Source organism: Salvia splendens, chromosome 6 (genome assembly GCF_004379255.2).
Source record: "Salvia splendens isolate huo1 chromosome 6, SspV2, whole genome shotgun sequence".
Classification (NCBI taxonomy): Eukaryota; Viridiplantae; Streptophyta; class Magnoliopsida; order Lamiales; family Lamiaceae; genus Salvia; species Salvia splendens.
In genome coordinates this window covers 15,653,265-15,785,947 of record NC_056037.1, presented here as the reverse complement: position 1 = coordinate 15,785,947, position 132,683 = coordinate 15,653,265, and the positions used below count along the sequence as shown (strand labels likewise).

At 38.2% G+C, this 132,683-nt stretch overlaps 9 protein-coding genes, 1 long non-coding RNA gene and 2 pseudogenes across 15 annotated transcripts; 3 read left to right on the top strand and 9 right to left on the bottom strand.

Moving 5' to 3' along the window:
* Nucleotides 1-10,233: 10,233 nt before the first annotated feature.
* Nucleotides 10,234-14,904, bottom strand: LOC121808866 (annotated as a pseudogene).
* A 26,688-nt stretch (nucleotides 14,905-41,592) lies between these two features.
* Nucleotides 41,593-44,202, top strand: LOC121806975 (protein DETOXIFICATION 25-like). The gene is made up of 7 exons (XM_042207158.1): nucleotides 41,593-41,711; nucleotides 42,267-42,516; nucleotides 42,589-43,130; nucleotides 43,205-43,291; nucleotides 43,364-43,420; nucleotides 43,489-43,846; nucleotides 43,936-44,202. The coding sequence occupies exons 2-7, from the start codon at nucleotides 42,271-42,273 to the stop codon at nucleotides 44,089-44,091; spliced, it is 1,446 nt and encodes a 481-aa protein (XP_042063092.1). The 5' UTR covers nucleotides 41,593-41,711; nucleotides 42,267-42,270; the 3' UTR covers nucleotides 44,092-44,202.
* Nucleotides 44,203-64,144: 19,942 nt separating this feature from the next.
* On the top strand, nucleotides 64,145-71,566 carry LOC121808865 (annotated as a pseudogene).
* A 6,641-nt stretch (nucleotides 71,567-78,207) lies between these two features.
* On the bottom strand, nucleotides 78,208-81,201 carry LOC121808449 (ELMO domain-containing protein C-like). Of its 2 annotated transcripts, XM_042208950.1 has the most exons (9): nucleotides 80,913-81,201; nucleotides 80,725-80,827; nucleotides 80,473-80,585; nucleotides 79,797-79,865; nucleotides 79,476-79,591; nucleotides 79,333-79,387; nucleotides 78,866-78,986; nucleotides 78,534-78,676; nucleotides 78,208-78,456 (listed from the first exon to the last, which is right to left on the bottom strand). In XM_042208950.1, exons 1-9 carry the CDS (start codon nucleotides 81,054-81,056, stop codon nucleotides 78,355-78,357), a joined length of 966 nt encoding a protein of 321 aa, XP_042064884.1. In that variant the 5' UTR covers nucleotides 81,057-81,201; the 3' UTR covers nucleotides 78,208-78,354. The 2 variants fall into 2 exon arrangements, with proteins under 2 accessions (XP_042064884.1, XP_042064885.1); XM_042208951.1 differs by lacking the exon at nucleotides 79,797-79,865 and having other exon boundaries at nucleotides 80,913-81,199.
* A 6,706-nt stretch (nucleotides 81,202-87,907) lies between these two features.
* Nucleotides 87,908-89,774, bottom strand: LOC121807297. The gene is made up of 3 exons (XR_006051792.1): nucleotides 89,708-89,774; nucleotides 89,009-89,310; nucleotides 87,908-88,465 (listed from the first exon to the last, which is right to left on the bottom strand). It is a non-coding gene; the product is annotated as an uncharacterized LOC121807297 (long non-coding RNA).
* Nucleotides 89,775-90,535: 761 nt separating this feature from the next.
* Nucleotides 90,536-98,804, bottom strand: LOC121806990 (regulation of nuclear pre-mRNA domain-containing protein 1A-like). 5 transcript variants are annotated; one of them, XM_042207176.1, is made up of 10 exons: nucleotides 97,943-98,804; nucleotides 97,824-97,869; nucleotides 96,770-96,858; nucleotides 96,012-96,121; nucleotides 94,497-94,744; nucleotides 93,229-93,384; nucleotides 92,979-93,135; nucleotides 92,553-92,692; nucleotides 92,218-92,253; nucleotides 90,536-91,572 (listed from the first exon to the last, which is right to left on the bottom strand). In XM_042207176.1, exons 4-10 carry the CDS (start codon nucleotides 96,088-96,090, stop codon nucleotides 90,784-90,786), a joined length of 1,605 nt encoding a protein of 534 aa, XP_042063110.1. In that variant the 5' UTR covers nucleotides 96,091-96,121; nucleotides 96,770-96,858; nucleotides 97,824-97,869; nucleotides 97,943-98,804; the 3' UTR covers nucleotides 90,536-90,783. The 5 variants fall into 5 exon arrangements, with proteins under 5 accessions (XP_042063110.1, XP_042063112.1, XP_042063108.1 ...); XM_042207178.1 differs by lacking the exon at nucleotides 96,770-96,858 and having other exon boundaries at nucleotides 90,536-90,941; nucleotides 91,047-91,572; XM_042207174.1 differs by lacking the exon at nucleotides 96,770-96,858.
* A 2,416-nt stretch (nucleotides 98,805-101,220) lies between these two features.
* Nucleotides 101,221-106,408, top strand: LOC121806801 (protein ZINC INDUCED FACILITATOR-LIKE 1-like). The gene is made up of 17 exons (XM_042206955.1): nucleotides 101,221-101,549; nucleotides 102,698-102,738; nucleotides 102,868-102,928; nucleotides 103,012-103,114; nucleotides 103,237-103,339; nucleotides 103,473-103,526; nucleotides 103,627-103,689; nucleotides 104,002-104,051; nucleotides 104,140-104,215; nucleotides 104,314-104,520; nucleotides 104,891-104,978; nucleotides 105,092-105,177; nucleotides 105,258-105,365; nucleotides 105,445-105,489; nucleotides 105,578-105,666; nucleotides 105,863-105,906; nucleotides 106,086-106,408. Exons 1-17 carry the CDS (start codon nucleotides 101,396-101,398, stop codon nucleotides 106,220-106,222), a joined length of 1,509 nt encoding a protein of 502 aa, XP_042062889.1. The 5' UTR covers nucleotides 101,221-101,395; the 3' UTR covers nucleotides 106,223-106,408.
* A 693-nt stretch (nucleotides 106,409-107,101) lies between these two features.
* Nucleotides 107,102-108,505, bottom strand: LOC121808644 (metacaspase-9). The gene is made up of 2 exons (XM_042209230.1): nucleotides 107,895-108,505; nucleotides 107,102-107,818 (listed from the first exon to the last, which is right to left on the bottom strand). Exons 1-2 carry the CDS (start codon nucleotides 108,238-108,240, stop codon nucleotides 107,223-107,225), a joined length of 942 nt encoding a protein of 313 aa, XP_042065164.1. The 5' UTR covers nucleotides 108,241-108,505; the 3' UTR covers nucleotides 107,102-107,222.
* Nucleotides 108,506-108,622: 117 nt separating this feature from the next.
* Nucleotides 108,623-111,379, bottom strand: LOC121808643 (ABSCISIC ACID-INSENSITIVE 5-like protein 2). Its single transcript, XM_042209229.1, has 4 exons — nucleotides 111,173-111,379; nucleotides 110,073-111,018; nucleotides 109,916-109,987; nucleotides 108,623-108,912 (listed from the first exon to the last, which is right to left on the bottom strand). Exons 2-4 carry the CDS (start codon nucleotides 110,859-110,861, stop codon nucleotides 108,832-108,834), a joined length of 942 nt encoding a protein of 313 aa, XP_042065163.1. The 5' UTR covers nucleotides 110,862-111,018; nucleotides 111,173-111,379; the 3' UTR covers nucleotides 108,623-108,831.
* Nucleotides 111,380-116,714: 5,335 nt separating this feature from the next.
* On the bottom strand, nucleotides 116,715-119,577 carry LOC121806958 (40S ribosomal protein S2-4-like). The gene is made up of 3 exons (XM_042207135.1): nucleotides 118,807-119,577; nucleotides 118,230-118,380; nucleotides 116,715-117,026 (listed from the first exon to the last, which is right to left on the bottom strand). The coding sequence occupies exons 1-3, from the start codon at nucleotides 119,316-119,318 to the stop codon at nucleotides 116,871-116,873; spliced, it is 819 nt and encodes a 272-aa protein (XP_042063069.1). The 5' UTR covers nucleotides 119,319-119,577; the 3' UTR covers nucleotides 116,715-116,870.
* Nucleotides 119,578-124,535: 4,958 nt separating this feature from the next.
* LOC121806957 (WUSCHEL-related homeobox 11-like) lies at nucleotides 124,536-125,348 on the bottom strand. The gene is made up of 2 exons (XM_042207134.1): nucleotides 124,809-125,348; nucleotides 124,536-124,744 (listed from the first exon to the last, which is right to left on the bottom strand). Exons 1-2 carry the CDS (start codon nucleotides 125,305-125,307, stop codon nucleotides 124,536-124,538), a joined length of 708 nt encoding a protein of 235 aa, XP_042063068.1. The 5' UTR covers nucleotides 125,308-125,348.
* A 4,103-nt stretch (nucleotides 125,349-129,451) lies between these two features.
* LOC121808864 lies at nucleotides 129,452-129,862 on the bottom strand. The gene has a single exon (XM_042209435.1). It carries the CDS (start codon nucleotides 129,860-129,862, stop codon nucleotides 129,452-129,454), a length of 411 nt encoding a protein of 136 aa, XP_042065369.1.
* Between the last annotated feature and the right edge of the window lie 2,821 nt (nucleotides 129,863-132,683).

Here is a 132,683-nt window from a genome sequence, read left to right as displayed (position 1 = left end):
TAAGCATGACATAAAATAATCTAAAAATAACATCTTAATTTTTCAAAAGATTATCCACATAAAATTGCAATCACCTAACTTATAGCATATTCATCAGTTGTTGTCAATTCTCGAACCGAATAATATAATTCAAGACTATATTAGTATGATCACATTAGCTCGCACGATAAATATCGTTTTCATTTTTCCACCAAGATCATATAACCAATACTTTATCACATATGACATATATTCATATAGCATTGAGTCGCATAAATAGCCCAATTAATATGCTCGATAAACACATACACAAACACTATGTAAAACGCCCCCGCGTGGGGCCCGTTCGCAATCATATAATATTTCCACCGTACGTGGACAGATTGAATATCACATTATTTCCACTGCGGGCGGACCAATCGATATACTATTTTGGTACACCAATATATATTACATTGTCATCTCGTGTGGCCAGCTCGAGTATATCATATAATAGTTCCCCACGTGGGACCGACCGGACCTAAATATAATCTTGGGTATGTACCATGGTACACGAATATTTCCAACGCGGGTGGACCAATCGGACTCAAGTATCAAACTCGAGCCTGAGTATATCATATAATAGTTCCCCCACGTGGGACCGACCGGACCTAAATATAATCTTGGGTATGTACCATGGTACACGAATATTTCCAACGCGGGTGGACCAATCGGACTCAAGTATCAAACTCGAGCCTACATCATAATGCACTACAAATATCTCCCGCGTGGAGACTGATTGGACTCGAGTTATAAACTTGAGCCTACACCATGGTGTACAATTACCAAGAACATAGAACATTAAATTACTCTAGACAAGGTGTCCCAAAACTAAAATGATATTATACTAGTAATGTACATAATATAAACGTTCACATCAAACTCACTTTGGTACTTGACGAAATTCGTATTTATGCTTTTGTTTTACTTTCGATTAACACAAATATAGCATAGATTTGATTTTCTAAAATAAATACGTGTAGCATGTAATCCAATGAACCAATTAATCTCCTCTTATTTTCAAAATTAAATGGATACATGTGGCATACAACTACACTGTTGAATAAATTACTAGATTCAAGACTATAACATACTAATAAATTTAAGTCAACGGTTCAAGAATTACCTCTATTCACCGACGGATCCACCGACAGCTATGTAATCGGATATTGAATTCGCCGAACAAAAACATTCTTCAAAATTGAAGGAAAATACTATCAAACCAAAATATAGTTCATTATTAGGTATGACATACTTCATGACCTAAAATAGAAAGATTATAAAGTTTATATTCTTAAGGAAAGGTCCAAAATGGAAATAGTTGTTATTTTTAAAAAATAGAGGATTAGTTTTTTATTTGTATTTTATTATTAATATTTATATTTTATTAGTATTAATTGTTTTTAACAATTTTTGTCGGGGAATTCTGTTAAGCTAGGAGAACTGTCAAATGAAGCGTGAAAAGAAGTTGCTCAAATGGAGTAGCTAGGAGATAAGAGCATCCACAACCGTGCTCTTGCCAGCGGCACGGTTGTGGGCCCGGGCGGTACTATTCATGCCTGCTCTCTGGCAAGAGCACAACACCCACAACTGTGCTCTTCCGCAAGGACGAGCACAATTAATATAAAATTCAATTACACAAAAACATTTTCATAATACTAAAATTCATTAAAAAAACCACAATAAAAATAACAAATTACGAATAAAATAAAAAGACATAATTACAATCCTAAAAATTAAAAATTACATAATTAAAATACTAAAAATTAAAAATTACATAATTAAACTCCTAAAAATTAAAAATTACATAATTATTGGCTAATATAACCCGAGGAAGACAACGCATCCGGCGGCACCAACCCCAATTGTTTTTGGAGACCCAATATCATGGACTCGTGCGTTTGAAGTTGCGTGGGGGTCATAGTTGACCTATCGGCCATATTGAGTTGGGCCAAAAGGGCCCACAACGAGTTGTTCGGGGGTGGAGGTGGAACATAGGGTGCGGGTTCGGGAGCAGGGGCAGATGGAGTCGCGGCGCGACGTCGTTCGGCCGCCGCCTTCTTCCTACCTTGCGGTCGGCGTCGGGAACCGCTTGGTTGGGCATCGGGGCTACCCAAGTTAGCTTCGGCGAGATGGAGGATTCGGCATTTGGGAAGGGGCGCGAGGCCTAGGCTCCGGTGTCCACCCGTAGCGCCCATCGGAGGCACCTTGATCGTCGATTGGGTATGGCCGGTAGCCACTCGGAACGCCCGAATCTTGGGTGAGAGGAGGGGCCGAATATTCCGTTTCCGGACTATGAAACGGTTGCGAACCGAACCATTCGGGGTTCCAACCATGAGAGCCGCTTGGGTTGTCGTCGTTACCGGACATAGTGGTGTTGTAGGGTGTGAGAGGAAGATGAAAATGGATATGAGAGATTGATGATGAGAATTGTGTAGTGAAAGTGTGAATTTTTTGGAGTGAAATTGGGGGTATTTATAGATGAAAGTGTGTATTTTTGGGGTAAAACAAAATAAAAAAAAATTAAAAAGTGGGGAAAAACGGTTATAAACGGATATAATTTTTTGGGGAAGTGAAAATTTTTTTTTTTATTTTTATCGATTTTTTTAATAAAAATCCGATTTTTTAAAAAAAAAATAAAAAAATGTTTGAAACCAACGGCTATGCCGTTGGCGAATGGGAGACCGCCACGTGTGCGTCCGCTGGCACGGACGTGCTCGATACATCGAGCAGCGCCGTGCCAGCGGCGCGGTTGCAGCGGTGGCGGTCCTTCGCCTTGCCGCTGGCACGGACGACGGTGGCGCCAACCGCCACCGCTGCGGATGCTCTAAAGCATAAATGACCTACTTGGGAAAAACAAAAGATTCACTGAAACAAACACAAATGAAGAGGATTCGGTAATTGTACCAACATATGTACATGTATTATGTGCCTAGTTTTTTTAATATAATTCAATTCATGTTTATGTTCACTATTGTAGGAGTGTGTTTTTTTATTAGACTAAAGTCTCAAAATATCCTTAATATATTGCTTTTTTTTTTTTGGTCAAAAACATTATCTTTTGAATTATTCGGTCCCTCACATTTGAAATCGGATCACATTTGGTCCATTTTGGACGGTTCCGTCAAATTTTTGACGATTTTAATTACCGGGTCACAAATCCGTCACAAATCCGTCACTAATTGGGAGAAACTAATCCGTCACAAATATGTTAAGGACCATTTTGAGACTTTAGTCTTATTTTATTAATAAAAATGGGTACATTTTAGAAGAGGGTGGCCGTGGGTTTTTGGTGAATGGGACACTTGAGAGGATGTTGGTCCTTTAAGATTTTGTTGGAAAGTGTATTAGTGGGAGTGGGATCCCCTAATACGCACGCATTTCTTCCTCAAACGACATAGAATTAGTTAAAGTACAATTTCCTTTAATTCATTTACTACACTCTTCTTATAATATTAATAATATTATAACATTCAATTATTAAATGACTAAAGATGATTAACAAAACAAATACTGAAAATAAAATACATTGTACTTAATATTAATAATGATAGAATAAATCAATAGAAATGTTAAATAATAATGTAAAATTAGTGACGGATTTGTGACCCGGTAATTAAAATCGTCAAAAATTTGACGGAACCGTCCAAAATGGACCAAATGTGATCCGATTTCAAATGTGAGGGACCGAATAATCCAAAATATAATGTTTTGGACCAAAATAAAAAAACGCAATATGTTAAGAATCATTTTGGGACTTTAGTCTTTTTATTATAGATGGAGGACGTGCTTAAGACAAAAGGCTATGGCTATACCTTTTGAATGTCAAGAGAATGACTGGCCCTTCGCATTCAGGACATTGGACGCGCGGAGTCGAGGAACTGGAGATCGGCAGAGTCGGCTTCAGATAGCTCTCCTTTTTCTGATTCGGCAGAATGTAGGCATTGTCGAGGCTTTCCAAGCTCCGGTACAAATTGGGCAGAGACACCGACATTCCTTGGACCTTGGTCAAAACGATAATAGACGCCATCGGCAGTGACAACAGCTGGAAGAGGAAGTCGGTGCTCTCCTTTCCCACCGAGCTTGTTGCAGAACCACATCCAGAGGTCACTATTAGTCGGTTTTTAGGTCATGATAATAAGCATGACCTAAAATGATATGAAAATGATATCCGCATTTTTCAAATCCAAAATTTTCAATTGAATATCCACATAAATCCGCAATCACCTAACTTATAGCATATTCATCACTTCTTGTCAATTCTCGAACCGAATAATATAATTCAAGACTATATTAGAATGATCGCATTAGCTCAACAACATATATCATTTTCATTTTTCCACCGAGATCATATAATCAATATTTTATCACATTTGACATATATTCATATAACATTGAGTCGCATAAATAGCCCAATTAATATGCTCGATAAACAAATACACAAACACTATGTAAAACGCCCCGGCGTGAGGCCTGTTCGCAATCATATAATATTTCCACCGCGCGTGGACCGATCAAATATCACATTATTTCCGCCATGTGCGGACCTATCGAGATATTTTGATGCACCAATATATATCACATTGCCACCACGTGTGGCCCGCTCAAGTATATTTCCTCCGTCCCACAAGAATATGCACTCTTTCCTTTTTAGTCCGTCCCACAAGAATATGCACTTTCCAATTTTGAAAACTCTTTTCTCTATAATGAGGTGAGACATATTCCCCACTAACAATACTTTAATTATTTTTTCTCTCAACTCTCTCTTACTTTACCAATTTTTGCATTATAACCCGTGCCGAACCCAAAGTGCATATTTTTTGTGGACGGAGGGAGTATCATATAATGGTTCCGCCGCATGGGGACCAATCAAACCCAAATATAATCTTAGGTTTGTACCATGGTACACAAATATTTTCAACGGTAGCCCTACCAATTTTAAACGTTCAACCTATTTTTTATTATATCCGACCCCATGAATTTCATTTTTTAGATTCACCATTGCTTCTAATCAGACTGTTTTATTCGAATATTTGACTTAGGCAATTGCGGTCGTTCAACACTAGTAAAATGAATCTGCAACAACAATGGGTGCGTGGTGTGATGATTGAATCCCTCCAATGTTAGTTGGGCCTAGCGATCATGTCGCTGCCGCCGCATGAGTAATTTTATTTTTTTAGAATTAAATATGTTATTTTTAATATTTATGATTTAATTTATGTCATTTTTAATTTTCAGGATTTACGTTATGTCATTTTTAATTTTTAGGATTTTAATTATGTAATTTTAATTTTTAGGACTTTGTAATATAGTTTTCGTGTTTTTTAATGAATTTTTATTAATGAAATATTTTTTTGTTAATTGTATTTTTCTAAATTAGATGAAATGAAATTGTGGGATCATGAACAATAAAGGAATGAGATAGATTGTTGCAGGCATTGGCTCTTAATTAAGTGACAGAACAACATATCACTTCTAGCATTATGGAATTTACATATGTATTGTCTTCATTTATTAGTGTTGCAAGTGGTGGTCTTAAAAAATAATCCATGTATATCTTCCTTCAAAATGGATTGTCTTCATTTATTAGTGTTGTAAGTGGTTAGACGTCACCACGGTTCCGGAACCGGCGGTTCACGGTTCGGAACCGCCGGTTCCGGTTCAATAAATTGATGAACCTGAACCGGCCCGGCCAAGGTGTGGCGGTTCCGGTTCGTGAACCGTGGAACCGCCGGTTCAAGTGAACCGTGGAACCGCCGGTGATTGGCCGGTTCCGGGCCGGTTCCGGGCCGGTTCGGCGGTTCGTTTTGATTTTTTTTTTTTTTTTTTTGCATTTTGTAAATTGTAATTCAAGTTTAAAATGTAAAAAAACTTGCGTAAATAACATTAGAATGAAGCGATGTACAAATGTAATTTTATTGATACAAATTACAACTTCAAAATTACAAATTACAACTTTAAAATTACAAATTACAAGTTAAAATTTACAAATTACAACATAAAAATTAGAAATTACAACTTCAAAATTATAAATTACAAAAGACTTAAAGTCTTCATTACAATTTACAAAATTACATATTCGAAATAAAGGGGAGAAAAAAGAAATAAAGGAAAAGGACTTGAGCTCAACTTAAATTTAAACTTAAATTTAAAATTTAAGTTGAAATATAAGTTGAGATGCCTACGTATCCTCAATGCTCAATTGCATTTTGGAATCAAAGTCCACGTAGTTCTCTTACCTTGCTTACCTATTTGGCTTGATCGGAAGTATTGGCGCCTACTCTTCTTCGTCGGGGAAGTAGTCTTGGTCGGGTTGTACTACTAGTTTGTCCCAATCCGGTTCTTGGTCTCTAATTTCGGCGGAGCACCAATCATCAAGTAACATGATGGCTTCCATGTTTTGTCCGGTGAGCCTACTTCTTCGGTCGTCCAAGACGTTGCCTCCAACACTAAAGGCGGACTCGACGGCGACAGTGGAAGCCGGAACCGAAAAGATCTCCTTGGCCATTGATGCAAGGATGGGAAAATCTTTCTCGTGTGAAGACCACCAATCTAGGACGTCGATTTGTTGGGGAACGGGACCTCCTTCTTCCTCATTGAATGAAAAGTGTGAGTCTAAATATAAATCTAACTCACTTACCGAATGTGCAGTCCTTCCTCCGCTGCTGAAGGCGTATAGGTCCGCCAATTGGGATTGGGTGTCGGGGTCATCAACTTGGAAGAAGCCAAAGTTCTGTGTTTGACGGGGGGGTCTAGGTCGAACTTGGTGGGTAGTGTTGTACTTGACTTCGTAATCGTGAAAGAGAGACCGCAAGTCGAACTCAAAATTTCTTTGGAGGCTTGGGAGGTGGGGGAGGTTTATTTGGAATGTTTGGGCAAGGTTTATGTAGTTGTCGTCGTCGTCAGTTTGCAAAGCTCGGAGTGGTTCAAGATCAATAGAAGCTAAACTGTTGTAATAAAATTCTAAAATTTTGAAAGTACCAACTAGTTTCCACTTTGGATCCAAAACTTTGGCAAGCAAAAAAACTGTTGGGATCTCATTGAAATACTTGAGTCATTTTTCAACCATGTAATATAAAACACACATAAGCTCAAGATTGTTTGCGGAATTTTTCATTGCAGTTTTAAAACCAAGTGATATGATCATGCAATGTTCTAAAACACGAACGGATGTGCAATAATACACACCCGATAACTCCATAGTTGCACTTCGAAAATTTTTGAATAATTTAAATAAACTCAGGCTTTGTTCCCAACAAAAAGATGTTAGATATAAATCATCAACAGGGTAAGTTCTATAAAAATCAACTAAATAGTCTATATGCTCCATTGTAGATTGCAACATGTCATATGTAGAGTTCCATCTAGTAGAAACGTCTAAAGTAAACTTTGTGTACCTTATTTTCTTCGAGTGGCAATACTTCTTCCACGCCTTGCCAATTTGAGGCTTCCAGTGGATCAAGGATACAGCTGTAGTAATAGGTTGAATATGTCTTTGCCATAAAGACAAAGTATCTTGTACACATAAGTTTAAAATATGACAAATACATCGTTGATGAAAATACTTACCACTTATCACCGGGGAGCAAGCCGCAATTAAATCGGATATACTTGCGGTGTTGGCGGTTGCGTTATCAAAACCAACCGAAAATATCTTGTTGCATAACTCATACTCATTCAAAACTTGAATAATTAAAGAAGCAATTGCTTGTGTGGTGTGTGGGGAAGGAAATTGTCTAAAGCCAATCAAACGTTTATTTAAAGACCAACTATTGTCTATAAAATGACAAGAAATACCCATGTAAGAATTTCGTTGGAAAGAATCCGTCCACACATCGGAGCAAATATTAATTTTGTGCCCCAAGGTGGATAGACTCTTTGCAATTTCCATTTTTTTTTCAAAATACTGCCGGTTGTTAGATCTTTGAGCAGTAGAGGGGGGAATTCTTTTTGCAGCAACATTAAAAGCTTGTTGCATAGTCATTTCATATTTTCTGTCATTAAAAAAATTGAACGGCAAATGTTTCATTGCCGCCCATCTTACCATGGTATCGGTAGTATTTTTGGGATCGTATTTAAATAGTGGCGTACCTGTTTGAGACGATGAGCCGGCGGGGAAGTTGATTTGGGTTTGGGATCTAGAATGCCCAAATTCCACGGGGTGTTTTGTCTTCAAATGGCGTGTGAGAGTACCATATCCCCCACCGATTACAAATGGATAGACTTTATCGCAATAGTTGCAATAAGCTTTGAACTCGCCTGTCTCCACGGTAGTGGTCGAATCATCAGGATTAGAAATTACCACCGGGACCTTCTTGTAATGTTTGGTGAAGATGTCGGATTTCAACTTTGGAGGCATCTTCTTCTTTTGTCTCCCGGAAGGAGGAGGAGCTTCGGCCTCCTCGTCATTTTCGCCAACTTGGCCGGCGCTAGAAGGTGGAAATTGATGCGATCCATCGTCGCCTTCGTCCGATGATAGATTCACATCGTATTCGAAACGCGAATCCGAATGTGGCTCTTCGTCGCCGAGGGTGGCAAGTAACAAGGCCGCATTTCGATCTTCTTCCTCCTACGAGAATTATACACATTAAAACATATCATATAACATATTAAAACATATTAAAACTTACTAAAACATATTAAAACATATAAAACTTACTAAAACATATTAAAACTTACTAAAACATATTAAAACATATTAAAACATATTAACATATTAAAACTTACTAAAACATATTAAAACTTATAACATATAAATCAAAGGAAGGACCACGCTGAGGCATTCCACAATAGGTCATCTTGCACAAGGATATAAGAAAAGGCGGTAGTCCGCACATAATCTTTTTCCGAGCAAGTATACCAAATGGTGCTCTCAAATTAAAGACTTATCATATAACATATTAAAACATATTAAAACTTACTAAAACATATTAAAACATATAAAACTTACTAAAACATATTAAAACATATTAAAACATATTAACATATTAAAACTTACTAAAACATATTAAAACTTATAACATATAAATCAAAGGAAGGACCACGCTGAGGCATTCCACAATAGGCCATCTTGCACAAGGATATAAGAAAAGGCGGTAGTCCGCACATAATCTTTTTCCGAGCAAGTATACCAAATGGTGCTCTCAAATTAAAGACTTATCATATAACATATTAAAACATATTAAAACTTACTAACATATTAAAATTTATATCATATAACATAATAAAACATATTAAAAAACTACTAACATATTAAAACTTATTATAACATATTAACATAGTAAAACATTTAATTTAGAAGTTTAGAACTTACTTGTAATCGAAGAGCGGCTCGCCTTCCCACCTCCTCCGCAACTTGTGCTCTAGAAGGGGCACGACGACGACGAGAGTCACTTTGATCTTGGGCAATTCCCTTGCCCCGATCACCACCACGACGAGATGAAGACATGATATTATGGAAATTGGAAGTAGAGAATAGAGAGTAGTGTTTATGTTATATTAACGTAAACAAGAACAACGTGAGTAAATTATGAGCGCAAATAACGTAAACAACTTGAGAGAAAGAGGATGGAGAATAGAGAAATTGAGATTGAGAGAGAAATTCTTATCAACACAAGAATGGGGTAAGTAGAAAATGAAGATGAGGGGGTATTTATAGGGGGAAAATGTGATTAAAAAAAGAAAAAAAAAAAGAAAAAATTTCAAATTTTTGAAATCCGGCGGAACCGCCGGAACCGCCGGTTTACTCGTTGAACCGCCGGTTTTTGGTCAGAAACCGCCGGTTTCGTCAACGGTTTTCTGACAAAAACCGGCGGTTTCTGACCCGGTTTCTGAAAAGGCTACGTCTAGGCCGGTGGTAGCCTGAAAAGGTGTCGGAACCGGCGAACCGCCGGTTCGGAACCGCCGGTTCCGGTGAAAACCGGCGGTTCGGAACCGCCGGTTACGGTTCGCAAATTTCATGAACCTGAACCGGCCCGTCGGAACCGCCGGTTCCGGTCACGGTTCGGAACCGCCGCCGACGGTTCCGGGCCGGTTCAGCCGGGCCGGTTCGGTTTGGTGATGTCTATAAGTGGTGGTCTTAAAAAATAATCAACGTATATCTTCCTTCACAATGCTTTTAAACTTTTTGTTGTTCGTTTATAAACACATATTGAGCTTATGAAACAAAACATTTCACATAAAACTCTGTTGGGAAACAGAAATATGCACACTGGGTAATTGTAAGCGTGTACCTAATGAAATGAAGCCAAAAGAGTAACATATACACATAGTAAAATTGTTATAAAATAGCATAATTATGCCACATAGAGCTCGAAGAAACCAAATAAGTGGATGATTGCCTGCCGCCCGCAACATGGCGACCTCCACACTCCGCCAAAATCCCGTTACAAAACTCCAGGTCTCATCATCAACTTAACCTCACTATAAATATATTATCTATTTTCCCAGATAAATGCAAAAATGATTCTCTAAAAAAACTACACCGAACCTCTGCTGCTGCAAAAAGTCTCCCTTTCCTCTTAAAGGATTGAAGGATCAAAACTGTTGTCTCATTGAGCTTTGAATTTTTTCAAAAAACCCTTGTATTCTTGTATTTGCTGCACCCAAAAACAAATATGCGACCATGAGGCAAGATAAACATCACAAGCGAGAATTTGGGAGAAATGCAGTACTAGTTAATGAGAAGAAGCACCTCGTCCGACACTGACGCCGAGATTTTCTCCAACACGCTCATGAAATGTGCGTCTTTGATCGTCCATGGTATGCTACTACTTGTATTCATTGATGATAGTTTATCTTCTAGTGCAGTCATAGCAGCTTCGTCCATCTAATGTTGGGTTAAAGCAAAAAACACTCGGTCAAAATTATCTCTCATCAAACTATTACACTCCTTGTGTTTAGGATGAATAGGGATCATTTTCAGCAACACAAGTATTAATTTTGTGGGGCAGAATAAGTAGAAGAAAAGGAAAAAGGGGCTAACCAGAGCGGAGAGATCAGCGCCACTAAATTTGTCACACCCATTGTCCTTGGCTAGAGCCATGAGGTCCAAATTGGCATCAATTGGCTTATTCCGAGCAAGGGCTTTTAAGATCATTCCTCGTTCGTCTGGACTAGGGAGGGGAACATACATAAGCTTTCCGAACCTTCCTGGTCGGAGCATTGCATCATCTATCACTTCGGGCCTGCCAATAACTCAGCAATATTAGAATACTCAAATAAGGGCAGAAGGGTTCAATTCTATAGAATGAACGAAATTTGATAATCCATATAGTACCTATTTGTAGCACCAATTACATAAACACCCCTTCTCTGATCTGAGCCATCCAGTTCTATCAGCAGCTGCAACGGAAGACGCACATTATCTGTTTTAGATGAATATTTGGAATGAACAAAATATGCACTAAGCACTACTATTAGCTAACCTGGTTCAGGGGTCGCTCAACGACCCATCCCCCTTGCTCACCACGCTTGGTTGTCAGTGCATCCACCTGATGGAAAAAAGTATGTAGAGAGTCAGCGATTAGAAATTACCAAAGCATACCGAGCCAAAGCCAATAAGCAGAAAGGTGAGACAAAGTGTAGTTATATATTGATATCTCTAGCAAAGGAACAAAACAATGAAAAAAAGGCTTCATGTACAAGAGAGGTCATTCTGGCTTATGCAGTACGACACCATATGGGGGTCTCCGGTTTGCAAGATTGTATCACGGGATTAAATATGTAGTGTGTTTGGTTCATGAGATTCAATCCCACAACTTAATCCTAGATGGATAATCATGGGATAATTAGTCGTAGCCAACCCCCTCCAACTAAAATAATCTCACAACTCAATCCTAGATTATAGTATCTTGGTACTAATTTTATCTAGGAAACCGAACACCACCTATCCATATTATTATACACGGAGTAGTAAATTACACCATGTTTCAGATTCAAAATTTAGTAACTTTGACAAAATTACCAATGTTAACATTTTGTTTTTCATTAGAGACAAAAATTATAGAAATGATGTAGTTGAAAAATTATACTATCAAACATGTTGGGACTAATATGTCTACTAGTAAAAACTATAATAAAGAGAAAGGGAGTACCTCATCGAAGAAAATTATGCATGGAGAACATGTCCTTGCTCGGCTGAATAATGTGCGGACTGCCAACTCGGTTTCACCCACATATTTACTCAAGAGTTTAGGACCCTTGACAAAAACTAAATTTTAGTAAAACAGTATTTTTCTCCCATTTATATTTATGTACATACAACTTAAAAGAACCTTAATGTGTATAAAATTGGATCCCGCTTCATTAGCCACAGCCTTGGCGATCAACGTCTTTCCGCAGCCAGGAGGGCCGTAAAGCAAAAAGCCAGTTGCTAAGTTCACCCCAAAATACTACAAGTAGGAAAAGTTTTACAAAACACATACTAGTATGATTTACTAAAATAAAAGATACTTAGGAAACAAATAAAGTAATCAGATTTCACTCGCATAACTCAATTTACGCAGCTGAATAAAGAATGACTACGAAACAAAACAAATTTACCGCATAAGCTTCAGGAAACTTTATACGTCTAATTATATGACGGTCAAACTCCTTTCTGATAAAATGCAGGCCGCCAACATCATCCCACTTCACATTCGGTATGTCAGAAAATCCTTCTCTTCTCGAAGAAGGTTGGATCATTTTAGCCGCTTCCTGCCATCAGTGAGAACTTGAAGAAATGATCAAGTACATCAAAATAATATTAGTATAAATTATGACAAGGAGAGAGGAGACTAGACTCAAAATCAGGATTTACACATGGAAAATGGTTACGCAAAAACCAATGCTTCAAAGCATTCGTTGTTTCATCAATGTGTGATTTAAATGAGAACAGTTACCTCAAAATCAGCCATGGTTATATAGAGATTCTCCATTTCTTCATCTGACCACGGCCGCTTCAACCAATCTTTGCTATGATCCTCGTCCTTTTCTTCTTTGGACAGCTCATCCTTTCTCGTGTCTATAATTCTCTTCATTGCAAGGTTACCAGCCTTGTGAGCTAGTGCTGTCAAATCTGCTCCAGCAAAACCTGGAGTCAATCTAGCTATTTTCTGAAGATCTATAGCACCTTCAACTCTAAGATTCTTTGTAAGCATGGAGAGTATCTCAATCCGGGAAGCTTCATTAGGAACACCTAACGCAATTTCACGATCAAATCGCTCAGGCCTCCTCAATGCAGGGTCCACAGCATCCGGTCTATTCGTTGCTCCAATCACAAGTACATAGCCCGGTCTACTATTAGAGCTTGTAGAACTCGCATCATTGCCAGCAGGTTCTACAGGCACGTGTGACTCATCCATGCTAGTCAACAACTGTGTCACGATGCGTTTCTCCATTTCCCTCTGTGAGTTATCCCTTTTTGAAGCAATTGCATCAATTTCATCAATGAAGACTATAGATGGTGCTGTCCTGTATGCTTTCTGGAACAACTCTCTTATGTTCCTTTCCGATTCACCTAGAAAGATTCACAATTAAAAACAATTAGTTCCTGCACAACAGAAACTTAACAAAAGTGAATTACTTCCTTTGATGCATTGAAATTCTGTCATTGAATGATATTCTCTAGATTCTAAACTACAAACAAGTAAGAAAAAACAAAGTGAAAACGATATGAATCCTCACATTACATCCATGGAACTCTATAATCAAACAATACACACTAAATTCTACACTATAGAGAAGTACGACACTACAAAAACAGTAGAGGATATGAATCCCCAAGACAACGGAACTGTCACAATGGAATGTAAAATTCTAACCATAAGTAAATTAGTGCAAAAATCCATACAAATACAATAACCTAAATATAGCAACATAGCAACAATGCATCACTATAACAAACAAAATTGAAAGTTTAACATATGTAAACTCATTCCATACCAGAAACTCCAGACACCAGTTCAGTGGCACCGGTTTTGTAAAATGGCACTCCTGTCTCATTGGCAATGGCATGAGCCAACTTAGTCTTCCCACACCCCGGTGGCCCGTGCAACAAAATCCCCCCCATGGGCTCACCCCGAGGTGGTGAGCTAGCTGTGGATGATACAACGGCACGATGACCTCCATCTTCAATTCCTCAATTACTTCACTAATCCCGCCTAAATCCTTAAACATTGGCCCAATAATCACATTCTCATTGCTCTGATTTTTATTCACATTTATGCTATCATTCCTATTGACATCATGACCTAATTTAGATTCCTCATTCATCAAATTCACCTCCTTCACACCCTTGTTATCCACCACTTCCAGCTCAACAGACTCCTTATTAACAGCTCTTCCCACCCCAAGTTTCTCCGATTTCCGACGCAAACCCTCCCTCAACATCGACTTCATCAAATCAAACTCCGGCTCGACCTTCTCCCCATACACCACGTCCTCGGACGACGTCGACGCCTCTTCATCAGAAGAACCGCCGCCTCCGGAAGAGTCAGACGACGCCAACGAGGACGACGAGCAGCCGTCGATCGTGTCGCCGCTCCGACGCCTCAAGTGCTCCGCTTCAATTTGCTGCAGCTTCTCCTCTTTATCGTCAATCTTCCTTCGTTTGATCACGATTGGAGTATCGCCGTCGTCGTTGGAGCGGTCCACGTCGTCGTTGCTTTTGGCGTGAACCGCAATTACTCTTTCCACCTGCTTCGTGAACGGCCGGAGCTTGTGGCGGGAGTAGTGCGGGTAGGAGGAGCGGAGGTGGTCCACCAGCTCGTCGACGGTCGAGTAGCTTTTCCCGGCGGATTCAATGTGGCGGCGGAGGATTCGGTGGCGGCCGGAAGAAACAGGGGGTTTCGGATTGTTAGATAATTTAGAATTAGGGTTTCGGATGATTTTATTATATTGCCCAAAGTTTTATTAAAATATTAGGCCAAAGTATATGGCAAAATTACCAATTAAAGAGAAGCGAAAAAGAATGTATATATATGCATCTCCAGTTTAATTAAATTTTTTAATAAAAATAGAAAACAATTGGGAACGGCTTTTGGCGGTGTTTTGAGAAAATTATAATAAATAGTTAAAGTGGAAAGAAAGTAAAGTAAGAGGGAGAATAATATAGAAGAGGGTCGTATCTACATTATTCTCTTACTTACTTTACTTTCTCTCCACTTTAACTATTCATTATTATTTTCCTCAAACACGTGCCGAAAAACAGTTAATCACTTGAGATATGACTTAGGGAGTACCGTATTTATCGTACCAAAATATTACGAAAATGTTTAAACTATTTGGTTATAGAGAATCAAACTTTAATTTTGGTCTTTTTTATTAATGACTAATGTCTAATATTAGTCTCGTATATTTGCCTAAAAACTACTCCCTCCGGAAAGAATATGCTTTCTTAGTTGAGAATTGTAATTGGTAAAGTAAGAGAAATAGAAAAAAATAGTAATTAAATATTATTAATGGAGAATGTGTCTCACCTTAATAAAAAAATATTTCCAAAAATTGGAAAGTATATACTCTTATAAGATAGACTAAAAAGAAAAGAGTACATGCTTAGATGAAATATTTGTTAAGTGAACCAACCTTTACCCAATTGACCTAGAACCAACCTTTACCCAATTGACCTAGATAGTGCTTGAGATTCAAATTAAATTAGTCTCTCTAACTATAATATATCTACATACATTTAGCCTATTGAATGAAATATTTTTTTAGTGATAGATAAAAAAAAGTGTGGTAATTGACCTCTACAAATACAAGGCTTTCTACTTGTAGTGCACTCATTAGGGGACGGATGGTAGTACTGAATAGGCTTAAAACACCACTGTGCACACCCTATTTACAGCGTTTGGTAGCTCCTACACAAATCCAGCGACCTGGTAAACATGCTTCAGGTTTCCAGCATACACATACTGCACGGATTGGCAGCGGAAGCGTGCATCAAATCGATCACATAATTTCTTGATCTATTTAGCAGATTATTTAGACAAAATCTATTCGTGTAATTCTCATATGTATCATGCTCATAACTTGAATTTAATCATATTGTAGCGTAATTGAAACCTAAAACATGCTTACTACGGAATTAGCCAATTTACCTCGTTGATTCTCCATAGAATCGAAGTTGGCTAGCACCTTCTCCACGTGAAGATCTTGAGTATTAAACCACAGATCTTCTGACTGGTTCCCGGACTGTAATTGATATCAGTGTGGGCTGATCTCACCAGAATACTAGGACTTAAATAAAGAAGACGGAAACTGCTCACGGAGGGAGCTAAAAATAGTCCCTCTTCCAGAAAGAGAGGGGGACGAAAATTATGATAATAATTAAGTCTATTTTCTATCTCATTTATTCTCCTATTTATATTAAGTCGCATATTGGGCCCAGTCAGGGATCTATGGAAGAATTTGGATATGGCCTCCCCCAATTAGCTTCTTACTAATTAAATTGAATCCACAATTTAATAAAAGCTTATATTGGAATATTACGAGCAGCCACTACAGAAGTAATATTGCACTGCCCATCCAAATCTGAAATTACAAGTATTCCAGGTTTCCATTTGTTTGTCGTTCATTTCTCGTGCTTAAGATAGAAACGTCCATTAATTAATTAAAATTTGCTATTAACTTAATTAATTAACATATTATTAACTCCAAGAGTGGACTTAGCAAGAAACGCATATTTATTATTCATAGAGTAATCAAACTCCAACTAGCTAGATTCCGAATAATAAAACCTTGTTTTGAGCTCCTCTTGTAGACGTTATCACACGAGACTCACCTCGCATGATTCAATATAATAGCAATCCTAGCACCGCTATATATTAATCACCACTGCCCAATATACCAGGATTCTTGGCTTGCGAAAAACCCGCACCATTTGGTAAGTGAAAGTAGTGCATAATCAATACCGTATGCTCAATGCTAATGTACATTGATTAAGAAATTAATTATCAAGACCCGTCTTTCAGTAGATGGCATAAAGACTCGTCTTGCTGTTAGATCCAATTCAGTGTTATACCACACCAATGTCATCTTATTTCAGTAAGACTTAGAAATATGCGGACTGACATTGCAACCTTTCACGATGGGTAGCCTAGGCCTATCTAGGTTGTGAAATTCTTATTTTTCTTTGTTCAGATCTGACCGTGTTATCTTAAAGAGGACGACGCCCACAACCAGTCTACTAAAACAAAGACTTAGACTTTGTTACGTTGCTTATACATTTAAATATGCAATAAACATTCATTAAATGTAAAACATAACAACATTATGACAAAAATAATCTGTTGCATCCATAGGAAAATAAAATATAGAGTTTTACAGTATTCAATCACTCGAAGGGTGATTTCTAGTATACAAACTCTAACAATCTCCCACTTATACTCAAAACAGCTTTTGAGTATACAAAATAAATGTGCACTACGTCTAATTCTTCCACTTATACTAAAAGCGAGTTGAGGTCTTGAATGAGTCGAACTCTCATCCCTTCAACATGGCGTTCGAACAGTTTCACCGCCAATGCCTTTGTAAAAAGATCTGCCAGGTTGTTCTCTGACACAATCTTGGCCACTTGTATGTCTCCTCTCTGTACTATATCTCTAATGATATGATACTTCCTCTCTACGTGTTTGCTCGCTTTGTGAGCCCGTGGCTCTTTCGAGTTTGCCACAGCACCAGAATTGTCACAATAAATGGTGATACTCTTGGGCATATTCGTAACCACGCCTAAGTCCATAAGGAAGTTCTTGAACCATACAGCCTCTTTTGCAGCCTCCGAAGCGGCCACGTATTCGGCTTCCATGGTAGAGTCTGCGATGCATTTCTGCTTCACACTCTTCCAAATTACGGCTCCACCTCCTAAGGTGAACACATATCCAGAAGTAGATTTTCTCGAGTCCTGATCAGCTTGAAAATCTGAGTCAGTATATCCCAAAGGACATAGCTCAGTTGCATTGTAAACTAGAGCATAGTCCTTAGTCCGTTTAAGGTACTTGAGTATGTTCTTTACGGCAATCCAATGTCCTTGGCCCGGATTCGACTGATATATTGTCATCATGCCAACAGCAAAGCAAATATCATGCCTTATACAAAGCATAGCATACATGAGACTTCCAACTGCCGAAGCATATGATATCATTCTCATCTCTTCTATCTCAGATGGCATTTTGGGGCACATCTCTTGAGATAGATGGATGTCATGTCTAAAAGGTAAGAAACCTTTCTTGTCATCTTGCATGCTAAAGCGACTAAGTACAGTGTCGATGTAAGGTTCTTGAGATAAGCACAACGTCCTCTTCTCACGATTCCGAAGAACCTTGATTCCGAAGATGTGTCACGCGTCTCCCATATCCTTCATCTCGAACTGGTTCGACAACCAAGTTCGTACAGATGAAAACATCTTCTTATTGTTTTCAATTAGAAGAAAGTCATCTACATATAAAACTAAGAGCATAACATTATCCTTTTCAACCTTCTTGTAAACGCAGCTTTCATTTGGGCACTTTTCGAATCCAAACTTATAAACAGTCTGATCGAGACACTGGTTCCATGATCTAGATGCTTGCTTGTGGACATAAATGGCCTTCTTAAGCTTTCAAACCATGTGTTCATTTCCCTTTACGGCATATCCTTCGGGTTGTTCCATGTAGATGGTCTCCACAAGACTCTCATTCAAGAACGCAGTCTTAACGTCCATCTGCCACGCATCCCAATCCATGTAAGTTGCTATAGACAAAATTATCTGGATCGATTTGAGCATGGCCACCGAGGAGAAGGTCTTGTCGTAATCGACTCCTTCCCTTTGGGTATACCCCTTGGCCACTAGTCTTGCTTTAAAGACTTTAACTCGTCCATCGGGTCCACGTTTACGCTTTTATATCCACTTGCTCTCAATGACAGTACAACCTTCGGGTAGGACGGACAAATCGTAGACGTCTTTGTCTATCATAGATTGTAGTTTCGAATCCATTGCTTTCACCCATTCGTAATGATCGACATCCGCCTGCGCCTCTGCAAAGTTCCAGGGATCTAATACATTGCTGTCCGAGGAGTGATCCATAGATTCCCCCAAACCAATGTATCTATCGGGCTCATGAGAGACCTTCCCACTGCGGCGCGGCACTACAATACTTGGAGTAGAAGTTGAAATTTCAGGAAGTGTTTGTACACTAGGTACGGGTTCTTGGTTAATGGAACTTGTGACAGAAGTTAGCTCGTCAAGAGCCACTTCACTGCTGGGTTTATGATTCATTACAAAGTCTTCCTCTAAGAATGTCGCGTGAGTACTCACAATGACTTTTTTGTCCTTGAGACTATAGAATTCATAAGTTTTCGATCCTCTAGGTTACCCTATAAACACACATACCTCCATCGTTGATCCCAGCTTAGTTGGATCCTTTTCCAATACATGAGCCGAGCAACCCCAAATCTTGAGATGTACTAGATTGGGCTTGCGCCCAGTCCACAACTCATAAGGAGTGGTAGGCACGGATTTTGATAGTAAGTTGTCTAAAATATGACTCGCAGAAAGCAAGGCATGTCCCCAAAACGAAATAGGTAGCTGTGCATAACTCATCATCGACCGGACCATGTTCAACAAGGTCCTATTCCTTCTTTCAGCAACGCCGTTCTGCTAGGGCATGCCCGGCGTGGTCAGTTGGGATTCAATTCCCGCCATCGATAAGTAGTCCAAAAACTCGGCACTGAGGTACTTTCCTCCGCGATCAGATCGCAGGCTTTTGATACTCTTTCCATGATGCGTCTCCACATATGCCTTAAACTCTTTGAACTTGTCAAAAGAATCAGACCTGTGGTGCATCAAATAGACATATCCAATTTTCGAGAAGTCATCAATAAAGGTGATAAAGTATCGAAAACCGCCTCTTGCCTCGGTTGACATTGGTCCACACACATCGGTATGAACGAGTTCAAGTACTTCCTAGACCCTATTGCCCTTATCCTTAAAAGGCATCTTGGTCATCTTGCCTTCCAAGCAGGATTCGCACGTATGAAACGGCTCCTTCTCTAGACCTTTGATAAGGTCTTGGTCCACAAGAGAATGAATCCTTCTTTCATTGGCATGACCAAGTCTAAGGTGCCATAAGTACGTTTCGTTCATTGAACTTGAAGGTTCTTTTCTTTTCCTTGAAATTTTCGATGTTGTATTGAGTTCTGATTTGCGATTATTAAACTGTGTAGATGTGATTGTGTACAGATTGTTTTCCATGATACCACGACAGATATAAGAACCATCTTTCTTAACAACGAAATTGTCATTAAAAGAAATCGAATATCCATCAAAAACCAATTTAGAAACAGAAATTAAATTTCTTCTAAAAGAAGGTATCAACAAAACATTCTTCAAAATAAAAACACTATCACTACTAAAACGCAAATAAACGTCTCCCACTGCAACGGCCGCCAATTTAGTAGCGTAGCCCAGCTGGACCTTGATCTCACCATCATATAGCCGTCTTGTCACCTGCATTAAGTCAGGATCAAAACAAATATGATCAGTAGCTCCAGTGTCAATAACCCAAGTATGAGTAGATGTCGAAGCCAAACATGACTCGACCACTAGAGCATGGTGCATACCGGTAGCCTTGCCCTTTTTAGGACAGTCTGGCTTCCAATGCCCCTTCTCTCCACACTTGAAACACTTCCCCAAAGGCTTCTTATTAGCCTTCTTCTTCTTTCCCTTAGCATTCTTAGTCGTAACCGGGTTCGGTGCCCTCTTCTTTCCTACGCCAGGCTTAGAGCCAGAGGAATGATGCGCCAAACTCAGCATAGCTACCTTAGCTTCAACCATAAGGTCCTCCGCCGACTGAAGTACAGTCAATAACTCTGCCAAGGTATAATTCCTTTTGTTCATCTCGAAGTTGAGCTTGAACTGCTAGAAGCTAGGGGGAAGACTCTGAAGGATAATAGCACTTGGGACTCGGGATCGATTGTCCCTCCCAAAACCTCAATTTGGTTGAGGTGCCTCATCATCTCGAGGACATGGTCCCTCACAGACGTGCCTTCCTTCATTGTCTTCGTCATGATACTCCGAAAGGCTTGAGACTTAGCCGCTCCATTCTGAGTACCAAAGAGATTTGTGAGATTTTGCATAATCTCGACGGTAGTCGCCATGACAGAATGCTGATGCTTGAGCACTAAAGACAAATAAGCCAACATATAGCACGTAGCCATCTCATTCGCCTTATGCCACCGTTTATGCGCATCTCTAACTCCTACCGCGGCATTTTCCTCCGGCGCTGGAGGTTGTGGAGTAGTGTGCACAAACTTGTACTCTTCAGCTGTGAGAACGATGTCCAAATTTTGTTTCCATTCTATGTAATTTTGGCCCTCGAGTTTGTTTTCTTTAAGAATTGCAGAAAGAGGATTGAATGACATTTTGACGATTTAGTTTGCACTGCAAAACAGAAGATTTACTATTTGTCATAAACTTATGTAAGAAATTTGAGTAGATTAACCATAAAACTTTTCAAAATCTTACAACTGTAAAATTAAAATTTTGTACCTTCCATAAGAGGTCCATACGCATTAAAATTTTAGCATTTTATTGGTCACAACACCGACGAATAGTCCAGAGACCACATAATGCATTGCCGCCTAATGTTGCCTAAGCAAGACCACCAGATTTAGCATTACAAAATCTCATTTCTACAACATACTCACATAACAATGTTCTTGTGATGCTAATAAAATCAAGCTATATCATAAATTCTATGTGAACTCCTGAATCTCGCAGTTTCTTGAGATTATTGTCCCCACATAATGGGTGAAGATAATATTAGAAACCACATTCTTATTCATACTATTTATGTTTGAGAAGTCCGCCCTCATGAACTTACTATTTCTTAGGATTATTGTCCCCACATAATGGGTGGCGATACTATTGGAAATTAGCTTCACAAATTGCAGATCAATCGATGGAGACCATATACAAACATTAAGTTCGTAATTAAAGCTTAGATATTTTGGTTATGGTTTTTCTTTATTTATCCTTATCCTTAAAGCAGAAAAGGCTTAATTAAATTCTGTTAACATTTAATTGACTAGATAATTAAATCTTTTATTATCTTTTAGTATCTTACTTTAGGAAATTAATTATTCTAGAATTTAGTTCTTATTCACGTCTACTATAAGATATTTCTAAAATAAACAAATTATTTAAATCTTAATTAGACATGAAAAATTAAATTCAAATTATTTCCATGTTCAAGATTAGGAAGAGAAATTATATTATTTAATGTATTCCTACATATCTATCCTTATTAGAATTCTAGATATATAATAATTAGGAAACTATTAAATTATTCTTGTCCATATCATCTATGAATCAAAATAATATTATTTATTTCCATAAATATAGTCAATAATTTAAATATTTCTAAATTCTAGGGAAATCTTCCCAAAATATTTTATTTTCATTAAATAATAATACTTTAATGATATCTTTTAATTAATGAATTAAATAATCATTAAAATAATCCATCATCGATATCTCATCGTACGAGGTTTGCACGAACGATGATCGACGAAAATCCGGTGAACTCGTCGCCGGAACACGACGCGCACGACGTCTCGGCCAGCAACGCACAGGAGGTGCACTAGCTCTCGGCTAGCGGCTCGTCGGGTGGCACCTGTGTCTCGGCCAACAGCGTGCTCGATGGAAGAGCTGCTCTCAACCAGCATAGCATTGGGTGTCTCGGTGCATCTTGGCCTGCGGCACCACTCGTGGTGCTGCTGGTCTCGGCCAGACGCCTTCCACCGCTCCCACTACTTCAGCCAACGTCGCGCTAATGGCGCGTCGCTCTCGGCCATCGCCGGGTGCAGTGACCGGGACTCCTTCCGTATGGGTTCGGGACACGCTGGTTCAGCTTCTCGGCGGCTCTCGGTCGAGCCACCACGTCGAGCCTGCTCTCTCCGTCGATCTTGTTCGCGGGTTCAATCTAGGGTGTGCGGTCTCTGCCGGCGGCGCGCACAAGCCCACGCTCGCCAGCGCGTCACCCCGTGATCGCGAGCCCTCGGCTCCCACTCAATTTGAAAACCCTTCCTTGATCTCGCGTGGTGCGATCTGACTCGGCGCGAGTGGCGACGGATCGCACGTCTCGTACGATCAAAAAATTCTAGTTATTTGATTAGATAGTTCTTGAGTTCATCATGCATAAAATATAAACAAAAACACCAAGAACATGCTACGAAATCAAATAACACATACATACATGAATTTTGCGAAATTTAAATCTAAATAATTATAGCCAGAGACTGACTCTGATACCAATTGCAGGGGTTGGCAGCGGAAGCGTGCATCAAATCGATCACATAACATCTTGATCTATTTAGCAGATTATTTAGACAAAATCTATTCGCATAATTCTCACATGTATCATGCTCATAACTTGAATTTAATCATGCTTTAGCGTAATTGAAACCTAAAACATGCTTACTACGGAATTAGCCAATTTACCTCGTTGATTCTCCATAGAATCGAAGTTGGCTAGCGCCTTCTCCACGTGAAGATCTTGAGTACTAAACTACGGATCTTCTGACTGGTTCCCGGACTGTAAACTGATATCAGTGTGGGCTGATCTCACCAGAATACTAGGACTTAAAAATCGTCCCTCTTCCAGAAAGAGAGGGGGACGAAAATTATGATAATAATTAAGTCTATTTTCTGTCTCCTTTATTCTCCTATTTATATTAAGTCACATATTGGGCCCAGTCAGAGATCTATGGAAGAATTTGGATATGGTCTCCCCCAATTAGCTTCTTACTAATTAAGTTGAATCCACAATTTAATAAAAGCTTATATTGGAATATTACGAGCAGCCACTACAGAAGTAATATTGCACTGCCCATCCAAATCCGAAATTACAAGTATTTCAGGTTTCCATTTGTTTGTCATTCATTTCCCGTGCTTAAGATAGAAACGTACATTAATTAATTAATGTTTGCTATGAACTTAATTAATTAACATATTATTAACTCCAAGAGTGGACTTAGCAAGAAACGCTTATTTATTATTCATAGAGTAATCAAACTCCAACTAGCTAGGTTCCGAATAATAAAACCTTGTTTTGAGCTCCTCTTGTAGACGTTATCACACAAGACTCACCTCGCATGATTCAATATAATAGCAATCCTAGCACCGCTAGATATTAATCACCACTGCCCAATATACCAGGATTCTTGGCTTGCGAAAAACCCACACCATTTGGTAAGTGAAAGTAGTGCATAATGAATACCGTATGCTCAATGCTAATGTACATTGATTAAGAAATTAATTATCAAGACCTCGTCTTTCAGTAGATAGCATAAAGACTCGTATTGCTGTTAGATCCAATTCAGTGCTATACCACACCAATGTCATCTTATTTCAGTAAGGCTTAGAAATATGCGGACTGACATTGCAACCTTTCACGATGGGTAGTCTAGGCTTATCTAGGTTGTGAAATTCTTATTTTTCTTTATTCAGAACTGACCGTGTTACCTTAAAGTGGACGACGCCCACAACCAGTCTACTAAAACAAAGACTTAGACTTTGTTACGTTGCTTATACATTTAAATATGCAATAAACATTCATTAAATGTAAAACATAACAACATTATGACAAAAATAATCTGTTACATCCATTGGAAAATAAAATATATAGTTTTACAGTATTCAATCACTCGAAATGTGATTTCTAGTATACAAATTATAACACATATTATTATCGGCGAGTTCATGTCAACCCAATCAGTGTCTTGACCAGGTATTAGGAGCGGGGTTTTAGCGGTTTTGCTGCTAAGGTTGTATTTGTCCATTTTTATCCTCGGAATTCTCCAATCGACGGTCGGTTCTCTCCTGTTCGACCCTAAATTCAAAGCGACGATGGTTGTGGAATCGAAATCCGACTCAGGTTTGTTTTGAATGTTCGATTCATGAGTGTTGTTTAGATCTGTTGAGTTTTAGAGTTCGATCTGCTGGGTTTGCTTAATTTTTTTCACCTCGGTTTGATTAATTGATTTCGTTTAGTCAAACTGACTAATGTGTATGTGCATCAGGAAGCAGCCGATTTTACCACAAATTCAATCCGCCGTCGTTCCGTCACATTGATTATTTGATTTTCTTCTCAACCCATATGATTGTTGTGCATCGGGCGGCAACCCATTTTACCACAAATTCAATCCGCCACCAATTTGATTCATCTTCTTCTTGACTAGGTAGTGTTCGACTTGTTGATGTAGAGTGCTTTGACTAATGTGTATGCTCTGCTCCTCTCAAATTATTTTTTACTCCAACGATGTTCAATTGTCTTATGTTAGCGTTGTTTCCGAATACGACGTTGTTGTTGTTTATAATTCCTGATTTGCTAGGCATTGGTAGTGAACTCATCTCCATATTGCATAATGTGGTCCCTGGCAATGCTTCGTTTTGTGCACAACCACTCCCTACGCTTGTGACTATGTAATCCCTTTGTGTTCGATCTCTCCATTTTGCAGTATGGAAGACAGAAGGCAAAAAAACGTAAGGAGGTCGAAGCTGCAGTAGTGATGATCGAGGACATACACAATAATAGAGAGTAGAGCAAGTGCTGACCTTGTCACAGTTGTTACCGTTGTGCGGCAGACCTTTGATCGACGGTGTTGAATGTTTGTTACAAGCGCCGATTCTTCAATAAGGGCGCTAATCGACCCACTATGCATTGGGCGGAAAGTTAAGCTCTGTTTAGCGCCTTATTTTTTGGCGATTTGGGAGTGAGAAGCGATTTGTTCATTATAAGCCAAAGGAGGGTTAGTTTAGCCATGCTAAATTTGTTTTTGAGGCTTCTTCTATTGAACCAAACTGCATAAATTGGGCTTTAATATTTTGTTGGGCTTAACCAAACAACTTACAACTCTGTCCATCAACTCAGGAAAAGCCCGTTATCAACAAATCTTTGATAATTATTGTGGGAGCTACCATCCGCCCACTTAGTACGTTGTGATGTCGTTTCAAGATTGTTGTTTATCTATTTAAGACCTTGATACCATGAGGTTTTTGCACTATAAGGCCTTTATTTAATCAATTTTAAGTGGCAATACATGCCATTATTTATACATTTTGTTTGTTTTGGTGTTTTTACGTATTTTGTGAAAAATGTGCAAAATAAAGCCTACAAAAATAGCAAAACGTCAAAATCTGAAATATGGAGCATTCGAGTCAACCAGCAAACTGCTGGCCCTTAGTGATTTTAAGTTTTAGATAATTCCATATCAACTTGATACTTAACTTGAGGGCAGTGTTGAAAAGAAGATCATTTAGCAAATATCTTTGAATTTTGGTAATCGCACCACTCAACTTGGGGAGGGTTAGAAAAGAAAAATATGTTAACTTCGAATGTAAGAAAAGATATTATCTTGGAGTTTATTCCCAGAAGAGAAACTAAAACGTGCAAAAACGATCTGATAAATTAGAATTAGGATTTCAGAGTAACTTTGAGAATTATTTAATATATCACTTCTTTATCATTACTTGAATTTGAAAACTAAAAAACTAAACTTGCAAAACTTAACATATACACAAAATATTTACAATAGGCGTATATATAGACTACATATGTATTTGTTCTATAGTTTTCATCCTAGTTTTTCCTCTTCTAGAATTCTCTACTATTTTCTTATATATTCTATTTATGCTTAAATATTTCTATTATAAAGTATGTTCAATTTTTAATTACAAAAATCAGGCTTATTGATTATTTGAACACATTCCGTACAATGAAAAAAATAAGAAGACGAAAATACTCTGATGTTCTCTTGCTAATAATACTATCTACACCAAGTATACCAGCCTTTTTGGTTAGAGCAACCAAATATCCCGCTACATAACCCATATTGGACCTAGCTAATTTTCCGGGATCAAAACCAACTTCAACCTTAAGATTACGCGTTAGATCTGTCAGAATGTCACACCGTTCACATTCGTTTGTCAGAATGGCACACCGTTCTTTGGAAATGAATTGGAATTAGAATTCCACAGAATTGAATTATAATTCAATTTCAAAATTATAATTCAATTTCAAATCCTTTGTTCGGCAAAATGATAAATGATAAGAATTTGAATTCAAAAAAATTATGTAGTGTGTTTTTGTGCGTGTGTGTGACGGTATGTGTTATGTGTGGGCAGGTGTATGTATGTATGAGTGTGGGCTGGTGCGTGTGTGTGTGGGCTGCTGTGTGTATGTGCAGGTGTGTGTGATTGTGTACAGGGGTGTGTGTGCGTGCGCGCTCAGAGGTGTGTGTGAAAATCAAATTCCTCTTCTAGAATTCTCTACTATTTTCTTATATATTCTATTTATGCTTAAATATTTCTATTATAAACTATGTTCAATTTTTAATTACAAAAATCAGGCTTATTGATTATTTGAACACATTCCATACAATTGATTATTTGAACACATTTCGTACAATGAAAAAAATAAGAAGACGAAAATACTCTGATGTTCTCTTGCTAATAATACTATCTACACCAAGTATACCAGCCTTTTTGGTTAGAGCAACCAAATATCCCGCTACATAACCCATATTGGACCTAGCTAATTTCCCGGGATCAAAACCAACTTCAACCTTAAGATTACGCGTTAGATCTGTCAGAATGTCACACCGTTCACATTCGTTTGTCAGAATGTCACACCGTTTGATACACGGAATTGGAAATGAATTGGAATTAGAATTCCACGGAATTGAATTATAATCCAATTTCAAAATTATAATTCAATTTCAAATCCTTTGTTCGGCAAAATGATAAATGATAAGAATTTGAATTCAAAAAAATTATGTAGTGTGTTTATGTGCGTGTGTGTGACGGTATGTGTTATGTGTGTGGCAGGTGTATGTATGTGTGAGTGTGGGCTGGTGCTTGTGTGTGTGTGGGCTGCTGTGTGTGACTGCGTACAGGGGTGTGTGTGCGCGCGCGCGCGCAGAGGTGTGTGTGAAAATCAAATTCCTCTTCTAGAATTCTCTATTATTTTCTTATATATTCTATTTATGCTTAAATATTTCTAATATAAACTGTGTTCAATTTTTAATTACAAAAATCAGGCTTATTGATTATTTGAACACATTTCGTACAATGAAAAAAATAAGAAGACGAAAATACTCTGATGTTCTCTTGCTAATAATACTATCTACACCAAGTATACCAGCCTTTTTGGTTAGAGCAACCAAATATCCCGCTACATAACCCATATTGGACCTAGCTAATTTCTCGGGATCAAAACCAACTTCAACCTTAAGATTACGCGTTAGATCTATCAGAATGTCACACCGTTCACATTCGTTTGTCAGAATGTCACACCGTTCGATACACGGAATTAGAAATGAATTGGAATTAGAATTCCACGAAATTGAATTATAATTCAATTTCAAAATTATAATTCAATTTCAAATCCTTTGTTCGGCAAAATGATAAATGATAAGAATTTGAATTCAAAAAAATTATGTAGTGTGTTTATGTGCGTGTGTGTGACGGTATGTGTTATGTGTGTAGGCAGGTGTATGTATGTGTGAGTGTGGGCTGGTGCGGGTGTGTGTGGGCTGCTGTGTGTATGTGCAGGTGTGTGTGACTGTGTACAAGGGGGTGCGTGTGCGCGCGCAGGCGTGCGTGTGCGCGCGCAGGCGTGCGTGTGCGTGTGAAAGTGCAATTTTATTATTACTTGAAATTTCAATTATCTACTTTTCATATGTAATTCAAATTTTGGAATTAGGAGGAATTAGAATTGTAATTCAATTCCAAATTCAAATATTTTGTGGAATCGGACATTTGGATTTAGAATTGGAGCTTTCAATTCCAATTCTGCAAGCCCAATTCCATGATACGGAACAAAGCCTAAAGCAAATTCGCAATGAAACAGACGCCTTGAGGCAGTGTGAAGAGCACCAGGCTTATTGGTTGCTCCAATCACCAGCACATAGCCAAGTGTACTATTAGAACTAACATCATGAAAGCCATCAACTGATCCACTATGCGATACTCTAGTCTACTTCCCCCACTGAACTTATCTTTGCTGAACTCATCAATGAACACAACAGATGGTGCTCTTGTGTATGTTGCGAAGACCAATCTTCCGATCTTTTCTTCTCTACTGCACCTCAACACGATTCAGAAAAGTCAGGGAACAAAATGTTCATTCTTGAGGATTAGTTCTATATGAAACACAACCCTTGCACACACACCTTCACATACCTGCACACACACAAAACACACCCTTGCACACACACACCTGCCCACACACGCACATGCACACATTGCATAATTTCTTTGAATTCAACTTTATATCAATTATATGAATTTACGGAACTAAGGATTTAGAGTTAAATTATACGTAATTATTTTTTAAATTTTCGAGGGGGAGGGTTGTAACTTGACACTTGTAAGCCAAAGTGACAAGTAATTACCATGATTGAAACATTACTTAAACCTTAATATTTTAGTGAATCACATTCGCAATTATTATAAGAAAATAAAAATAGTAACACCTCGGAGATGGCATTGAATAATCTTAGAAAAGATAGTAACACCTACATCATCCGAAGTTATTTGGGTAATACTATATTTTATTTTGGATTATCTCAACTTAGTTGAGTAATTTCCATTTATAGTTAAAAACAAATTATTTAATCAAATTTATTTTATTCTCTCTTCTATTTAATCTCTTTAATCTCTCATATTCTCTTATTTTCTCTTCCTTTAATCCACTAAACACAACTTTCTTGAATCACGTGCCAAAAAGAAATACACAAAGTAATAAGTGATGCAGGGTATTTGAATGAGTGATGATAAACAACAAATTTTGTACAACCAAATAAAGTTATATTAGTAATTTAATGTATTAATTATATATTATTAAAATAATAAATGTAAGTTACTGGACAAGTTAAAAAGACTTGATTAGCCTTCAGCCTCATTTTCATTTTTTGTATATTTGAATTGACTCTCTAGTTTCAATTTTCAATTTTCAATTAAAGGTATGCATTAATTACATTTTATGGTTTCAAAAAAGAAAAAAGTTATACACAAATCATTAACATATGACCATTATGCACGTTCCATGTATTGTATATACGCTCATATGTTCTAATTAAACGCATAAAATTAGTTATTTAGTTGTAAATCAGTTTTTGGTTGTATTTATTGTATTTGAATTTTTCTTCTAGCCTCTAGGTGATATGCATGACTGTTTCCTTTGGGAGTTGTAAATCAAAAATTGTTATAGCAGTCAGCAAACAAATGGGCCAAGTCACAAGTGAGATACACGTTCAAGTTTAAAAAATAGAACACCCATTGCAGGTGGGATTTTAAAAAATATCACAAAATCCTACTCCTATCTTTTACCAATTCATATATAAGTTTATATATACTCCTATACAGTTTGCGTTCAATAGCAAAAGAATACATTGATAAAAGAAGAAGTAGAAAACATTAGAGGTGGATTGAAAAGACGAAGTAGTAGAAGAAAATAGAGGTGAATCCATTTCAATCTTCATTGAAACATGAGGTCTTCTGTTCAATTTTTAATGCAGTCTATGTAAACTTTTGCACTACATTTGTTCTGTTTCTTTTGTACTATTAGATTTATGTATTTTAGTCTTTAATTGTTATTTGTGTTGATTCATAATACTACATCTTATTTTTCAGTCCTAAAACTGAATCTTGAAAATATTTTATTAGAATTAAATTTTGACTACATCACTTCCATTGCTTTTGTAATATGGAGTATTTATGTATTTTAATGATATTTTAATAATTACATCGTTATTGAATTAATTTTACTAGACATTTGAATTAATTTTGCGTGTATGTTCCTGAGTAACAAATTATTTGGAATTGAATTTTAATCTTCAAATTCAATTCCGTGGAATTTTAATTCCAAACGGACCCTTAGTGGTTTGTGACGTCCCCTTTGCTTGCACTTCATTATACTATTGGAATGAGTTAACTTTTGAAGCCTATTTAGGAGTGGATTTTCAGTATGGATATCAAAAAAATTGAAGCAACTTAATCTATATGTTGATTTTTAATTAAAAAATGAGATCCTTGTTGATTGTTTGATTTGCTCTGACTTGCAAAAGAGGCTTAAACTCTAATCTAACTCGAGCTCTACTTCCGATTTCTTCTCTTTGACAAGTGAAATAACGCCTTAATATTGGAGAAGATCTAGTCCGAGAATTTGGCCAGCATCAAATGGAAGGTCACATGTATGAAAATCTGTTAGAAGTCGACGAAGGCAAGACAGAGCCTTCGTCGTATGTGACAAATAAGAGCATCCACAGTGGGACGGATGTCCCGGCGGACATCCCGACAGACTTCCTAAAAACACCTTTGGTCACGTCATAAGGACGTCCCGGCGGACATCCACAATAAGAATAATTCACAAATTCACCAAATTAAACAATTTACGGAATTAAAATTTCGACACGAATACGGAGAAAATGTAACCACTTTATTTAAAACAAAAAACATACATAATTATTAAAAAAATACATAGTTAAAAAAACAACCTCAAGCTTCGACAAATGCGGCCTCCGTCTCACTCCTCGTCGTCCCCGCCGCCAGTCCCGTCGTGCCCGTGGCCAGTCCCGGCGTCACTCACGGGCAGGGATGGCATCCCCAAATTGTACCGCATACTGCCGATGACATCCTTCAGCATCAACTTGTATAAGGGGTCAGTCGCTGCATACCACTTCTCCATGGTGTGTATCAGGGTCTCATGCTGCTGTATGCGGGCGAGTGAGGGGAGCTCGGGATCGATCTGGGAAGGAGCTGCCGATTGAACCTCGGGGGACCAGTTGGCGCTTCCCCTAGCCATCCACATCGCGGTCTTTTGCCCAACCGGGCGACAGCGGCAGGAAGACGATTGAGGGGTAGAGAACTTTGTCTCGCCGTCAGGGAGTTCGTGGGAACCGGCACTGGTGTTGTACTCCCCGGAGGCGTTGATCTTCGTCCGCTTCGGCCAGCCAGCTTCAACAACCGAACTAGACTTGGCGGAAGTCTGCACCACAAGATAGATCTCCCAATATTTGAATTCTCCGAAACTCAATTCACTGTCAGGGAACTGCTGGTGAGACAGAAGCTTCACATCATCGGCGGACATGCCTCTGGTTGACGTGCGAAGGTTGTTTTGGTAGATGCCGGCAAATCGGCTGAGCTGCCTCCTCAGCCGCTCCCACTGTTTCCGGCATTGCTCTCCATCGTGAGGCTTCTCACCTGGCGGTTTGAATTGGAGGTAGCTTTGGCTAATGCGCCACCACATTCTGTCGATATGCTGGTTAGCCCCGACGTAGGGATCCTCAACTACACTGATTCAGGCCTTCGTCAGCGCGACGCACTCCCCTATGCTCCAGATGGTCCTCTTTCTCTCGCCGGCTTCCTCCCCCTTCTCCTCGGCCCCCGCCCCACCCTCGTTCCCCTAACGCGAGGACGAGGTAGTGCCATTGCCCTTACCCTTCCCTCTCCCTTGCTTCCGCATCCTCCCTGCCGCCGATGGCATCTCAGTCTAACAGGAGATAGCCCCAACTCCTCAAAAGAGAAAGTCTCAATGCCGGTGAACTGAGTCTCCAGAGGAGTACTCTGGGGGGAATAATTAGACAATAAATCCATGTAGGGGCGATAGACATTGTCCCCAGGTGATTGGGGGACCCCCTGTCTGCTCCCCCGGCAGCAATAGGCATGCCCTGCATCATTCCGGGCATTGGAGCATCATCCCCGTCATCGCGGCACTCATCCCGGGCATTTTGGCATCATCCCACCCATCCCTGCACAACAAGGAAGTACATATTGTAGTACCCGGGCATCATCCCCGCCATTTGGGGTTGGGGCATTATCGGCGCCATTCTGGGCATCATCCCAGACATCGGTGCACTTCCGTCGGCATTTCCCCCAACTCTAACGGGAATAGTCGGCGTTTGTGACTCGCTCGTGGCGGGGGAATCACTATCGTGGTGCTCCATTTATCTTCGAAAGAAATGAAAGTAGAGAGAGATAAACTCGTTAAAACAAGTGGTGCGAATGAAACGAAGTTCAACGAGCCGTATATTATAGAGTTTTTTTTTTCTTTTTTAAAAAATATTAAAAATCGGGACGTCTGCCGGATCGTCCGTCGTGGCACCGCAATGGCGGACGTCGTCGGAAAGCCGCGGAACTCCGGTGTCCGCTCGCGTCCGTCGGGTTTACGTCTAATGGCGCGCGGACGTCCAGCACACCGGGACGCCCGCCGCTGCGGATGCTCTAAGATATGGAGTGAGACCAAGAAAATGTGGATTGTTGCTGGTCCAGCAATCTTAGTACCCTTTTCAACATTTGGAATAATTGTAATCAGCCAAGCTTTTATTGGCCAAATAGATTCCACAGAGCTCGCTGCGTATGCCCTCGTATACACCGTCATCTTCAGATTAGTCCTTGGCCTACAGGCAGGCACACACCCTTTAGTCATATCCAAATTTTGCAAACAATGTGTGGAGAAATCATCTGATTTTGCTTATAATTAACATGGATTATGCAGTTTGGCAGCGTTTGGCGTATATCTCCAGCAGTCGTGCATTATATCGCTCGTTGTCACAGCCCTGATGACACCGCTGTTCGTATTTGCTGCTCCAATTCTGAAGGCATTAGGCCAGGATCACAGCATTGCGGATATGGCAGGAAAGTATGCTCCTTGGTTTGTGGCTGTTGCGTTTCTGTACACTGTGATGTACAGCTGCAACGCGTTTCTGCAGTCGCAGAGCAAGAACTTTGTTGTCTCATTCTATGCAGTGCTCTAGCTGGTAGTGCACGTCTTCCTCTCGTGGCTTCTGTGTGTGAAGTTGAGGTACGGTGTTATTGGTGTCATGGTATCTACTGTTATGGCCTTTATTATTCCGAATGTAGGCCAGATCGTTTACATCATGCGCGGGGGTTGCCAAGAAACGTGGAGAGGCTTCACAGCCTCAGCGTTCAAGGATCTTGGACAGACAACCAGGCTTGTTATTTCATCTGGTGTGATGATCTGGTTAGATCGCTTCGCTATATATCCTAACATATTTGGATGAATACTAATTTGTTGCTTCGTTTTTGTATCGGTAGCCTTGAATTCTGTTACAGCACGATACTAACTCCTCTGGCCGGAAACATGGGAAATGCAGAGGTCACGATTGATGCTCTTTCTATCTGGTATGGTTTCTGTTAGCCTCTCGTGTTTGTTAGTTCCATCTTTGCGCTTTCTATTGACATGTTCGTGCAGCCTTAACATCAGCGGATGGGCTATGATGGTATCGGTCGGTTTTATGGCATCAACAAGGTAGTACTATTTCTAGCCCTGGACAAGAGTAATTGTTTCTTTTTATTTTCCAAACTTACCATGTATGTCATGCTTTTCAAGCGTGCGTGTCTCGAACGAGCTGGGAAGGAGGGATGCTAAGGCGGAAAAGTTGTCGATTATGGTGGCAGTTGGGACATCATTCTCAATTGGATTGGTGTTGTGTGTGTTTTTCGTGGTGTTTAGGGAGAATGCAGCTTACTTGTTCACCAACGATGAGGAAGTGGCCAAGGCCGTTGCTCGTCTGTCTCCACTTCTTGTGCTTTTACTGCTCTTGAACAGCGTTCAGCCCGTTCTATCAGGCGAGCCATCTCTGCTAAGCAAGCAAATACAGATGATAAAACCAGTGGCTTTATATAACAGAAGAGAAGATAATTTGTTGTGTAGGTTTTGCCAATGGAACAGGGCAGCAAGGCATAGTGGCGTATGTGAATCTAGCTTCATATTACTTGATTGGGTTACCTTTAGGAATCCTTCTAGGCTATGTCTTCAACCTAGAAGCTGAGGTGAGTTTCTTGGAATTGAAAAATGAATATGTGAAGAGTATTTGGAGTCATTTAGTTCAAGGATAGGTTTGTACAGTACACCGTACCGAAAATACAGAATGAGTAAAAAATCATACTTTTATCTTGCCGAATCTTTGGTATACCGAAATTTTGGTGATAGCCAATTTCAATACCGTTACCGTATCATCTTTTCAGTATTTTGTACAGAAATTCGGTATATCAGACTTTTACGGCATGTTGGATTTCAGTACGCCATACTAAAATACTGTTATACCAAAAGTATACTCTTGAATATTTAAGTGATGGAATCTTTAATACTATATATGTGTATTTTATTTATATATATCCGTATTTGTTACATATTGTACATGCAAAATATATTATATATTCAACATATATTTTCTAATATATACCAAAATTTTCGTGCATAAAATTGATTCTGTTATCGCATAGAATCTTATGGTATGGTACGGTACCATTCCAAAAATTTACTCCCTCCCTTCTGTTATCACAATAATTATCACTCTTTTCAATTTTGGTCCGTCCCACAATAGTTGTCACACTTCATTTTTACCATAAATGGTAAGTAAGTCTCACATTCCACTAACTCACTTCACTCACATTTTATTCTAAAATCAATATAAAAAAGTGGGTCTCACATTCCACTAACTTTTCCAACCAACTTTTCTGTACATTTCTTAAAACTCATGTTCACAATAAGAGTGACAATTATTGTGGAACGGAGGGAATAGTTTTTTTTGGTAAGTATATATTTTTGATATAATAATGTGTGATATTTCAGTATTTTTGGTAGCTTAGATGTTACGCAAAATGATGTGATTATATCAGATAAATCATCTCAGCAAAATGATGTGATAACTTAGACCATCCACAATAGGCGCCCAGCGACCGCCCAGCCGAGCGCCGGCGCTGGGCGGTCTATTGCAGCCGCCCAGCGGCTGAGTGGAGAGAGAAACCGCGCAGCGCTGGGCGGTCCGTTCGGCGCTATTGCAGCGCCCGGATCGCCCAGCGCACCGCCTAGCGCGAAAATTAATTTTTTTTTTTCCGAAACACTATATATACGCGCTTTGCTCGTCATTTTCATTCGCACCACTTGTTTTAACGACGACGGAGACGAGGAGTGAATTGTCACTCTTTTTTATTAATGTATTTTTTTTTTAAATTAATGTACTTTTTTTAAATTATTGTACTTTTTTAAATTTTAATAGTATTATTAAACTTTTCCCGTATATGTCTCGTAAATTAAATTCCGTATATTGTGTGATTGTTAATTATGTCATTTTATATAATTGTTATTAGTAATGTGGCTATTGATGTGGCTGGGCTATTTATGATGTGGCTAGGCTATGGCTGGGCTATTTATGATGTGGCAGGAGGATTTTTAGTGCTGATGATGCGGCAGTGGCTAGGCTATGGCTGGGCTATTGCTGGGCTATTGCTGGGCTATTCCTATTATGGATGGCCTTATAGATCCGACTAGATAGTGAGCAATTGACTATTATACCCACTCCTCTCTCCCTCACTCCCACTCCCACTCCCACTCGTCAGCTTCCTCCTCAATTTGGCTTTACTACTTTTGCCTCTCTCTAGTCTCTCCCTCCCTCTTCACCTCCCCCAATTCTCTCTCTCTCCTTCACCACTTCACCCTTCTCAAGATATTTACCGGACGAAAACGAAAAGTACAGTGATTGTGGTGTAAGTTCCATGGCCGCCGTCTCTGCACTGCAATTTTTTGACCTTTTAGGCCAATTTTGGTTGCTGGGTAGTGGGGATTGGGCGATGAAGATGATAATCCGAGCCTCGTCTTGGTTATGGTTTTGATTTTGATTTTGATTTATGAGCTAGGGTTTTGATTTGGGGATTTTGTAGCCGGGAAGTTTCTCTTCGTGTGTGAGTTAATTAGGATTTCAATTTTGGCCGTTGGTGGTTGTGGGCAGACGGTAGTGGTGCTTTTCCATGGTCGTCACCACCCCATGGCCGCCATCGCTACCGTTTCCGGCGAAACATTGTGTCAATTATTGTTAATAAATTTTTTAGATTTAATTTAGTGATTAAAGTTTACTTAGTAATTAATGAATTAAATATTTGAAACATGTAGTAATATAAATTCACGAAGAGTAAATTGGGTCTAATTTACTGTATAAAATATTAAATTAATTAATATATGTATAATATCTTAATTATGCTTATAAGGGTAAAATTGTAATTACAGATCTAATCTATAAATTTATCTTATTTTTATCTAATCAGCCAAACAACAAAATTAAAATTTTATTAAAAAATTATTCTGATTCTTATCATAAAGCTCGTCTACTTTAATTATCTTGTGTTATCTTAACCTACCTACCAAACAAGCACTTATGTGTTTGTAGGGCGTGTGGATAGGGATCATAAGTGGAACTGCTGTCCAAACTGCGATACTTGTTTTGATGACTTGCATGGCCGACTTGAATAAACAGATACTCATCAATTTCATTTTCCCTATATTATTTTCATGTAACATATCTTCGTTGCAGATTTTCCTAGCTCAGAAACGGATCTGCCCTCCTGCGGAAGACGAGACTACACACTATTCCACCAATAACGGAAAACGATGACTTCATGACTATACAAAATTAAATTTATAATAACAGCATTTATTCGGATCAAGTTAAATTGAATGTTTGGATGGAATAAAATTAATTTTACTTTTTTATTGAATAATATTCTTCGAGTGCTCACTTCATTTCAAATACCAGCATCAGGAAAATTATATTAAGAGCATTTATTTTGTGCCTAATATCGCACTTTTCTTTCTATTATTTATTAAATATTAAAAAATAAAAGTTAAATACAAACACATTTTCTTTCTATTCTTTATTATATTAATATCGCATAATAGTTTTATTAGTATGAGATATTGGTGGTGCCTAACGATTTTTTTAAAAATATTTATCTTTTTTCATGAACTTTGAATCATTTTTCCAATAGTAACCTCATGTTATGTGAAGTAATAATATTTATTTATTATTAACATTCAATCAGAATTAAGCATCACAATGAGCCGTTAAGTTGTGTATTTAATAGCCGTTACACCAATATTTTTCCACTTCTTCACTCTCTCGGCCGCTCCTCCACCAGTCAGCGGCACCGCCCAATCATCACCCATTTCTTACAAAATATGGCAGATTCTATTCATTACTTAACTAAGTTTGGTAAGATTCACGATCTCCCGAATTTACCGGATCTTGCCCAAACTATGTACATATCCATTTAAATTATTAATATACTACTACTATATTAATTCGAGTAGATACAAATAGATATAGGTTTTATGTTTATTTTTTGTTCTAATATAATACTACTATACGTTATGGTAATGTTACATGTATCACTATGAAATCATAATAATCATTACTTTTATTTGTAGTTGTTGTAAAATAAAACTATTATGCTTTGAAGTTGGAGAAAATTATTATTCATAATAATGAATTATATAATCATAATAACTAATTATTAATTTAAACAAAAATTAAGAGTTAGAAATAGTTGTAACTCATAATTTACTACTACTACAATTTACCCTAATTAACAAAATTCCAAAATAATTTACACGTGAATAGATAATTCACAAATACTCATAGTGAGAATCGATCCTTATTCATTCTTGCAAGGCCTCACACTTGTGCATGAGAGATGTTGCAACTACACGGTAGTAGTGAGAATCGATCCTTATCCATTCTTTCAACTGTGCCCCTCCACCAACTGCGCTGCATATTTTTTAATTGGATTAAGAGGCATTTTTCTGCTGCATTGTGTTGTAATTTTCCAAAATATCTAGACTATAATATTAAACCCTAAGTCAGAGATTCTATTCTTTAATATAAAAGGATACATAAAAACAAACATTTACTTTTCTCTAAAAATCATCTCTCACCTACCTCATGCACGTGATATTGTTGTAATTGAACTTATAAATTCAACAATAATCAACTAAATATAACAAGGGGCTTTTTTTATATATATTAAAGACTAAATAAGAACTCCATAAACGTTACAGAGGCAGAAAAAATTTATACTCCTAGCATTACTCCTTAAATGCAACGACTTTTTAGGTGAAAAAGTTGAACTAGTACAACCCCTTATAGTGTCCACAATGGTGGCCCTTGAAGGCCATCAATGGCCCGGCCACCATTCGTGGCTCTCTTATGGCCTTCACAATGGTAAAGGCTACGAAATGTATAAAAATAATAGGGCCACGAAATGTGGCTCTCTTCAAAAAATAAAATTAATTTGTTTGCTTTTGTAATAATATTTTTTAATTTATGTCTAATAAATTTTATTAGTCTTTAAATTTATGATATTTATAAATTTAATTAAAATAAAATAATTTGGATTGTAAACAAAAAAAATTCACAACCTAAAAAAAATGTAACAATAATTTCGTTGTATTATATTAAAATAAGAAAATTATACAGCGAAAGTGATCTAGTTTAAAAACACTGGAGGAAACTCAAATCACTCTACAACGCTACTTCTACGGTTCCAGACCTCTTCAATCATATCAGCCTGCAGTGATGAATGCGATATTTGGCTCCGCATGTCGGTGTACCGCTGGATCAAGTATTCATTACTACGTTGTACACCCATCTGCAGGGGCTCCATGGCAGTACCCGAGCTCGAACTAGCACCATCTTCCGGTGTCCACCGCTCTGGGAGTGTATATTTATAAAGTAATGGAGTTGGAAAAATGGAAATGGGAGTGTATATTTATAAAGTAATTTTCGAAACTGTAAAAAAAAAAAATTCCCGCGGCCCGCTGCAGTGGAGGGCCGCGGCTCCCACAGCTCAGCCGCGTGAAGGCCGCTGCCGCGGCTCACCCTCGGCTCCCGGCCCTGCGCCCCGGCTCTCGGCTCTGTGCAATGGGGGCCGCGCACCGAGCCGCGGGCCACGGCTCCCCCATTGTGGACACTCTTAACATAATGTATGGAATTAGGCATGCACAAGGGTCGGAACCCGCCGGTTCCGGGCCCGAACCGGCGGGTCAAGGGTCGGAAAATTCGCGAACCTGAACCGGCCCGCCTAGCTCCCGGCGGTTCCGGTTCAGGTTCAAAAAAACCGGCGGGTTACGCGCCGGTTCAAAACCGGCGGTTTTCGGCTCGAACCGCCGGTTCCGGGCCGGTTCGGCGGTTCGACGATTTTTGTTTTTTTTTTTTTTTTTTTTCATTTTTTAACTTTTCAATTTTAATCAAATTACATTACACTTTTCAAGTTTGCTTTTGTATGCAATGTGAGAAAATAAAATTGAAAAAAAATACGGCTAAAGTTGCAATTTTATTGAAATTGCATGTTTACAAATTACACGTTACAAGTTACAACAATTACAAATTGAAAACATATGGCGGTCTTGAAGTCTTAAACAAAATTTAAATACAAATGAGACTACTAGTGAAGAACTAATTACAAATGACAAGAAACGACGTTGAAGTTCTTAAACGTATAAGTGTATTATATTTATACTCTTAACCGGCGAAGAAGATCTTTCTACATAACTAAATTAAGGACACCTTTAGCAATTCAACTTTAAATGTTGAGTTTCGTCTAACAATCAACAATTATAGTAGAATTGTCAAAAGTTTCCCTCATTTAGCCGTATAGAGAAATATACTTCATCGACTAGAGTATATACAAATACAATTATGTAATTGTATTTGCATATTTTTAAAGTAGGAATTAATGGGAAAAAAAGAAATAAAAGAAAAAGGACTTGAGCTCAACGTAAATTAAAAATTTAAGTTGAGGTGCCTACGTATCCCAATTGCTCATTTGCATTAGGGAATCAAAGTCCACGTAGTTCTCTTACCTTACTTACCTATTTGGCTTGGCCGGCGGCGGTTGACGGTTGGCCTAATCTTCATCCCCGGTGAATTCATCTTGTGATCCCTCTTGACGATCATTCCAATCATTTTCTTGTTCTCGGACGTCAGCTTTGGCCCAATCATCAAGTAACATCACGGCTTCCATATTTTTCGCCGAGAGCTTACTTCTTGATTCATCCAAAACGCGCGAGCCAACACTAAAAGCGGACTCGACGGCGACGGTGGAAGCCGGAACAGAAAAAATCTCCTTGGCCATTGAAGCAAGGATGGGAAAATCTTTCTCGTGGGTTCCCCACCAATCGAGGACGTCGATTTGGGCGGGAGGAGTAGGATGGGAAAATTTACCGCCTGAACCGGCGGTTCAACCTCAAAACCGGCGGTTTTTCCACAAAACCGGCGGGTTGGTCCACGGTTTTCCGACACAAACCGCCGGTTTCTGACCTCACCTAGCACCCTACGCCTGAAAAGCTTCCGGAACCGGCGGAAACCGGTCGGAACCGCCGGTTCAAACCGGCGGTTTTCGTCCAAAACCGGCGGTTTTCGCCTAAAACCGGCGAACCGCCGGTTCATACCAATCCCTACTTTGAACCCCTACGAACCCCTACGAACCCTAGCCGGTCGACCCTTTGAACCGGCGGTTCGAACCGCCGAACCGCCGGTTTTGAACCGCCGGTTCAGGTTCAATATATTGCCGAACCTGAACCGGCCCTTCCGACCCTTCGACCCTTCTGCCGGTTCAACCCGCCGGTTCCGGGCCCGGTTCCGGTTCATGAACCGGCGGGCCCGAACCGGCGGTTAACCGGCGGGCCGGGCCGGATTGTGCATGCCTATATGGAATTGATATGCACGTTGCCGCCATGATGCCACCCAAGAATTCGTGCTTCCTTGTATTTTATTTATCAATCAGTGGTCTCTCTCTCTGTCTCTGTTCGTGTGTGGGAGAGACATAGTTTAAGCTTGTTTGGGAGCTCAAGAAGCAATTCGTCGCATTATCCTCTTGCGTAAGCCTTCACATTCCCCATGGCTATAATTGCGTGTGTCGGTGTGTGTAGTGTGTTTATTTTTTTCATGTGTCATCGCCTCCAGATCTGCTTCAAGCTCTCCTTTGTGTTTTCTGCTTACCGATTGTTCTCCTTTTGCAATAATTTTTCGAATTTCTGTACTAAACCTCAACCAAGTAATGAAGTTAGCAACTTCCGTTTGATTTCTGCATTTTCATACCTTAATCTATCTGGGTTTCTTGTAAATTTATATTTAGAACAGAAGAAATTAGAGACTGGCCTAGACATTCAGAAAGTTGAGATCTTGGAAATAAATTTACCAGATTTGGTATATTATTGTGTTTCCCCCAAAAAGTTGTTACAATTTCTGCTGAATCTCTAGGTCAGTGTTTAATCATGTTTCAGCTGAACTCATAAATTTATCAGATTTGTAGTATCTTTTGTTGGAATATTGTTTATATAAGGAATCCACGAAGTGCAGTAACTGTATTTCCATATACTCATGTTAGAATACTAAGAGGATTTGGCTGCTTGTTGGTGGTGGAAAATGTGCAGAGGCATGGATAATGGCATTCATGATAAGCTGCTGAGGTCAGAAGGGAAGGAGGTTGGTGATTTGAAAGAAAGAGTCTACGACGAGTCGAAGAAGATATGGAGGATAGCTCTTCCTGGCATAGTTGCCAGAGTTGCAGCATTTGGTGCCTTGATTGTCACTCAATCCTTCATCGGCCACATTAGCTCTGTTGATCTTGCTGCTTACGCGCTTGTTCAGACGCTCACAGTTCGTTTCGCCAATGGAATTCTGGTAATTTTTCTCATCATAGTCTCAGATATTATGGAAATGTGAAGTAAATGCATCATCATCCTCTGTATCCAGATTGGAATGTCGAGTGCAACCGAGACTCTCTGTGGACAAGCATACGGGGCGAAACAGTACCACATGATGGGGATTTACCTGCAAAGATCATGGATTGTGAACTTGATAATCTGCACCCTCTTGATGCCTCTGTTCATCTTCGGAGGGGCCATATTCCATCTGCTAGGCGAAGAATCTGACATTGCATCTGCAGCGGGGTACATCTCGTGGTGGTTCATCCCCATGGTGTACAACTTCGTCTTCACTCTGACGATCCAGATGTATCTGCAAGCGCAGCAGAAGAACATCGTGGTTGCTTGGATATCCATTGTGCAGTTCATCGTGCATGTGCTGCTCTCATGGCTATTCGTGTACCATCTCAACTTGGGGATTCCTGGCGCCATGACCGCCCTCAACATATCGTCATTGTTGGTGAGCTTTGTTGAGCTCGCGTATATCCTAGGAGGCTGGTGCCCTGAGACGTGGACGGGGTTCAGCAGCGCTGCTTTCAAGGATTTGTTGCCCGTGATCAAGCTCTCGATCTCCTCTGGTGTCATGGTTTGGTATATCTCTCGTTACTCATTAACATGGCTTCTGCATCTTCAAGTAATTCTCCAAATCTGAATGTCTTATGCAGCTTGGAATTGTGGTACAATTCGATACTGGTGTTGTTGGCCGGGTACATGCACAATGCTGAGGTTGCCATATCCGCATTTTCCATTTGGTAAGCATTGCGTTGTGTTGTTCATTTTCATCTCGTCCTGATAAAGATGATGACAAATTGAGTCATTTGCAGCCTCAATATCAACGGATGGGAGTTCATGCTTTGCCTCGGATTTCTTGGCGCTGCATGGTATGTCGAATTTTCTTGATCTTGAGCTCTGTGTTTTTAGTTTTTCTTGACTCGTGGAAACTATGTAGTGTGCGGATCGCAAATGAACTGGGACGAGGAGATGTTAACGCAACTAAGTTCTCTATCAAAGTCCTTCTATCCACTTCCGTGTTGATTGGGGTGGTCTGCACCATCCCCTGCTTGGCCTTCGGGCACAACCTGGGATACTTGTTCACCAACGACGAGGCAGTCGTGAAGGCTGTTGCAAATCTGTCTCATCTTCTCGCCATCTCGGTGCTGCTCAACAGTATCTATCCGGTGCTCTCAGGTGTGTCTGTTGGGGCAGGGCTGCAAGGAACGGTTGCGATTATCAACCTGTGCTGCTATTATATAGTTGGAATTCCGATTGGGGCTCTACTGGGATACATTGCAGGTCTACAAGTTGAGGTAAAAACCGGAATGCGTTACCAGCATCTTCCATTGGTTTCGGGTACGTTGTACTGTGTGACTGACATTGTGATTGTTGACATGTGCAGGGAATATGGATCGGAATGATCATTGGAATTCTAGTACAGACGCTGGCGCTGAGCTACATGGCTTTTAAAACCGACTGGGACCTTCAGGTGAAGCTAGCCGCTGAACGGCTGCAGCGTTGGGCCCTCAAGTCACCGGATAAAAACGACAGCGCTTGAAGAGATGTTTGTATCTACAGATTTTTTAGGCTGCTATAGAATTTTGTTGTGTTACCTGACTACATCAAATCAAATGCAATGCAATGCAATTTCATGCCACCTTTTTGCTCATCTATATATGCTTAGGGCGTGTTCGATGTCTGCTAATTGGGCATATTTGAGGTGAAAACATGGCATTAATGTCGTTTCGGTGTTCCCCATTCAATACTGCATGGCCCTCAATAAACATGGCATTATTGTTTGCCCTACATTTAACAAAACGCATGCCAAAATGGCCATGTCAAATAGACTAACTAGTGTCTAGTAGTACTCCCTCCGTCCCATGTGAATAACGAAAAAAAGTAAAATGAAGTTGCTCGTTATTAAAATGTTTGATTGCGTTATACTCGCAAAATGAAAAGGTAAGTTTGACACATATTCTATGCAGAGATGCTCTGTTTTTGATATATATTATATGGTTCAACCTTCAAGAAGAATCATGGCTTTTGAATCGATGTATTTTTATTGCATTTACGATATCAAATAACGTGCATGACAAATATGTAAATCTAATTAGTCAAACAAAGATTTGAAGTTGCAATAGGCATGTGATGATGTGCATACTCTCGGTTTCGGTTTGAAGGTGACGTGCTAAGATCGTGATTGCCTCTCTTTGTGCAGGTGATAACAACTCCTCAAGTTCATGTATTTAATTTGATATGTAAGTATCTGATATTTCTTAATTCGTAATTTTTTTAAATGAATTTCGAAAATAGACTTTATGATAATGTATATGGTTCCACCCCGCGATTGTTTTAGGGAATTTATTATATACTACCTCCGTCCCTAAAATTTGTCCCAGTTTACATTTCGATCCGTCCCTAAAAATTTGTCCCACTTCAAACTTACTAAATATGGACATTAAAAATGCCCCTCCATATTCAAGGTATTTACACCTAAATGTCATTTCTCCTCCCATTCGGTCACATTGATTTCTACCCCAACTTCTCGCCTCCCTCAACCTTCCACTGCCTCCCTCCATTAATCCCACCAACCCATTCGCCTCCTTCAATTCAATTCACCCACCCACCCACCACAGCCTCCCTCCATTAAACTCTCCCACCCACCACCTTCCTCCACTTGGCTGATATAAGCGGTGTAAATCCATTCACTCACCAACCCACCGACTCCTTCATTCCACTGAAACCCTAGTTCGATGAAATCGTCTCCCTCCATGAATTGATTTCAGCCACCATCCACCTCCTTTCTCCATGTAGTACTACCGAAACCCTAATTTTGTCATCCCATCGCCTCCCTCCATTAATCTCACTGAAACCCTAACTTTGTGGGTTTGCGATGCCTGGAGATCCCGACTCATGTCCTTGTTTTTCATCTGACGATCTGGACGACATCGTCATCCCAGAAACGCCAGAGCATCTATGGCCCTCATACCCCCCCCCCCGGTCGCCCTATATCATGTCGGAACCTTTACCGACACCGTTGTCCCTGAAACAGAACCTGAATTCCTCACCCCATCTGAGATGTTTGAGTACTTTGGCTCTGAAAGCCCATACTATGGTCCACCACCACCAGCCACCTCCGTCGACATACCTCAAGCCCCCCCATCGTATATTCGGCTGTTGAGTTGGAAATGTTTACGATCTTGCTGCCTCGGTTTTTGGATCTAATCTAAGTATGTTGTCCCTCAAATTCCTATCATTCGGGTTTAGCTGAAGTGGGTTTGGGGGCTGTGGTTGTTCGATGGATTGGAGGCTGTGGTTGTTTGAAGGGCTTGGAAGTTGTGGTTGTTTGAAGGGTTTGGATGCTATGGGTGTGGATGGGTTTCGAGGCTGGGGGTTTGGATTGATTTAGGGTTTCTAGTTGTTGTTTAATCTAGAGGCTGTGGGTTTGGAGGATGTAGGTTTGGATGCTCTGGTTGTTGTTTGAACTGGAGGCTGTAGGTGTGGATGGGTTTGGCTAATGTGGGTTTGGAGGCTTTGGTTGTTGTTTTATCTGGATGTTGTGGTTGTGATAATTGATGATGTTGAGTTGTTCCTTATGATGATTGTGTTGTTCATATTGATCTGTTCCATGTGATGATTTTGTATGGTTTGCTGATACTGATGTGTTCCCTGTGATGATTTTGTATGGTTTGCTGATACTACTGTGTTCCTGTGATGATTTTGTTTGTGTTTCTTGTTGCTGAGTTGTTCTGATTAATAAGCTACCCCTGTTCTTAGGTTAGGAGGCTTATTTGTGAATGATTTAACCATGCTATTTGAGGGATTAGGCTTCAAAAACCATACAAATTCATCATAGAAATAGTTTCACATTACAAGTCACCCCTGTACATGGTTAGGAGGTTGTTATGTGATATAGGCACCCTTAGAAGTCACCCCTTACACAGGTTTGGAGGTTGCCCTATGATGAAATCTTTCTGGGGGATTAGGATTTTATAAGCCACCCCTATACAGGTTTGAAGGCTTTACAAAATGGCAAAACACAGTTGAATACCATAAGCCACGCTAATTCTGAGGCTTACACACCCAACTGACAAAAAGTATAATTCCTACAAGCTGAACTAGAAGCCTACAGCTTCAGTGACACCTGAGATGTCATAATTTGTACTCACATCATTTTCTGGCAGATGGAGGTATGCCACAACAGCCTTCACAATTCCTTCTTCAACCTCTAATGCATCTGGCAGTGTCCTCATCCTTGTTAACAACCTCTCTTTATTCATGTGTGGAGTTTTGTAGTCATTTTCCCCTTGCACCTTAAGTATCTCACTTAGACAACCTTGAAGAGTAAGGAAAACATTGTTGAGTGTGTATGGACTAAGTTCATCAAAAGAGCTATGCACATTCCTCAACAAGTCATCCACTCCCTTAGCCACTTTATCATCCTGTAGAGATTGGATTGCTCTGAAATATCCCAAATCTAACACATTACAATCTGGGGATTGTGGTGGTTGGCACCTGATATGGAACTTGAACACATCTGTGGAAGCAACTGACAGAAAATATGCATCATTGTGGTTTATATGAGGTTTGACATTGTCTTTTTGAATGAATATCTCCTTGCTTATATTCTCTGGCCATTTTGCCTTGATTGCTGGTATGATCTACACATATATGATCTGTTACTGTGTGATTGAATAAATGAGGGGGAAAAACAGTGTACCTTTTGAATTAGGCATTCTCTCATCGCTTGTTTGTTCACTAATTGAATGGGCTTGGCCTCCATAGTCGCTCTTGGTCTATTCTTGGATTTTCTCTTTGCTGGCTCCACAGTTGTGAATGGAAAAATGCCTATTTTTCCATCAAAAATAACTTGTCCATCTTCTGCAAAATATGGTCTACACACAGCACACATAAACATCACCTTTGTGATGAACCGCTTTGACTTACATGATCTATATGGCTCAATCTCATCTGACAGAAGGTAGTATTGATAAGGCTTGTTTCATGCATCGGTTTAGAGGGTAAAATGTAGGCTACTTGATCAGTTTTATGCGGAAATCGAGTGTTAATTGTGCAGGAATGCCGCTTGACCAAAGACAGCAAGGCCAAACTGATCATGTTGGCGCAGAAGGCGAAAAATGCCCAAAACAGTGTGAGTTGATCAAGGTGATGTGTAAGCAGTTATCCGGGGACCACTACATTGCAGAAAAGGACACGTATAGCCGATGCACTGGAAAGCGATCATCAATCGGTTATCAAGGACCACTGCGAAACCGAAAGGGGACACGTATAAGCTGACTCGACGGATAAGACACGCAATTCCAGCAAGGACTAAGATTCTCTGCCAAAGTTGTTATCACAGCTGGAAGTTGTTATGAAGAGTCTATAAATAGAGGACGCATCGCCATAGAGGAGGATCTTCGTTCCTTTTATCTTCTTTTTAGTCCCGCTTTTTTTAGTTTTCTTTCCTTTAGATTTTAGGAGTTACGTTCTAGTTTCGTTTAGAGAGTTAGCAATGGTTAGCTAGAGAGTAAGAAGGAGTGCGACAGAAGGGAGCGCGATAGAGAAACTCAGATCTGTTCGGCGCAGTTTCAGTTTCCGACCGATGACCTTTTGGATTTATCACTTTCTTACATTTCAGATCTAGTCACTTAGTTAAATTCCGTGTTTGTTACGTAGTTGAAAAATCGTTCTTGTTTTGTATTCTGCACTTTCCAAGTTCTATTCTTAATACTGTTTAGAATCAAAGTTATTTATTTTTAGAAATCTCGTCGACTGTCTAGCTCAGTTTCAGTTTTAAATTCCCAGATCCAATGTTTGAACTTGCATAATGTTGAATGGCAAAGTAATTCGTAGATTCGTAGCATGCTTAAGTAGTTAAGTCATTTATTTCAGTTTGTCGCTTACCTGATCAGTTCACTGTTTCCAGCATGATATGTCACTTGATCAAGTAGATAGTTTACATTCTGCCTAGCTTAATCCAGTGGTTTAAAAATAAAATAAAAACTCACAACTTAAAGCGTGGCCGCAGCCAAAACCCTGTTCACTAAACACACACTCAACGCACCAGCATCTCTGTGGGATCGACCCCGTACTTGCCGCTTACTGTTTAAAGTAGGTTGCATGTTAGGGAGTTATAAATAACTTAGAAAGAGAGAGGGGCGCCTTGATCAAGTCGCAACGTCAATTGCAAACTAATCCACTGTTAGGTTTGTATACTAGAAATCACCTTTCGAGTAATTGGATACTGTAAAATTCTACTTGTTATTTCCCAATGAATAAAACAGATTATTTTTGTCATAATGTTGTTATGTTTTACATTTAATGGATGTTTATTGCATATTTAAATGTATAAGAACGTAACAAAGTCTAAGTCTTTGTTCTAGTAGACCGGTTGTGGGCGTCGTCCACTTTAAGGTAACATGGTCAGTTCTGAACAAAGAAAAAGAAGAATTCACAACCCAGATAGGCCTAGACTACCTATCGTGAAAGGTGCAATGTCAGTCCGATTATTTCTAAGCCTTATTGAAATAAGATGACGTTGGTGTGGTATAACACTGAATGGATCTAACAGCAAGACGAGTTTTTATGCTATCTACTGAAAGACGAGGTCTTGATAATAATTTCTTAATCAATGTACGTTAGCATTGAGCATACGATATTGAGTATCTACTACTTTGACTTACCAAAGGTGCGGGTTTTTCGTAACCCAACGATCCAGGTATATTGGGTAGTGGTGATCATTATCTAGCGGTGCTAGGATTGCTATTACGTTGAATCGTGCGCAAGGAGAGTCTCGTTTGATAACATCCACAAGAGGAGCTCAAAACAAGGTTTTATTGTTCGGAACCTAGCTAGTTGGAGTTTGATTACTCTATGAATAATAAATAAGAGTTTCTTGCTAAGTCCACTCTTGGAGATTAAATATGTTGATTAATTAAGTCCATATCAGACATTAATTAATTAATGGATGTTTCTATCTTAAGCACAGGAAACGAATTGAACGCAAATAAAGGAAACCTGGAATACTTGTAATTTCGGATTTGGAAAGGCAGTGCAATATTACTTCTGTAGTGGCTGCTTGTAATATTCCAATATAAGGTTATATTAAATTGTGGGTTCAATTTAATTAGTATAAAGCTAATTGGGTGAGGCCGGATCCAATTCTTCCTTAGATCCCTGACTGTGCCCAATTTGTGACTTAATATAAATAGGAGAATAAAGGAGACAGAAAGAACTGACTTTTATTTTTTTACATAAAAAAATTTTGTCCCCCTCTAGAGAGAGAGAGTTCGAAATTTGTGCCTCCTCCGTGAGCAGTTTCTGTCTTCCATTATTCGAGTCCTAGTACGTTGGTGAGATTTGCCCACACAAATATCAGCGTATAGTCTGGGACACCAGTCAGAAGATCCGAGGTCTTGTATTGAAGATCTTCACGTGGAGACGGAGCAAGCCATCATCGATTCTTGATTGAATCAACGAGGTAAATTGGCTAATTCCGTAGTAAGCATGTTTTAGGGATTTTATATGCTATAGCATGTTTTAATTCAAGTTATGAGCATGATACATGTGATAATTGCGCGAATAGAATTTGTCTGAATAATCTGCTAAATAGATCAAATTCATGTGATCGGATAATGCTGCACGCTTCAGCTGCCAACCCCTACAATTGGTATCAGAGCCAGTCTTTGGATTAAATTTCACAAAATTCGTGTATGCATGTCCAATTTGATTGCGAAGCATGTTCTTAGTGTTTTGTTTAATTTATTATGCATGATGAACTCAAGAACTCTCAAATCAAAGAACTTGAATTGCTCGATCGTACGAGAGGTGCATCCGTCGGCGCTCGCACCGAGACGGATCACACCACGTGCGATCGAGGTAGGGATGTCGAGACAGTGGGAGCCGGGGACTCGCGATCACGGGGCGACGCGCGGACGAGCGAGGGCTCGTGCGCGTCGCAGGCCGAGATCGCACGCCTCAGACGCACCCGCGTCAAGACCGACATGGATGCTGGCATGGTGCGGCGGTTCGACCGAGAACCGGCCGAGACACCGAGACGCTAGGGAACTCCATCCCTAGGCGGAAGGTCCGAGACGGAGTCCTGAGCCACTGACCGAGACGGACGCGCCGAGTCGCGCACCGTGTGCCGCTGGGATGGGAGCATCGTCGCTCGGATATACAGAGACGGGCGACAGCAACTGGCTGAGAACAGCACCACCGTCGTGCGCGCTGCTAGCCGAGGACCGCATCACCCGACGTGCCGAGACGGCCGAGGAGCGTCGGCACCCGATGGTCGACACGACCGAGACGGGCGCTCGCAGCTGGCCGAGATGCGTTGGCACCCGACGGTCGACAAGACCGAGACGGGCGCTCGCCGCTGGCTGAGACGTGGCGACACCCGATGGCTCGACGGGCCGAGACGCAGGGACGCCACCTGCGCGCCGGTGGCCGAGACGCTGCGTGCGTCGTGTTTCGATGACGAATTCGTCGGATCTTCATCGTTCATCGTTCATGCGAACCTCGTACGATGAGATAACGATGAAGGATTATTATAATGATTATTTTATTATTTTATTAAAAGTTATCATTAAAATATTACTATTTAATGGAAATAAAATCTTTTTGGAAGATTTGCCTGGATTTTAGGAATATTTTTATTATTTTCTATATCTATGGAAATAAATAATATTATTTTAATTCCTAGATGATATGCATGAGAATAATTTAATAGTTTCCTAATATTTATCTAGATTTAAGGAATATTTTTATTATTTTCTATATCTATGGAAATAAATAATATTATTTTTATTCCTAGATGATATGGATAAGAATAATTTAATAGTTTACTAATATTTATATATCTAAGATCCTAAAAAGGATAGATATGTATGAATACATTAAATAATGAAATATCTCTTCCTAATCTTGAACAATGGAATTAATTTGAATTTAATTTTTCATGTCTTATTAAGAATTAAATAATTTATTTTAGACATATCTTATAGTAGACATGAATAAGAATTATATTCTAGAACAATAATTTCCTAAAGGAAGATACCAATTAATAAAAGATTTAATTATCCAGCAAATTAAATACCAACAGAATTTAATCAAGTCTTTCTCTGCCCTAAGGCTAAGGATAATTAAAGAAAAACCACAACCCAAATATCTAAGCTATAATTACGAACTCAACGTTTGTATATGGTCTCCACCAATTGGTCTGCAATTTATGAAGCCTTTTTCTAATATTATCGCCACCTGCACTGTGGGGACAATAATCCTAAGAAATAGCAAGTTCATATGGCGGACTTCTCAAATATAAATGGTATGAACTAGAATGTGGTTTCCAATATTATCGCCACATGCTCTGTGGGGACAATAATCCTAAGAAACTACGAGATTCAGAAGTTCACACAGGATTTATGAGATAGCTTGATCTTGCTAGCAGCACATAAGCATTGTTATGGGAGTGTGCTGTAGAAATGAGATTCTGTAATGCTAAATTCGGTGGTCTTGCTTAGGCAACATTAGGCGGCCATGCCACTCTGTGGTCTCTGGACTATTCGTCGGTGTTGTGACCAGTAATATTGTAAGATTTTAATGCGTATTGACTTCCTCTGGAGGGTACAAAATTTTAATTTTACAGTTGTAAGATTTTGAAAAGTTTTATGGTTAATCTAATCAAATCTCTTACATAAGTTTATGACAAATAGTAAAATACTCCGTTTTGCAGTGCAATTCAAATCGTCACAATGTCGTTCAATTCTCTTTCTGCTATACTCAAAGAAAACAAACTCGAGGGCCAAAATTACATAGAATGGAAACAAAATTTGGACATCGTTCTTACGGCTGAAGAGTACAACTTTGTACTCACAACCCCGCGACCTCCAGTGCCAGCGGCTACCACTGCGGCAGGAGTCAGAGATGCACACAGACGGTGGCATAAGGCGAATGAGATGGCTAAGTGCTACATGTTGGCATCTATGTCATCAGTACTCAAGCATCAGCATTCTGCCATGGAAACTGCCACTGAAATTATGCAGAATCTCAAGAATCTTTTTGGTACTCAGAATCGAACGGCTAAGTCTCAAGCCTTTCGGAGTATCATGTCGAAGACAATGAAGGAAGGCTCGTCTGTGAGGGACCATGTCCTCGAGATGATGGGCTACCTCAACCAGATTGAGGTGTTGGGAGGGACGATCGATCCCGAGTCCCAGGTAACAATCATCCTTCAAAATCTTCCCTCTAGCTTCCAGCAGTTCAAGCTCAACTTCGAGATGAACAAAAGAAATTACACCTTGGCAGAACTGTTGACTGAACTTCAGTCAGCAGAGGACCTTATGGTTCAGGCTAAGGCTGCCATGATAACTTCGGCACCTCGTTCCTCTGGCTTCAAGCCTAGCAAAGGAAAAAGGAAGGCACCGAACTCAGAATCGGGCAAAGTGGCTAAGGGAAAGAAGAAGAAAATGGCAAATAAGAAGCCCTCGGGGAAGTGTTTCAAGTGCGGAGAAAAGGGGCATTGGAAGCCAGACTGTCCTAAAAGGGGCAAGGCTACAGGTATGCACCAAGCTTTAGTAGTTGAGTCATGATTGACTTTGACATCTACTTGCACTTGGGTTATTGACACAGGAGCCACTGATCATATTTGTTTTGATCCTGACTTAATGCAGGTGACAAGACGGCTACATGATCGTGAGATCGAAGTCCAGCTGGGCGACGCTACCAAAGTGGCGGCCGTTGCAGTGGGAGACATTTATTTGCTTTTTAGTAGTGATAGATTTTTTATTTTGAAGAATGTTTTGTTGATACCTTCTTTTAGAAGAAATTTAATTTCATTTTCTAAATTGGTTTTTGATGGATATTCGATTTCTTTTAATGACAACTGCGTTATTAAGAAAGATGGTTCTTATATCTGTCATGGTATCATGGAAAACAATCTGTACACAATCACTTCTACACAATTTAATAATCGCAAATCAGAACTCAATACAACATCGAAAATTTCAAAGAAACGAAAGGAACCTTCAAGTTCAATGAACGAAACGTACTTATGACACCTTAGACTTGGTCATGCAAATGAAAGGAGGATCCATTCTCTTGTTCAATAAGATCTTATTAAAGGTCTAGAGGAGGAACCTTTTCATAAGTGTGAGTCATGCGTACAAGGCAAGATGACCAAGAGGCCTTTTAAGGCTAAGGGCAATAGGGCCAAGGAAGTACTTGAGCTCGTTCATTCCGATGTATGTGGACCAATGTCTACGGAGGAAAGAGGTGGTTTTCGATACTTCATCACATTTATTGATGACTTCTCGAAAATTGGATATGTCTATTTGATGCGTCACAAGTCAGAGTCTTTTGACAAGTTTAAAGACTTTAAGACTCTCGTGGAGAATTATCATGGAAAGAATATCAAAAGCCTACGATCTGATCGTGGAGGCGAATACCTCAGTGCCGAATTTTTGGACTACTTATCGGAGTCGGGTATTGAATCCCAACTGACTGCGCCGGGCACGCCCCAGCAGAACGGCGTGGCTGAAAGAATGAACAGGACCTTGTTAAATATGGTTAGATCGACGATGAGTTATGCACGTCTGCCTATTTCATTTTGGGAACATGCCTTGCTTTCTGCAAGCCATATTTTAGACACCATCAAAATCCGTACCTACTACTCCTTATGAGTTGTGGACTGGGCGCAAGCCCAATCTAGCACATCTCAAGATTTGGGGTTGCCCGACTCATGTATTGGAAAATGATCCAACTAAGCTAGGATCAAGGACGGAGGTATGTTTGTTTATAGGATACCCCAAAGGGACGAAATGTTATGAATTCTTTAGTCTCTGAGACAAGAAAGTCATTGTGAGTACTCACGCGACATTCTTAGAGGAAGACTATGTAATGAATCATAAACCCAGCAGTGAAGTGACTCTTGATGAGCTAACTTCTGTCACAAGTTCCATTAACCAAGAACAAGTACCAAGTGTACAAACAATTCCCGAAACTTCAAATATTGTAGTGCCGCGCCGCAGTGGGAGGGTCTCGCATGAGCCCAACAGATACATTGGTTTGGGAGAATCTATGGATCACTCCTCGGACAGCAATGTATTAGATCCCTGGAACTTTGCGGAGGCACAGGCAGATGTCGATCATTGCGAATGGGTGAAAGCAATGGATTCGGAACTACAATCTATGATAGACAAAGACGTCTACGATTTGTCCGTCCTACCCGAAGGTTATACTGCCATTGGGAGCAAGTGGATATATAAGCGTAAACGTGGACCAGATGGACGAGTTAAAGTCTTTAAGGCAAGACTAGTGGCCAAGGGGTATACCCAAAAGGAAGGCGTCGATTATGACGAGACCTTCTCCCCAGTGGCCATGCTCAAATCGATCCGGATACTATTGTCTATTGCAGCTTATATGGATTGGGATGTATGGCAGATGGACGTTAAGACTGCGTTTCTAAATGGCGGTCTTGAGGAGACCATCTACATGGAACAACCAGAAGGATATGCCATAAAGGGCAAAGAACACATGGTTTAGAAGCTTAAGAAGGCCATTTATGGCCTCAAGCAAGCATCTAGATCGTGGAACCAATGTTTCGATCAAACTGTTCGCAAGTTTGGATTCGAAAAGTGCCCAAGTGAAAGCTGCGTGTATAAGAAGTTGATAAGGGGAATGTGGTGTTCTTAGTTTTATATGTAGATGACATTCTTCTAATTGGAAACAATAAAAAGATGTTGTCATCAGTACGAACATGGTTGTCGAACCAGTTCGAGATGAAGGATATGGGAGACGCGGGACACATCCTTGGGATCAAGGTTCTTCGGAATCGAGAAAAGAAGATGTTGTGCTTATCTCAAGAACCTTACATCAACACGGTACTTAGTCGTTTTAGCATGCAGGACGCCAAGAAAGGTTTCTTACCTTTTAGACACGGCATCCATTTATCTCAAGAGATGTGCCCTAAAATGCCGTCTGAGATACAAACAATGAGAAGGATTCCATACGCTTCGGCAGTTGGAAGTCTCATGTATGCTATGCTTTGTACTAGACCTGATATTTGCTTTGCTGTAGGCATGGTGGCAAGATATCGGTCGAATCCGGGCCAAGGAGATTGGACTGTCGTAAAGAACATACTCAAGTACCTTAAACGGACTAAGGACTATGCTCTAGTTTACAATGCAGTCGAGCTCTGTCCTTTGGGATATACTGACTCAGACTTTCAAGCTGATCAGGACTCGAGAAAATCTACTTCAGGATATGTGTTCACCTTAGGAGGTGGAGCCGTAATTTGGAAGAGTGTGAAGCAGAAATGCATCGCGGACTCGACCATGGAAGCTGAGTATGTGGCCGCTTCGGAGGCACAAAAGAGGTTGTATGGTTCAAGAACTTCCTTATGGATTTAGGTGTGGTTTCGAATCTGCCAAAGAGCATCACCATTTATTGTGACAATTCTGGTGCTGTGGCAAACTCGAAAGAACCAAGAGCTCACAAAGCGAGCAAACACATAGAGCGTAAGTATCATATCATCAGGGATATAGTGCAGTGAGGAGACATACAAGTGGTCAAGATTGCGTCAGAGAACAACCTGGCAGATCCTTTTACAAAGGCTTTGGCGGTGAAACCGTTCGAATGCCACGTTGAAGGGATGGGAGTTCGACTCATTCAAGACCTCAACTCGCTTTCAGTATAAGTGGGAGAAATTTAGACGTGTGCACTATTTTTTTGTATACTCGAAAGCTGTTTTGAGTATAAGTGGGAGATTGTTAGGGTTTTGTATACTAGAAATCACCTTTCGAGTGATTGGATACTGTAAAACTCTACTTGTTATTTCCCAATGAATAAAACAGATTATTTTTGTCATAATGTTGTTATGTTTTACATTTAATGGTTGTTTGTTGCATATTTAAATGTATAAGAACGTAACAAACTCTAAGTCTTTGTTCTAGTGGACCGGTTGTGGGCGTCGTCCACTTTAAGGTAACACGGTCAGTTCTGAACAAAGAAAAAGAAGAATTTCACAACCCAGATAGGCCTAGACTACCTATCGTGAAAGGTTGCAATGTCAGCCCGATTATTTCTAAGCCTTATTGAAATAAGATAATGTTGGTGTGGTATAGCACTGAATGGATCTAACAGCAAGACGAGTCTTTATGCTATCTACTGAAAGACGAGGTCTTGATAATAATTTCTTAATCAATGTACGTTAGCATTGAGCATACGATATTGAGTATCTACTACTTTGACTTACCAAAGGTGCGGGGGTTTTTCGTAACCCAACGATCCAGGTATATTGGGTAGTGGTGATCATTATCTAGCGGTGCTAGGATTGCTATTACGTTGAATCGTGCGCAAGGAGAGTCTCGTTTGATAACATCCACAAGAGGAGCTCGAAACAAGGTTTTATTGTTCGGAACCTAGCTAGTTGGAGTTTGATTACTCTATGAATAATAAATAAGAGTTTCTTGCTAAGTCCACTCTTGGAGATTAAATATGTTGATTAATTAAGTCCATAGCAGACATTAATTAATTAATGGATGTTTCTATCTTAAGCACGGGAAATGAATTGAACGCAAATAAAGGAAACCCGGAATACTTGTAATTTCGGATTTGGAAAGGCAGTGCAATATTACTTCTGTAGTGGCTGCTTGTAATATTTCAATATAAGATTATATTAAATTGTGGGTTCAATTTAATTAGTAAAAAGCTAATTGGGTGAGGCCTGATCCAATTCTTCCTTAGATCCTTGACTGGGCCCAATTTGTGACTTAATATAAATAGGAGAATAAAGGAGACAGAAAGAACTGACTTTTATTTTTTTACACAAAAAAATTTCGCCCCTCTCTAGAGAGAGAGAGTTCGAAATTTGTGCCTCCTCTGTGAGCAGTTTCTGTCTTCCATTATTCGAGTCCTAGTACATTGGTGAGATTCGCCCACACAAATATCAGCGTATAGTTCGGGACACCAGTCAGAAGATCCGAGGTCTTGTATTGAAGATCTTCACGTGGAGACGGAGCAAGCCATCATCGATTCTTGATTGAATCAACGAGGTAAATTGGCTAATTCCGTAGTAAGCATGTTTTAGGGATTTTATATGCTAAAGTATGTTTTAATTCAAGTTATGAGCATGATACATGTGTTAATTGCGCGAATAGAATTTGTCTGAATAATCTGCTAAATAGATCAAATTCATGTGATCGGATAATGTTGCACGCATCCGCTGCCAACCCCTACATCCACCCGATCGGTTATATTTTTATACTACTTGATCGACTACACGCAATAAAAAAAATCTCTGCTCCTTTCCAAGTATCTATCCGAAGTCTTAGTCATGTAAAACAATTTTTCATCTATGTGCACTACATTGTGCATTGTGTGATATTTTAGCATACCCACTGACTATGAGTGGTTGAATATGGCTGAGACCCCATCTCATTCTTGATAATTTGTTTGAGGCAGTAAGTAATGACTTTATAGCATTTGTGTGTGGCCTGAGATGCTGTTGTTTCACAAACCTACCAACTGTGCTCTTGCTTACATCAAGTTTTGAAGCAAGCTTACGGATATTAGATCTCTCAAGGACTGGAAGATCTCTTACCTTGGCCCTATCAAGCTGGAATTTGTCTTTGTGCTCGTAGCCTTTAACCCTGTCTCTTATGTTGACATGTACTTCACTCTGAATCTGAAGTTTTGCTTCTGCCCATATTCTCTGGACTGTCTTCCGGCATACTCCAAACTCTTTTGCTGCCTTTTCAATATATCCATATTGTACTTCTCCTGCTTGGCTCGATTGTAGCAGACTTTGAGCTATCAGATTTTTGGTGATGCTTGCTTTTATGCATGAGTCTCTTCCAATAGGCTCCTCCATAGCCCAGTGATGAAATTTTTCTGAGGGCACTAGTTCTAAAAATCTCATTTTGTAGTTGTAGCTATTCCTTTTATAGATAGGTGTAGCTTGAATTTCCCTCCATTGTTGTGTGTATGAAATGGTGTTCCCTCCATTAGTTTGAATTAATTTCCCTCCTAAGTGTAGTAGGTTGGTGGGGAATTCCCTCTCAAAATGTATGGATTAGGGTGGCAGCACCTATATTTGGAAATGCAGAGGCCGATTTTTATCTATGTACTCATACATTGAGCCATTTTTTTTTCAGAATTGTGAGCAAATGTATTTAATCAATTTTCAGTCATTTTTTTCAACTACAGAAAAATGGTTAAGTTAAGATGTTAATCACACAAATAAAATGGATGTAAAAACTTTAAGCATACCCTTTACACCTCATTTAATAGACATGAATAAAAGAATAAAATCAATTTGGGATCCAAACTCCACTACAAACCTTCATTTAATATAAAAGTCAAACCACTTCTTAAAACCCGTGCCCGGTCAAACCGGGACAAATTTTGGGGGACGGAGGTAGTAATACGAACAAAATAAACACACGTTGAATGGGGGAAGCTTAGAATGCCTCAGAACTGGAGAAAATTTGTAAGTAGGCGGCGAGGAGGAACTCATCAATAGTACTGTTACTACCTGACAAATGACATCTATCGAAAAATGGCCGGTGTTCGTGAATCGGATCTATATGCACCATAGGAGGGGTCATTTGCACCTCATATTTTCCAACCTATATACATACTCCTTCCGTTTCTCAATATGTGTCTCATTTTAATATGACACGAATTTTAAGAAATGTAAAGGAAAGTGAATGAAAAATTAGTGGTAAGTGGGTTATACATTTATATACTCCTCTGATACTTGTAATACTATATCACCTAATTTTTGAGAACCAGTTTTTAGTGGGATACAACTCCAGCTACGGATGCAACAATAATGCAATTTTTTTATAATTTAGTTTGCTCTGCATGTATATATGTTACTGAAAAAACCTCACATGTTTCCTACCAATAACTAAATGTAGATTAAATAATTCCACGAGTTAGTATAAAAATAGTCTAGTCTTCGATAACTAAACAAACTTGGAAAGGGAAGTTTCAATAAAGTAGTATTAGAAAATAATCTCTTAAAACAACTCATTAAATTTAAACTAAAATAGAAAGCAGGTTTGGATTTATATTGAAAAAATAGGTGAATCCGTAATAAAGATAACTTAAACCGAAATAAAACTTATGTAGATGGGGATGTATTCAAGTTCAACATGTAAATATTGTCCAAACATTTAACCGAATCTCAGTCCCACAATTTTATCATCTAACGTTTAGATTAGTGTTACGTGTAATTTAATAATGTACACCGACTAATAATGTAGCATTATAGCCTAATAATGTAGATTTTTCGTCAATTAATGTAGCTCGGCTATTTTGATCACAACCATCCAATTCAAGGATCCAAGGGTTGTGATCTGTTTGAAGCTTAACACTAAAGAGTTGTAAGGACCCTAGATGTCCGTTAGTAATTTTATTTTGTTAAGTACTTAATACAAATTGATCAATGTAATTAAAATAGAGATTCATGTATCAGTTCCTATTTATCGAAGTGGAGTTTGGAATTGTTAGGATTCGCACACACAAGGCTTTCACACACTCAATAAGATCACACACACACTCACTGTTGTATGAGATCACACAACGCAGAAAACACACACACTCACACTTTGAGTATTGAAGATGATAATCTTGGAGAGAAAACTGGAAAACTCTTTATTGATTAAACTCTACTCTAAACTACATACACGGTGAGCTATTTAAAGCTCTATAATCAAGTAGCAACTGCTACTAACTAACTACAAGAAGAATCAAGAAAGCAAGAAGAATAACCGCTACATCTCAGCTAACTAACTGCTGCTCCAACGGCTAGTTCGGCTAGGTTGCTTCTTCCTTCTCGGTTTAAGACCGAACTCCTTCCTCGGCTCAAGACCGAACTCCTTCTCGGCTTACAACCGAACTCTTCCTTCTCGGCTCATTCCAGCTCAACGCCGAGCTTCCTTACCGAGCTTCCTTACCGCTGAGCTTACCGACTTCTGCCTTCTTCTTCTTCTCGGCTAGTTCCAGGCTAGTTCCAGCTCGGTAAGCCGAGCTTACCGAACTCCTTTCTAGCCGAGCTTCTTCCAACTGAAATGAGCACTCCATTATTACAATTCTCCACCTGAGGGCTCATCTCAGTTCTTGCACAAACATTGATCAATTTCTTGCAATGATCAAACTTGTCTCTACCTTGAGACTTTGTTAGCATGTCAGCCGGATTGTGCAAGGTGTTAATCTTAATCACCTTCACTCTCCCCTTTTCAATCGCATTCAGCTTGGATTTGTCCACCAAAATCCATGTTTTGTTCTTGAGTAAAGACTCTATTTCCTCATTCATGGCTTCAATCCATCTTTCTCTATCTTTACTCTGCATAGCTTCTTTATATGTGAGTGGATCTGCACCATCAATACCTTCAGCTGCACACAGAGCATAATACACAACATCAGAGAACTTTGTTGGTGGCCTTGTTTCTCTTCTAACTCTGTCCCTTGCAAGCTGATAGTCTCTGATAGAGTCTGATATAGACTCACCAGCCTGGTTGCCCTGAGTTGGAGCCTCTTCTTTATCTGAATCAGACTCACTCCCTGAGTCAATAACTCCACCTGCTCCTAGGCCAACCCCCACAGGCTCCACCTTGAAGAAATCACCCTCATCTTCACTGGAGTCCAGCTTATCTTTCAGGTATGGCATCTGATCCTCCAAGAACACCACATCCCTACTCACCAAGACCTTCTGCTTACCGGGCTCAATACACCAGAGCCTATACCCCTTAACACCCCTCTGATACCCCAGCAAGATACATTTCAGAGCCCTAGCTTCAAGCTTACTTTGCCTAGCATGAGCATAGGCCACACACCCAAACACCTTGTATTTTGAGTAGTCACTATGAGCTCCATACCACATGTAATCAGGAGTTTCAGATTTCAGGGCAGTAGATGGGCATTTATTGATGAGATAGGCTGCTGTATACACAGCCTCACCCCAGAATCTGCTGCTCAAACCAGACCCAAGAAGTAGGCACCTCACCCTCTCTAGGATTGTCCTATTCATCCTCTCCACAACACCATTTTGCTGAGGATTACCAGGAACAGTCCGGTGCCTCTTCATACCCTTCTCTTTACAAAACAGATCAAACTCAGCAGACAAGAACTCTAGGCCATTGTCTGTCCTTAAGCATTTAACACTTCTACCCTTATCTAGCTCAACCTCCTTACACCATATCTTGAACTTTGTGAGTGTTTCAGATTTTTCTTTAAGAATATATACCCACAACTTTCTTGTATAGTCATCAATGATAGCTAGATAATACTTTCCTCCACCAATTGAACACACCGGTGAAGGCCCCCAAAGATCACTATGTATGTAGTCTAAAGGGGCTGTAGAAGAGTGAATACCTGTAGGATAGGGTGCCTTCTTAGCCTTTCCAAGTATACATTGCTCACAGGGGTCCATTTTGTTGAAATCTCCAGAGATCATACCCTTCTTGATGAGTTCTTTCAAGCTTCCTTCGGCTGGGTGGCCCAATCTCTTGTGCCATAGCATTATGGAATCATCTGACACTGCATTGCTTTCTCCATCAACAGCCTTAGCCTTCAGATAATAGAGAATATGCTCTCTGTCAGCCTCCATCATCACTGCATCTCCAGATTTCACAAACAATTTTCCTTGACTCATCAATATGGTGAACCCTTTCTGCTCCAGCATTCCCAATGAAATGAGGTTCCTCTTTACTTCTGGAATATACCTCACCCCAGTTAGGATCTTTATAGAGCCATCTTGTAGGCTTAGCTTTACCTTCCCTATTCCTTTGATCTGACAAATGTGGTTATTACCAAGAACAACCGTACCCGATGCTTCTTGAAGATCATGAAACCAGCTTCTATTGGGGCACATATGGAAGCTGCACCCCGAGTCCATTATCCACCTATGACTGACCCCACTATCACTGATATTCATGAGTTGAGCCGGGGGATCAGCACTCTCCACACAATCAGATTGATTGTGTCCCTCAGAGGCCATCTTTCTCTTCCATGCATGACAATCTTTCTTCAAATGTCCAGGTTTCTTGCACCAATAGCAAGCTCTGGTTTCCTTCTGAGCATCAGAACTTGAGGGTTTAGGGCCCTCAAACTTCTTCTTGAAGTTCTGCTTCTTGAACTTCTTCACGTTCAAGGCCTCTGCAGCTTGAACATTGGAGCTTGCAGAGCCTCTGTTGGCTGTCTTCTGGAGTTCTTTGGCCATCAAGGCTGAATAGACTTCTGCATAGGTGATAGGTTTATCTCTTCCATAGATAATTGCATCACTTAGCTGGTCATACGAGCTAGGCAAGGCATTCAATGTGAGAATGGCCTTATCCTCATCTGAGATCTTGACATCAACAGATCCCAGGTCATCAATGATCTTGTTGAACTCCTCTAGCTGCTCAATGATGGACCTATCTCCAGAAAAACTATAGGCATACAGCCTCTTCTTGAGATACAGCCGGTTAGCCAAGGATTTGGCCAAGTAAACTTCATCTAACTTGTCCAAGATCTCCACCGCAGTCTTGGCTTCTTGAACTTCCCTCAAGACCTTATCTCCAAGGCACAGAATCACTGCAGAATGTGCCTTGAGCTGCATTTCCTCCATCTTTGCCTGAGCTTTTTCATCAAGCACTGGAGCCTTTCCTTTCTCCTCTGGTTTTGCAAGAACTGCCGCCAAGCCTTGTTGAATTAAAACCGCCTTCATCTTCATCTTCCACAGGCCATAATCATTCTTGCCTGTGAACTTTTCTGCATCAAGCCTTGCTGCCATCTCTGAAACCGTTTGATCCTCTGCAAATCAGTTTCAATATCCCTTTCCCACAGACGGCGCCACTTGTTAGGATTCGCACACACAAGGCTTTCACACACTCAATAAGATCACACACACACTCACTGTTGTATGAGATCACACAACGCAGAAAACACACACACTCACACTTTGAGTATTGAAGATGATAATCTTGGAGAGAAAACTGGAAAACTCTTTATTGATTAAACTCTACTCTAAACTACATACACGGTGAGCTATTTAAAGCTCTATAATCAAGTAGCAACTGCTACTAACTAACTACAAGAAGAATCAAGAAAGCAAGAAGAATAACTGCTACATCTCAGCTAACTAACTGCTGCTCCAACGGCTAGTTCGGCTAGGTTGCTTCTTCCTTCTCGGTTTAAGACCGAACTCCTTCCTCGGCTCAAGACCGAACTCCTTCTCGGCTTACAACCGAACTCTTCCTTCTCGGCTCATTCCAGCTCAACGCCGAGCTTCCTTACCGAGCTTCCTTACCGAGCTTCCTTACCGCTGAGCTTACCGACTTCTGCCTTCTTCTTCTTCTCGGCTAGTTCCAGGCTAGTTCCAGCTCGGTAAGCCGAGCTTACCGAACTCCTTTCTAGCCGAGCTTCTTCCAACTGAAATGAGCACTCCATTATTACAGGAATAAATTAGCGAAGTCCACCATGTCCATCCACTTTTGGCTCAGTGGCGTTTAAAGTTATCGGTGCTTTCTTATCTTTTATTCTTAATTTGCATCTAAGTTATTCTTGTAGTGATCTTATACCAAAAAAACGCTTTCAATCACCATAACTAGTCTCTATCCTCCCCCATGGATGAATGCATGCAAGAAAATCTGCTCAATCCAACGCCACAATCAGTTCACGTTGAGTTGAAGGAAAAACTCTATCAAGAATCAAAGAAAATATGGCGAGTGGCATTGCCTAGCATCATCTCAAGAGTTACTTCATTTGGCACCATTGTTGTCACTCAATCTTTCATCGGAGACATCAACTCTACCCATCTTGCCGCTTATGCTCTTTTCCAAACCCTCATTGTCCGATTCGTCAACGGAATAGTGGTAATCAAAATTCTAATCAATACTGTTCGGTTTGTTAGATAAAATAATCATGAGATGTAATATAGGATTGAGTTGTGAGATTCAATCTCATGAACCAAACACAATATATATTTTAATCTTGTAAACCAAACAGTCCATTAGTATATAGGTTTTGATTGATAGTACAAGTTTTTTCATACTAAGACATTGTGTCGAATTTGATTGCACTATGTTTCTGCACCTTTTGGACTAATTGGGGTTGGACAACACTTATATACTTCTGGTTTGATTGAAGATCTAATTAATACAATAGTGGAGTTTATAGGTTTTGATCGATAGTAGTACAAGTTTTTTCATACTAGACATTGTGTTGAATTTGATCTATGCACTTTTTTGGACTAATTGGAGTTGGTCAACACTTATATATATTTCTGTCTGATCAAAGATTGAGATGTCGAGCGCAACTGAAACCCTGTGCGGGCAAGCCTATGGCGCGAAGCAGCATCACATGATGGGGATCTTCCTGCAACGTTCGTGGCTGGTGGATTTGGTCAGCCTAACCCTGCTCTGTTGAAAAAGTAATTTGCAGTTATGAATCTTGATGAAGAGTCATATACCTTCATGAAGAGTCATATACATTCATGAAGAGTCATATATGTATCTATAAATATCATTATTATCTCTACCATTTTAAATAAATTAATAAAAGATCATATTCACTATTTAGTGAAATATATCCATATCATATTTACTCTCCAAATATAAAAGTGCCGTAGCACTATTATTGATTCCCATATCCAACAAAGTAGTATCAAGAGCCTTATTATTAAACATGGCATCAAGCAATTCCATGTTTTCTTATACCCCAAATCAAGTTCCGATATTCGAAGGAGAGCACTTCAACTACTGGAGTAATCAAATGGAGACTATATTTTTATCTCAAGATCTATGGGATGTTGTGGAAGATGGATTTTCAGAACCACCACAACAACAAACTGATACAGAAGCATGGAGTCAAAATCAACAAAATGACTTTAAGAAAAATGTGAAGAAAGATGCAAGTGCATTGAGATTCATTCAACAAGGGCTAAGCAAATCTATATATCCAAGAATCCATGGTGTCAAACGATCCAAAGAGGCCTGGTATATATTGAAGGAAGGATTTCACGGCAATGACAAAGTAACTTCTATCAAACTACAATCTCTTTGGAGAGAGTTTGATAATTTATCAAAAAAAGATGGCGAAACCATGCAAATCTATCTTAATCGAGTTGCAGAGATCGTGAATCAAATTAAAAGTCTTGGAGAAATAATTGAAGGAAAGAAAATTGTTCAGAAAGTCCTTCGAAGTCTTCCACCAAAATATGATTACATTGTTGCCGCTATCAAAGAGTCTAAGGATTTATCAACATATACTCTACATGATCTCACATGCTCTCTTCAAGTGCATGAAGAAAGAATTGGAAGGTTTTCAAATCATCCTCTAGAGCAAGCATTTGGGTCGATGAATTTCTCGAACCAAAAACAACGACAAAGCAGAGGAAATTCTTTCAAAGGACACATATCAAAGCATATATCTCAAAATAAGGGTGGATCATTCCAAGGAAGAGGAGGAGATCAATCTAGGTATTCTAGTCTTTATTGCAAAATTTGCAAAAAGACTAATCATAACACAAATGAGTGTTATTTTAAGTGCAAAAAATGCAGAAATCCAAATCATTCTAACAGAGATTGCTACCATCAAAAGAAAGAAGGGAAGACAAATGAAGTACATTTTTCAAAAGATGAAGGTGAACAACTCTTCTCTTGTATGATTTCCCAACATCAATCACAAGAGAAATGGTACATGGACCGCGGATGTAGCAGTCACATGACAGGGAATAGAAAAATCTTTGTCGAACTCGATCAAGATTTCACCTCGGAAGTAAGGCTTGGTGATGGGAAAATCCATCGTTGCGAAGGAAAGGGAACCATTATTGTTCACACCAAAGGAGGTAACAAAAAATTTATAAGCAATGTGCTTTATGTTCCAAATTTAACAAGCAACCTTCTAAGTGTCGGACAACTTACACAAAGAGGTTATTCCGTCGTGTTTGAAGATGGAGAATGCAACATATTTGATAATAAAACCAGTTCCTCTATTATTACCGTGCCAATGAGTTCAAACAGGGTGTTTCCCTTAATCATGCCATTAGAAGAAAAGGTGGCTCTTGCTGGAGAAAGCGTTGATCAATCTCAAATATGGCATTTGAGATATGGACATCTCAATTGGAACGGATTGCAACTTCTAAAGAAAAATAATATGGTGATTGGCCTTCCCGAGATTGAATCAAAAACTCAAGTATGTGAAGGATGTATCTATGGGAAAATGCATCGATTCCCATTCCCGAAAACTTCATGGAGAGCTAAGCAACCCTTGGAACTCATTCATGCAGACATTTGGGGTCCTTCAAGAACACTTTCTCTCGGAGGAAAAAGGTACTTTATTTTATTTGTTGATGATTTCACAAGGATGATGTGGATCCATTTTCTAAATGAAAAATCCGAGGCATTCTCTGCATTCCTCAAGTTCAAAATCCTTGTAGAAAAGCAAGTCAATCATCAAATAAAGACACTCCTAACTGATCGTGGAGGTGAGTTTATATTCACACCATTCATGGATTATTGCAAGAATAATGGTATTCACAGGCAGCTCACTATTCGGAGGAGTCCCCAACAAAATGGAGTGGTCGAGCGAAAGAATCGCACAATCGTCGAAATGGCCAGAAGCATGATGATTGAAAAAAACTACCAAAGATTTTTTGGGCTGAAGCTATTCATACAGCTATCTACATTCTGAACTTATGTCCTACAAAAGCTGTTTTGAACCAAACACCATTTGAAGCTTGGCACAAGAAAAAGCCTGTTGTCGATCACTTGAAGATTTTTGGGAGCATTGCATACTCCCATATCTCTACTCCAAATAGAGATAAATTTGATGAGAAAAGTGAGAAACTGATTTTTGTCGGTTACAGTGAAGAGTCAAAAGGCTATCGTCTCTACCATCCAATCATTCAAAAGCTCGTGGTTGCAAGAGATGTTATCTTTGATGAAACAACATTATGGAACTGGGAAGGGAAATCAGCCGAGCATCTATCTCAAAATGATTTTTATGAATCATCAAATGTAGAAGATGAAACAGAGCATGGCGTTCCTCCACCTCAAAGTCCAAATCCTACTCTACAAATTCCTCCTGATCATATTGCAGATTCAAGTTCAGAATCTCTAATAAGAAAGACTCGTTCATTACGAGAAATATATGAGGTATCGGAATTTGCTCTTTATACTAGTGAGCCTGAAAATTTGAAGTTGCTAATTGCGAAGATATTTGGAGAAAAGCTATGGAGGAAGAAATTGCCATGATAGAAAAGAACAACACTTGGGAGCTGGTCGATAGACCAAGGCATAAAGATGTCATTGGATTGAAATGGATCTATAAAACAAAATATCAAGAAAATGGAGCATTCAAAAGCATAAAGCTAGACTAGTTGCGAAGGGGTACTCGCAACAACCGGGAATTGACTTCACAGAAACTTTTGCACCAGTTGTGAGAATGGAAACTATTCGTGTTGTACTTGCACTTGCAGCACAACTCAAGCTTCATGTATTTCAACTCGATGTTAAGTCGGCTTTTCTAAATGGAGAACTAGAGGAAGAGGTGTTTGTTGAACAACCTCAAGGTTTTTGTGTTGAAGGAGAAGAAACAAAGGTGTACAGGTTGAAGAAAGCTCTATATGGGCTTAAACAAGCCCCAAGAGCTTGGAATAGCAAAATTGATGGATACTTTCTCAAAGAACATTTTCATCAAAGTCCCAATGAGCCTTCTTTATATGTGAAGAAAGAAAATCATGATATCATGATTGTTTGCATCTATGTAGATGATCTTATCTATATGGGTACTAACATGCAGATGATAGCAGATTTCAAGAAAAGAATGATGAAGGAATTTGAAATGACGGATTTGGGAATCATGAAGTATTTTCTTGGAATCCAAGTGAAGCAATCTGGAGGAGAAATAGTCATATCACAAGAAAAGTACATTGAAGATCTCTTGAAGAAATTTCATATGGAGAACTGTAATCCAGTTTTCTCACCGATGGCAACGAATGATAAATTGAAGAAAGATGATGTGTCTGAAAAAGTTGATGCACAACTCTTCAGAAGTCTTGTTGGTTCGCTTATCTACCTCACCAACACGAGGCAGGATATTGTCCAAGTTGTGGGTATGCTCTCAAGATTTTTAAATGAACCAACTAAACTTCATTTTGCAGCAGCCAAAAGGATAATAAGATATTTGCAAGGAACAAAGAGGATGGGCATCATATATGTGAAAGAAATTGATTTGAAACTGATTGGCTATACAGACAATGACTGGGGAGGTTCTTTGGATGACCGAAAGAGCACTTCGGGCTACTTATTTTCTCTTGGAACTAATATAGTTTCATGGAGCTCAAAGAAGCAAAAGACAGTGGCATTATCATCTGCCGAAGCCGAGTACATAGCCGCTTCAGATGCTACTTGTGAAGGTATTTGGTTGAGACGGTTACTAGAAGATTTGCAGCAAGGTCAGAAAGAAGCTACAACAATCTACTGTGACAATATGTCAGCAATAGCAATGACGAAAAATCCTGTGTTCCATTCAAGATCAAAGCATATTGAGTTGCGTCATCATTTCATCCGAGATATGGTGAATAAAGAAGAAATCAGTTTGGAATTTGTTGGAACAAAAGAGCAGCTTGCAGATTTCCTCACTAAAGCAGTTCCAGTGGAGAAATTTGAGAAGTCTCGTGATATGCTCAAGATGGCAAATTAAGAGGAGGTGTTGAAAAAGTAATTTGCAGTTATGAATCTTGATGAAGAGTCATATACCTTCATGAAGAGTCATATACATTCATAAAGAGTCATATATGTATCTATAAATATCATTGTAATCTCTACCATTTTAAATAAATTAATAAAAGATCATATTCACTATTTAGTGAAATATATCCATATCATATTTACTCTCCAAATATAAAAGTGCCGTAGCACTATTATTGATTCCCATATCCAACATGCTCCTCCCCCTCTTCGTCTTCGCGACGCCTATATTCCTGGCATTGGGGGAGGACGAGGCCATTGCTGCTTCAGCGGGGTACATCTCCATGTGGTTCATCCCCTTCGTGTACAGCACCGTCTTCGCCCTCACCATGCAGATGTACCTGCAGGCGCAGCAGAAGAACACGGTGGTGGCGTGGCTCTCCGCGGCCCAGCTGGCCGTCCACGTCCCCTTGTCTTGGCTCTTGGTCACCGTCATGGACTTGGGGGTGGCCGGGGCAATGTGCGCGCTCTGTGTGTCGTCGTGGCTGGTCATTGTGGGGGAGTTCGTTTACATATTTGGAGGGTGGTGTCACCATCCTTGGACAGGATTCACCATGGTTGCTTTTCATGACATTATTCCTGCCGTCAAGCTCTCTGTTTCCTCTAGTGTAATGCTTTGGTATGCGAAACATGCTCTGTTCGGTTCGTTACACAAGATAATAGCAAGATATAATATGGAATTTACCAAGGATTAAATTAGTCATATGGATGAAAATGAAATGATTAATAATGAGATACTACAAGTCTAATTTTGGTATTATAGAGGCGGACCAAGATATATTGTCACGGGCCGAGCTTTTGAAAACAAACCAACCGAACAAGAGATAAATCAATCAACTACATTTTAACAATTTCTCAACTAGGGGTGTGATCAATTGCTAACTTTGCTAACTCATCAATGCAGTATATTAAAAATATCAACACGATGACAGTAATATGTCAACACATAATTTTGTTGACATCTCAATATATTGTGCTGACATTATGTGTTGATATTTTAATATTTTCATGTTGACATTTTTAATACACTGTGTTGATGAGTTAACAAAGTTAGCAATATGACGCACCCCTTCTCAACTATGTATTTTTTTATAAACTAAAAAAATTGGCATTGGCGTTATGATTTTGCACAGTTTGGAGTTATGGTACTATGCCATTCTGGTGTTGCTAGCAGGCTACATGAAAAACGCACAAGTTTCAATCTCTGCATTCTCTATATGGTAATAACTATGATAAAATCTCTCTTTTTCAATCATCACAAATTATAACTATAGTAACAAATTACAGCCTGAATGTGAGCGGGTTGGAGTTCATGATCAGCATGGGCATGATGGGTGCTGCTATGTAAGTATGCATATTCATGTTGGTCTTGCAAATAAATATTCCGTCTGATTATCGGTTGCTGGGAAGTGTGAGGGTGGCGAACGAGCTGGCGATGCAGCGGCCACGAGGCTCTCGATCAAGGTGGTGATGGCCACATCAGCGGTGATAGGGGCGGTTTTCTGGATCCTCTGTTTGATTTGTGGCAGCAAACTGGGCTACTTGTTTACCGGGGACGAGGATGTTGTCGTGGCGGTCGCCGACCTATCTCTTTTGCTTTCCTTCTCCCTCTTGCTCAATGCCATATATCCCGTCCTCTCAGGTTTCCGTTCCTCATTTTTCCAGTCTGTTGACGGATTTTTGTTTGTTAGGCCGATGCACACCCGAACTCCACAGTATTATTTTTGGGACACTTTCAAAATGGCCTCATTTTAATGGACTAGAGGTTGCACTTATATAGTATTGCTTGCACATTTTCTAATTTCCCGATGTGGGATGGTTTGAACCCCAGGAGTTGCGGTCCCAGGAGTTGCGGTTGGAGCAGGGCTGCAGAGCAAAGTCGCGATTATTAGCTCGTTTGTTTTTATGCCATTGGATTCCTGTTGGAGCTGTGCTTGGATATGTGGTTCAACTCCAAGCAAAGGTACATCCCAAAAATGATCAACTTAAAAATGTCACATTTGATAAACAAATTTCACTTTTCAACTTAAAAATATATGAGAATGGCACTTGCAGGGGATATGGATTGGGATGATGGAGTTGTGACTCAAACTCTTGCACTAAGTTACATGACTTGGAAAACAGAATGGGATGAACAGGTAAATTCAATAAATAATTACAAAATTATTCTCAATTTCATTATATCTCAATATTATTGTTGTGCAGGTTTTGATAGCTTCAGATGGCACCTCAAATCTGGAGAAGGAAATCAACACCTCAATGCTTGTATTTGATTTTCTCTTTCAAAACTACTAATATATCACATCTATTTAAGAGCATCCACTAGAAAGACGGCGTCCGTCCGTCCGTACCAGCGGTGCGGTGGAACGCTGCTCGCCACTAGCGCGGCGCTGCTCTTAGCTAAGAGCACGTCCGTGCCAGCGAGCAGCTGACGTGGCGGCTCCTGTTTGGCCAACGGCAAATCCGTTGGAATTTAATTTTTTGTTTTTAAAAAAAAATCAGATTTTAATTAAAAAAATCCGATTAAAAATAAAAATATATATTTTCCCACTTCCCAAAAAATTATATCCGTTTTCTCCACACTTTTAATTTATTTTTCAATTTTTTCCCCAAAAATACACATTTTCATCTATAAATACACCCACTTCCACACAAAAAATTTCACACCACACTACAATTTTCATCTAAATTCTCTCATTTCCATTCTTACAATTCTCAATCTTTCTTTCACTCTTAACAAAAAAATGTCCGGCTCCCACGGTTGGAATCACAAATGGTTCGGTTCACAACCATTTCCTAGTCCGGAAACGGAATTTTTGGCCCCTCCTCAAACCCAAAGTTCGCAAGCTCCGGGTGGCTACCGACCTTACCCGGTCGACGACCAAGATGCCCCCGATGGGCAATACGGGTGGGCACCCGAACCACCCGTACCTAGAGCGGGAAGGAGCGGCGGCACTCAAACTCCTACTCTTCCTACTCGTGGTGTCCGCACCCCGTACACTATGGGGAGGTGGAGCAATTATTCAAAGTTTTTTTGTCTATCTCCGAAGATTCGGAGATTGGCACGAACCAATCCGAGGACCATTTTTGGTGGCGCATCTGTCGTTGGTACAATGAAAATCGGCCAGCTAGAACAATCGAGCGCAACGAGAGTAGGGTGCACGCAATGCCATATACAGAGCAAACGAAGAAATCCAAAAGTTCCAGGGGTATTACCTCCAGGAAGAGCGGTCGGCGGGGAGCGGCCGAAGCGAGGTCGACATCATCAGTGCCGCGTTGGCGACCTACCAATCCCAATACTACAAACCGTTCAAGTACCTCAATGTTTGGCAGGAGGTGCATGGGCATCCGAAGTATAGGGGAGGCGTAGCATCCTCCTCTAGCTCCTCCGGCAAACGGTCGAGGTCGGTATCCCTATCCGACGCCGGCTCCGATGAGGTGTCCACCCAGTTCGCCGGAGCTAACTTGGGTAGCCCCGATGCCGGCCCGAGTAGTTCCCAACGCCGGCCGCAAGAAAGGAAGAAGTCGACGGACAACCGCCGTCGCACCGCGACTCCATCCGCCCCCGCTCCCGCTCCCTTTGTGCCACCTCAACCCCCCACCAACTAGACATGCCCACCGGTTCCGGTTCCGGCGGTTAACCGCCGAACCGGAACCGGCGGTTTCGAACCGGAACCGTGGCCTTTTTCCCGAACCGGAACCGTCGGAATTCGGGTCGCGGTCCGGTTCCGGTTCAAGATATTTCGAACCGGAACCGTCACCGAACCGGCGGTTCCGGACGGTTCGGAACCGGCGGTTAACCGGCTGAACCGCCGGTTCAAGGCGCGTTTAGCTGAAAAACCGGCCGGTTCCGGCGGTTTTTCGGTCGTGAAACGCCGGTTAACCAGCGGTTAACCGTGAAAACCGGTGGTTAACCGCCGGTTCAGGGGGTTCCGGTTGCGGCGCGAGAAACGAGGCGACATGACGCAGCTTTTGCAGACGGTTTCGTTGACCGAACCGGCGGTTTTGCCCGGAAACCGGCGGTTCCGGCGGTTTTCCGCCAAAAACCGCCGGTTTTGCCGATTTTTCAAATTTTTTTTTTTCAAATTTCAAATTCGAATTCTTCCATTTCCCCCCCCCCCCATTTTTATCTATAAATACCCCCCTCTATCTTCATTTACATTCACCCCACTCTTGTGTTAATAAGAGTTTCTCTCTTCAATCTCCCAATTCTCTCTCTTTGTCTCCAATTTCTCATTTGTGCTATTGTGCTTCCATTTAATTACGCAAGTGCTACTCTTATTACGCATTGTTATACACTTATACTTGTTCCCGTAGTTCTATAAGTTGTCTTCCTTTCTCAATTGCTAAAACAAAAAAAAATATTATTCCATATTTCTACATTTCTACATAGCAATATGTCTTCATCCCGAGAAGGTCGTGTTGATAAGGGAAAGGGAAAGGCCAAGAGGCCATCTCGGAGATCCGTTATTGATGAAATTTCTCAAATGAACATGGATGAGTGGCAGGTTAATATTTATTATCTACTAATTTAATTAATTTTGAATTACATTACATTATTGTTCATAATTTTATTTTGTATTTACAATACAAATATTATTTTGTAGGCTCGAGAAGAGCAAGATGTGGCACATGCTATTGCTCTTTCTCGCTCTCAATACCAAGGCGATGCTTATGTTGGTACCGGTAGTGGTGCTCCCGGTCGCGGTGCCTATTCCCAACAAAGTCCAACCCCTGTGAATGTTGATGAAGATGATGATGATGATGACGAGGAGGAGGAGGGGGAGGAGGTAGAAGAGGTTCAAGAAATGCCACCCCCACCACCACCAAGGAGTCGGCGTGGTCGTGGACAACCTCCTCAACCTCCTAGACCAGCTGAAAGGTCTTTAACCTCCAACATCATGGTGAAACATTTCAAGAAGGTACAAGATAGTAACGATCCTAACACTTATAATGTGTATTGCAACTATTGCGAAAACGTATACACATTCCGAAGGGGTGGAGGATACGGTACATTTACCCGTCACATGGAGAAAGCGCATCCGGTCGAGTTTGGTATCGCTCCAACCCAAACTCAACTCAACTTTCAACCTGGAGTCGGGACCGGGAGTGGGACGGGTTCATCCCAAACATCAGGTACGTGTAGCAATACTCTTTTGAAATATGATCACAAAAATGCTCTTAATGTGATGTCTAGATTTGCCGTTATGAAACATTTTCCATTCAATGCTTTTGATAACGATGATTTTGAGTCGAGTATGTGGCAAGTTTATAATGCCGCTGCAAGAAAATTGAGTCGAACTTCAATGACTCGGGCCGTTGTTCGACAATGCATGGAAAAGAAGGCGCAATTAGGTACATTTATTATTAACTTAGGGCATAAAGTTTCTATTTGTTCTGATGTGTGGACTGATTGTTTTTGTAAAAATTTGTATATGGGCATCACTGTGCATTTCGTTGATCACAGTTGGACTTTAAACAAACGTTTGATTGCATTTCGGGAATTTCCCGCACCACACACTGCACAAGCAATTGCTCAATTGATCATTCAAGTTTTGAATGAATTTCAATTGATCAATAAAATTTTTTCAATTGGTTTTGACAATGCTAGCGCTAACACTGCTAGCATAGATGAACTAATCAGTGCATGTTCTCCTGTTATTGATGGTAAATATTTTCATGTGCGATGTATTGCCCATATTTTGAATTTGTGTGTTCAAGATGCGATCGATTTGTGGCAAAAGTATGTTGATCCTATTAGAACTGCTGTGAAGTTGATTCATAACAAAGCTCCTATTGGTAGAGCTTGGAAGAGATATTGTCATGGTAAGCAATACAGGTACACCAACTTTCGTTTGGATGTTTCAACTCGTTGGAACTCGACATATGATATGTTGGAGTCGACTCTGAACCACATTGAGTATTTATGTGATTTTTTTAGAAGTTGTCCTCATGTTCCTTCTGATTTGATTTTGATACCCGCTTGTTGGGACCACAGCATGGATTTATTTCGATTATTCCGCGCTTTCAAAAATGCCACTGTTGAGTTATCCGGTGTTTATTATCCTACTTCTGTGCGCGTTTTGGAGCATTGCATGTATGTGGCAATTGGTTTTAAAACTTGTGTGAAAAATACTCAATTCATTGAGTTGAAGGCTATTTTGTTTTACATGGTTGAAAAATGGTTAAAATATTTTTCACGTATTCCAAATGTGTTTTTGATTGCAAAATGCTTGGATCCAAAGTGGAAGTTGCATGGTGTTTATAAAATTTTAGACATGTACTATGGTTGTTTGCACGCTTTGGATTTTTCTCAACTCCGCGAAATGGGCTTGACAAGAGGAGAATGCTTCGAACTAAGTATTCCGGATGTTGATGAAATCAAACTAAGGTTAGATAGTGCACTTCGTTCTCTCTACGCGGAATATGAAATGCGGTATAACACCGCTCACCAGGTACGTGCTCCTCCTAGTCCGTCTACATTTGATTTTGGTGGAGGGGATTTTACCAATATCATGATTGATCCCGACGTAGTATCACAATTGCAAGATCTATACGGTACTACAACCAATAGGACTAGAACGACTAGTGAATTAGATATATATTTGGAATCGCGCTCTATTTTTCAAGATGCAGGTCCTCCTACTCAACAAATTGACGTCCTAAATTGGTGGGGAACACATGACAAAGAGTTTCCGATACTCTCCATCATGGCTAAGGAGATATTCGCCGTTCCCGCTTCCACCGTCGCCGTTGAACAAGCTTTTAGTGTCGGCAGTTGTGTCCTAGACGACAAAAGGAGCAATCTCTCCGCCAAGAACATGGAAGCCACTATGTTACTTGATGATTGGGCAAAGGCGGACATGAGAGCACAAGAGCCAGATTTCGACTTCCGTGTAGAGAGTGATGGTGAAGAATTTTCTTCCGATGGCGATGACGAGGTCAGAAGCGAGGGCACTCAACATTAGCAATGAGTCGACGGGGGGCGGTGAACGGCGAGCACAGCCGACCAAAAAGGTAAGCAAGGTAAGAGAACTACGTGGGCTTTGATTCCTCAATAAAATTGTGGATACGTAGGCACCTCAACTTAAATTTGAAAAGTTTAACTTCGAAAGTTTAAGTTGAGCTCAAGCCCTTTTCAATTATTTTTTTTCCCCCCATTTCATGTTTTTTTATTTGTAATTGTAATGTATCGTTGTTGCGGCTAAGTTGTACTTGAAGATCATTAAAATATATTCCTCATTTGATAAGTATCTTATTGGTGAAAAAGTGGATATCTTTGGGGCAAATGGTACTGGAACACAAATTTATATATGATCTTGAAGTATCATCCAGATTCCATATATAAATTTGTGTTCCAGTACCATCTGCCTCAAAGATACCCATTTTTTTACCAATAAGATATTTATCAAATGAGGAATATATTTTAATGATCTTCAAGTACAATTCTTCTCGGAATCAACCATTTTTTCATGCAAAATGTTGCCCATTTTCTAAGCAAACACATATCAGCACGCCATATACACATTGCTGCATTTCTAATAGGGGCAATTTGATCTTCCAAAGCAATCAATGCATCTCGAACACACATAGTCAGAACATTATTCAAGCATCTATCATGGAAAAAATCAGAACAAACTATCTATTAGTGCTAATTTTTTCCATGCTTGAATAATATTCTGACTATGTGTGTTCGAGATGCATTGATTGCTTTGGAAGATCAAATTGCCCCTATTAGAAATGCAGCAATGTGTATATGGCGTGCTGATATGTGTTTGCTTAGAAAATGGGCAACATTTTGCAAGAAAAAATGGTTGATCCTAAGATAAGAGAACTACGTGGGCTTTGATTCCTCAATAAAATTGTGGATACGTAGGCAACTCAACTTAAATTTGAAAAGTTTAACTTTGAAAGTTTAAGTTGATCCCAAGCCCTTTTCAATTTTTCCTTTTTCCCCCCCATTTCATGTTTTTTTTTTATTTACCTTCCGAGTCCCACGAGGCGACGACACTTGTAAATTATATTATATTGTTGTATGTTGTTGTATTGTATACTTATGTATTGTAAATTGTAATGTATCGTTGTCCGTTACAACTCAAAATCAATAAAATTTATTTCATTTTCTCCTTATTCGTCTTATTTGTGCTTGAATTATGCATTGTCTTGTTCCGATTTATTGTATAAAGCCAAATTTCAAATTTAAAAAAATAATAATAATAATTGAACCGGCGAAACCGCCGGTTCAAAAACCGGAACCGCCAAAACCGCCGGAAAACCGGCGGTTCCGAACCGGAACCGGAACCGTGAAATAGCCTCACGGTTCGGTTCCGGTTCCGCCATCGACCGAACCGGAACCGCCGGTTCGTGAACCGTGGGCATGTTTACCACCAACTCGTTGTGGGGGGTTTTGGCCCAACTCAATTTGGCCGATAGGTCAAATATGACCCCCGAGCAACTTCGATCACATGTGGCAATGATACGGGGTCTACAAAGAACATTGGGGGTAGAGCTGGATGAATAGTCTTCCACAGGGGTATTTTAGCATTTAATTATGTAATTTTTATTTTTTAGGAGTTTAATTATGTAATTTTTAATTTTTAGGATTTTAATTATGTAATTTTTCATTTTTAGAATTTTAGTTATGTAATTTTTCATTTTTTTGTAATTTATAATATTATTCCAGATATTTTTAATCCATTTTAATTTTGTGGAAATGTTTTTATTTAAATTGAATAATAGAATGGTGGGACCCTTGAGTTTGTCCTTGCGGAAGAGCACGGATGTGGGTGTTGTGCTCTTGCCTAAGAGCGAGTAAAAAAGTAATAAAAGTGGGTCCGGACCCACATCCGTGCTCGTTGGTAAGAGCACGAATAGGGATGCTCTAAGATGGCCTTTTAATGATTCACACAATGAATGTTGACTGAGATAGTAGAAGATTTGTTTGCTACTCTCTTTGTGGTAGTTATAAAATGAAATTATACAAATGAAATATACAACATTTCTGCATAGAAAGACTAGTATCTTGCGATTCAGTTGATGACATATTTGTAAACACAAGTCAAAAGAAAATGATGTGCATGCGATTATATTCTCAGTAGATTATATGCTGGCAAATCCTTCACGCTCGATACATCTTCCAGCGCCATCTCCCGCTCTAGTTGTGATCTCATAGATTTTAGAACTTCCTGCGTACAAAAATATGTAGGATCAACAACTGATGAAGGCTGTGAGAAATAGTCGAGCTGGATAGATTTGTTATTACGTTGAATTCCATATATGAGGCTCGCTTCGCAACCCACTGCACGTCCAGCATCTTGAAAGCGACACAAAAGAGGTCGTCGAAGGCCATATCATCGTAGCTGAGCATTTGCAGAAAGCGCTTCCCAGCCAACTTGCTAGGATTGCCTGTAGAAATATTCCGTGCTTGGTTAAATTGCAACTCCAAACAATTATTAATGCTCATTTGCAGATGATGAAGGCTTGCTGTAAAATCTAGTTGAATAGATATTAGATACATCTAACAAACCAGTCAAGATTGATGGAGATTGTAGATAGATAGATAGTAGTAATAAACATTACAGAATCCATAAGCACCTGATTGTAGATCTAACATTTGAACAAGCATAAATGAAATATTGATGCCAGCCACAGCGAACGGATACTCCCACTCTGACCTGTCTCCATCTCTCTTGTACAACAGGTTTTGAAACGCTTCCTGTTATGAGCAGTGACACATAAGGACTCTTACAGACTACATTTACTATGCATGAACACCAAGGGAAATAGCTTTCTGGAGAGTATAAAACTGACTTCATCATAACTTTTGTAGCATGAAGCATAAACATACACTAAACATATAGAAAGATTAATACCCTTCAATTTTTTCCTGAAGAGAGCAGAGATGGAAATATAAAGCAAGTTTCCACCATAATTCCACCTATTGCATATCTAATCTTTAAACTAGAACATGTTCTTTTAAGATCTAGTGATAATAACAAGTATAAAAAAAATTAAACAAAAGGAATAGCCTATTAAAATTCGTGTCAAAGGAAAATACGAACCGGATATGTCTTGGCAAAGAAGATCAAATTCTCCAATGATATAAAGCCTCCGCCCCTAAATATACATTGTTCATGAGCTTCCATCAAAATAGGAATTCACACAATTGTATGTCATTGAACCATTCACTTATCACCACACACACCTGAAATCTGTTGAAGGGTCTGACCCCTGCCATCCCATATCTTTCCAGGCCTCTGATTTAAGAGCTGGGACCTGTCTATCAGGATAAGCGAGCCTCCAAAGTTGTCTAAGTGCGTCCTGCAAACAGAATATCAAGCCATTGATCCATGATCGCAGACTGGATCATGTATTACTAATGTCCTAAATACACTGCCATAAATCATAACGGCAAACCACTCGTGTTCTATTTACTGACGGGAATCAAATAGCACCACAATCACATTGAATAGTACAGGTAGAAATAACTTATGGGGTGAAAATATATAAAGAGGCAAACACTTACTTGATGATCTGAACAAGTGCCATCAAAAGGAGCTGAAAGCCTTTGCTTTAGATATTTTAGCCTTGCTTCCTAGTATGAACCAAATCAAGAACGAGATACTAATCTTTGTTTATATGCCCAACAATATGGATGGACATGGAGTAAAAAGTAAACACACAAAAAAGATAAAACCAACATTCCTCCCAACAGAAAAAGTAGTTCGTATGTAACTTAATAGATATACAAAATTAAGAACATTCCTCACCCCAGACCAGTTGCCTATTTCAATCCACTGCATAAGAGTACTCTACTAGGTTTAGAAATTAAACCTCACTATCGACCATACCCAGAAATGGGTTAAAACAATAACAAGATCGTCTATATAAAGACAAGAAAAATCATTATATGGCTAAGAATTACTCCAGCAGTGCAAATCATATTCAGATTGCACAAGCATGGATTTAACTAATGTCAACATGCCTCCCGAATATAGGGCAATTGGTATAAACTTTGAGCAGCAGCAGCAATCATTTGACAAAGTAAAGAAAACTGCAGCCTAACCAGTTACTTCTACCTAGCAAATACTATAATTTATGCCTACGGCCTACCCAAATAACAATCTCGATAAAAATAAAAAAATGAAAGGATAAGACAGCAACTTGTCTACTAAAAGACGGTCGATAAAGTTGTTTTATACCTGCAAGGGACTAAGTATAACCGGCGGAAGCAAGTTGTTGGCTCCATTCTGAGTGCCCGACATAAATGGTACGATCCGAGCTAGTAGAGACCCAGAACTAAGAACAATATTTGCTGATGGACAAAGAATTACTAATCAAGACATAATTTTGTAAAAAACACCATCACGAATCAAACCATAGCTAAAACCACACTAGCACAAACACACTCAAAATCACAAAATCAAGCAACGAAATTTGAAGTGAATGCCGACCTAACCATTGAGCCCACTGAGCAATCACGTTGGAGAATACTAGCGTCCAATGCAGATACTCTTTACGCCGCTGTTCATCCAGACTATCCACAAGCGATGTCCCCTTCAATTAATTCAAAAAACAGCATCAGCACTAACGCAATTGAAAAACTCGATTTTGATCGAGAAAACCAAATAGCAAGTAATACCTCATTGTGTTTACTATAATCGTAATGTCCATCTGCCAGCAACGGCTCGCTCAATGCATCGAAATCCGAAGTCTCACAACGATCGTGTCTTCCGCCATCAATATCGCCATGGTACAGCCGCCTTCTCAGCGTACGGGAAGTCATTTAAACGGCGTCGTTTGCCCCTGTTCAAGCTCGAGAAACTGCGATCAATTGAAGGGTTTTTGAAGATGTCTTCCGAATTCGACTCTGCTTACTACCTTTGGAATTAAGGAAGAATCAAATTAAGGATGGATATTTTATTACAATACCGTTGACTAAATTCATATTTTTCTCTCTAATTTTGCCAAACTTCCAACATTAGTATGTTATATTTTCTTTTTAATTAATGGATTTTATAATTTTATTAATTTATATGGCTCATATTTTTATATTAGTAATATATAAAAGTCAGATTAAGATTTTACTACTTTTTATTCTATTGACTATAAAAGGGAATATAATTTTGTTGACTAAATATAAAACTATAATAACTACTATGATAATTGATAAAGGGACGAAAGAGTTATACTATAAAATTAACTGTTTTCAGATTTTTTCGTCCAAGTATCTGCAAAACTATATGTATACATCAGAGCTAAGAATATATATTTCTTATTCTTATTCATTTTTGAAAAAAGGTATATATACTTTCTTAGAGAATAGTGAATTTCAAAACAAGCAAATAATTCAAAAAGGTACAAAATTAACTACTACTCCCCATATTTATGTTTAGTGTGAAGCAGATGTAAGTTTACCTCTTCAAAATAACAGAAGGTATGGTATCTTCACCAATCTTAAATACCATTCTTATTGGAGAAGAAGTTTTATTAAGAAGAGATAAATATAGTATTTAAAAAAATTTCAAATTTCTTTACCTTCTTCCTTAAAGTTGCTATTAAATAATACTTCTAGTACTCTCTTATTCTACGAAAAATAGTCTCATTTTTTTTTATTTTAGGGTGCCAACGAAAAATAGTCCCTTATTCCAAAATGAAAAGTTTTGCATCTCATACTCCTATTTTACCTATTTTTCCTCTCTCTCTCTCTCATACTTTGCCCATTTTCCCGTTTTCTTTTTTACTTCATTAATTTTTCATTAAAAACACGTCCATACATGAACCTATATTTTGTGGATAGATGGAGTATTGCGAAAAAAAGATAAACAAAGATGTTTTCCCAACTTCAATTAATACGAATTCAAGATTGCGTTGACCTCACTTTAAAAATAGGGTTAGTTAGATACAAAGTAGTATATGAAATTAAATTTCCATTATACAATTAAAAGTGTCAACGATCGGATGGTTCCTTTGAGAACTATTGATTGGCTCGATGACACATCGATTCGCATGAAAACAATTTAAGTACTCCATGTTGTATTTACTAAATAATGACCAGATCAAAATGTTTATGAAAAAAGGTAATCTATGAAAAATCTTAGTCTATCGCTCCTTTTTTTTTAATTTGGCTAAAAGTATGTTTGAGTAGTCTTGATTTATAGAGTTTATAAGCTTTTAGAATTCATAAAGTGTCATGTCTTAAAAATTTATAGGTTGTGAAAATGTTTGGATAATCGAACTTATAAGGTAGAGATAGAATTGTCAGTTAGAGAGAAAGAGATGGACTTATTTTTGAAAAAAGAATATTGCGTATAAGATTATGAAAAAATAAGTTGTGTTGATAAAACTCACTTTTTAGGGAGTTTATAAACTAAGTTGTTTAAGAGGTTCTAAACAATTTGTAAGTTGTTTTAATGAGTTTATAACTTGTAAGAGTAGCCAAAAATGTAATGACTAATGACATGTTATTCGGCTTCTTGCTTCATAATCTGGACTTATGAACAGTCTTCTGAGTTTATTTTGTTTATGTTCTTGATGATTTAACTCAATGCATCCTTCGACCATTGCCAAAACTCTTAGGTTGTGAATGCCACAAGTTTATTGCAAATTGATATGATAAGAAATGTGAGAGAGGTAGAGAGAAAAAATAGTGAAATATTGTTAGTAGAAAATGTGATCCACCATATAGAGATAAAAAATTGCCATGAATAGAATAAAACTAATTGTTATGGATGTACCAAAATGGGGACATGAAGGAAGTAATACTGTAGGAGTATGCCACAAGAGAAACATTATTGATTGTATCCTCAAATCATATTACTACAAGAGGTAGAATAAGATGATTAAAAAGTTACAACTCTTAAACAACAATCATGCGATTAATTTTAAGGCACTCGTGTATTGGAGGTTTGTGTGTGTATATAAGATGATTGAAAAGTTTGAAGTCTGGGCTTGTTGATCAAAAGAAATTTCTAGTAAGAATATTTGTGTAGCAATATATAATTGATTTCAACTTTCCTCAGTTTTCCTCTCTTTTAGGGTTAATCCATAACCATTCTACCTAAAATAAATTAGGTAAACCCAATTTTCTTCCCTTTTCCTATGGATAACTATCTAAAAAGATTATTCCATAAAAATTCTAACATAAATAAATTATGTGAACCTAATTTTCTTCCTTTTTTACGGATAAATATACAAAAGGATAAACATACAAAAAGAAATTAAAGGACATGTCACAGTTAAATTGAACTGTAGACATTGGATATCATGCATTAACCGCCTATACCATTAGACTAACACATGAAACAATTCTATTTTTATTCTAGCCCCCCAATGGAATTCCATTTTAATGAAAAAGATTAGATTTATTCTAAATGGGGGAGTGACGCACAAGGGTTATTCGTCGTTATTAATGAAACGCACAACTCTTATGCGTCTTTGGTTAATGACGTACAAGGGTTATGCGTCGTTTAAAGACGCATAAGCATTATGCGTCTTACCCTAATGACGCATAACCCTTATGCGTCACGCTGGTAAGCATTCCCGCCTGTCATGCGGGAGACCCGGGTTTGATCCCTGGCAACGGCGCATTTTTTAAGTGATTAGTATTTGATAAAAATGAGTTATTCTAAACATTTGTTTTTGGCAAATAGATATTACTCTTATAAAAGAATTAATTAAAGAAGTTAATTAATGCTTACCCGGGGATCGAACCCGGGTCACCCGCGCGACAGGCGGGAATGCTTACCAGCGTGACGCATAAGGGTTATGCGTCATTAGGGTAAGAGCATCCGCAACGGTGGTGGGGAAGAAGGCCGCCGTCCGTGCCAGCGAGCAGTCGACGTGGCGGCACACGATTAGGCAACGACATATCCGTTGCCTTTGAATAATTTTTGTTTTTTTGTAAAAATTCGTTAATTAATTTTAAATAATGATAAAAAATAAAAAAAAATATTTTCCAAATCCCAAAAATATGGCCGTTTTTTGCCCATTTTTCTGAATTTTTTTTATTTTTTTAAATTTTTTTCCCCAAAATCATCTATAAATACACACATTCATCATTCATTTATCACATCAAATCATCTCTCATTCATCTCTCATTCATAATTCTCATACAAACTATCAATACATTCATCCCTCACTCAAAACCTCAAATGGATTTCACCCATATTATGGCGGAAGCGGAGCGCGAAGAACAAGAATACTACGAACAACATCGTGCCGCTTACGAAGCATATGTCGCGGCGAATACCCTCGCTCCTCCTTCTCAACGAACTAGATCAAATCGCCGCTACATCCATCGTGACCGGGAGGGAGCCCACGAAAGGCTCGTTGCCGACTACTTTGCCGACCAGCCGCGGTTTCCGGCAGATTACTTCAGGCGCCGTTTTTGCATGTCAAAGCGCTTGTTCATGCGAATTGTCAACACATTGTCCGCACGTGTTGAATTCTTCCAAACAGGTCCAGATGCAGCCGGCCGGCAAAGTATCACGCCGTTGCAGAAGTGTACGTGTGCCATCCGACAACTCACTACTGGGCAAACGGCCGACATCTTCGACGAGTATTTGTATATCGGTGAGTCCACTGGAATCCTTTGTCTAAAGAATTTTTGCGAGGGCGTTCGTTCAGCTTTCGGGGATAAATTCCTTCAGGCACCCAGCACCGATGATTGCCAACGGCTGCTTCGTCTTCACGAATCAGTCCATGGCTTTCCCGGAATGCTTGGCAGCATTGACTGCATGCATTGGAGGTGGAAGAATTGCCCGAATGCTTGGAGGGGGCAACACTTAAGCGGTCACAAAGGCGGCGGCCCAACACTTATCCTTGAGGCGGTCACCGACTACCGCCTATGGATTTGGCATGCATATTTCGGCGTTGCCGGAGCCAACAACGACTTGAACGTGCTCTATTCTTCACCACTCTTCAATGATGTGATGAATGGTGTAGCACCGGCGATTGACTTCACCATCAACGGAAATACATACCACATGGGTTACTATCTCGTCGATGGTATCTACCCAAGGTGGTCGACGTTCGTGAAGACGCTCCACAACCCGCACGACCCGAGACGGGTTCTTTTTGCGCAGCGTCAAGAGTCCGCGCGGAAAGATGTCGAAAGAGCCTTCGGGGTCCTTCAAGCCCGATTCAACATTGTGAAGGCCTTGGCTCGGCTGTGGTACGTGAATAATATCGCCGACATCATGTTCACGTGTATTATCTTACACAACATGATCATAGCCGACGAAGGGCCGAGGGCGGCTAGCTTCTACGACGAGGATGAAGCCGGAAGCTCAACAGCGAGGTCTCCCCCACGCCGAGGTGAGCATACGACGGTTGGCCAGAGGATCGAGACAAGGCACATAATGCGCGATACCCGAACTCACATTCAGTTACAAGAAGTCCTAATCAACCACATGTGGATGAAATTCGGCAACGAGTAGTGGTTTTTTTAATTTTTAGTATTTTAATTAAGTAATTTTTAATTTTTAGGCTTTTAATTATGTCGTTTTTATTTTATTTATCATTTGTAATTTTATTTAGGTTTTTTTAATGAATTTTATTATTATGGAAATGTTATTGTTTAATTGAATTTTAAATTAATTGTGCTCGTCCTTGCGGAAGAGCACAGCTGTGAGTGTTGTGCTCTTGCCAGAGAGCAGGCAGAAAAAGTGGGGTCGGGCCCACAACCGTGCCGCTAGCAAGAGCACGGTTGTGGATGCTCTAAGACGCATAATGCTTATGCGTCTTTGAACGACGCATAATCCTTGTGCGTCATTAACCAATGACGCATAAGGGTTGTGCGTTTCATTAATAACGACGCATAACCCTTGTGCGTCACTCCCCCATTCGAAATAAATCTAATTTCTTTCATTAAAATGGAACTCCATTAGTGGGCTAGAACAAAAATAGAAAAACTCCTAACACATACACACATTTATGAGTTAAATGGAGTAAAAATAAAATAGAAAAAAGAATAAAGTAGAAGAGAATATAAAGAAGTAGAAAATAAATAAATAAGAGATTAAATATGTTATTTTACAATAAAGGGAAATTACTCATGTAACGTTCTACTACCCGAATAGAATATGATTCAAGAAACTTGACACAGGAGTTAATACTATAGTCCAGCCATAAAAAATCATTTCACTTGTAAATGATAGGACTTTAGGCTCCGTTCGGTACCACGGAATTGGGGCTATGAAATTGGAATTGGAGCTTTCAATTCCAAATCCGATGTTCGGTACTGCAAAATATCCGAATTTAAAATTGAATTTCAATTCCAATTCCAATTCCAATTCCAATTCCTTTCAATTCCACAATTTGAATTTCATATAAAAAGTAGAAAATTAGAATTCTAAATAGTTAAAAAAAATTACACTTTCACACACAACACACACAGTCACAGTTACACACTCTGTCACACACACAAAAAACAGTTACACACTATCACGAGAAAAACGCGTTTGTAGGCGACTTTGCCTTTAAAATAACGCAAATGTACCCATTTTGTTATCAATTCCATTTATGGGAAAAACGCCGATGAAGTTGGCGTGTTTATAAGTAAAAACGTCAGTGATATTGGCGTGTCTATACGCAAACACGCCAACATAGTTGGCGTTTTACAATGGCACCGTATCTTGCTCGTATTTTTAACCAAAATACTTAAATTTGAACACGCCAATCTTGATGGCGTCTTTACGATATAAAACGCCAAGGTCATTGGCGTGTTTAACGTAAAAAACGCCAACCTGATCGGCGTTTTTTGGTTGAACCATATTTCTCAGATCTCCCCCAAAATTGCAGACCCTAATCACATTTCCTCCCTCCCCAAAACGCGAAAAACCTTCCCAAAGCTGAAAAACGCAAAAACGCTTGCCTTGGTCGGGTCAACCCGGTGGTGGATTGAAGCGTGTAGATTTCTATTTTGGCTCATTTCTTCCAAATATTAGTACTCGCAATCGGTTAGTATAACTAATTTTTAACTCATTCTTCCAAACATTAGTCTACCAATATCAATATTTGATGGATTGTTATAGTATATATTGTAGTGTAATTTATATAATTATTTGATGGATTGTTATAGTATTATAAATTGTATTGTAATTAATAGAAATATTTTGACCAATTGTTATGGTATTATATGTTGTAGTATATCTAATTTTTTACCCATATTTGATAGGTTGTTATGATAGTATATATTGTAGTGTACTGTAAAGAAATATTTTTGACCAATATTTGTATTTGACATTAATGCAGATAGTATGACGTGGTGTGTCCATTTATATTGGGGTGGAAATATAATTCCCGGAACAGTTATTTCATATGATCCTCCTTTTGCAAAAGGATTGATTATGTTGGATGAAAGTATTTCCTACGATAAGCTTGTGGAAACAATTTGTGAAAAAATGGGGATAAACAGATTTGAAAACAAACTTCAAATAGTATGGAAACGTCATATATTCTATGGATCTTCAATCACGTATATAGGTATTTTACTAGAAGAAGTATACATGCCACTAATGTTTAGTGAGAGTATGACTACAGGAGGTCAAATTGAATTGTATGTTGAGTATTCGTCAATTACTCAACAACATAGTCATCATCTCATGAGTAATGATGTTGGTACGTCTACGAGAGGCCGAGAACCATATTTCGCTGCAACACAAGATTTTGATGTTGGTACGTCTACGAGAGGCCAAGAACCATGCTTCGATACAACACAAGATTTTGATATTGGAGGCGTGCATTTAGGGGACAGTGACAACCCAGCTGTGGTTGAGGCTCACCGTCAGTTTTGAGGCCCCATAAGACCCCATAAGACTTCCACGTCAGAGGCCCCATAAGACCTCCACGTCTTCTAAGCTCACAGTCGCTTCACCGACTGGAAAGTGAAACGTGTGAGTCTCTGGCCTCCAACGTTCAATCAAAGCGGTGATAAGATGGTGGTCAATGTCTTTCGGTTGACCACACCTCAACATCCCGCCGAACCCCATCTCATCTATAACCGCCAAAACACGAGGATTTATGGGAACATCCCATATGATTCCTTCGTATCTTCTACACCGTACGTCTTCCGATGGCACTCCTGCCCATATGTTATTAGAGACGTGTTGTCTCTGCAGATATAATACGGAGGGGTCCTCAGGACCACATAAGAGCCGACGACGAGAAGTTGAAGAAGATGCCATAAATTACCTACACAACATTCATATTCCAAATTAAACAACAAACAAACCTAAACAAATTCAATAATTACAAACAATTTAATACAATATCACAAAATGGAACACCTATATCAAATAATTCACAATACACAACTTCAACATCATAACACAATTCACCTACACAAAAGTTACAGTTCAAATAAACAATATACATCAATTTTCCACCAATTCAACTTACCCAATTTTAGTTTAACCAACCTAACAATTTCAATTTCAATTTCAACCTAACAATGTACACAAAATTAACATTTCAAACTAAAAAAAGACATTAACCAAAACCCACATAAACTAAATCAATTTGCCCAATTTTTAAGCTATAAAACCCTACGATTTTGGTTTATAATCAAATTTATACACAAATTCACTTAACCCAAACAATCCAACATAATAATCAACACTAACGTCATACAAATAATCCATATGCACAATATTTCAACTCAAATCGCAACACATTACAAACCCTAGCTAAGTATCCAACAATTACTCTAATAATGTAAAAGATAAGCATACTAACCGAATAAATTGGACGAATTTGGGGAAAACTAGCACCGATTGATGAATGGAGGGCGAAATCACAAAGACACGGACGAATTTGCGAAGGATTTGGCCGCTGCTAGAGAAAATCGCGAAGTGGGTCTGTGGTGTTAATTTTTCGCGACTGGCTGCTAGTATATGCTTCTGAACAAAGACGCCAATGGTGTTGGCGTCTTTTAGTTAAAGACGCAAATGAGGTTGGCGTCTTTTAGCACAGACACGCCACACGGATTGACGTCTTTTATTATATACACGCCATCTTGATTGGCGTGTTTAAATGTACTGTAATCGGAGTAAATACGAGTAAAATACTTGAACATTGTAACACGCCATTCTAGTTGGCGTTTTTACTTAATAAAAACGCCTTTCCCATTGGCGTTTTTCCTATATATGGAATAGATAACAAAATGGGTACATTTACGTGATTTTAAAGGCAAACTGCCCTATAAACCCGATTTCCTCCACTATCACACACATACAAAACACAGTTACACACACTGTCACACACAAACTCTCCGTCACACAGCACACTAACGCACACTCATATATACACACTCACACACGCGCATAAAAGTGATTTATTAACAAGCACACACGTAAACACATAATACACACACAAACACACACCTGCACACCTAAACACCCACACGTAAACTCATATACACACAAAAACACACACCTGCACACCTGCACCTGCACCTGCACCTGCACCTGCACACCTGCGCCTGCACAAACACACACCTGAACACATATACACACACCTGCTGACCTGCACCTGCACATACACATACACATACACATACACATACACATCTGCAAAAACACACACATACACATACACATACACATCTGCAAAAACACACACATACACATACACATCTGCAAAAACACACACATATACACATACACATACACATACACATACACATACACATACACATACACATACACATACCTGCACACACGCCTCCACACACACTGCATAATTTCTTTGAATTCAACTTCGTATCAATTATATCAATTTACCGAACAAAGGATTTGGATTGAATTATAATTCAATTCTTTAAAATTCAATTCCGTAGATTTCTAATTCCAATTCCGTGTACCGAGCGGACCCTTAATGCGTAATTTGTAAAGTGAGTTATAAGAAAAGAGAACGTGGATAAAATATTAGAGGGACAAAAACAAATGATAGAAACAAATTTACATAAGTATAAATGGAACTAATTTTGAATGGTTAAATAATGGAGTAATACTATTTTTTTAGGGATGAAGGGAAGGGAAGGGAAGGGAAGGGACAGGGGGCTAATAATGCTTACAATATATTGGTAAAGGGTAAGAAATAGAATTCAGACCAGATATAGCAGGTGCAAATTTCCCCGTAATTTAAAAATTAAATTAAATGCAAGACTTGATTCATAGATACACCATCCCCTGTGCATGCACAGATAGTAAGTACTATGAGCCAAGGGGTGCAGAAAACTTAACCTAGGCCAACAAAAGAGGGTGAAGACTGAAGTGTCTTGTACTTTAGTTCATCTGTGATTAAATTACTACTAATAAATTCTACATTTAGTTTTACATGAGCTACAAGTGACATGCCACATGCCGCCCGCATAGAGAACTCAATAATACGGTAGGGCACAGACCGAAGGATAGTACACTAATATAGCTATTAATCTTGTCCTTAACCATGCTTTACTGTCCTATTAATGTACAAAAATAACACATGGTCTTCCGTTTACCAATAAAATCTCACTGTCGATGTATGGGAGGCATTGGCGGCTGGTGGCTTTGCCCATAAAATCCGATACCAACGGGCCTGTAGTATCCACCACTAGCTGGCTGCTGCAGCTGCTGTGATTGTGGCTGTTGTTGTGTTTGCTGAGGTGGAGGGTTCGGCCTAGCAAACCCTGTTGGTGCATTTGAGAGAGGTGGAGGGAGTAGGTTGTTTGCACCATAACCATAGGTCAGCCCCATCATATTAGACTGGACCATTTGATTTGAAGGGGAATTACCTGGAGGTGCAAGTGGTGGCAGCGGTGGCAGAGGAGGCGGATGAAACTGCTGGGCCTGCAGTTGGTTCACCTGAGAAACAGTCTGCACAGTGCTGGACTGAACGGGTGGCATACTGGTCATTGCCTGCTGCGAAGTCATAAAACAAGTTGAATTCGTTCCTTCAGGGTTCTTCCCATCAGAAAATGACATTGGTGGCTCAAGCTTCTGCCGTTTCAAACCACTGCTCATCGATGCAGCCTCTTCTGCTACGAGAGATGAAAGAATAGATGTGAACATCTGGGCAGAAGACGTTGAGGCGGTGAGTTTTGCAGCAACTGCGGCAGCTGCAGCCTTCTTGCTCTCTTCCGTGGTAGGGTTTGCAAATGAAGTCAATGGATTGGTAGGAGGAACAGTAATGTTGGTTGCTGGAATTGCACTAGGAAAAGGGGGTTCGATCACTACTTGGTTTACCGGCAGTGGCACAGAGGAGTTTGATGTTAGCTGGAATCTGATATTAGCTGCTTGCTCAATCTGGCTACGAGCAGCCTGCATGCAAAATACAAGTGTAATGAGGATAACAAAAAAAATGGGGGAGATCCTGTATTTCAACTTGAGAATAGCATTGAAACGGCAAATAAAGATTAAGGCCTGAGGCCAAATGGAACTTTTAAGGCAATAGAGTATGGAAGGTTTTTGCAAAGAGTAAAACTTTTTATAGTTATTCTGTTTTAGTTAAGGAATTGAAATGAATGTATCAATCCGCCTGGATCATTCAGTGACTAGTCCAAAATGACTGAGGGCTTTCGAATCCATATTTTAACATTAACAATCACCCACAGGTTTCAAATCTAACCCTCAGATATAAGAATATACAGAGGGAGTACAATTTATTAACTTAATTTGGAACTATTTCGCCCAAGTTTTAGCTGAATGTTGAAGATTGAACTCTTTAAAAACAAGTAAATAACAAGCAAGAAAACAAAAGTGACACTCTAGGCACCATGTCGAGAGCTTGTGTCTAACCAAATATGGTCCGTGAACATGATTTATTTTACTTTTTCTAGAGGCATGTGAGCGACAACAGCCATATAAAAGCAGATGCATCCATAGACACACACACACACACAAATATGTATATATATGTGTGGAGCGAGCGAGCGAGCGAGCGCGAGAGAGAGAGAGAGAGCCTACAGATATCTCACTTCGAACCTGCTCCAGCTTTGTTTCCTGAAAAACTTTGAACTGTCAGAATTTGTAAATATATAACCATGTATGCAGGCTGTCACTTTAAAACTTCTATAGTACTTTCACTAGCTACAAACTTAGTATATCTAATAATATTACTTCATCTGGCCATGAAATTATCTCAAAATAAATTCAGTTGTCGAATCAAACTTTATGATAGCATGTCAATTAAAATCACCCTGAACTATATATTGAGTTAAACCAATTGCCATGAGTTACGCACTACCTAGAGGTGGCTTATAAATTATAGAGGAACAGACTTGCACAAAATGAAATCATACTTGATCCTGAAGTGCTTCTCTAAGCTGAGAAACAAGGTCGACTCTAACCGCTTCGGACTTTTCAAGTTCGTTAATGCATTGTTTAATAGCATTCTCCTGTGTCTCTATATTATCAACAACATCAGAACCATAGAGATTTCCTGAAGGCAAAATCAAGGATGAAAATCAGAGGACATCAGATACTCGAAGTAAAACCAAAAGTGGGTGAACTTTTCATTGTTTATTAGATTTCTGAAAACAGAATAGGCAATCGGGTCTTGCAAAGCACAAGTAATTCCACGAAGATTTTCTTCTGAAGCTCACAAAATTCTCATTGTGTGCTTGTCTGCTCATGTTGAATTACTATATCTATATGTAAAACTCTAACCAAGAAATGGTCATTCACACAAGGAAGTAAAATGGCGAGGAAAACATCTTGTGTCAAACCTTGAGAAGAAGCATATTGAACATCTTTCTCGATTTCTTGAACAGAAGAAATCGCTTTTTGAAATTTGCCTAAGGCTTCTTCTTCATTGACAGCTTCATCATGTACCAACTGCAAAGCAGTCAAAATCTTTTCTGGCAAACTTCCAACAGCTAATTTCTAGATTTCAAAACAATGAAAGATAAGTATAGTTCTACCAATAAATGACAAACATTATTCCAAAAGATCTGGCATACATGGATTTGCACTTACGATTCTGAGAGATGTAGCATCTCTCTTCACCACCTTAATAGGATTAGGAACTACGATCTTCCCATTGCTGACTGGAGAAGGATTCTTCCCCAGCAATTCATTTTTCAGATTTTGTCCCCTAGATCCAAAAACCTTTCTTTCTTCCCAGATGTCAACCTGATATAAAGAATCAACCCAAACCCCAACCCCCACCACAAAATCAAAAAAAGAAGTTAGTATCATGTGAGAAGTAGAAGTTAATAATCAAAACTGTATGATACTCCCTCCGTTTCTTGCTAATAGAGGCATTTCTTTTGGCACGGATACCAATAAATGATGTTTAATAGGTTAAGTGGAGATATTAAAGTAAGACAGATGGAGAGATAATAAAATAAGAGAGAAAATGTACTACTTCTTGTCAAAAATAAAAATGATTATATTATGTTGGAACGTACCAAAAAGGAATACAACTCTATTAAGGCGGAACGGAGGGAGTAGTATTTTTGTACAGCATAACAATTATTTTTAGTATGATCGTATAATAAGAACGGCTGCAATTATTAAGGAGGGGGGAACAAAAAAAAAGTAAGACAACTTGTTTGAACATATTTCAGTTAATGTAAGCAGTGCTCTCATGCTCTGCTAGTAACATATTGCTGAACAGAAGACGTCCAACTGGATCAGATGTTCGAAAGAAGAGCCAACACAGATTTATAGTTAATAAATGCTACAGGAAATACCTATCCTATGGGGTCAACACTGGGGAACTAGTGCTATAATAGAAGCTGAAGCTAAGTTAAGTGCTCAAGGAATGAAACCAACCTTAAGCATATTTACTACTAATATGTTTACTTTGCCTAAACCATAACCCTTATTTTCTTTTTTTTCACCTCAAATATTAAGTTCTGGTGAAAAAAACTTAGCAAAATTAAACGAGTTCTCAATGAGGCTCTTCATCTGGCTGCACAAAGGCACCATTATAATCATTAGAACACTAGTTATCAGAATGGTGTTAGAAATGACTCATCAAGGATATAAACCCAGAACCAACAAGAATCATGCAACACAAGAGTTCTTGTGATTAAAAGTAACCTTTCAAGATCAAGCTTGTATGCAAGTAAAACTTATATATTGTGATTAATGCTGGGCAGAGCAAATTGCAAATTTCATGCCAATGCAAACCACATATACAGTTACTATAAATATATTGAAGTAGATGGAGTGCAGAGAGCCTACTAGCCACTTTTAATGATTTAATAGGAAGAAAATGGGCAAGAATGGAGAATCACCAGTCTGAAGGCAACTTTTCTGCAATTCTCATTACTACTTTCATACACTATCTTTAGAGCTCTTGGAAGAACCTTCCAGAATTCATTGACAAATTCACTGCCCTTGCGCCTGCTATTTTGCAGGATGTCATTGGACAAGTATAAAAAGGAAACGCGTTGTTCGTTTGGCGCTGCTTTGAACAATTTCTCCCATGTTTCAACAACTTGCTTAGCCTTTTTACGATGAGAAATGCACCACCGGGACAAAGCTGATCAAATGTTAAAAGAGAACCTCTTGATAGTACAAATCTGAACAATCAAATAGGATCACCAAAGCTCCACAAAGACCCCATTCAACAATACAAAGACTAAATTTTATTGTCTTAAATAAATCATCAAAATCAGTTATTGTCCTTACAAATCTTATTATAACATCCATCTTGGACAATCAGCCAATGCAACGAGAAAGGTATTCTAACATGATAAGGTAAGGAATAAAAAATAATAATTCAGCCAGCCAGACAAGTTCTACAATACCTTCAATGAAAAAAAATATATATCCAAAAGCTTAACCATGCATCTAAGTCTTGCATAGATTGCTGAAAGCCCAACAAATCAAACCCTCTGTTAGTATCAACTAACAAACAGAAAGGAAACAGGCAAAGCCCCAGCCCTCTCTTCCCAAACAAAAAATTAAATAAAAAAAGGCAAAAAGAAACAGAAACAGCAACAAATAAATTGACATTGTCTTTTAAGGGAAAACAAGGAATTATTGAAGCAAGTTTTCCTTTATATTTTATGTTTTTGAGTTCATCAACTGTACAGGTGCCTGTATCGAGTATCCGATGCTTCATATCTTTGAGTTCCTTCAGAAAAAAGTAGAAATTTTATTCAACTTCAAGTTAACAAAGTATGCATATTCATCATTTATCTTACAAGGTTTTAATCACAATTCACGCTCAATGAATGGATAGATTCTTGAAGTGGATTGTGGTTCTTCAAAGGCAGGTGCCCTCCAAGGGAACTCATCAGACAAATACTACACGTTAAGAGTAAAAAAGATATGCACATTGAAACTCCACAAAATAAATAAGAAAAAATGCTTCACTCTATATGAAGGTCTCTGGTAAGTGAAATGAAATGAGCATACATGGAGATATTATCAAACAGTAACAAATATTGCATTATCGCAAATAAGTTGATAACACTAGTTCGCATTTATGTTACAAGTGTAAAGAATGAACCACACCAAGTTTGCATACATACAGATCACGTGAACCAGTAATTAAATCTCAAGTAAGGCAATAAATTGATAACATCGAATAGCTTCCATGTTACGTTAACAAGTAAAAGAAAATGAAACATATGAGGCTACGTGTGCTACTGCTACATGCTGACAAACAGAAATTCATTCCATCACATATGATTGTCACGTCTAAAACCAAAGACAGAAGGAAATTTACAATCCAAAAATCATCCATTCACTGCATATCATAACTAGAAAACTAACTTATGAATTTCGGTAAGAAAGGATACACTCGATGCTTTGCTGAGAACTATTGAGTTTAGACAATTTCTCAGTCAGGATTGTCTCATTAAAATTTTCATCACCCATTTTTTGCAAAACTGTTTATGCTCTGAAGTGCCTGCAACAATACTTAAACAGATTCAAACTACAGAAATGTTAAGAAAACAAACAGCAAGTCTTGGGGCAGTAATGAATCTGGGGAGGGGGGTCATCGATTTTTTATGGAATCCATCTTAACTGCAAAAATAAGGGCAATCGAATACATGTGAACAAATAAGGCTTCCAAACTTACCCTGGATTATTCTCATAAAATTACAGTTCAAGTTGCATGGTAAATCCAAGAGAACCCCAGGGAAGATGAAGAAGAACAAGATCACCAATAATAAACTAGTAAAAAAGCAATTTAGATACAAAGTATGCCAGTTTGGAGTAATTCCAGGGCCTACTGAGAAAAATCATGCTCATGGAAAAAGTACACAAGTTGCAATTTTCATATGCTTATTGCAAAGACCTAATAGTTAGGAATTTGAATGCCATACATGTTAAAGGTACTATAATAATATGACTAATATAGATGTTCGTAAACCTCAAGTCTTTTGCTTATGGTGGTAGATGGCTAATACGAAATGTAGGTCCCTCGGCATACTTGACTATTTATGGTACTAAAGTACGAAAATAAGATAATACTAGGTTCTAAGACAGAAAAACTGTATTTTATAGTGAACTGTCATATAATTTCAATGGTTAGGCACAGGATAATGCAAACCAAAATATACTGAAGTCTGAGGTCTAGCGGGTAAGAAAGACATCATCCGGACATCCCCCTGTTGTGACAATTACTGCTCCTGTTGCCAACTAATACATAAATGCAAAAATTTAATTCAACTAAAAGAAAAGGTAAAGCATCTGAAACTTTAAGAAACATAGTTCAACTAGTACATAGAAGTAAAAACTTAGTTAACTTAAGAAAAATGACAAAGCTGAAATGTGAGATTGAGGGTTAGTGTCTATTTGTTGTGATTGAGGATCTCGACGGGGGAAACCAAGCTTTTTCTTCAAAATGCTGTAAGGAAAAAGCCGCAAACGGGAAGTGCCGAAGATCCACATGCCGGAAAAGTGGACCTCATATTTGACGGATTACTTTCGAAATGAGAAGGGATTATTTTCAGTTCGTCCACAATAAGAGTCACATTGCCATTTCAGTTCGTCCACAATAAGAGTCACATTTCACTTTTACCATAAATGGTAAGTAGGGACCACATTCCACTAACTCACTTCACTCACATTCTATTATAAAACCAATATAAAAAAGTGGACCTCATATTCTACTAATTTTTCCAACTTACTTTTCTTTGCATTTCTTAAAACCCGAGCCCACACAAAATGTGACTCCTATAGTGGGACGGAGGGAGTATTACATATTGCTTCATTTTATCAATCAAAATAGTTCACTCACACTGTCACACAAGCTAGGGATGCAAAAACTATAAATAGCCATAATAAGCATAATGATAACAGCGAACAGCATCACCAGATCAATGCCACAGCCAAAATCCTACTGATAAATATTCATAAAAGTTTACACCAACAGTTCTCAAACAGAGACATAAATGCATTCAGCTCCACGAATTCACTACCTAGCTCCTAACATCAAAAATAAGCCCCGGCCAGAAAAAATAAAAAACATTCACGATTAATAGCAGCACGCATGAAATCAATTATTCGAACACGAAATTCGCCCAGCAAAAAAAATCCCCAAAAAACGATGTAGTAATAGGGTTCTTAAATTTAGGTTTGAACAAACGAAATTCGAACCGTACGTTTGAAACTCTTCCAGCAAGCGGGCTCTATCCAGAAAGAAAAAACCTGAGAAACAATATAAAAATAAAAAATCAGAGTAACATAAATTAAATTCTAAACAAGACAGTAAGAATTTTACTTTGTGACGTTGAAGTCAAGAGAGAGAAACCCTCAAGAATGAGAACCGAATTGTTTGAAGGAAATAGGGCGACGGTGACAGAGAGTGAAAATAAGTGGGGCTTAATTGAAAATAACAGTTAGTATAAAACTGGGCTACAATTGATATTTTGGGATTTTGAAGTGGCCCAATTTATCAAATTACGTTTAATTTTTCAAGACTAGTGTCAAACTGCTGTGATGCATTTCCTTTTAATTTTTCTCATACTGCTACTAATTAATCAACTCAACTAAGATATAATAGCATTCCATGGACTTTAAAAATAAATAATGTTTTATAAAACTACAAACATAATTAAGGAGTTTGAAAATCAAACAAAACGAACACTTGAATGAGAATACTTTTGGATCTCTTGTACAACGACTGCATTTATAGTTAACAATATAAGTCAGTTCAATATTGAATCATCATCTATAAAACTAGAGAAATAAATGATAAACTACATAACAAAGGTTGGAGAAATTCCTATAATACGGAGATAAACACTAGTCGGGCGTAATACAACCCAATAAAGGATAGATAAATTAAATAGAAATAAAACGAAACAAAATATAAATTAGAAACTATAAACCGTAGATGTAATTTGTAAGACGAGTTGAGGAGTCATCTTTCCGCAAGACGAGATAGCACAGTAGTGATCTCGTATTGGCGTGTCGTCCCTAAAGATAAAATGACTTCGTCTTATTCGTTGCAGCACCGCAGACAGAACAAGCTCCGGCGAACTAGATGATGGTGAGGGCAGAGCTTCGATAGAAGACTACGTAGAGAGAGGAAGAGAGCTATGGTCTCGTTATTAAATAGGGCCATTTCAAACTTCAAAGGCATGTATGAAATCATTACTTATGCTTGCTTTAGGGTACATAAAGATACTATACACATGCCTTCAATAAAATAGGCTCCACCATATTATAGTATAATTTCGATTCGATTCGATTCCAGTAGTAGTATTATTTACTGGATAAAAAGAAGTAAAAGTAACCACTTTTATTCTTGCTCTAAACTCATAACTTAACTTGATGTTCAAGTTAGAATCTTTGTTATCGAATTTAACTTTAGGAATTTAACTTCGCGTAAATCGTAATCATTCGAATAATAATGTCACACGTGATTATCGAATTGTTCGGATTTTACAAGGAAATGTTTATTTCATGATACATTTTTCAAGTCAAAGTCAAGCATTTCTTTATTAAACAATCAAAATCACTATAGTTTATCTCTTAATTTATTTTGGCAAGCATGCAAAAACTAGTAGTATTATTTTTGCGACAACGATTTATTTTTTAATTTTTTAATTTATTATTGCGAGCGTGTATTAAAATAATGATGACGTTGTGAAAATTTGAATTCAAAATTTAATGAATCATTATTGTTATAATGGACACCTATATCAGTACAATTTATTTATACTAGTTCATCCACCAAATACTTTTTTTATACTATAGAAGATGCGTACTAATAGTGCATGTCGTTTTCATTTCATATACAATTCTTGATCGAAGGAGAGTTTCTCATTTTTGTACATCAAAAGATTAGAGAGTTCTAGAATTTATTTCCAAATAGCAAAAGGAAAATATGAAAGTGAAAGAAAACGAAGGCGCAGGAGTCCACCACTACTCTTTTTCGTTGTAGTATTAAATAATCTCAGTACTTACGTCGCGTTTATAGTTACACAATTACATTGTGCAGGTGTTCGGTTCATAAAATTGAATACCACGACTTAATTATGGATGAATAGTCTTATGATAATTAGTTATAGTCTCCCTCTCCACTTAAAATATGCCCATAATTTAATCTTAGATAGATAATCCTACAATGATCAATCATAGCAATTGAACAACACCTACTACTAGTACAATCTATTGTACTAAAAATTATTAGTCTCACACTCAATAGTATTACCTTCCGTTTATAAAAAATAGTCTCATTTGTGGACGTCACGAGTTTTAACTGAAATTAGTAAAGTAAAGAAAGAAGCAGAAAAAATAGGTAAAGTAAGAGAGAGAAAAAGTAGGTAAAATATGAAAGAGACGAGAAAAAGTTGGTTAAGGATGTAAGAGAAACTTTCTATTTTCATAAATGAGACTATTTTTTGTGGACACCATAAAATGGTAAAAATGGACTATTTTTCATAAATATTGGCAATACACTTGTTAGGTTTGCAAGATTATATCTCGTGATTATATACGTATTGTATTGGTTCATGAGTTTCAATCTATCAACTCAATCTAGATTAATAATCATAGGATAATTAATCATAGCTAACATCCTTTAACAAAAATAATCTCACAACCTAATCCTAAATTATATCTTGATACTTCATCCGTTCCATTGTAGTAAAGTCATTTTGTCATTTTAGTAGTACGTTCCATAGTAGTGGAGTCATTTCCTTTTTTAGTAAAAGTCAACTCATTTTTTCTCACTTACTTTTCCCTCTCTCATACTCTATTCTCTCTATTCTTCCATCTCTCATACTTTATTATCTTTTTGTTTTATACATTACACATCTTTTCTTAATCTCTGTGCTGAAACGAAATGCCTTCACTACTACGGAACGAATGGAGTAGTAGTATTTTATATAGGAAACCGAAAAGTTCGATGATGCTTGCACGTACTAGACTTTAGAGCATCCACAATGGGGCTCCCTATGGCGCGCCCTATGCATTTTATTTTATTTGAATATTTAAATAATAAAAAATTGGGAAAAAACTTCATTTCATATATAAAAATTAATACATTACAATACGAATTTTTAAAAAATACGCAAACTCAACGACAGCAGTTATGGGTCCACACTTCTTCAATCATGTCGTTCATGAGTTGCGCATGGTCTTGTTGCGCAAACTCAACGACGTCGTGGTTCATTTTGGTATGTGAGATAGGTAGAAATGTGAGAGAGGAGCAAAATGAGAGAGGCGAGATGTTCGTATAAACAAGTGAATGAGAAACGAGGTTTAAATAGAAAAAAAATAAAAAACGTGTGGCATCGTCCGCGACCATCGTTCGCCGATCCCGCAATGGGGCGCCCGATGGCGCGGACGATAGGCCATCGTCCGCGCTTCAACCGCGGACGATGCATCGGGCGTGGGCGTAGGGCGCGAACGATGGCGGGCACCCACAATGGAGTGGACGATGGCTCCCGCGGATGATGGCACACTTCGGGCGTGCCATCGGGCGTCCCAACGTGGATACTCTTAGACGGTATTTGCATATTAAACACAGCGATTTGATGATTATAAGTAAAAGGGAGTGGTAGGAAAGTTTAACACTACTATTATAATTATTGGCTGCAAATCTGTATATCTATGGTGGAAAACAAGGCACGCAGATAAAAACAAAAGCCACGTAAGCTGCGCCACCTCCTTCAGCTGGATTTATTATACGGGTAAACTCTTCCGAATTCCGATTGAAAATGTAATGGAAGAAATGCCGGAAAATGCTGCGCCGCTGATCCAGAAACAAGGCTACAACGAGAGCTGCGCGGCGTGCAAGATTGAACACACGAGGGATTCTGATGAAGGGATTCCATTCAAGCTTCTCATTTTGGTCTGGCTCATCACTCTCGCTTCAGGTACCTCTTTTCTTGGTTTTTTATTCAATTACTGTTCAACTCTTGAGTGTCACCGGTTTCTGGCTTGCTTTAATTTTATGTTGGGGTTTTTGGTATGGGGAAAAAGATTAGATTTTTAGATGATTTTCTTAAGCTGATTTGTGAGGTTTGTCTCGGATTGAATTGACTGGTTTGATAGCAGCCCTCGATGGTGAAATTGGTTGGTGGTTGGACCAGTGCACGTGTTTGGATGGAGTACTATATTTGGTGAACTAATTTAATCGGAGTTTATGTTTCGTTCCTCCACACTATAATCATTGGGATTTATTGATGTGGGACTACTATTTATTTCCTTAAGTTAATGGTATGGGTGAGGCGTTGGTCATAAATAGGAGTAACAAAGATCTATGCAGGGAAATTTGTCTCTTTTCTGGAGGTCAAGAAATTGTTATTTGTCTTCTGCAATTTATGTAATGTTCTTCCATAATTTATTGATATTTTACTTTGAGTTGTGTTTCGGATGGGGACATGATGCATTGTGTTAGAGCTATGCCTTGAATAGTACCTTAATCTGTTCTAGCATTATTAGCAAAATTTGGAATAAGCGTCATTTTCTAACCTAATTAAAATTTACTCATTCGCTTTTATAGTTTTAATCAATATGATGTGGATTAATACTCAGAAAAACTGTTAAAATTGTATTGTTGAAAAGTATTATCACGAATTTTTAGAAGTCATAAGATAAGGAATTTGCTTAATGAAACACATAGGACTTGATAAAAACATGTCATGATCAGCAATGAAAAAGTAGGAACCAAATATTTATTGAGTGTAAAATGGGTTGGGAAATGGTTTTTTGCATTTTGGCTGAAGTTGGTTTTTTGCAAGAGCACTGACTTTTGCTGCAATAATCACAAAAAATTAGGTGTGGAGGGGTGGAGATGGCCTTAGCCGGTATAATGTGAAGTGGAGAATTATGTCCGTCACATATAGCTTAAAATTTTCATGATTAAACTTTCGCTTGTATGATATAAGATAGTAGCAGCTTGTTACCAATTAGCTTAGCTCGATCTTTCCTTACTTGCTATTTTACACTTTATCCATATTTATGTCGTTGATATTAAATTCTTTTACTGTATTCTAATGATATCTTATGGTGCCGTTGACAGCTCTGCCAATATCGTCTCTTTTCCCTTTCCTATACTTTATGGTAATGATGCGCCCCTCTGTATTGTAACTTTTCAACACTTTCAAGAGTCTGTATCATACAACGTGTTCCCATCATCTCATTTTTTTGGTTTGCATAGTAAATGAATAGCATTATACTTACCTACTGCAGATAAGAGATCTCCATATTGCAGAAAAGGAGGAAGACATAAGTTACTATGCTGGATATGTAGGTTGGTCTATTTTTAACATTGTTGTATAGTACATGAGACAATTGTATAATTGATATTTAACTTGTAGCTAATATTTCTTGAAGGATCGTCTTTCATGCTTGGGAGAGCTTTGACTTCTTTTCTCTGGGGGCTCATAGCTGATAAATATGGTCGGAAACCAGTCATAATGTTTGGCACATTTATAGTGTGAGTCTCCACAGTATATATTTTTCATTCACACACCTATTCATATTTGTGTCTATTGGCCTTATTATAATAAGTACTCTTGTTACATATTTTCTTATCTTTATTTTAACCGAATTTTCCAGGGTTATATTCAATACATTTTTTGGTGTTAGCGTAAACTTTTGGATGGCCATTATTACAAGGTTCCTTCTTGGAAGTTTATGTGGAACGCTTGGACCTTTAAGGGTACGTTGATCCAAAAAACTTAGCTATATTTTCTGTTTCTTTTTATATGCACATCAATACTGAAGCTTGTTTCTTGGCATTCAGTAAATTCTTAATTCCTTATAATTGTTCATTTGCATATCCAATTGACCAGGCATATGCTTCTGAAATTTGTCGTAAAGAGCACCAAGCTTTGGGGATGTCAGTTGTGAGGCTTCGATCCTTGTTCTTTTCCTTTGCTCAATTCATTATCTTATCAATATTATCCTGATATGTAATATGTTGCTTGTTTAACTTGATTTTTACAGATTAGCACATCCTGGGGCATAGGCTTGGTCATCGGTCCTGCTGTCGGAGGCTTTCTTGCACAGGTAATTTCTTTCAGAACACTCCAAGAAACTGCAGGTGATTAACATAATCAGTGCATAAAATACTATCTTGAAAAAAACTTATATATCTGCACTTATTTCTGAGTTTAATGCATATAGTAATGTAAATAATGACAAACATAAATATCTCTTCAATGTATAAAATATTTCTCAAGCTCAGTCAAACATAATCTTATTTTTGAATGCTGGATATCGCAAATTTCTCTTTTCTGCATCGTCATATCTTGAAGTTTGTAGGCTTTATACTGGAAAGAATCTCTTACACTTCAGTTATTTTGACTTGCATGATTTTAGCCTGCAGAAAAATATCCACAAATCTTCTCCGAAAAGTCCATCTTCGGAAGGTAAGCCTAGTTTACCCATTCATCTCCTTTTGCCTACGTGATTTTATAGCACAAATGGACTCTACATTGCTATCAATATCAATTGCAGGTTTCCATACTTTTTACCTTGTCTAGTGATCTCAGCCTTTGCTTTGGTGGCGTCTACTCTCTGCCTCTGGCTCCCTGTATGCTTCTCTCCTAAGCCATTCGTCTAAAGTAAAATCAGTATCATGCGTCTGACAACTCAGCAAATTCCCCCTCCCTCAAATATGAATAATTGCAGGAAACAATTCATTTCCATAACAAAGAAAACATAGCACAGAAAATTGCAAGGGAAAGCAACGCTTATGAGTCCATTGAGTCGTATAAAGTGGAAGTTTCTGAGCTCAAACCCACAGTCTCTCAGAAAAGCCTCTTAAGAAATTGGCCCTTGATGTCTGCTATTTTGGTGTACTGTGTTTTCCAGCTTCATGATATGGCCTATAGTGAGGTATTTTCTTTGTTCTCTTCCTTTCTACGAAGAAATATTTTTCATATAATCTAATGCACTCTATATTTCTTATTTTGTTGGTAAAAACAGTATATATATGTCTTGGAGATATCAAATGTATTCTTTTGGTATAGACATCCCAAGACATGTAACATCATATACCTTCAATAGTATTAATTAGATCATTAACTAGAGGATTTATGGCTCCAATAATATACAGTTTCTCAAGGATAAGCAATGCCCCTCATGCTAATTTGCTTAATGGTTTCTGGAATCTGAAAGTAAACACGAAACACAATAATTTGTCTAATTTTAAATTGTCATCTATTGCTGCTCATATATTTAGTAATATTTGTTATATTTTGTCCAGATATTCTCTTTGTGGGCTGTCAGCTCAAGGAGGCTCGGGGGATTGCATTTTGACTCGGCAGATGTTGGTGCAGTTCTTTCGATCACAGGTACACAGTTTATCCTTCTCTCTCGCTGTATAGCTTTTCATTTTGATAACTAAAGATAAGTGGATTCACCTGTAATTTGATGTATCTCATTTGATGTTTCTTTGGTCGCTCAGGTGTTGGTATGCTCATCTTTCAGCTCTCCGTATATACCTGGATTGAGAGGATACTTGGACCTGTCATGGTCTCTCGTATAGGATCTGTACGTCTCCCTAAAACTCCCATCTCTAATCCTTTTGTTTGGCCTTATAACATCTTGCCCGCCTGTTTATCCCTTTGCAGGTCATTACGATACCGTTGCTAACAACCTACCCGTTTTTAGCCAATTTATCGGGTCTCATCCTCGTATTACTTCTTAATTTTGCTTCAATGTTCAAGAACGTGCTCTCTGTGAGTTCCTTATATTCAATGTACTCTGCACTCGATTTTTTCTCTATTTTTCTACTGATTTCACAACAAACATGAACAGATTTCCATCACGACAGGCCTGTTAGTTCTTCAAAATAGAGCTGTGGTTAGTCCCGATCTCTCCTTATCAAATTGCAATTTCACACATTCATGAATCAAACTGTTACGAACCAGTCTGATATCCCCTTTTTCAGACAAAAGAGCAAAGAGGAGCTGCAAACGGCATATCAATGACAGCCATGTCTCTCTGTAAAGCAATTGGCCCTGCAGCCGGAGGTTCCCTGTGAGTTTTACTCGAACATTTCTCATTTTCAGCTCACATTTTTATCTTCTCCATGTATCATTTCTGTGTTCCATCTTCAACCAAGTAGTTGCAACTATTTATCACAATATTCTCGATATAATAGGCATAATCTTTCGTGTGCTTCCTCTTTGATATACACATTCTAACATCACATTCCCGTCTTCGACGTGTCCAGACTCTCCTATGCTCAAGGCCGTCTGGATGCAGACTTCTTACCAGGTACCAACGTGGGTCTCATGTAAAATAGTCTAACATGTCAAAATCCGTTGGACGAGTTCCAAAAATTATTTCAGTCGGGTAGTTGAGCCGTTAGACGTTCTTACACGATATTGTTGAGCTGTTGCATATGTATATGTAATCAACCGAGTTTGACAACAAATCATACTGTTGCAATGCAGGTGTTCACCTAGTTTTCTTCGTGTTAAACGCGGTTGAGTTTGTCGGCTTCATAATGACCTTCCATCCATTTCTTGTCGTCCCCGATGATGACGTGTGTTCAAGCTCGGCCGGTAACCGGGAAAGTCTCTTGAGCTGATTAGGACATTAGCTTCTTCCATGGTGTAATTTATAGTGTATATTTGCTCTGAAAAATGAAGCTCAGTGGAGTAATGATAAGCGAACTGTGAATATAGGAAAGGTATCAATTTTTTGGCATGTTTGATCATGTACCATCTCTTCAATAAAATATAGTATACATAGCTCTTATAGTGTTCCAATAAAATAGTGCACATGTATTTATTTATTATTTTTAGACACATTTTCCAAGTGTTTTATTAGTGAACTACAAAAAAAAGGTTTATGGTGAATATGGTTTGCATATTTGTGGGAAATCATGAAATTAATGTCACCAGAGGTTCTTGGTGAAAGGGTTTATTTACATTAAACATACTTTTGCATTATTTTTAACTTGTTTTTCCTTTTTCACCTTTTTAATAAAAAATTTTAGTACGTCTGAATTATTTATTTCTTCCAGTGTTTTAAAAACGGGACCGGTGAACGAACCACCAAAGCCATTGAGTTATGGTTCAACCGGTTAAACCACTTGTCAAACTGTTATAGTGCTGCGAATATATATAATTAAATAAAATACACAAAAATGTATAGTATAATTTAGTTTTCATAAAATATAAGATTATATAAAAAAACATTAAATCTTATCTATGATTAGTTATATATATAAATATACAAAATATAAATTTTAATTAATTTTTATCTATCTAGACAAACTTACTATGTTTCCATCAAATTCTAGAACTATCTTCCACTAAAGTTCATATTAATTGAAATGAGAGGCCTTCTAAAAATAATTGGAAATGAGATACAGTTTAATTTTGGATTGTTAAATTTAGTTTTTTGGTCATATTTGTGTAATTGTGTGTGTGTCCTAGTTCAAATAAGATAGATATCAAGGTCAGATTAATAAAATAATACTATATGTTGTTGCAACATTCTTTTTTTTCTTCAAATTCAGTTTTAGGAATTTATTCTTTATGAGGAGATTGTGCTCTTGAAATCACTTGTTGGTTTTACATGCTTTATTTTGGACTTGGTTTCTGTGATGAGCTCAAGAAAATTTTGTCTGCATTTTCATCACTGCTGTATAGGCATGGATGCTGTCTGTTGAAATGCTGCTGCACCAGAATCTTTCTAGCTAGCACCACCATTTCTCTGTTGCTTAAAGGCCCAAGGTTCTCCTTCAACACCATCTGAACCGCATTCGTAAATGCTCCACATGGTTTTCTCCCATTCTCCATGATCTCCACGTCTGCAGACGTCTCGTTCGTTTGGCAGCCACTGAGCAGGATCCCTTCATCCGGCTTCAGCGGCTTGCTGATGGCCTGCTGCAGCTCTTGAAACATGAGGCTGGCATCAGCTCCAAACACCTCCACCAAATGTGTGCCAATGTCTGTGCTGATTTTGCTGGTTAAAGACATGAAATACTGCAGTATTGACTGGAAAGGGATCTCTTTCAGCTTGTGGTATTCTGCAGCAACCGTGTCGTCTGAGGTCGCAGAAGGGCCTATCTGTTCCGTCTCTTTGTCGATCAGGCCGCCGCTGTGGCAAGAATCCGAGAGGATGGTGAACGTGGCCCCTTTCGGAACACGATTCACTAGCTGCCTGAAGTCCATACCTACCAAACAGCATGAAGAGTCTCTTATCATCTTAAAAACATTTAACTTTGATCAATTTTGTATGAGGAAACTAACTGGTGATGAGATTGAAGTCACAGGGCACAATGGCTTCTTCTTTCTTGGATGAATTGTGAGGCTGTTTGATCAAAGTGCCGTGGCCCGAGTAGTGGAAGAACAAGACGTCGCCTTCCTCGGCCCGATCGGCCATGCTGTTGAGTGCCTTCTTGATGTTGGCACCGGTGGGCATGACGGGACTGCCAGGCTTGTCTGTGAGAAGCTCAACATGATTTGGTTCGAACCCAAACCTAGCTGTGAGCACCTCGCGCATGGCTAGAACGTCGTTGTGGCAGCCGTGCAGCTCGTTGGCCGTGTTGGGATAGTTGCATCCCACAAGAAGAGCCCACTTGTTGCCTTTCGCCATATTGCACAGATCGGTTGGTAGATTTGGTGTAGGATGTTGGGTGAATGAATGCACTATTTATGCAAATTGTTGCTTTTGGTGTTTGAGCAAATATTGCTTGTGAGCAAGAAAATTAAAGAGAGAAAGCAACCATAATTCCTGCTGAAGTAACTTGAAAGCTACATTTAAACAGTAGGTGAATGTGTTTTGGCTCTTATTAGCAATACAGCTAAGGTTTCTTTGATGCTTGAAAGTCTTTACTTTCAAGAACAGGAAATGGAAACAAATTTCCTTCTAAACTGGGAATATTTTTCCTAAATCATCAATAACCACACTTGATAAAATGGGATGATAGAATAGTAAAATACTGAAGTGTGATGAAAACATCAATGGAGACCAACTATGACTCAAATCATGACAAGGTTTCATATAATCCCAGCTTGGATGATGCTATAAAAATGTACATATAAGACAGCCAGAGGATATTCAAGCCATAGATATTGTCAAGGAGACAAGGGGGGACTGTGAGCAGTAAAGCTGAAAAAGAAAAACTAACCCTAGCTAATCTTAACTAAAAATAAAAAGAAACAAACAAGCAATCAATCTACATTATCACATGGGAGCTGAGCACGTTCTACGCAGTTGAAACTTTGTCTGTGGTGGTGGTATGCTCGGCAGCACCTTCTCCCATTCCTGCAAGATGGCGGCAATCAAAGATAGGTAGAGTACTCACGCGGTCAAAAATGCAGTATAATGAGAGAATACACGAATACACTACTAGTAGCTCGTTCTAGTTCACGGAGATGGAGCACATTCAGTTAGGGATTTCGAAGAGGAAACATCGATAGTTATGGATTCTTTTCTATCATGGGACTATTTTAAAGCCCAACAAGGGAACTAACCCAAGATTATCACTGGACAAAAAACTCAGAAAGCAGGATCTGATGTTACCGAAGGAAAGAGAGAGAGAGAGAGGAAATAATTCTAAATGTTCAATTCATACATGTGTCCCCAAGCTAGAAATATAGCAGTATTTAGTATGCAGGGAGTAAAATTTGACTTTCCGACAAGATGTAAGCTACGCAGAGATGCAGGGTTTGCAACACAAACAAAGTTTTAAGGTCAACTAATGCACTAATGAAAGCATAATCTTCAACGTAGAGGTTAATAAGTCAATCAAGAATAATAAGGCGTTTCATTAGATAAGAAGTAATGTAGCATGATAAAAAATTAGAGGCACTTTCTTAAAGTTCTGGATTGATATTTACATTCTGATATTTCAATGATATCATTTTTAGACCGGAGGTCAGACATTATTTCTTCATTAGATCCCAGCAATTAAGAAGGAATTTACTGCTAGGTCATTCTATGAATAGCCATCAAGCATAATAAAAAAGCATAGGATACGATAGCCAGTTGAAAAGACTATATGTGGAGAAGCCAAATCATAAATCGTCACTGAAGATTCTACACATCAAAATCTGAGGAAGCAGTGGGAGCAAATCACAAATCCACTACTAATTTCAGAGTTTTTAAATTTTATTTTATTTTTAAAAAGCTAAATGCCTAATATAATGCAACCACATAAAATAAGTGAGTGGCAAACAAAGGTCAAATTTCAACATCATTACCAATTCTAGTCTGAGTTGAAAGTAAGCTAAGAAGCTGTATCATTTTAGCAAGAAATGAAGCCAACCTGTTGTCTCTTGAGCATTTCATTCTCCTCCTCGAGGCGTGAAACCTTGTTCTCGAGCTCATGGGTGTAGGCCTGCACATCAATAAATAATTAAAATATGCTAAAAGACAATAAAATGAAGATAACAGCACAAAACTGACTGCAATAAAAAAAGCACCTGCTTCCTTGCTCGTGAACGTGCTGCAGATTCCCTGTTCTTTATCATCCTCTTCTGCCGCCTTTCAACACCCTTCTCAGCTATATCATCCGGGGGAGCCCTCTTCCGTTTCGTTGTCTGGGTGTCCGACAACGTGCCCATCAGTGAGGAAGACGACATTATCTGGGTTTCTGGGTATGCAGTGTCCAAGACAGAGTTTCCCCCTAGAGGAACTGGCTGCTGGATAGAATGGCCCGGCACGTAAACGGGCATCATATTTTGCTGTTGCTGCTGCTGAGGAGAGATCGGATAATTCATCCATTGAGCCTGCTGAGGCAACCTAATCATATCAACCCCTCCTACAACCAACCCCAAATCCTTCTTCCCCAGCGACGAATCAGCAACCACCCCAGCCTTAACCAAGAAATCCTCCAACGTCATTTCCCCGAGAGTGGCATTCCTATCAAGACTGCTCCTTTTCTGCTCCAGCTTGATACCTTTCCACACCTCATCAACAGTTTTTTTGCTAAGATCCCTAGGGATGGAAACACTAGGTTGCCTATTCAACGATGACCCCGACGCAGGATGGAAAGGCACGGATTGCTCGTACTCAGCAACTTCCACATTCTTGAGAAGCTCATCAAGATTCATGCTACCAAGGGGCTTCCCCAAATCCCCCAAATGATTCTGCACCTCATCAAGAGTGAGGCTGTACAAAGAGCCCTGTGTAACCAATTGGTTCGATTTCGGGTCCGGGTTTCGGATTCGGGTCCCAACAGGGCTGCTACCATCACCCCTCTGAAACCCCATTCTCTAAGCTACCATCAAATTCAAATAGCCTCGTCTATATCGCTATCTCTCTCTCTCAATCTAACTAACTCTGAGCATAAACTCTAAAACCCCCTTAATTAGCAGTGCCAAACAAATTTCTTAAGCCCTCGACTTGCAAGAATTGAAACCACTCAATCTACCAAAAAGGGAAAACGAAAAGGCCCATCACATTCGAGAAATCAGCAATCGTAGAAACGCAGTAAAGATCACATCTTTTTGGGCTCCCAAAATCAAATTGAACAAAATGCATGAATCATTCAAGGAAACGAGACACGGGGCAGAAATCCTACCAGAAAAAATCCCAGAATCCAAGAGAGAGAAAGTAGCTCCGAGACCAAAAATTGAGCTGGCATGGTTCCAGAGTTGCTTCCAGCATTCTCTATTAGAGCCCAGAATTCCGAGAAGCCATGCTGCGAGAACTTGAGCTCAAAATCTGAGTCAGAAGAAATCAAAATAAATACAGAGAGAAGAAGGGATATTTTCTATTTAGTTTCTTACATAAAAATAAAAATGCATTTAATGAGTAGTGCTAATTTTAAATGAGTTTGCATTATATTATGCAATAAAAAATTATTAAAATTTTATTACCGGTACTTGTGTTGCGAACTCATAATTTGAAAACTGGCATTCTTTACTTACTAGTATTAACCTCCGTGTTTGGACGAGATATAAGAATTTTAAATAATGAATACAAAATATAATAAAAATATAGAAAGGAAGAACTCAAAGCGACGTGAAGATTTAAAAAAATGTACTACTCCTTAATGAATGTACTCCCTCCGTCCCGCACTACTTGCACTTATTTCCTTTCTGGGCGTCCCAAGTTATTTGCACTCTTTCCATTTTTAGTAACAATTTATACCTACAGCCGTAATTGTTGACTTTGTCTATCACTCATTCCTTAATCTCCGTGCCCAAAAGGAAAGGTGCAAATAGTGCGGGACGGAGGGAGTATTATTTATATACAATTTTAATTTATGATTCAAGTGGAGTAAAAACAATAAAATTAATGACAAAAAGAATATGTGTAACTAAGGATCAAAGAATATAAGTTGATTAAAATAAATATACAAATAAAGAAAATATGTGTGAGTAAAGATCAAAGAGTAGAAATTGGAATAAGAAACGTACAATAGCAGTATACTCATATTAGATAATTCAAAAAATATTTTAATTAATTAACTATAAATTTTAAAATAAATATTAACTAAAACACTTATAGAGCAATCACACTTCAATGACATACTACACCTTCGTATGAAAATAGTAGTATTATTTTAATATTCAGTTAAACTCAAGAATAATTAAAACTTTCGGTCGTTCAATTGAATCGAATATAAAAAATGTCTTTATTTTTATGAGGATGAAATATTAAATATTTTAATTAAATAAAAGTCAACCCATTCTTTTCATTACTCACCTCGGCCCACTTATCAATTTAAAAAAAAAAATTGCCGCCCACTTTACTTTAGCCTAAGACCATCCACAATAGGCGCCCAGCGACCACCCAGTCGAGCGCCGGCGCTGGGCGGTTCGCTGGGCGGTCTATTGCAGCCGCCCAGCGGACGATTGGAGAGAGAAACCGCGCAGCGCTGGGCGGTTTCGTGGCGCTGGGCGGTGCGCTGGGCGATCCGCTCGGCGCTATTGCAGCGCCCGGATCGCCCAGCGCGATTTTTTTTTAAATTCGAATTTTTGAAATTCGAATTTTTTAAAAAAAATCAAATATAAAAAAATATTATTTATTTATAAAAATTGTTTTCTATATATAAAAATCAATTTTTATAAATAAATTTATACTAGAAATTCGTAATAGCCCATATATATTTAATGGGCTTGCGAATTTATGAAACTCATTCTTGGTTGTCTCTCTTTTATAGAGACATCCTTGAATGTTTTATGTTCCACTTTCGATGTGGGACAAACTCATTCTTGGTTGCCTCTATTTTATAGAGACATCCTTGAATGTTTTATGTTCCACTTTCGATGTGGGACAAACTCATTCAAGGATGTTTCTCTTTTATAGAGAGATATCCATGAATGTTTTATGTTCCACTTTCGATGTGGGACAATCTCATTCAAGGATGTTTCTCTTTTATAGAGAGATATCCTTGAATGTTTTATGTTCCACTTTCGATGTGGGACAATCTCATTCAAGGATGTTTCTCTTTTATATAGAGATATCCTTGAATGTTTTATGTTCCACTTTCGATGTGGGACAATCTCATTCAAGGATGTTTCTCTTTTATAGAGAGAAATCCTTGAATGTTTTATGTTCCACTTTCGATGTGGGACAATCTCATTCAAGGATGTTTCTCTTTTATAGAGAGATATCCTTGAATGTTTTATGTTCCACTTTCGATGTGGGACAATCTCATTCAAGGATGTTTCTCTTTTATAGAGAGATATCCTTGAATGTTTTATGTTCCATTTTCGATGTGGGACAAACTCATTCTTGGTTGCCTCTATTTTATAGAGAGATATCCTTAAATGTTTTATGTTCCACTTTCGATGTGGGACAATCTCATTCAAGGATGTTTCTCTTTTATAGAGAGATATCCTTGAATGTTTTATGTTCCACTTTCGATGTGAGACAATCTCATTCAAGGATTTTCTATAAAATTGTATTTTAAATTATGTCATTTTTATTTTTTTAAGATTTTAATTATGTCTTTTTTTTATTTTTTAACTTTAAGTTGTAATGTTATTTTAAATTTTCATTTGTAAATTTAATTAATGTAATTTTTTTTAATTATGTAATTTTTTTTAATTATGTACTTTTTAAATTTTATTAATATTAGTGAATTTTCCCGTATATGTCTCGTAAATTAAATTTCGTATATTGCGTTATTGTTAATTATTGCATTTTGTATATATTTGTTAATAGTGATGTGGATAGTATGTGGCTAGGCTATGGCTGGGCTATTGCTGGGCTATTTGCTTGTTTTGATGATGTGGCAGAAGGATTTTTAGTGCTGATGATGTGGCAGTGGTTAGGCTATGGCTGGGCTATTGCTGGGCTATTTCTATTGTGGATGGCCTAATAGATAGCCCAAATCAAAATAAAATGAGGCTGTCCCCAAATTATACTCCCTTCACCCATCGTATCTCTCCCTCATTCACATTCTTTACTTTAATTCTTCCCCAAATTCACCTTTCAATTGAAATCCCTACAAAAGGAATAGAGAAGCGGCGGCGCCTCTCTTCTTCACGCCTCTCTCTTCTCCGGCGTCGGCACCTCTCTATAAGCCAAACAATAGCCCAAATAGCATACATAAACCAATATTCCTCAAATCCTAAATTAATCGTTCCTCCCATATCCCTTCCCAACACTCGCCGTTCCTCCCACCCGCCAGCTGCCATGGCAGCCGATTCCCTCATTTCCTCCCTCTAATCGGCGGAACGGCTGAACACCAGCTTCCCACTAAACATCAGTCTCACCGCCGCCGCAAGGCACAATACCGTAGTCGTGCCTCTCGGCCTCCATATAAACCAAATCCATCTATCTCTCTCGCTCGCTGGCTCTCTCTCCCTCGCCGCCCCGCCTTCCTCACCCCTCGCGTTGCCCCGCCTGCACAGTCGCGTCGCTGGCGAGCGACGCCGACTCTTCTCTCTATCTCTTTCCTCTCTCATCGCTCTCTCTTTTCTTACGCCACAACCGCAGCTGCTTCCGCTTCCACGCCGACGATGATACAATCACTCTCCGGCTGTTAAAGATTGGATATTTGGATGAATCTGGAGATGGGCGAAGCAACGGCTAGAAATGCCATGATAGGGAGATGGAGGTGGTGGGTCTGCACAAATGCAGTCATCACCGTCGGGCTTCTCTCTTCTTCATTCCTATTATTTTTCTTCTTCTCACATGTAATAGTGTTTTATTATCTGTAATTTCCTTGAGAAGCTTTCTCTCTATTGGACCAATATTTGCCCAATCAATTTTGCTGTTTCTGTCCAATGTTGCCATATTGAGAAATGACAAAAAGGTAACCACAATAGCTGCCCACTTTCCCTCCAAAAAGGGTAATTTGACTTTTCAGCAAACTGTCACTTTAGATTAGTATAGATTTATTTCATTTCATTTCGTTCTTTTCATTGTGGGTTTCAAGATTAAAATTTAAAAATGTTTAATAGGAGTAATAATTTGAAATTTGTGCAGGCCTTCCTCTTAACTCTAAATTAGTTTATTAATCCCTTACCAAATCTATCTCACTAAATTAGATTATGAACCCCTTTCAAATCTACCTCACTTTTGGTATTAGCATAGTACTTTTTCTATTCTTATTAATTGTCTGTACTTCATGAAAGTAAATTTGCATAACAGGTTTATATAGTAATGTTCTAATTCATTTGAGATATTATTTCATATATTATTTTTCAGTTTTCACATTTTAGCATTTTCAGTTTTAGGGACAAATTTGACTATTTCTATTTGTTTTTATACTCTATTCTCATATTTCTCATTTATGTCTCTTAACTAGTTACATTTTTTAATACTTATACTCAATTTATGTTTATGTATTGGAATAATATTTTCTGTTTAATTTGATGCTTAAACTTTATTAAAACAATTATTTTATTTCTTCATTTTATCAACCTTTGAAAATACTATAAAAACTTGATCGTTTAGTTGTTTTATTTTTATTTATTATATTTTCCTACAATTTTACATATGTATATATTTTAGTTATAAATAAACAAAAATGTAGTATTTCATAGTACTGCAAAACTTTAGTCATATTTTATCAGATATCATCTAACATTATAGGAGTATATAATATTTGTATAAAGGAATATTTTGGAGACTATAAAAATTAATTTTATTTTAAACACATGTTAAGAGAGAGAAATGAAAGCATAACAGAGCACTGAGAGGAGAAAGAGAAATGACTAATGAGAACAAATAAAAATTGTCAAATTTTTTCTTGAGATTGAAAAAGATAAAATAAGAAAGATATAGTAACACTTAAATCCAGAAATTGTCAAATTATAAAATAAGAATGATATAGTAACACTTAAATCCAGAGATCTGTGATGCAATTTATTTATATGAAGTACCACAATATACACTATGCATTCACCATATGCTAAATTTGCAATTTATTCTATTATAGTAGTACTAGTAATATACATGAGTAACATTTTCCAAAAACTTAAAATAGGAAGAAATGTGAATGAAATACTGATACCGAATCACTGATAAATGAAATGAATGACTATTCTTAATTATGATTCGTAAAAAAATATAGTACTACCAAATAAATAAATAAATGGAGAAAAGAATCACCACTCAATTCCATCAACATTAATTTAGTTAGTTGCTCTCCTTACACAATTACATTTACATGTACTAGAAGGCTCGTTTGGTTTACTTGTCCTAAGTTTCCTAATATTAAATGTGATGTATGAAAAATTGAAAATTGTAAATCACCTCGAAACACAATACATAGTGCTCCCTCCGTCCCACAATAATTATCATTTTTTTCCATTTCACTCCATCCTACAATAATCGTCACACTTCATTTTTACCATAAATGATAAGTAGGTCTCACATTCCACTAATTTACTTCACTCACATTTTATTATAAAACCAATAAAAAAGTATATCCCACATTCCACTAACTTTTCCACCCAACTTTTCTTTACATTTCTTAAAACTCATACCCACAATAAAAGTGACAATTATTATGGGACGGAGAGAATACTAGTTTTTCTGAATAGTTTTTTGACTAGAGCCAAATTATGAAAATAAAGGATGAAAGTCATGAAACATCCAAACTCAAGATACTACAATTATTAATGTCTCATATTCAAGAAGTATAATGGGAGGAAAAATAGTAGAAAACCTATGCTTTGTAAACAAAACTACAGAAACACAACACGACCCATTCTCGAATAAAAGCTAACTATCCAATGTGACAAAAAAATACTAGTACTACAAAATTTAACTCAGAATGTAGAATGTCCTTGCAAAAACAATTCCTTTCGTTTAGCTTAGGCCTCAACTTCGTCCACAACATGTAGAATCTTGCCAGTCGGCTTTGCGAGCAAATCTGTGTATTCCTGGAACGGAGATTTTGAGAATCGAGTCTCCCTCCAGAAGTCTGGAGTTAGGAAGCCATATGTCTTCAACAAGCAATCGAAAGTTGCCTGCATGAAAAAAGTTCAAATCACTCGCCATAAGCTTTACTCAACCATGGAAAATCATTATTGAATATCAACTGTTATTTAAACAGCATTGGATACATTTACTGAAGCATGGCAAATCCAATACAGCATACAAACTGAACCATGGAAACGCAAATATTGTATACAAACTGAATCATGGTTAATCAAATACTTGCACACAAAACATTGGTGGCATGGCTGGCGAGTGGGTGGAGAGTGGAGTCTGAAAAGTTTGCAAAATGCCGAAACCTATTTTAATTATGGGTAAATGGTCTGGGTTTTTTATGAATGGGTTAAAGAGGAAAGACGAATGTCAATACGCTGCCACAGATATGGCAGCCACTACAGCAAAACTGCCATGCCACGCCATGGCGGTTAGGTTTACTGATAACACCGCCACAAGTTACCCACAAGACCAACACAAAGTAATATTCCCTCCGTGTCACACTTTCCTTTTTAGTTTTGTCACACAAAAGATGTCACGTTTCCTTTTTTTAAAAAGCTCTATCTCACACTAATATAAATATACTATTTTTTCTCACCACCTATCACACAAAACAACAGTCTCCCAAAATCCCAAGTCATTCCCCAAATATGCCATCTATTATGGGCCGGAGGGAGTAGTATTTGATAGCATTGTAGCTGACACAACAAAAATCGAACATATGAAGAGAAGTAACAATATACCAAGGCATTTACTTTGAGTGGGTGATACAAATTGATAGAAGCTCAAAAACAATCAATCCACCAAAATAAACATTGGATTAGACCATCAGACTCCATAAAGGCCTAAAAAGATAAAGAAACTATAGTAAGTACTCCCTCAGCCAGTGAAATGTTGTCCAGTCCGTAAAAAGTTGTCCACTTTGCTTTTTTCTATTTTTGGTAAGTAACCCCACTTTCCCCCAACTCTTTAACTTCACATTCTATTATAAAACTAATATATAAATGTGGAACCTTCATTCCACTAAAATTTTCAACCCATTTTTCTTCATATTTCTTAAAACTCGTGCCGCGTCAAACTTGGACAATATTTCATGGACGGAGGGAGTACCTAATAAGAGAGCCACAGTCCATACATTGTAACCGCCTCAGCCCTAATTGGGGATTTATGAACCATAATCAAAGTATAATGAGTATCGAGCTAAACAAAACAAATTGAAAGCGAGCATAAAAGAATTATACCTTGACGAAGTTGCCGAGGGTTTTAGTGGATCCACGGGAGCAGGTGAACACATCATCGATACCGGCCATCTGCAGCACCTTCTTCGGCACACGCGCAGCCACAATCCCTGAACCATGGGGCGCCGGCACCATCCTCACCAACACGGACCCGCTGTTGCATGCATAGGTGTGAGCTGACGTGTGTATGCAACGTAGGAGGTGATGCATGCACCTAGTCATTCTAGTAGGGTACAAATGAAATAAAGAGCACGAGATATATCCGGATTAGCGTGTGGAGGAAGTGTGGTTGGCATGTGGAGGAAATGCTAACCGAATGATGAGCTGGAGATAGCAGTATATAAGCATGAGGGACCACATTTCTGAAGGCTGCCAATTGAGTGATTGTCGTGGGCTAGGATCGTTGATCCGAGGCAGTGTCTGTTACTTCATTCCTCTGTTATTCCTTTTGAGTGTAATCTTTCGCTTTCATTCTGTTCTTATCAATAAAGCTCATCTTATCGCATCTGGGTTACGTTTAAAATTGTTGTGTGTGTTCTATTTTGAGAGTTCACTCCACGATTGTGGCTGGGTACTTAACAACTTTCCGGTCACCTTGCACGGCACCGTGTGCGGCTTACCGATTTTATTTCCCCAGTATCCCCTCCTCACGGGGATCACCGACAATTTCGCCAGAATAATCGCGCCGCGAATCGCCGTCGCCACCTCCTTCGAGCACTTCACGCCGAGCCCTACATGGCCGTTGCTATCGCCGACGACGACGAACGCCTTGAATCGCGTCCTCTGCCCTGCCCGCGTCTGCTTCTGAACAGGCATGATCTTCATGACCTCGTCCTTGAGCGACGGACCAACTAGGGCATCGATTATTTGGTATTCCTTGATCGGGAGGGAGTGTAGGTAGATTTGCTCGAGGGATTTGATCTTGCCGTCCCTCACCAGCCGGCCGAGCTTGGTGACGGGGACCCATTTCTCCTCTTCCGCCTCACGGCGGGGGCGGCGTCCACGCCCCCGGCCGCCTCTATCTCCGCCGCGTCCGCGCCCGCCAAATCCACGGCCGAAGCCGCCGCGGTCACCTACGCCTCTGTTCGCCATTGTTGTAGCTGGGAGATATGAGAGAGAAAGCTGAACGACTCTGTTTGAATGTGCAAAACCGTAGATTAGAAAGGGGGGTTTTGATACAGATGATGGGCTGTTAAACGGGCTCAGGGGTTTAGCTATTGAAAATGAGAGTATTAATTCTGGGCCTAATTAGCTTCAACACTTGGCCCAATTTTATTTTATTACTGACTATTCTTTGTCCCTGAAAATATGAATATTTGATTCAGTATAATTGAAATTGCTTAAAATAAAAATAACTAATCTCACTTACTTTATTTTTTCTTTTACTTTATTTAACTCTTTTCTCCTACTGGATTCTTCCTTTTAACTTTCTTTTACTTTATTTAACTTTTTTCTCCTACTGGATTCTTCATTTTAATTTATTTTATCTCCGTTTGATCTAATAAAAACACAATTTTTCTAAATTCAATACCAAAAAAATGCCACAAATAACAAGTTAGACGATAAATATTAGTAATAAAACACGTACAAATATATATGCACACGCATGCGCACATACACCACGCATAGTTTTAATTAATAGATAATAAATTCCAAATATATTAGGATTTCCTAATTATTGAACAGTTTGGTCTTCCACTAAAATACTTGACATCTTAAACTTTGATTAAAAAAATTCTCATGTCATCACACGAACCAATGTACTACCTCCGTCCCGCATTAACTATCACATTTACTTTTATGCACTCATTTTGTAAAAATGATAATAAATAATAGTTAAAGTGGAAAATAGTAAAGTAAAAGAGAAAATAATGTAAAGAAAACTCTTCTCTACCTTATTTTCTCTCTTATTTTACTATTTCTCGACTTTAACTATTTATTATTATTTTTACAAAACGAGTGCATAAAAATAAATGTGACCGGTAATGTGGGACGAATGTAGTATTACTCAATGATAAACAATTCTCATTTTGTGGTATATTGGATTGTCATTTAATTTGTCAATGTTCACAATACAAGCCATGTATAATGATAATACTCGACAGCCCACACTCGATCCCAAAATATAAAAGCCATAATTCATAAAAAATCCCACTTGATTTAAAAGCGTAGGCGGCCGCACGTAGCAACAAATATGAGTAACATAAGAATAAAATAACACGATTGTTTTGATACTTGATTGAAAGCCAATAAAACCTAAGAATGACATCTCAACCACAAACATACTCCCTTGATTCTTTGAACTTAGTAAAATGCACATAAATATTCCAAATAATATGGATAGCAAAAAACAAAATAAAAGGGTGAAAAAGTTTAATTTTATGTCTGGAAAAGGATATATTATGAGTAGTGCATAGCTTACCTTTCCGCAGCTCTCATTATAGACGTTCCTCATCTCTCATTCAATAATTAAATTAATCCAAAATTAATTATGTGCTTTTATAATAAAGCCAAAAACTTAGGGTAACATATTTATTACACATGTAATTAACACTTTCTTATCTTAATTAACACATGCCCAAATAGTGGAACTTGCATCATTGTAATAGCCATAGCCTTTTAATTACGTAGGGTTAATTTACTATGAAATTATTTAATTAGTGGCTCTTGGTGCTCTTTATAGACAAGACATTCTCGCCAATATGAAGATGATAACCCCGATTAAAAGTTGAAAACCTTGAACGCAATTATTCTTATTGGTTGGTGATACGAAAAATGTCTTTCTAATGATATCCTTATATCTAAAAAATCCCTAATAATATATACAAAAAACCCCTACATCATATCTTTCTAATGATATCCTTACTATAAACAAAACTTATTTTTATTTATTTATTTATATCGCATCTTATTATGGGGGAGATTAGGGTGCCAACACCCTCTAAGTAAGTGCAAATAACAAACGTATATAAGAAAATATCTAAAGTTTTATAGGAAAAATCTAGATATTTAGAATATAAAAGAATGAAGTAGAGAATTCTAAAATACGTTAGTAATGACTATAAATATGGAAGAGTTTTATCGTTTCGCACAAGTTGAGAAGTTTGTTCCTTATTTTGCCCACATCACTACACCTCATAAATAATTTCTCATATATTCCACCTACTAGAAGATCCAGATCCATAACTCCAGATCCATAACTATTATAAAAAAACAATTTCTTGATATATATTGAATTGAGTGGAAACACTTCCATTTTATAATGTATGCTCCTTCTTTATTGTTCCAAGTTAATTATTATAGAGAATTTTATATAATCCTCCAACTATATCTTATATTCCAACATACTTTGATAAGACCAAACTGAAGTGTGAAATATGGTAGACGAAATGATGACTGTGTTAGCTAATTTTAAAGTCAGTAACGGCGATCAAATTTCCATCTTGGTGCAGAGTAATTCAAATGCACACTCTCAAAGAAACTCATGAGAAATTCAGTTCTAATTTCCACTGGAGAGGTTTCAATTCCACGCCAACTTGTTATCATGTTATGTAGCAAGATGTTGGGAATAAAAGAAATGTATGGCTGAATTTGAGGATAGAGTGTTCCTTATTTTTCGTACATCACCAACCCCTCACAAATAATTTCTCATATATTCCACCAATTGTCCTCTTTAAATATTTAGGTTTAAATTTGATCACAATCCTCTTATTCTATGCGTATCAATATAAATGTTTAAAATATTTATCAGATCTAAATATTTATACTTTACCTATATTAATTTTGATCACAACCCTTCTCTCTTATGAAAAAAATAATTTCTTGATATATATTGAATTTCGCCACTCAATTCAATATATATCAAGAAACACTTCCGTTTTATAATTTATGCTCCTTCTTTATTGTTCTAAGTTAATTATCATAGAGAATTTGATGTAATTGTTCATTCAACTATTTCAATGTTCTTCAAATATTCCAACAATAATTCAATGTGATTTTGTAGTAAAATCAGTTGTCCATTTATTATAAATTAGTTAAGAAAGAGGTAATTAAAGGGGAAGTATTATGTTAATAAATAAATCAGAAAAATTAAATGAAACACAGTTTTACATATCATTGTGTTACCTGGGATCTCTCTCCAATTATATTAGATTATGCATACAAAATTTATGTTTCCTCAATTAAAATCAAATAAAACTAAAAACTTTTCCAGCTTATCCAATTATAGTATTTGATTATGTAGTATGTTTCCTCAATTAAAATCAAACAAAACTAAATACTTTGCCAGCTTTATAGATTGGTTATTGTGGTCGGTGCTGTGAAGCATGTTGCGAATCTTTTCATTGAATTCCGGACAATCTTTTTATTTATAACCATATTCAATTAATTAGTTCTGACCTTATGCAGAGACAAAATAATATTGCACGTACAAAATCATATTGATCGTACTACTTTATTCTTTAAGACACACTTATCACTAATCAGCATGCGTTCGTAGTAATAAATTTTAAGATTTTAATAATTTATCCAGTATTAAGCTTCAAATACGTAGTAGGAGTACTTATTAAATTTTAGTTTATTGCATTTGTTACACTGCGTCTAAATGTTGGTTGCGAATTCTTGTTATTAATTAATAGATAGATTTTAAACCAATTTTAAGAACTTGATTAACATTAGGTGTTTGATCTCGAATGCATCATCCGCCCCCCAAAAACAGGCCTAATAAAATATGATACAAGTTTTAATTAAAATGTTGGTATATTAGGATGTAAGCAATCAGGACTTATCTTTAAGAAAGTATTAATAATAATTAATTATACACAATGTGAACATAAAAAGTGGTAGGTCATGTAAGGGAATGTATAAATATGTTTCAATTCAATTAGACTCTAAAATTTGAGTAATATGTATGGATAAATATAATGCGATCTTGTAATTATCTGCCTGCTCATTAAATATTTAGATAATCATTATTGATCTATAAAGTAGTTTTTCGGCGACTACTAGCTACTACATAGATTGTCTTAAACTTCAATTTTCACTTCGAAAATATAAGTCGATCTGCTAGTATTGTTTTATTCTTTTAATTTGATGTTATTTTAAAAGAATAAAGAATGCAGATAGATAATATTAGTGAGGTGCCTAAGGACTAAAAATATAGTTCTATCTTAATCCATATAATCACTACTCTTATGCATTTAAGTTTACATATTTGGCTGGTTTTTAGCTAGGGACTAAATACTTACGAAATACAAGAAATAGAAAATCTCATTTAGACAAAAAGGGAGTTTAGCTGCTGATTAATTAATTTCAAGCTATAGAAGTTGACAACATCATGCAACTAAATTATTCAACTGGATCGATCATATATCGTAATATATTATATACATACATACAATGAGAGAGGGTGATAGACTAGCTAGTGCTTAAGAAATAATTTTTATAAAGAAGGAAGAGCAATATAGTAATGAGAAAGGAAAACAAGAAAAGTACAAGATGAAGGTATAATTCTAAGGCAATAGCAGTTTTGATTTATATATATGATGGAATCCCCCAATTCAAACTCAAGGAAGCCTTGGAACCTGAAAATAATTCCAAAATAGCACTTACATTTTGTTAACAAGAAACTAAGTTGTACATATAAATAAGACAGTGCTTTACTGATAAAAAAACACACAAAATTGGAAGAACCTATACTGTAATTACCCCATTAAAAAGAAGCGAAACTGGAAATTATACAGTACTCCCCCTATCCCCTATTAAAATTGACATCAATTTAATTTTTCGTCCGTCCCCAGTTAATTGGTAATGGAACCCACGTTCCAGTAACTTATTTCACTCACATTTTATTTTAAATTTAATGTATAAAAGTAAGATTCACATTCTACTAACTTTTTCCACCTACTTTTAGTTACGTTTCTTAAAACCTGTACCGGTATCAATTAATAGGGGACGGATGCAGTACTACTTATATCTGTATGCTTATAAATAGGCATGCATACACTTTAAACTGGAAAAAGTCGATGATTAATTTTTTTTCACTAGAAAATCTACATGTGTAATGGAAAAGTTGATTGGGAGAAGGCATCTCAGGTGTTTAGTGATGAGATGAATAAAATGAAATAGTAGTAAAAAAGTAAAATAAAAGTGTAACCGATGGAAAAAAGAATGGAATTCAGTGCAGAGATGAATTAAAAAAATGAGGGATGAGCTCCAATTTCCAATGCAAGTATTCCATAAATCAGGGCCGACATTGCAGAATCTTTCTTCGACTATCACTATCGTTTTAGATTGAGTGAAAACGATGGGCTAAGAATTTACCAGAAAGTAGCTTTCACCGTGCTGTAAACCCTGCATCACAATTCCGTATTCGTTCATCTCCACCGCCAATCCCGACGAATGATACACCACAAAATCCCCCCCAAACATCGCTTTCACATCCACCGGCCCTCTCCCCACCTCCGTCGCCACCCCGTTCACGAACACCGTCATCATTTCTGCACCACCACCAACAACAACTTTAGGGTTTGACAAAAATCAATTAATCCATCTAAAATCGAAATAGAACAAGCCATGATTTACGAGATTGATTTTGTGAGTGGCAGAAAATGGGGCTTTGCTCAAAATCCTGCATAAGCCCGGGGTAACCCGACAACCCGATACCACAGCCCGAATTATGACCCTCGAGCCCGAAAGAGGACGATGAGGAGGAGGAGGAGCCCGAATTGGGCATGGGGTAGGAGAGGGGATTGGGGGAGAAGGTGTGGTCGTAGCGGATTTCGGAGGGGTGGTCGGCGGCGGAGAGGGAGGCCTGGACCTGGCGCTGGCGGCGGCGGGAGCGGGAGCGGCGGTTCTGGAACCAGTAGAAGACGTTGGCGTCGGCGACGGAGCCGAACTTCTCTAGAAGCTTCCGGATGCGGACGGTCTCGTCTTTGGGAGGGTTGACCATGCCGCTGTTGAAGATGGTCTCCAGGATCAGGATTTGCTCCGGCTTCGGCGTCCACCGCGACCGAACCGGCTGCTCCGCGGCCTCGCCCTGCTGCTGCTGCTGCTGCTGCCGTGAAGCGGTGGCGTCTTCCATGTTTGAAGCTGATTTAATTGGGTTTTTTGTTTTGGATTGTGGTGTGGTTTGGGGAGGGAATTGAAGTTGCTACTGCTCTTCAACGCTGCATACTGAATTTATAGGATTGTGAGGAGGTGAAATGACTCTTTTGCCATTGCCTTCATCCTTAAGTACCTTGTTAGTAGAGTGGACTCCAGATATTATATTATTTGTAATTTTGTTTGCATATACTCGTCTTCAATAGTACTATGTCAGTTGGTAGAGTTTTGAGATGGGAAATATTATCACAACTCGGTTCATGATTAAACGTGTTATGGTTGTCTGGTCCGGGTTTTAATAATTGTTTGATTCTATAAATAAAAGTGGATAATAAAAGTGAATGAAACGTGAGTCTTACTTTTATATACTTCTTCCGTCTCAAGAGAGATTGGGCACGGATTTTTTTAATGCATAAGTAAAACTAGAGAGGATTAGAAGAAAAATAATGAAAGTATTATTAGTAGAGAATGAGTCACACTTTATTAAAGATAAAAGAGTTTCTAAATTTAGAAAGTGCATATTTTTGTAGGACGGACTAAAAATAAAAGAGTACATATATTCTTGTGGGACAGAGATAATGATAAAACGTGAGTAGAATGAATTAGTGGAATATGTGGTCCATTTACTAAAAGTAGTAAGAGCATCCACAATAATGTGGACATCCCAATAGCCTAGCACTAGGACATCCCAAAAACACCTTCTGACACGTCACTAGGACATCCCACTACACTGCCACAACACTAGGACATCTCACTGCACAATAATAGTCTAGCGCTAGGACTAGCTGACTCCCTAGCCAATAAAACAAATTGAAAAATATGATTAATTCATTTAATTGTTGGTGTTTATCAAATATACAAAAAAATGAAGTGCAATGAGTTGTAAATATTGAGTATAAATAATAAAATAAAAATAAAAATAAAAATAAAAAAGTGGGATGTCCTTGCTCTTGTCCGTCGTCTGACCACAATAGCGAACGAGAGGACGGACGAGCGCCTCCCACAACGGACAACCTCTTGTCAGTCGCGGACGTCCGTCACCCGCTCGCCGGCTCCAATAGCTGACGTCCGCGACGGACGAGCCGCTAGTCCATCGCGACGTCCGCTATTGCGAATGCTCTAAAAATGACATGAGATAGGAGTATTTATTAGTGGACTTATGAAAAAAAAATTAGACATTTAAAGGTGGAACAAGGGAATAATTATTACTAGTAACTATACGTCCACAAATTTTACGGTAGTTAATTGTATAGTATTCTTAGATTCAATATTTTTATATTTACTAGTACTTCATAATCCAGTATTAGAATTGATTATTCATAATTAGAGTATAGTAGTAGTATATGATTTTCTAAGCTTTAAGTTATAATGATAAAATAATATATTATATAAAGTTTTTTAGAAAATATTGTATAATCATGATGTTACATTGTAATAGATATTATTAAAACAATAAAATTCATGATTTGGATATAAGTACTAAATTTTGTGCAAACGGACTCGAACAATTAAACACGTATTGTTTTAAATTATTCCAATAAGACCTAATTGGTCCACAAACGTAACAATGTGTAATTGTGAAATGAATATGAGAAATGTAACTGATCCACAACTGAATCAGTGTATATATGAAAATTTACTGCCAATTTTCTCATCCATTTTGTTGTACTTTACTCTACTTTTTGTATGGAATGAGAAAAGTATATATGTTGGGATCCGAAAACAATAACTAAAACAATTTAATAGAAAATGTTTCTATGTATATAAATCGTGGCTGAAGTGTTTGTTTAAGTAGTACTCCTCCACATCATAAGATAAAACAACCAAATTTATATATTGATAAAAGCAAACGCTTTATACAAAATTCATATGCAAGAAAAGCAACACATGAACACAATAAAATAAAAACGAAATCAATATAAAAATAAAAGCAATTACTTTATCCAAAATCACTATAAGTAATAAAAGAGCACATTAAAATAAAAGTAAAACTCAGTTTAACTACATCCCAATGTCTAATTAATCTCCAGAACTCAAATAAATCTAATGTGCACACGAATTAAGTCAACTCTAGATTTTATCTAAATATGACTGGTTTTGATTAATGAAACTTATAACTTAATTGACACAATTAACCTTATGTATGGGTGTGGGTGTGGCAGCTTGTGCACGAGGTCATGATTTCAATGTTTTTTGCCTAAAATTTTATAATTTTGTCTGAGAAAACACCTCAATTTGAAGCCTTCTTTTGAAAGATTTGCAGGTTCGGACTAGCCGCAAATATTGAAGTTTCATCAATCTATTAAAATATGCCGTTTTTTCATGAACAACATTATACCAGCACGAGAAAAAACTATTTTATTTTAATTATTAGTCCGTGGCCTTCCAATGCTTTGGGAGAAAAATTACTATGTGTATTAATACATAATATACATGTGAATTACTTTAATTAAAAAAATTTGTGTTAATTAACTAGAGAAATCGACCATGATTGTATATTTAATCTTATTTTACAAATGGATCGATATGGTATTTCTTCATTTTCCATGGGCTAGCATCATATATTATATTAATATAGCATTACATTTTTAATAGTAGATAATGAAAGAATTAATCACAAACCATATAAAAAATGTGGCAAAATCAAGGTTTCCAGCAAAATTAGGGAAACGATTAAAATGTTCAAATTTTTAATATCTTATCTATACTTACGTCAGGAGCTTAAAATAACTTTTATACATGCTCTTTCATATAACTATTTTTCGCATTTGTCTAGTTCTATACATTAATATTCACACACCAATAATTCTGCAAGACCTAATACTATTTGAGACGATAAAAATGCAATTTTCTTAACAATTTTTCGACTAATAATTATTTTAGGACTAAAGCCAAACAAAAAGTAATTCTTTACGTTTTTGAGGTTCATGCACGTTGATATTCGCCATTAATCATTAAAGAATCCCTCCACTTCTTGATAGGTTTTTCTTTGTCGCCCTAATGGGTTCATTGAGAGTGCTACAAATAAAAAAAATTAGACAACTAACTTAAACCTCCTATCTTTCAGGTGTACATGTGCATCTTCAACAATATTACGATATAAATTTGGTGTCTACTAAAAAGCCTGCAGAGCGTTAAATTTTTTTTAACATGAGATGAAGATCATAAAATAGAGAATTTTTTCGATCCATTTCACGAATAAAACTTGATTAATTACCAAACCAAGAAAAGTACTTGCATGTCACGAGAGTTCAGTTTTTATTTCAATCGGGTAAAATCATTTTCTTAACAATACCATTGATTCGCAAATAGGAGTCTCATTTATTGTCAGCATGATTTTTAAGAAGTATTAAGAAAAGTGGATAGAAAAAAATTAATAATATATGAGTCCCACTTTAGTATCTTACTTTTAAATGAAATGTGAGTAGACTGAGTTAGTGGAATGTGCATGAGACCCTAATATCATTTATAGTAAAAATGAATCGGGACTCCTATTCACTGAGAGACTAAAATAAAAAAAAAAAGAGACTTTTATACGCGGATAGTGGAGTATTATCTTTTCATTCAATCCAATAGTTTCCGCTAAATAGAAATGGAATCAAGTTGTATTAGAATGGATAAATCCATTAGATCTATTGATTTATTTGGGATTTTACTTAAAAACATAGCATGATGGATGCCGGTACTTTTAGTACATCCTAGTGGACGGTTGCACGCTTGTATTTTCCGACAAAACTTTTTATCTCTCTTTGACTTATATTTGCTTACATTTGGATAGTACACTTTGTAAACTAATCCATTATAATATTAATTACTACACGAAGAATATTAGCCTTTCAATTGTCACAACATATGAAGCAATGATAACTTTAATATTTTATAGACTAAAGTCCCAAAATGGTCCCTAACATTTGACGTTTTTTTGATTTTGGTCCAAAACATTATCTTTTGGATTTTTCGGTCCCTCACATTTGAAATCGGGCCATTTTTAGTCCTAAATTGACGGAATTGGTTAAAATTGACGGAATGTCACAGTCAACGCGATTAAAATCAATTTTGACCGGATTAACTTTTTTTAAAATTCGATTTTTTAAATCCCCCAAATCGGAAGAACATCAAGTAACCTAATTGAATCTTGAACCAAAATCGGAGCAAAATTGGCAGCAATAGTCACAAGGAATCTCCTTGGTGGGCGAAGGAGGCGCGGGATTATGACAGAGAATGGCTCTCCCAATCATCGAAATGCTGGAAACAATCCCCACAAAATACAAGAACACAACCAATCCAAGAACCCAAGGCATCAACATAAAACCTAAGTAAAACCTGACCGATCCACAGAGCATGAGCGAGAGCGAGATCCCGAGGAGCAGGGAGGCGAATCCCGCCGGCGTCATGCTCTGGAAGGAGATGGCGTCCCACCTCTGCCGCGGAGAGTGGTGGTCGGCGGTGGGCGGCGAGCGAATGATGTTCAAGACTAGAGCGGAGAGCTCGTAGAAGACCTTGGATTGGTGATCCTGGTGGTTTTGGTGGCCCATCATGATGGATTTTTGGCAAAATTTCCGGGAATTCGAACTGGAATTTGATAAGGGTGGCGATTTAAAGATGGGAAATTTTGTTCAAAGATCGAGGTGAATGGATAATCTCTGGGAATTGAAATGGATAAAGCAGCTGGTATTTATCTCCCTCCATCTCAGCTGGTATTCGAACTGGAATTTGATAAGGGAAATTTTGTTCAAAGATCGAAGTGTTGAAGAAGGGTTTTGTTCGAAGAATTTTTTTTTTCATGTTTAAATTTTACATTTTTAAGTTTTTGATTAATTAGGTTAATTAGGTATTAGCCTTAATAAACTATAGTTATAACTATTAATGTGGTCCGTCAATTTTGACTGTTACATTCCGTCAATTTTAACCAATTCCGTCAATTTAGGACTAAAAATGGCCCGATTTCAAATGTGAGGGACCGAAAAATCCAAAAGATAATGTTTTGGACCAAAATCAAAAAAACGTCAAATGTTAGGGACCATTTTGGGCCTTTAGTCTATTTTATAACTAAATTGATATGAGATTTACCAAGGAGTCTCTTGGTTAGTTCAAGTCCAATTAAATTGGGATGTTTTACACATTAATTATTTGTGGCTACCCATCTTGACATTTAATCTACATTAATTGTTATGTACATATTGCCTTTTTATTGTAATAGTTCATAAAATACTATAGACGATCATCAAATTACAAATTACATCATCTCAAAATTTAACTTATTCCTACGTATGGGTGCGTTAGAGTGACACCACTTTTAAAGTAACAACGTGACAACAACGTAACATGCAATATGCGATGCGTAGGTAAGCAATATGCGATATATAGGCAAACGGCTCAACATAAGGTTCCAAGCAACATCGACACGCAATCAGAGCATTATGGTGACACCATAGTTAAAATGACAACCTAAGCAAGCAATCTTTGATACATAGACAAACAATTTGTGATACATATGCAAGCAACTCAACATATGGTTACAAGCAATTTGCGATACGAAATCACATATATTCAGCAACCTGAGATACATAAGCTAGCAAGTTTGCCACGTGAAAGGCTAAGATTGCATATGTTCTCAAGTCTAACGGTCCTCATTAGTGGTAGGTTATCATTTTAATTTGTGTTGTCATTTTAGTATAATCCTTCCTACATATGTATATCCCTTTAAATTGGTTATGTGAATTTGTTTAAGTGGGTGAAATAAATGTAAATAAGTTAAAGAATGGAAGTGATGTGAAAGAACATAAAAGTTGAAGGTAGGGTTTGGGCCATGTGAAGAAGGAATCAGAAATGCATGGATACCGGGGAAAGTGGAAAGTTAATTAAATAAAAAAGAAAGAAAGTTCCAAAATATCTGCTCAAATAGTTGTAATTCTTCTGGCATTAAGGCAGATATGAACTCCCAGTTTCCCACATATTCTTAAATACTTATTAAAGAATCAAAGATAGAGAAGAGAGGCTCACAAAGGTTGGCTTACTTTGTCCAAACCTCTACAATTTGAATGAGAGACAGAGAGAGAGAAAGTTCAAGAAGATCAGAAAGCAAAGGACAACTACAAATGTAAAACCGACTTCGCCTTGTTCTTACATGAGTCGCAGTTTTCACTGTCCTAGTTTTGCTCTTTTCAAGCATCATTTTTTTGTATTCAGATAAAATAAAACCCAATTAATTGTTTGTAGGGGACGAAAAAAGACAGATCCCTTTTTTTGTTCTTGTTGGTTTTGTGCTTATCAATATATTCTCTAAAAAAATTGGGAAATTAGGGTCCGGAACCAACAAGCCACTGATGCTATATTTACTGGATTAATTATTTTTGTCAGACTTAAGTAAAGTATTTTTTTAAAATATGTTATATGCATCTATATATTAATTAATAGGGCAAATTTGGGGGGATACTAGGTTGATGTTGAAACCTCCGCCATACTAAACTTGGGAATCCACTACTGTTCCAAAGTTTAATTTGGGGAATTTTCTTAAATATATAACTCGAATTTCTAGATTAAAAGATTTAATATGATGACATTATTAATTTATTGATTTTTACACAAACAAAAAATATTGAAAACAATATCAAGTCTTAAGACATGAACCATTCTATGGTCTACTATTAGTCCGACAAGCAAGTAGAAAATTTATTTAGTTGTTCATATTACACGTGATTTCATCCATCAAACTTTAAATCGGAATATAATCAAAATACACACAAATTGACAACGTGATTACTGGTGCAAGTCTTATATATGTTGATTGGATTAAAATTTAATACTACGAAATTTTCGAATAACAGTTCACAAACAGACATCGATGTAACTGAAATCCTCAACATATTGATTGAAGAAGAAATGTCTTACCAACTAAATTTTGTTTCGGTAAAACAAAAACTTAAATACCACAGGTGAGTGAAAAAAGAATGTTTAATTTTGCGTAATTTTGTTAAGTATGATATGTTGAATAGAGAAGTTTGTGTGTATTTTGATTATATTCCGATTTCGGTTTGGGGGTACGATAAATAATTATAGCGTAAATCTTCAATATCCGATCCTTTTTCTTCTTTTTAATTTGTTCTCTCAATCAAAATTTTTATTTTTATTTTCAATTAAGATTATACTTTGTATATAGATGTGAATTATTTTTAAATTAGTGTTACTACTACTTAAATGACATTCATTATTCAAAATAAAGGTTCTTAGATTTATATATTATAGATAAATTGTTTTAGCATTAATAGTGTGTTATCTTTTAATAATTTATCTTTTTTATGGGTTATTTTACCAATAAATCATCATTTGGCTATTTGAGCAATGTTTCAATTATTT

Coding starts and splice junctions, on each gene's coding strand:
- LOC121806975 (XM_042207158.1), top strand. CDS start 42,271: ATGGATAATGGCATTCATGATAAGCTGCTGAGGTCAGAAGGGAAGGAG. Junction 42,517..42,588: donor GTTTCGCCAATGGAATTCTG/GTAATTTTTCTC, acceptor CTCTGTATCCAG/ATTGGAATGTCGAGTGCAAC. Junction 43,131..43,204: donor TCCTCTGGTGTCATGGTTTG/GTATATCTCTCG, acceptor TGTCTTATGCAG/CTTGGAATTGTGGTACAATT.
- LOC121808449 (XM_042208950.1), bottom strand. CDS start 81,056: ATGACTTCCCGTACGCTGAGAAGGCGGCTGTACCATGGCGATATTGAT. Junction 79,866..80,472: donor TTATACTTAGTCCCTTGCAG/GTATAAAACAAC, acceptor GGTTCATACTAG/GAAGCAAGGCTAAAATATCT. Junction 78,677..78,865: donor AATGTTAGATCTACAATCAG/GTGCTTATGGAT, acceptor ATATTTCTACAG/GCAATCCTAGCAAGTTGGCT.
- LOC121806957 (XM_042207134.1), bottom strand. CDS start 125,307: ATGGAAGACGCCACCGCTTCACGGCAGCAGCAGCAGCAGCAGCAGGGC. Junction 124,745..124,808: donor CCACTCACAAAATCAATCTC/GTAAATCATGGC, acceptor CAAACCCTAAAG/TTGTTGTTGGTGGTGGTGCA.
- LOC121808864 (XM_042209435.1), bottom strand. CDS start 129,862: ATGGGCCACCAAAACCACCAGGATCACCAATCCAAGGTCTTCTACGAG.
- LOC121806801 (XM_042206955.1), top strand. CDS start 101,396: ATGGAAGAAATGCCGGAAAATGCTGCGCCGCTGATCCAGAAACAAGGC. Junction 104,216..104,313: donor CTCTCTGCCTCTGGCTCCCT/GTATGCTTCTCT, acceptor GAATAATTGCAG/GAAACAATTCATTTCCATAA. Junction 105,178..105,257: donor TGGTCTCTCGTATAGGATCT/GTACGTCTCCCT, acceptor ATCCCTTTGCAG/GTCATTACGATACCGTTGCT.
- LOC121806958 (XM_042207135.1), bottom strand. CDS start 119,318: ATGGCGAACAGAGGCGTAGGTGACCGCGGCGGCTTCGGCCGTGGATTT. Junction 118,381..118,806: donor TGCAAGGTGACCGGAAAGTT/GTTAAGTACCCA, acceptor TGCATGCAACAG/CGGGTCCGTGTTGGTGAGGA. Junction 117,027..118,229: donor CCCTCGGCAACTTCGTCAAG/GTATAATTCTTT, acceptor TTTTTCATGCAG/GCAACTTTCGATTGCTTGTT.
- LOC121806990 (XM_042207175.1), bottom strand. CDS start 96,090: ATGGGTGATGAAAATTTTAATGAGACAATCCTGACTGAGAAATTGTCT. Junction 93,385..94,496: donor GAAAAGTTGCCTTCAGACTG/GTGATTCTCCAT, acceptor TCTTTATATCAG/GTTGACATCTGGGAAGAAAG. Junction 92,693..92,978: donor TCAATATGCTTCTTCTCAAG/GTTTGACACAAG, acceptor TTTTGCCTTCAG/GAAATCTCTATGGTTCTGAT.
- LOC121808643 (XM_042209229.1), bottom strand. CDS start 110,861: ATGGGGTTTCAGAGGGGTGATGGTAGCAGCCCTGTTGGGACCCGAATC. Junction 109,988..110,072: donor GTTCACGAGCAAGGAAGCAG/GTGCTTTTTTTA, acceptor ATTGATGTGCAG/GCCTACACCCATGAGCTCGA. Junction 108,913..109,915: donor AAATGCTCAAGAGACAACAG/GTTGGCTTCATT, acceptor GCCATCTTGCAG/GAATGGGAGAAGGTGCTGCC.
- LOC121808644 (XM_042209230.1), bottom strand. CDS start 108,240: ATGGCGAAAGGCAACAAGTGGGCTCTTCTTGTGGGATGCAACTATCCC. Junction 107,819..107,894: donor TGACTTCAATCTCATCACCA/GTTAGTTTCCTC, acceptor GCTGTTTGGTAG/GTATGGACTTCAGGCAGCTA.